Here is a 121896-nt window from a genome sequence, read left to right on the forward strand (position 1 = left end):
ACAAGTACAGCTGCCTTATAGCCTCATACCCCAAATTCACAAATCTTCATGTAACTCATACAGATATAATTTTGAGAGCACACACAACCCCAATCCACATGTGCACATATTTATATTCCAAAGCTGGGAAAGAGATTCTGTAACAGGCAGATAATCTGTAGATACAGCTGAGCGTGACTCTAACAGAACAATTTATTTTAAGAATTCAAGACTCAATTGAAAGCCTTTTGTCCAATGGTACCTTTGCTTATACAAATTGGATTTTTCAGTGCTTGGTGGCTGAGTGAGGAGCTGCATTAGTGCAAAGGTTGAAATGTTACATCATGCTGACAGAAGTAAATGTTGAAGCTGCAGTGGTGGCACCTGTAGTAGAACAACAGGTCACTGCTGAGGAAGTATCATTTATCACTCAGTCCCCACCCAATCAGTCAAAGGTTTTACAAAGCAGATTAGAGTTCCAAGCTTCCTTTCTTCACCCCATTTTAAGAAATATTAAAAATCTCATTTTCCACAGACAGTGAGTGTGTGATCCAAGTGTACAAAATGCAAGCTTAATTTTTCATGGTTCCTGTGTAATGAGCAATGTGTGTGTGCAGACCAGTTCAGATGACACACATTTTCTTCACAATGCAAAGGAAAATGTAGGACTTGTATGAGAGATTAAACACTAACTGGATTTTTTCCCCCAGAGCTTTCCAGACAGCAGTTTAGCTTCGACTTCTCCATAAAAAATGTATTTTTAAAAGAGGATATAAGTATTTGTGCAAAGGATCTTCCATATAAAACTTATTCCTGAATTTGGGGCTTTGTTTTGGGGTTGATGAATGCCTCTTCAACTGATTTATCACTGTTAGATCGCTGCAGAACAGGTAAATATAGTGCCCCATTTTGCTGATGATTAACTAAGGCATAGAAATCAAAGTCAGGTGAAATTACTAAATCCTTCTTTACTTTTTTTCTCTTTTCTAATTAATGTCTGACTAGCTCACAGCTGTGGAGGTTAATATTTCAAAAATATTGTTATTAATACAGACAAGCTTCATTATTTGTCTTCAGTTTCTTTGGGTGGAGATGAATGAAAGGACTGGGCTCTTCCAAGCAGGGCTCTGACTTTCACCATGCAGAAATAGCTTGGGCTGCTATTTAACACCACCAGCTTTCAGCAGCTGTTTCCTCTTCTGTATGCAGTGCTTCCCAAAAAGATAGAAAAAGGACCTTTTGAATTTGGGGATTACAACTTCAAGGTGCTGCGTGCTCAGGAAAATGTCACTTTATGACCATGTGGGACACACCAAACACCTCGGAGGATGATTTAACAGCTAACACTGGGATTTCGGCTAAGGAGTCTGACCGGTGTTTTACTGCATGAGTGATTGGAGGGAATAACACAGAAAATGGGTGTGTCTGTCTCTCCAGGGGGGTTGGCAGCAAAGCAGGAACGAAACAGCAGTGGGAAGGACAACAGAGACGTTAATTTGAAGGAAAACAGTGAGTTAAATTGACTTTGCAAGTGTTCCAGGGAGCAGAGAAAAGAAGCATTCACCTTACAGTGGGAGGCAGAAAGAGTGAAGGGTATTTTGGGAGAGAGATCTGCTCAAAGAGGGGGAGTCTGGAAACTGCAGCTAGTGAAGGGCTGCTTGAGGATGTCTGGAGTGGTGGTGGGAGCTGATAAGGAGACACAGAGATGTAATTAGATACCTGATGGTGTTAAATGCATTAAATTCCACATGACATTTAAAAGAATGGCAAAGTGATACAGTAGGTTTAGGAATTCACCAGATTTGACGGTTATGCCACTAACACAGCATGACCCTGAAAACAGACTTTCTTCATAGTTTGTCCAAATCTACCTTGTTTTCTAATACACTATTATTAAGCATGTAATGTAAAAAATATCTTCTACTTAATGCCTGGGGTTTTTCACAGCTGAAAGAACAAAGCTTATCTTTTCAACAGTGATTGATTAATTAATTGGGTGCATTTGTATTTGGGTACCTATCTTGAAACTGCTCTAAAAATCTGCTTTTCTTTGAAGAAACTTGAATTTTCAGAAATTCTAATACTAAGTAGCAGGTTTCTTTAGGATGTCTCATTCAGGCCAGCATATATGGCATCCTCTCTGGAAGGGAGACAGAAATCACTACTGAGTTGGCAAGATTTTACAGAATATTTTTGTCATCCCTACAGGTAAAACATGAAGAGGTGTCAAAAGGTGTCCATAAACTAAAAGGTGGTTAAGAAGGTTGGACTTGCAGGTATGTTAACTGATGGGTTTCTGAATGAAAAGGAAAAGCAACTCATCAGAACAGAGTTTATGTCTTTATTATTCTTTCTTTTTATTATTTTCCTCCCAAACAACCTAATTCAGCACTCAGTAAATTCAAATAACATGTGGGGTTTTGGGGGTTTTTTGTGGGGTTTTTTTTTTGCATGGATGGCAGAATAGCCATTTTGCTACAATTCTGCTGCTGTGCAAGTAGTATGTACTCTCTGGAAAATACTCCATAAATCTTGCCTTTGCAAACAGAAGAGATCCTGTGCTCCAGCAGCTTTGTAGAAAAAAGCAATGTTCTATCTAATTTCTGTGGAATTGTTTCTATTTCCACCAGAAATAAGTAGTCTCTCTATAACATTTGCAGCTAACATGAGATGTGTTCCCTCACCACTCAGCTCTGTGGTGGTTTCCTCAGCTGTAAGATCAACATGACAAACCATTCTTACAAACAGACTTTCCTGGAGCTTTTTCTTTTTTCCCCTTGAGGTCAAGTGAAATAAATTTTATACCTGGATAGCCCCATCAAGTGTGTAATATTAAGACTGTTTGATCAGCGCCTGTAGAATGTCTCACATCCTGGAGAAGGCACAGTGTACATTATTTTAAAGGTGGTTATGTCCTAGGGTTTGCTGCTAGAAGAACTGCAGGGTGAGTTTGCCATTCATTAAGGACCATGAGAGTGTAATACCAAGGAAGCAGAGGCCCAGAAGGCAGGGTAAGGGCACAGAACTGGTTCTGAAGCACATGATGTGCTGAACAAACTCAGCCCTTTCCATGCAAAGCACCTGGCATGTAAATGTCAGGGAGCATTTTCTGACACAGGAGCAGCGCAGGCCACAGAAACCTTGCAGCATTTTTAGTACATCCCAATGCAATGTGAGGGTACTTCCCTGCCAGGATATGTCTGGAGGGAAAGATGATAACAATCCAAATTCAATATAATTTACCTTTTCTTTAATACATCAAATTATTTCATAAAGAAAAACTCTCCTGTACATTATATTAAATTTAGATTTTTAGTGAGAATAACAAGTCTTGCTGTATGCTCTGAGCAGCACTGGTGCTTGCCATAAAATAGTTACCACAGGATGTCAGTTCTAGTTTTCTGTCTAGCTTTAGCTGCCCTGAAAGCTCTTCCATTAAAAGCAAATCTATCTCATTACCTATACGAGGCAGAAGATCGTGAAGAAGCAGCTTGATCCTTACATGACATCCCAGTGAGCCTTGAGAGGTAGGAAGAGACTGGTTTTTGTAACTCTTGTAACACATCTCAGCTTGTTTTTGACCAGATTTTGTTTTCAGGTCTTTTAAAGATGAAGTTATGTGGTTTGACATTAAAATAAAAATACAGGAATGATGATGGACAGTTTTATGACTGTGTACAAAAAATACATTACAGGTTAGATATTTACAGCAGTGTTTTGGGGTTATTTCTGAATGACTCTTCTGGGCATATGCATTGGATATATTTACTCTGGACGTTGTAATCCTTTTCATACAAAAATTAAATAATAAATTCAGCCCATACACATCCTGCAGCTTGACTCTGAAGATTTTCTTACCTACAGCCTAAAATTGATATAAAATGTAAACACTTTTAATCTCTTTGTAAGATAGGAATGGATCCAGGCTACTGCAAAGGCTGAACATAAAACATGTTCTTCACATTAATTTTTTTCTGCCTTCCTTAGTGTCTTCCCAGTTAACTCTGCAGAAGTATGATCATGTTTAAAACACAGCTTTAAGTTTTAAATTGTTTTTGGTTGTTTGGGTTGGGTTGGTTTTTTGCAGCAGGCAGGAAGGGTGATATTGTCAGGAACACCAGCCTCTGAAACAAATGAAGTATTTTGGAAGTGACATGGAAAGACTAAGACAGCTGGGCATGAGAACTACAAGAGAACGTGGTGAAGATGGACAAAACTGATAAGGAGGCACAGAACCCCTGGGTAGCTTCGACTTTGCCAGCACAGAACAGACGTGTTCAGCTCTCCGTGCCAGCCCTGCCCTGCCAAGGGCTGCCTGGGAGGAGTGAAATCCCTGTTTCTGCTCCGACAAAGCTGCTCACCCCTCTTGTGGAGACACAAAGCCATGGCAGAGGCTCTTTCCCCAGGCACTTGTCTCGCTTACAACGGGGCTGGTTTTTCCATGCTCTGCCTGCCAAGGAAGCTGAATCACAGAGGAACACTTGACTGCTGCATGCTGCTTGTCTTGGCTCTCTCATGAAGTGAGAAAAACAAACAAATATGAGCAGTGTAGTGTAAGAAGGCACTGAGCAGAACTTCCCTTCTCAAAATAGGGCATGGAGGGGCTATAAAAGGGCTGTGTGTGACGTGATTGCAGTTACCTGGATAATCCAGCCAGGGATAATAAGGATTTGGCTATACATCCACATCAGCAGGACATTACTGAGTGTAGAACTGGCTCTGCTGAAGCTGAGGACCATGAGTTTCCTTTTCTACTGGTTTAATGAGGAAATTTCTCACCCCTTTCCTCCATCCCAGTAACACGTATCCTAAACTGGTGGGAGGCAGCTCTTCCTGGTGATGTGCTGCCAAATCCTCAGCCTTTGCAATGGAAGCCACAGCCCAGTCATCACAGACTAGAAAGGTTTGGAACATCAGTCTTCAGGACTGTCAAAGCAGCACTGCAGAATTTAGACAGAACATTTAAAAATGGCAGTCTTTTCACAAGAGTTTTATTTTTATTGTAAGGTGTAATTCTCCTCCTGTATCTCTGCATTCAGAGTGAAATGGTAAAGGCTGCGTGTTGCAGAGCACTTACATCAGTGAGATTTATGTCAGCACATGGAGAGAGAATGATGATAGCACAGGGAAAAGGGATAGTAAAGGCAATCAGAAAGTGTGTCAGAACAGGCACTGATTGCACTGGAAAATCCACAGAGGCCAAACAAAATAAATAGAGAAAAGATGAAGAGGACAAATCTATAGTAAAATGAAAGCATTTGTTGGAGTTTTATTATTTCCTTTCATACCCAAGTTTGTCATCAAGAATTTGATGAACAATGAAGAATCCCTAATTTCAATGCCCAGCAAAGGGAATTGGTGCTCAAGTCCAATAAAGTAAAGCTGTTTCACATTATTCGCTTTAAAGGTGCCTGCCAACCCAAAACATTCTATGATTCATTCAGAATTACACTGAGTGGTGCATTCCCCAAAGAGCCATTTTTTCTGTGGAAGTTATGGAGGCTGTGAAGTGGCAGAAACGCCAGGCAAACTCAGAGTTATTAATCAGACATGCATCTGTTCCCAAAAGCTTCTCTTTTATTGCTGTTCTTTCTGCTAAAGGTTTCTTGCATTGCTTGCTAGACTCCCAGTGTGTGAAGGGTGACCATTATGTACAGAAAAACCGGAAAAATATGGAAGAATTTTGATTTGAAAATTCACCCAGCCACCTTTTTTAAGGTTCTGGCTGCTCTGCAGGTATGTTCTCCAGAACTGCTGCAGCTGTGGAGATGAGAGGAGCCCAGTTCTTGATTCCCTCTGTGATGAGGATGGGGAGAGCAGGCACCTGTGGGTGAAATCCCTGCACTGAAAAGTTAACAGATTAAATAATTTAGGATCTCATTAAATGGATATTCATTTTTTACAGTACACTTTGAACTCTTCAGGGGAAAGGTGTTATGACAACCATTGGCTTATTAATCAGTATAATTTGATTATTATGTCATTGTTGATTTATTTACCACCTCAGTGTAAGTGACATCTGTCATAAACTGTTAGGACACTCGAGGAGAGAACATTAACCTGTGCTCTGAAAAGGGAGGTTGTTCCCAGTCGTTGCATCCATGAGCTATTCAGGCTTTGTAAATTGTCACAGATCCTGGAATTCTGCAGATACCTTTGTTTTGCTTCAGTAACGCTGAAAAAAAACAACAGCTCCTTCTCAAGATCTTAAGTTGGGCGCAACTCTTGTAGTTCTGGAAGCTATTGGCCAGCGAGGAACTAGAAGTTATTGGCCAGCGAGGAAGGACATAAGGAAGGGAGGAAAGCACATTTACAGCGTTTACCTCTGTGCACTGTAACCAGGTACCTCTGTCCAAAATGGCAACGATGCCACCTCGTGTTTTGTGCTCTCATCGCAGCTGTTCCCCTGACTGCGGGACCAAGAGAAATCTCTCAGAGGCAGCAGTTTATTCTGCATTTTACACGTATCAAGTGTTATCCTGCCTTACAAAGGCAAAGTTTTAGCAGCCAACACGACCAGATCAGACTCTCTGTATTGTGGTGATGTTCTACAACACGCCTCTAACAGCACCCACGGTATAGGAAGCATCTACTCAGTACTGATATACTGATTTCCATATCAAAACAGCATTGTCTCTATCTGCTCTTCAGTTTTGCTCTCCTTTAAACAAAAATAGACCAAGCACAGGGTAGTAGTAAGATTTAAGTCTTTTTTTTTTTTTTTCAATAATTATTTTATTTTTGCTATTCAGATTGGGGGGTTGAGGGTGGCATTGAGTTTATTCTGTAGTTATTTCCTGATTATGGATTACTTCTTGCCTTATTAACATCAGTATTGATGCATTTTCCAGGTTTCCAGCTGAAGGTACATTTTACATTTTCCCCTGATTGCCTCAGCATATGTTTGCCATCACTTTGCAGGGAAAGGCAGCAAAATCACACCCCTGAACTCATAGACAGTGATAAATATGTGATATTTGTGAACCTGTCTGGGCTCAAATGTGTATTTCCTGGTGGGTTACATTTGCTGGATGATGGAATTGGTGACCCAGTGACTTTCTTAGCTGATGATTTTAATGAGCTGCTTCCCTGGCTGTCAAAGCTTCCTTAGGGCCCACTGGGGAGAAATGCTGATTATCCTTCAGCCACAATAAGGGGAAACAAGGCCAGGTGAACACAGTGACCACTGATGTGTAATATTTTACTGACTAATGGCCTTACCTTGTCCCCCATCATTATCAAGAGGTAATTGGTTCTCAGGGAAAAGAACCAAGAACACAGATTTCTTTGACTTACAAAGAAATTCTTATTAAAGAAAAGTAAGTTCTTAAAGTTCTATTGTGCTCCTGCTTTTCTCATTCTATATGTGGCAGTGATAAATTAGCATTTGTACAGGTAAAGAAGTCATATTTTCCCCTGTCCATGCTTATCTTTTCCTCCAGCTCAAAATCAAGTGGAAAAACTTCCCTCCAAAAACTCTGTAGGCCTGATCTGGTGTTCAGAGAAATCATTTGCAGTGATTCTGGCAGATAAGGATGATCAGGTCTCCTTCTGATCTCTGAAACCTCAATTCCACCACTTGCTTCTATTTCTTTTAACTTTCCTGCAGCCCTCAGCAGGATTTGAGAGCCCCCAGTTCTGCTGTTCTGGGATTGTTTCACCATGATCTGGGTCAAGTTTCATTGCCAGGGCTGTTGTGTTACCCTGTGGCCAACAAAGAGAAATCTCAATTTAGCAGCTTGGAAGCTCCTGGTTGAACTGTGGTTACAGAGAGTGGAACCTTCGTCTTCGTCCTTCCTCACTGTATTGAACTGCAGGCAGAGTTTGTGAAACTTCATTAATAAATGAAATTTATTTATATATCACATATTTAAAAAATGGAAACAAAGGGGCTTGTCCTCAGCTGGAGGGCATGAGCCACACTGCCAAAATCCAAACTTTATACCAGCTGAAGAGGCCACCTAATGTGTCTGCCTGCATGTAAGATGAGAGGATTGTGCCAAATGTAATTAGCTAATGTCTGAGCAGCTCTGTGAGCTCCCAGAGCAGGATGCCAGTGTGAGTGTTAGGAGTCTCTAATGGTTTTGTGTCTTAAGCTTTTGTTTGATGATGACTCTTGTCTCTCCTATTACCACCAGGTTTCTTCTCTAAAAAGAAATCAGATTGTCTTTTTTGCTTCTGCAGCATCAGCATAATGAAAAATTTTCTGCTTCTTTTACTTTGAGGTGACAAAGAGCTCCTGTGGAGCAAAAAAGCAGCTTTCCTTTTCCTGCTTCCTGAAAAGCTTAGTTTCCTCAAGCAGGATCCTCAGCTCTGCTCAAGTCTTTATCTGCCAATTTAAAGGACTGAAACAGAACACTAAGAGTCCATACCCAGATAAAAGAGAATTTGGGCTTTTTAAACTTCTGAGGGCTTTTTCCTGCAGGTATCTTGGATTCTCCCAAATACTTCCATGAACAATCTCACAGTCTTAGACTCTCAGTTTCAGCAGACCCTTGCAAGGGAGGTTCAAAGTAACCCTTTTAACACCTGGAGACGCACCAAGAGTCCAAGCAGCTCGCTAAAGCTCACCAGAGTGTGTGGTGGAGCTGCTCAGATAAGCATTCTGTCCCATCCTGTTCTGACCCTCTACAATTTCAGCTGATGGAGCAGTCACTAACAAATTCCATTAAGCCAAAATAAGCCATGAAAACTTGGGTTGGTCACTTGCTTGGAGGGGATTCAGGCAATGAACTGCTGTCTTATTCCCAGTGTCACCCAAACCCCTCCTTGCTCAGGTTTTACCTGTGACACTGAAATAAGAATATTTTCCTGGGTGTCACTGAGCAGAAAGCTCTGTTTGCATGAGAATTTCCTGGATTTTGGGCTGGCAAGTGCTACAGGAAAACTCATTAATTAAAAGACTAAGTAATGCCTCTTTCAGCGCTCACCCTTCCCTTCTGCTTCACAAGGGTTCTGAAATTGCCATCTCTATTCTATTTTCCTAGGAAAGATTTCAGCATGATAGAAAAGGAGCCAACCACCCCATTTTGTCAACGATAGTCCCTCTGTATTTTACCCTGGATACAAAAAGCAACATCGTATAAATAGGGATTATAAAATAAACATGTCTGTCATTTTTGGAGACAGGCTGTTTTATTGGAAAGGAATGTCACTGGAGGGGTATTCAGAGACTGGGGTGCATCTTCCTATTTGGAATTTCAGATTTATATATCACCACTTTGTTCTGCTATCTTGTAAATTAATGGTACCATACCAGCACGTTAAAGAAATGGAATTATATTTAACCTGGCACACTAATAACAACAATTCTTTCTGCTAAGTTTCAATAAATATCACTGTTGTGCCATTGCAGAAGATAAAAATGCACAATCTCCAGGATATTTGGGAACAGCTCCAGCTCCTTTTAAGGTCAGTGGAAGGATTCCTGTTGACCCTGATGAATGCTGATGACTGTAAAATCAGAATAGATTAATATTACAAGTGACACGGCTGATCTTGTAGCCAGCAGTTTGATCTGATAACTGGGTCTGTGCAGCCACAATCCTACACACAAAATACACTTCCCAGTAGGAAAACTGACCCACCATAACAAGAAAGTGATCAAAGACAGCCAAAGGTGGGCTTAAATGCAGCTGGGAAGAACTCTCAGGTGCCCCCAGCTTAATTTTTTTGATTTTGAATCACAAACAGGTGATCATGAGAAGCTGGGAGGAGCTACCAGGGCCTGAAACACCCTGAAATTGCCCTGTTTCTTGAACTCTTCTTAAACATCTGTCACTGAACATCAAAAAGAGGCTGTAGATGCATTTTGATCTACCTGATTAAGTCAGAGCCTTGATTATTCTGCAGTCAAAAAGGGAAATAAAGGGTGTATTCCACCAGAAGAGAAAAACTCACTCTTGGCATGAAGTATGGCAACCTTGAAACTCTTTCCCCTCAGAACATGCCTCCCCATGAATCTGGAATGCTCCAGCTACAAAACTACCTGCAAGCTTTGGGCTGGTGGCTGCATCAGCCCCACACAATAGCATTTTTTTTAGTGGTGTCAGTCCTGATTAACAATGTCTGTTTTCAAAATTCTGATTTTCCATTGTTGATCCAGACTTCTGCCGTGCACTTCCCAGGGGCAAGATTAGACCCTGAAGTAGGGGAAGGCTGCAAAGAAATCCTGTTCTCTTTGTTGACATCTTTTGGGGGTTTTGGGTGTTTTTCCCCTGGCAAATGGTTGTTTCTTTCCAATGTGAATGATATGACTTGTTATTAGGGTGGAATGATATGGCTTGTTATTAGGGTGGCTGTATTTCAGTAGATTACATTGTAAATTACACCCAGCCATTATATGATAGATTTGGTCATTGTGCCATAAATCGTAGCAGATTTTTAGAAGAACTTGTTGTGGTTGACCACTACAGCATCTAATTTATTCCTAGAATCAGGTTTCTGTAACAGTCATCAAAATGTTGAACAGAGAGAGTTTATTAGAACATTTCTCAGAATATTCCAGCAAATCCTTGCCTTTCAAAGGCTGTTGTTCCTTACCTGTGGCTCTTCAAACTATGCTGACAGAGGAGGGCAGGTCAAAGCTAAGGGAAATACACACAATCTGTAATGAAAACTTTGCATTAAAAGTGAGGAGGGATGATTACAATGTCCAGCTGTTCCCATTTCTTGGAGGAAAAGAGGAAGAGCTGTGACACACAATTCTGGTTTTGAGAGAAAAATGGCAGATAACCAAGCTTTTGCTCCTGTTAAAAAACAAACTTGATTACTAGAGGCTCCTAAAAAGAATCCAGGGCATGAGCAAGGGCTGAAAGTTGCTCAACTTTTTTGGGAGCCCTCTACAAATTCCACGAGATAGTTACCAGAATTTCTCACACGTGAAGTGTAAAAGGCAAATACTTTAAATTATTAAACAAGACAACCATTTAGCATGGAAGCTCTGTGGGGATGAGCAGTGGGCAGTCAGACTCCTCAGTCATGGGCAAGGAGCTGTTAATCTTTCTCTACAACTGCAGTTTCTATAGCTGAAGGGGAATAAAAGCCCCTCACCTTCACAGAAATCCACAAGTTCCTACAACCTCTGAGTACCCTCCAAGGAGCTTTTGCCCTGTGACAACAGTGCACCTGGATTTTTGACAGCCATGGAGCATAGCATGGCAATTCTATCCCAAATCAGAGTCTTTTGGGATATCATTTATCTGATGTGCTGGTGTTTGTACTGCGGCTTGTCTTGGCATCAGAGGACAAAGGTAAACATTGAATTCATGCATTTGAATTTTATTTTTTTTTAATTGTGATAAATGTAATGTATAAATTAGGAAAAATAACAAGGTCCTGTTATGTTTACAAGCAGGTTATTTCCTGGTGGGTTCCTATCCCACAAAGTGTCTCACTTGCTTTTTCCTCATTAAATGGTCTCTGATACAATAATTACCTGAGCCCTGGGCCATGTTCACCAGTGCATCCGAGGCCGCTGCAATTACACTGAAATAAAGCTGGAGTGGCATTGATCAGTCAGATGCAAATTTGATGACTGTTCTAATTACTGTATTTGGGAATCCTTAATGAAAGAAGAGGATGGGTGTGTATGTGTGAGAGAAGGAAAGATGCCTCCTTTGGGATGCTACACAATGGGAAAGTGCTAGGTATATTAAATATTTATAGAACAATTAGTATTCAGCTCCTCCCACACGTTCAGATGTGAGTCCAGATCCAGATTTTCCCTAATGGGTATATTTAGCCTTTTATTCAAGACTTATCCTGCTTGTAACATAACTGTGCACAGCCCTGCCTGTGTTTTTCTGTTGCTTGTGTTGTGTGAAGCTGGAGCTAACCCAGAGAAGTTCATGAAAAGATTCCAAGCTGCTGTGGAGTGGGAACTAATTAAATTAATTGTCTGTGTCAAATATCTTTATTAATGGAATATGAAATAATATTAAATAACCCCAAAGTGTTTCCATAAACACTTGAATTTGTGAAAAACATGCAAAATATTAACCTTCCAATATTTGCCTCTACAAATCAGTTTCTTTAATAATACAAATACTACTCAAGTTGGCAAAATTGTTTCAATTCTTAAACTAACAAGTTTTTTATAAATGGTTTTCATGAACTCATAGACAATAAATGGTCAGTAATATTTCCAAAAGGCTGAATTCACAGCACTGTATTGCACAGCCACATCTGAAATGAATCCTCATAGCAGGAACTCTGAAAAATTAGGTGTCCAGTTTAAAAGAAGCATATAAATGAGAAGGTATCTGCTATTTAACTCCTTTGTAGTAACTCTCCACATGGATTCTGAAGGAAATTTGACTGAGCTGAGCTTTGATGCTCTATTTTCAGAGCATTAAGGTGAGGTAAGATAAAATCCTGCCCTTTCAGTGCTACAACAGACTGTCTTGCCAGTCACAAGGAGAAAAACTTTCAAGAACATGAACTGGTTTGCAGGGAAGTGGAGCACTGAGATGAAACCAGGGCTCCTCCCAGCACAGCACAGGTCACCCACAGCACTGAGCAGATGCCCAGCGCTGACTGGGCTGCTGGGACAGGTCCTCTAATGTTGATATCTGACTTCATCAGACAGGTCAGGAGACAGAATGGAAAAGGACAGATCATGGAAAACACCCAAAGACATCTTCACATGTGTTCGAGCTCTTGCAGGCTTGCACAGTCAATTTATTTATTGACTTCACATTGTGATAGCGTTCCAGAAGGTTATCACTGAATGAAAAAACCATCTCAGAGTGTGAAGGAAACTTTCATTTTTATCTGAACATTTCACTGGTCACATATTTATTTACCATCAATAATTCACCAAAGTTAACAGCTCTTCACAAATCTTTGGTGTTTCCAAAGCCACAGCCCTCAGCTGCAGCCCTCAATGAAAAATGAGAATTTGCAGCTGCAAGGGTAAAATTGCAAAGTTCAGTTTAGACTAAAAAAGGCATTTCTTTCACAATACCTGTTACAGCATCAGTGTAGAGTAGAGCTCCAGAGCCACTGCTGACTCAGTAACACTCACAGAAATACAACAGCAAAAACAGCCCTGATCCATAATTTTTAACAAAGGGAATGTGCATCCTTCCAGTCATTACAGTTTCCACTGTTTAATATGCCACATATTAAACTCTGTCCACTTCAAAAACAGGAACAATGAGCTGTTTCCTTTGCATAGTATTGACAAGTAATTTGGTTCATATAATCATTTGGATTTACCAAATGAGAAGTAGTTTAAGCAGCCTCCCAAGTCTCTCCCTTTTCATTTCTTCTCATGCTTAAGTTCAGTGCTCTCAACATGTCTGAACAAAATGCTTCTATCTATAAGCTTCACTTTACAAACAATATAATCACTTGAAGAGCGGTTAAAGATACCAGTTAGTTTTCCCCTGCTCCCCTGCAGAATATTTTTTAGAAGGACTTATTAACCAAGCCAAAATACTACTTTTCTGAATATTGGAGGCCTCCATCCAACCTCTTGTGTGACCTCCAGGTGATCCCCCTTTGGGTAAGGGAAAGAGTTGCATTGTGCTGTATATGCTGTGTATGCATAATTCAAACCCCAAAGGCTTTCCTCTAAAACAGGGATGGATTTTACTATCATGAGATATTGTGATGAAGTATATAAGAACTTTAAATGACTGTGCAATGGATGCAGTATGAGAATTTTAGGCACTGAATTACTTCATTTCCAGTTTATATTTTTTTCTTTCCTTAGAAGGTACGGAGGTTCTCTGTTCTCTCAGGAAAGACAAAGCGTGGCTAAATGTTGGAAGATGGTGAGAGCATTTTTTCTTTTCAGATAAGCAGAACTCAGCTTGGAGCCTGATGTGCACTTTGACTGTTACTGTTTCGTGTCTGGGCATACAAGTTAGTCCCAAAGAACCTCTGGGCATTAAACTGCCATTTTTAGTCTTTATGTGGACTTGTGTACAGACACTGGAACTTCTTTCCAGGACCACTGTGAGCTGTGAACATGCCTTTGAGGAGAGTCCTACCATCCAGGAATACAGCAAAATGTGGTGGAGAGACCACATTCCATCTTACAAGGAATCCTGCTGGCAAGCCATAGCACCTGAAGTCAGGAGACCTTTCCAAAAAAAAAAGTATTTTGCAACTGTCATGTCTCTGGCCCATCTGCTTTGCCCATCGTGATAAGCAATTTATCCATGATCTTGCCTTACTGGAAAAATCTTACCCCTGGAAAAATCGCTGCTCTTTGCAGAGTGCTCATCTTCTCTTTCAAGTTTCAGCATGAAGTGCAAGGCTGTAAGCAGCAGTATTGGGTGCTCTGACTCATTCCCTTGGAAGGCTATTTTTATGATTGTTCATGGAACTATATCTTAAAGCTCTCAGTTCACGTTCTTAAATCACTTTCACAGCTTTCTGCTGAGCCGTCTCAGCGCAATGGTTCTTCCCTCTGAGGTTACAACCTCTGCGAGGCTCTCGGGACTGTAACTGCGCTCCCTCACTGCAGCCTGCGAACCCAAACTATTGGCTGAGGACCTCCTTCCTTTTCCTCACCTCGGTAAGTGGCTCCGAGTCAGTGCCATTTAAAATTTAATCACTCTTGTCCTAACGGGACATAGTTCTTGGATTTTAACCCATCTTCTACACAAACCACTAAATTCAGCCACAGTGACTGCCTCCTGACAGAACCTTTATCTCAAGAACCTCTTAATGAGCTCTCATTAGCACAAATTGGCGCTGAATATCTCACCACTTCCTATCTCCTGCTTTCTCTGCAATCCATTAGCATCTGTTAGCAGCCTTGTTTGAACAATTAAACTTTACTGTTTCTAGAAACACACAAGAAACACCAGGTTCTACTATTCTCTCTTCCAGAGACCTGGGAAGGGATTCACACGGTCCAGCTTGACAGAGTCCAAATTCTACCTGCACTTCATTGTCCTCAGAGAAAGGTTTAACACGGGTTGTTGATGTCCCTGGTAACTCTGCCAGACTCCGGATCAGTCTCTTGGAGGTCCCCTGGAAAAGCACTAAAACTCAATGTCTGATGTTAAACAGGAAGAATCTACATCCTTTCCTCACAGCCCAGGGTCATGTTTCTCTGGCTGATCTCTGCACACAACTCTGCCTTCTCCTCAGAGCTGATTTGCCACAGCGTTTTGTTGTCCTTGTTTATGTCCACCTTGGATGTCTCAAACTGCCCTAAGCAGCCGGATTTTCTCATCCACGAGCCTGATAACAGGTCTTTATTTAACTGTGGTTCAACCAAAGCAGGCAGACTCAAAGTCTAAGCCATTACAATGGGTCCCCAAACCGTGCCTGTGGATTAAAGGCTTGAGGGGCCCTGGAAGAGGCTGATCCCTGGCAGAGAGTATGGAGTCCATCCCTACTGAAATCAGCCCCAAGAGTAATTGTGTGGTGTGATGTGAACTGTTTTTCCTGCACTTGTCTGGTGACTGTGTTTAAAGTCCCCTGAGAACAAACAGATCAGAGATTTTACAGCTGCACAGAGCTTGTGGCTGAACATTAGTGGCTACATTGGCAAGCAGATGGAAGCTGGTCTTTCTTCCTCTTTCCTAAAGACGTACAATCTTTTCTTTTGACATTTTGACAGATCAGCAGATTCTCACTCCATGTTACATTCCAGATATGCAACTGAGAGATAATTAATGTCTGTGAAAGTGAAAATATTGCACCTTTATTCCATATAAAAGTCTTTACTGTGCCACATCTTATAGGATAACATCCAGAACAGGGAAACAGTGGCTCCATTCAAGTCTATTACAAAACTCCCAGGGATAAAAGTGTTCATAAAGCTGTAAGCACACCTTACTATTTTTTGTAACTTTAATTAATTAAATGCTCTCATTTCATTCATGGACAAGCCAGTGAGAGCAAAATCTCAACTTCAGCCTTCATCTGACCAAAAGTCTCCATTTTGGTGATACAGATGTGAGGGTTTTTCAAATATCACATGGCAGAAACTCAGCAGAAACTGAGTTCCTTTCTCAGTGTAGGCTCCCATTTTATTTCTCACCAACTTGAAAACCATTATGGAAGCAGATCTTTATTTACTTGTGGTTGTTTGGGGTTTTCTCCCCCCATATATTAGGTTTTGGACATAATACTCATTTCCTTTTTCCCTTTCGTGCATCCCCAAAGTGAGTTTCACCTTACAGATGTCACGTTCAGTAAGGACTGAATCCCTTGCTAACAAATTGACCATAATGCTTTAAGTTCGTTGGTTTCTGCTGCTCTTCAGTGCTTTTGCTAAGTTCAGCAAGAGGCGTTAGGAGATGGCAAATTCAGTCCAGATGCGAGGAAATGGCTTTGCGGGCTTTACCCGCCTTGCCGAAGCAGCTCGCACATTCGGAATCGCGAGTTTAAGAACGCAGCGCGGTTCCCCCGGGGGTTGTGCAAACTCGGCTTAAGTCCTTTAACTGCAGGCGCTGAAGAAGTTGGGAAAAGGCCGGAGCAGCCGCAGGTTTTGCGCCCCGGCCGCGCTGCGGCAGCGCCGGGGGCGCTCCCGGGGCCGGGCAGGAGCAGCGCGGGGACCCCGCGGGGACGCGGCGCCGGGAGCCTCGGCGGGCGGGCGGTGTCGGGCTTGCTGCTCTTCCCAGCGCTCCCCGTGGCGCCAGCCCAGCGCTGAGCCCCCGCGGCAGCCCCCCCGCCCCGCCCGGCCCCGGCCCGGGGCGGGTCCCTTGGCTCGGCGCCGCTCGGTCCCGCCTGCCCGGAGCGCTGGGCTTTCCGCGCCGCCCGCCCGCCGCACCGCAGCCCCATGTCCGCGCTCCCCGCCGGCGCCGACATCAAGCGGGCTCTGGAGAACAGCCCCGAGACCAACATCGAGGATGAGCTGCCCGACGAGCCGCCGCAACAGCGGCCCAAGTGCTACCTGCTCCTCAGCATCCTCTCCTGCTTCTGTCCCGCCTATCCCGTCAACATCGTCGCCTTCGTGTTCGCCGTCATGGTGAGTAGCACCTCCGGCTTGGGCTCCGAGGGGCCACCGCCGGCCCCGGCGGGGAAAGGGGCATCCAGCCGCCTTTGAGCAGCTTGTCCCGGGAGCTTGCGGACTCTGGGTGAGGCAGCGAGCCTGGGAGCATCAGCAGGAGCGGGCAGGGGGTCCGCCGAGCTATCCCAGCAGCGATGGAGAACGTGGAGTGAAACGTAGCTTCCAACAAGTTTTTCTCTGTCAGGCTATCGGGTGGCAGGTTTATTGCAGTTAATGGGGTTTGTTACATCAACTAAGTCGCACGCTGAACAGGATTGTTTGAAAGTATCATTTGTATTTGTTTGAAAGTGTCAGCTGGAGAACAGAAATCAGATTTGGTTTCTGCTTTAGCTAATCAAATGTAATAAGAGTGCATTTTTTCCAGTAAACAAGCTCTTTAATACTATTTATTAGAATAATACAGATAATTATTATGGTTGTAGATTGCTGGTAATTGCCCATGTAAATTGAGTATCAAACACACTGAGAGAACAGCCTTACTCCTACAATCTGTAATTGATACACATTGTCGTTAATAACCCAGCAATCCCCTTAACTTCCAAAGTACTGTTGGAACAGAATCTCCTTCTCTGAGTTAAAAGTTGCAGAGTCAGATCCAGAGTTTTCTAATCATATACATGATCAGTGTTATCAGTAACACTGCAATGCATTTCTGTTGTTTAGGAGCTGAAAAAGGTTTAAAACATGTTGTGTATTTTCATCCTTTTCTCTGACAGCCAAGCTGACAAGGTAAGTAAAATTGTAGTTATTTCTTTTTGCAATTAAGAATAGCTAACTATGTCTCAAGTATCCCAAAACACACTCTTGTAAAGTGTGATGAGTAAAGACTGATAAGAAATCACATTTTTGAAGTTTGAAAACTACTATTCCAAAGCCATTGTTCAAGTCTCCTTTTTTTTTTGCAGTTCAGTATTTGCTGCCTTCTTTTTTTTTCTTTTTTCTTTTTTTTTTCTTTTTTTTTTTCCTTCTGTGTTTATTTTCTTTCTTGTTACCTTAAGTATACAATATGCTCTTTTCCTTATTTTGGGAAGGTTTGGTTCAGCTGGTACTCAGCATCCTTTCTGTCCATGGACACTGAGGGTGCTATATAAAGTAATGAGAGCTGATGATCTGGGGCTGGGAGCGTCTGTTCACTGTGACACTGCTTTCATCAAGGTGCTGGGGCTGTACAGAAGTTAACTGTCAAGGACAGAATTTGGCCTCTAAAGATTTTTGCAGCCCATATGGAGAAATCTCCACCCACAGCCTGGTTGAAGTTCATGCAGGCTTCTGGAGTCAGGCATCAGTAACTGTTACCAGGGGATATGAAGGAACCAGGGTGGGAAGAGCACTTCCTGAATGCTGAGCAGCCTGTGCAGGTCTCAGCTGCCCACTCCCTTGCAGGGGGAAACAGCAGCCAGACCAATAACCTCCCCTGGCAAGGAATAACTTCTGTTTCAACAGCATCCTACCTAAAACTTCTCCTTTTCTATAAAAATAACCCATCCAACTTCTTTTCCACAGCCTGACCCCCTGCCTTTCCAAGCTGCAACCTGTAACTGCTGCATTATCCTCAGCTGCAGGTTTATGCATTTTAGCCTGTGCTGGTTTTATTTCCACTTCTGCTGGGATCTGCAACCTCCCTCCCTTTCTCAGCTGGAGTTGCTAAGGGCTAACACTGAATTATAAGAGTAGTCTAATTTTTTTTCTTACAGAAGATACCTTTACAGTCTGCAGAGCTTGCCTGAGATCTTGGGTCAGATTTAAAGACCCCTACAAGTGGTTTATCTACAAATTTCCACTTTTTAAAATGGGCCCAAAAGGAAAAGTCCTATTGGCTTCTAGAGGGGGCATGGTTCAGCACCCTGTGTACCTGTGTCATGTCCTCCTTAACTGTTCTAAATTCAGACAATGTTTTCACTCTAAAAGTAGAGTCTGGGCTCTAACACACCCCCAAAATAAATGACAGATTTGTCTTCAGTCTCTTCTGTCTCTTCTGCTGCCCCATTTACAACTCCAGCACTGGTTTCCTCACTTCTTTCTCACCTTTGGAGGGTCAAACCTCACCGTTGCAGATCTTACCTCCTTTACTTTATTTTTAGAATAAACCTTTTCCAAGTTCTCCTTATTACAATAACAACCTTTCCCTGTTTCTTACCTGTCTGTTCTTCATGGCAGAGGTCAGAGCTGGTAGAAAGGACATTAATGGCATCAGTGTGTTGCCACATTGGCTTTACAAGAGCCCCCTCCAAGGAGCCATTGGCCACTCTCAGGGGTGAGCATTGCTCGGCATTTTTGGCAAGTGGAGTTCTGTTTTCCCCAGGACTCCTGGCTGTAGGATCACTGTTCTCAGTACCCTTCTGCAGCCCCAGCCAGATGCCATCAGTTCTGCTCCTTGTTGCTTGCAGCAGCTGGATCTCTGTGAGCAGCTGTGTCATGTTGCTGTGCCATCAGTCGGCTCACTCAGCCCCAGGAACGCCTCCCTCAGATTTGCCCTACTCTTTCTCATACAGGTGTAACCACAAGAATCAGGGGCAAGAGTTTGGGGGCAGGCACCAGGTCAGGAGGCTTCTGTGGCACAGGAGGCTTCTGTGCTGTGGGGCTGGGGGTGGGCACAGTGTCACTGAGCTCTTTGGCTCCTTGTCTGCAGTGGTGAACCCAAAGAGCTCTCACAGCTGCCAGCTGTGTCCGAAACCTGGCTGGGGTGGACTGGCTGTGTCTGGCTCGTGGGACCAGAGCTAGAGGGAGGCTATGGAATAACTCTGGGAAATTAATTGGATATTTTCAATGCCAGCACTGAGGTCTGACAATGGAACACGTCTAGTTGGCCTTTCTCAGTACCACCCCCCTTCAGCTGTCTTTATTTCAAAGATCTCTATGTCAGACTAGTCCTGTAATTCCATAGGGCCTTACATTTGTAACAACCTCCAAACAGTCTCTCCAAAGCTATTTCTCACTGATTTTTGCTCCAAACTCCCTCTTTCTGTTGACACATTTTTGTTTAATCATTTCCATGCTTCAAACAACATATGTGGTCAAGCTGTGACAATCTTGGCTCATCTGCCTCTGGTAGTAACAAGTTCTTCGTCTGCATTTGTTGCTGTTGGATTCAGATGCCTTGTCTTTATATGGGTTTCCCTAAGCAGACACAACAAATCAGAGGGTGGTGGAAGCCGTGGGGACAGGAGGGGATGGACCTTGCTTTCCCAGGGAGCCACCTCTTCTAAGTGGGATCCTAACGAGCCATGTGCAGTGTGTTGGCTGTGGCCAGCTCAGTGACCAGTGTTTCTGGAGTTAGAAAGTTTACTGGCAGAGTTTATTATTTATAAATCCTTTGTTAGGTAGCTTGTAGGTACCTGGATATCTTACACCATATGGGACAGCCTGGAACATTAAACATATTTAATATTCATACTTATTCATATATGAACTTACATTCATATTTAATATTAAACAACAGGGCTTAGCAGTTGCTGTTAAGGCATTTTTGCATGGCCCTTGCCTTTTCAGACTGGTAGGTTTTTGTTTTTCCTCTGTAACACTCTGGAGAGCAAACTCCTCTTTCATGTGTCCTGCTCAGCACCTGCCTGTTCTGAATTATTGCTCCCCAAACCCCCCTTTTCTTTGTGTTTCCCTGTGAGCTGTTCCTACAGTGAGGAGTCACCCTGAGTCAGCAGGTCTCGTTCTTCCTTAGGTCTGAACTAGAGAGTGTCTCCTTTCCAGGCACAGCCAAATAAGGCTCACCCAGCCTGGCTTAGAAAATGCTGATGAGAGAACCTCAGTCTGGTCTGCCTGGACCTGTAAGAAATGTAGAGGAAGATTTCTGAAGTTACTCAGTGTTCTTTCTGGTTTTGCCATGATCAGTGCTCTGGGAGTGTGGAAGAGAAAAATAGGGATATAATAGGACATAAAAAGGGATTCATATTTTATAGCTAATTCAGCACATTTCTGTTCACATGAGGTCAAGTCACTTTATTGTTGAACTGAGAATGTTTTATAAATAGATGTGTGTGAACCTGGTGAAGTCACTGAGATTACTCAAGTAAATAAACAGCTGCAGAACTGTGGCTTTAATTTACATTATGACTTCATAGAGAGCGAGGTAGCAGAAACCTGAGAAATCAAATGGTGTTAGGCTGAAAAGGGCTGAAGTTTGTTTTAAAAGCTGGTCAGACCAAATGCCTCATACAGGTGCTGTGTTCTCAATATATTGCCCAGCCCTTGGAAATAAATAGATGTAACAGTTTAAAGCTTTAACAGTTGATGTTATCTCTGTCTAATGTTGAAAACTGGAAGCTTGACCAGGAGCCCTTTGAAGCAGATGGAAGTAATGAATTTCAAAAAGCTTTGCATCAGACCCCAATCACTCACTCAAAGCCTCTTACTTTTTATTGAATGCTTTCTAAGTTATTTCATATGTCATTTAATTTAAACCTCTTCACAGAGAAACTTTGGTCTCCTTCCTGTCTCTTCCAAATCCTGTTCTTTATCATTAATGCTGTTTTCCTCCTCTTCATCGTGGATTTGTATTAAAATGACATTATTTATTAAAGTTTGCACAGTGAATTATTTATGCAGTACCTGCAGAAATCACACTGACATTTTCCAGACTTCCTAAATACATTAGTAAAATGCTCCAGAACTGCAAGCTGGTGCTGTCAGGTCTTGCTTACAGCTCTGTCTGACTTCAGAGACCACAAGCCCGGGGAACGGAGCCGATGGTGTCTGCGGAACCCCTCTGTAGACGCCATGCAAGAGGAGTCCTTTGATAAGAGGGGAGCACAAAGTCCAGGGCCGGGGTGTCTGTGGTGCTTCTCTGTGTTTCTCCTGCAGCCACAGTGGCATTGGTGGTTGTTGCCAGAGACAGGAGGAGGTCAGTCTGCTTGAGGCCAAGCTGAGCTATGTTTCTCCTCACAATCCTTTTAATGACCTTCCCAAATGTACTTTGAGAAAGCTTTTCTGCAGCCAGGACTGCTGGGGACAGTGGAGTGGCTTAGGTGAGAGGACTGTGCCAGCTCCCTTTGTAACAGCAGCAGGGCTGACACTGTCCTGTTTGACCCTGTACTCATGTCCATCCCTCATTTCCATCTCTGCCCTCTTTCCCCATTATTTGCTTTCCAACCTCAATGAAATCTGACAGCAGAGCAGAGGTATAAGTGATACTCTTTGGGGACATAAACCAGAGAAATATTTAGGCATGTGGGCTTCCAGGAAGGGAAGAAATGTATCAGTGCTCTCTTTAAGGACATGAGTGCATCAGGAGCTCAGCCTTTCATAGACTCCAGAGAATAAGTATTTGCACTTATCCTTGAGATGCAATTCTAGGAATGCAGGCTGTGTTGCTTTGGGACTGGCTGGGCTGTGCTGATGCTCCTGCAGTGCTGACACCATGAGTGCACACAGCCCATTAGCTCTGTGTGTTCACTAATCAGCACAGCACACACAACATGCCCTTTATTGCCTTCCTGCTTGGGAGAAATGGCTCTACAGCAATGCTTGGTGTGCTCTGAACTTCATCCTTTTCCTGCTCTCCACAGTCTCAGCTCCTCATGCTTGTTCTGTGTTTGCTGCAAAAAGTGATTTATAACTGAAGCACTTTCATTATAGCACTTGGTGATACCTCATGCAGTCATTTGCTAGAGACAATCTAAATTCTTCATTTCAGAGAACAGTTAATTTGATCAGGTCCCCATATCTCTCCCCTATTCTTCCCATTTCTCTGATACCTCCTGAAATATATACAAGATACTAAAAACCATGTTGTGACTAATCTGATTCCCTGAGGAAGTATGCTGAGTTCAACAGTGTAATCTGATCAAGAAATCTGGACTCAGTGTTATGGTTTATGAACTCAAACTCTCATGGTTTTGCAAAAGAATTCTTAGGAATAATGCCCTTTTTAATGCTTTGATAGCATCTCATCCTTGGGGAAAAAATACTATAAATTGTGTTTAGACTCATGTACTACAGTACTTCTGTCTCTTTCACTGAATCTTTTCCTTTCAAAATGGTTTGGTTAAACCAAAAATTAATTCAGAAAATCATATAGTCTGTCTCACAAAAGCCTAGAAGGTTAGAGTGGTCCTATCACACCTTGCAATCTGAGCATGTAACGAATGTAAAGCATCTGCTAAGTCATGGGTGGGTAGAGAGAAACTCAGTCTCTTGAGATGATATGGGGATATCTGATGCACACCTCAGGATAGGTATGATAATAATTATCAGTGTCTTCCAGAAATGCAAAGGAACACAACTAGCCCATGAGGATGGCACTCAGATGTCTTGTTCAGATGACCTATATTTCTTTGGTTTGTATTTTTCCCACCACTAGCAAATTGCGTATTAATTCTTCAAACTTTGGAAAAGTAAAATATGGGAAAAATAGGAAATTAGTACGCTTTTTTAAGTTTTACTGAGACTTTCTCTAGAAATGCAGCCTATTCATGCTCTTTTCTGTGCTTATAGTCCTATAAAGCATAAGAATTTATCTCACTGCTAGTGAAGTGGCCAACTAACAATTCCCATCTACTACAAAACTATTTCCAAAGATAAAAGCCACTGTTTTATGCAAGTGGGTGGATGTTGGTTTGAGAGCTTTTATGCTGGTGTGTATCATATGAACAAAGCCTCACCACTCTAAAAAAAAATGAGCTGTAGCTTCAATGGAAGGCACTGAAAATGCGTGGAACAGAAAACTGGACTCCCTGCTTGCCTTGGCAGCAGACATTGATTTGTTGGTTCAGAGCTGTCACGCTGCTTTGCCAACAGGTTTGTGTTTTAAAGGAACAGCTGTGATTCCCTGTTTCCCCTCTGCAGGCTCTGAACAGCTACAACCAAGGGGACATAGAAGGCTCCAAGCGGCTGGGTCGCAACGCGCTCTGGGTGGCCGTGGCCTCCATCATCATCGGCCTCGTCGTCATCGGCATCTACTGCGCGGTTCACTTCACAACGGTGAGCAAGGCCTCACAGCCCTCTGTGCAGGCACTCCTGAACAACACACTGAGGACTGCCACAACTGCCTTTCTTTATCTATTTAGGGATGCATGTATGCCTTCCAAAAGAATTTTTTCATATTTTACGGTTTAGAAAATTCTGTTGTCTGTGGTTAAACACAGGCGACTCCGTCTGGGCAGCAGGGGGTTTTCATGAAACTCTTGCAGCTCTATTATGTTTTTCCAGTTTTGGCCAGTCGCTTTTTGGATTTTCTCCTCCTCAGCTCCACCATCTTTCAGACCAAGTGACCTGACATCTTTAAATTTCAGGTAACAGATTCCCCAGGTGCTAATTTTCAGTCCCACAGTCTGGCCAACTGATATTTTAATTCTGCAAGGAGGAGACAATAGTCAGTTGCTCTTCTACTGTTTGACAGTAAAACAGATGACCAGAACTATATCAAAAGTGACCACAAATGTCATTCTGACTTGGGTCTCTGTGGGGTAAGGTCCTTCACTCTCCATGCTGTGTTATTGTCCTGCCTTCCCACACCTGCAATAATAGAAACAAAGCTCAACAAATGAATCTCTGTAACACATTGGTTACCCAGATGGATTACTGGAAAAGAGGACAAAAGCAATTGAGGGTATTGATAACCTTTCTTAAGGCTGTGCAACAATATGTTCTTTTCTCCACAATACTGTGCACTTCCCATTAAAATTACCAATTTAAATGAATTTATTATTGGCTGGTTTGGTTGGAGAGCCTTTCAGTGCACTGTACAAACTTATGCATAAACAGAGAACAGTCCCCATTTACCACTGAAATGAGGACATCCCCGAGGAGTAGAATGGAGTTACTGGTTAAAGGTGTACAGCATTTTCGTACAAAATTTGAAGTATGACATATTGAGCTGGAGGGGAATTACTGGGCATGGGGTCCAGCTCTGTGGGACATTATCAGATGGTGCCACAGACTCTGAAGTGTTCTGTGCATTCATTAATTTTCTATGCATTTGCAAGCATGAGTTGTGGTTCAGCTTGTGTTCAGCTCATTCTGCACTCACAGATTTAAACCCAAGTCCCTTCAGGCTGGGGGTGCCAAGTTTTGTAATTGACAGCAGCAGTAAATTCTTCTGTTCGCCTCCACCACCTTACTCATCATTTCTCAGGCAAGGAGAGCAGCTCAGTTATTTTTTTCAAAGTAGAGGAGAGAAGGGCAGTGTGAGGAGTGGCAGACAGCACTGGCCTGAAGCATTCACAATGACCAGGCAGCAGTAAACCAGCATAATACAGCTTTATTTTTCTTCTGAGGACTTTTTAATTTGGTTTTGGTCCTGGGGTCTTTTTTAAAGACAAAACTCTCTGTTGGGTGGAAGGAGCCAGGTGCCTGGGAACCCTCAGCATACTGCTGGGAGATTAATTTCTGCACATAGTTTCCACAAAGCTTTCTTGGCCAAATGGTGCCATGACTTTTGTGAGGAGCCAGGGTTTACTGGATTCACTCTGCTCTTCTAGCCTATTTACTGCTCCCCTTCTCCCTCTCACTTGTCACCCTCCAAAAAGCCTTTGCTTCTAAGAAAGGATTTGATGGCAACAACAATCTTTCAATGTGAAAATGAGTGAACAGAAGCACCCAACTGGTCTTTCCACTCTCCATGCTTACCTGGGTCCCTTCTGTTGCCTTTCTCTTTGACATTTCACTTTATACTAAATCATCTTAGTCTGACATGCCACTGAATGGCTTTGCTCGCTCCCTTCAGTGATCTCACACCCATTTGTGCCTTTCTCATTATTTACTGACAGCCACTTTGCCTCTGCTGAAGTGAAGTAGTTGTAAATAAATTCTATCCTAACTTTAAAATATGTTTCAATATTAGTAAGGTAGCACAAAATAACTTTGATACAATAATATGGCAGATTTATTTGATTACAATTAAGCACAGATTTAATGTTTCCATGAACTACACATGCATTTTTCCTGAAAGTTAGACTTCAGCAATATGTATGAAAAGCTTGACCCTTCCAAGATTGATTCCTGTGTACTTTATCCACTTGAAATTAATCAGATACCAGAGTACCCAGTTTTTCCTGCTGACATTTCTTGTGGCTTCTTTTGGTCTTCAAAGGATAACAAGTCTCACTGCAAATTACCTCTGGGAGATAGCGCTGCCAGTATCAATGATGTACTGAAGTGTACTGAGAATTTGAGTTCTCTTCCACAACATCCAGCCTCTGGGAAACAACAAAAGTGAGATATCCAAGTCAGGTTGGCAGGGGGGAACCTCTATGAATTCTTACACAATTATACCAACTTCTTGGTACAGGAACTTGAGTCAGGCTCAGCTGGCTCTGAAGCCTCCTTCAAAACTATTCCACGTGCCTCAGCCAGGAGAAAAATATCAAGCCTGGTGTGTTGAGGGTAGAAATGGTAGAAGCTGAAGAGAGAGGAAGAGCAGGAAATTCCTGCTTTGAACAAACAATGGTTTTATAGCACCAAAAATCCTCCCAAATGTACCCCCAATAATAGTGGCAGACTTGGGAAGAGGAAGACCCTTTCACTTTTCAGAAAACCCCTGCTTCCAAGTGTCCTCATGTGCCTTCCTTGGTTTGTTCAGTCACAGAGCAAGAGTAGCACAGGAATAACAGCAGCCAACACCTACGTCTGCAAGGAAGAAACAGCCTTGACTTCTCATTTTGAAGATTTACTCGGAGCTAAGTCAGCTTGGGGCTTCTCCTGCTGCCTTGGAGAACCTCATTTGTCTTAAACACTGGCATGTTATCTTTAGCAAACATATATTAAGACATGTAGTGATACATATTTATATCCTGGAACAGGGCCCACCCTCCACTTGGGAAGTATCTACATTCTGCAGTCATGCCCCTAAATGTAGGCAAGGGGAAGCCATCACTTGCATCACTGCAGTTGACAGCCCAGCAATAAAACTTGTGTGTCCTGATCAGTGTAAATTGGGGTGTCCCTCAGCATGCTGAAGACTCTGAGTGCAGAGCTGTGCTCTGTGTGAAATCAGGGCTGTGCCTCAATCCACACTGGATTCTGTTATTGATCCACTATTCTTACTCTTCCCCATTTGCTTTTACCCTCTCCTGTCAGCTTCCCCTGTGCCCCTGCCTTGCCAGTCCTGAGCGCTGAGTTACATTTCCAGAGCTTGCTCAGATTAACTTCAGCTGGTATTTGTGTCACCACAGTCTGGCCCTGCATGTGTGCCTCAGGCATGTTGTCCATCAAGAACTGCAGTGAGAAATGGGACCTGTTTGCCTTCCCTGAGGGGACACCACGGTGACCTGGAGCAGGGCAGGGCTGTGTGCCACAGCCTGTGTGTGCCATACACAGTGCCACTGTTCTCATGCTCCTCTTAGCAACCTTTCCCCAGACTTGGAGTCAGCCTTCCCACCTCTAAGCATTTTGTTCAGCAAAAGGTGGTAATTTTGTCAGTCAGTGAGGGCTCTCAAGTCATTTACAATCTGTGTTTTCAGAGCAGCCTCAACATTTTTGATTCCAAATTCTGTTTTGTTTTGGGTTTTGCTGACACAAGACATCCTCGGATTGCATTTGAGTTCTGCTGGCAAGGAAACAAAAGCCTGGGCTGGATCCTCCTTACTTAAATGAAGGAGATCCTAGGTGTCCCAAACCCTTTTCTTAACTGGATCTAAACATGTCATATTCTACTTCATTCTGCTATTTGAGTAGTTCAGAACAATATTCAGCTCCTCACAGCACATACTTGTAGACCATTTCTAGTGTCTGACTGACACCTCACAATGCTGTTCAGGGCTGAACTAGAGCTCACATGAGTTTTGCCACCTAGTTGAGCCACAAGGCATTTCATATACAGCCCACGTCTTCTGTGCTCCTCTCTTTTGGATTTCTGCAGTCTGGACAAGTAGGAGTGAGCCAAGCAGAAATGTGGAAGATGAGTGAGAGGTGTTAGAGAGAAGTAAAAACTTCAGTAGACTGAGAGACAGCAACAGTTTTGCTCTGAGGAAGGGTAGCCAAAACGCTGTGACTTTGGAATTTTATGCAAACCATTATATTTTAATGCTTTCGTAGAGGAGCCTGAACTTCTGACCCCTTCTTTAACCTCACTTGATTTAGAACTTCGCCCCAGGGAAGCCACAGAAATGCCACCTGTCAGCATGACTTCCAAGGAACACAAAGCCAGCCAGGCTGTGAGGAAAGCACCAGCTTGCACTGCTCAGAATCAGAAGGGTTTTAAATCAAGCACGTGTGCAGTAATGCAGCATTGGTAATTCCTGGCAGAAGGAAAAGGAGTAAGTGTTTAAACTGTGCACCAGGGACAGATGTACACACACAGTTTCCTCAGACTTAGAAATAATTCTTCAGGAGGAAAAGGAATGCAAGATTATTTTTAACATCTCTGCTGTCCTGTTCCTGAGGCTCTCAGAAGCCTTTGCAGATATTTCACTCAGAGACTGCCAGTCTTTCAGAGACAGAATAAGCTGAAGACCAGCATGAGGACAGGGATAACTCAGCCAGCCTCAGATCTTTACATTGGCCATCCTGTCCTCTGCACCTTACCATAAAAATAAACAAATCAGGGTCTTGTGCTGCAGGGATTGGCCTGCAGTAAGGGACGGAGCTCCAAGCCTGAAGTCAGGGCATTCCTGTTCTTTAATTCTTGGTGTCCACCAGCCAGGGAGCTCATACTGCTGCTTTTCTATTGGTAAGGGCACATACTGATTATTTCCTTGATCCTTACCTTGTTTTCCTGGATTTGTGAAAACACAGGAGCCTAAAGTCCTCTACCTTTCTCTCAAAGTGTTCCCTCAGCTGGGGGGCTGAGCACAGTGTGCAGCTGCACAGACAACATGGTTACATCAGCCTGACTTCCTTAGCAAACCACATGAAAAATCCTGATCCCGAAACAGCTGTTTCATCTGTGCACAGAGGAGATGTTCCCACAATGGATTTTACCCAGTGGAGCCATGAGTAGCATCCAAGAGACAATCAGCAAAGGCATTGATGCTGTCTGCAGGATATATTTACTGTGAAGTGCCTCAGCTCCTAGATCCTGCTTGAGGAGCTGCTAGAATGTAGCTGACTGATGGAGGAGATCCCCCAGATTCCAGCAGAACCCAGAATCCAGGGATAGGTCAGGGCACCCATGGGTGATGTCTGAGAGCTTTCCTCTACACAAGAATTTGAGCTCCTCAGATCCTCTCCTAACGCAGATGCACAGGTTTCCCAGCCCTTTTAAAGCATGTTGTGTATTACTGTTGGATTTCCCAAGTTCCCCCCTGCTGGAATGTTGTTCTTGTCTGACTGCTTCATGTACCACTCCAAGGAAGCAGAGATGCCGCTGACCTCATGAATCTTTGTCAAATAAGAGCCCATTTCCTGGCAATGAACAGCCCTAATTTGCATTGATTCAGGTAACCCAGTTTAAAAATTCAGTTTGGATTGACAGATGACCAATGCCATTAGAAACTCAGCTTTTTGATTCAAAACTGTATTGAGCTGCTAGTCTAGAGGGATGTTTGTTAAGAGACCAAATGCCACTAATGTGGCATAATGTATCCATTAGATCTGTAGAATTAATAATTTAAACTCACAGGGCAAACTCTCTGTCTTCTCCTCCTTTAAACACATGTATTTCTGTGTCCTTGCAGCATGCTATCTGAAGACCAGGACTGCACTTGGATGGTATCAACATGTAAACCTCTGGAGGGGGAAAAAGAAGAGATGGAAACCATTCCAGACTGTTAGTTCTGACCCTACAAGTCTGCAGAGGCATGTTACTGGTGAATGAACTGATAGCCCGGTTAGTTAATCAGCATGGCGTGACCAGGTTTTCAAAATTATTTATTTATGAGACATCTCAGTATAAAGCAGCATTTTCTCTTTCACCCTAATGTATCATGAGATCTTGCCCTTAAAAAAAAATCCCTTCTCTTTCTCATTTCCATGGAATGTATGCTGGATCTGTGATGTTCCCTGGCTGACCCCAGCCAGTCAAAGCCAACATATCCAGACTGTTTGTGGTGCACAGTGTAAGATCTGATGCACAGCCCACTGAAGCTGGTAGGAGAACTCCTGTTACTTCTGGCAGATTTTGGATCAGGCCCTTAAGGATTTTTTTCATTTCTTTAAAATAGTCTCAACGTGAGACACCTGTACCTATGGGTTTGTGATTTTATCCTGCTCTGTGATTTTATAATGCCATGGGCACACTCTGACTCAGCAGCTGCTTTCTTTTGTCATCCTCCACTGTTAGAACTTTACCTTGGATTTTTAACCACCTGGGACCGATTTCAATCACTTGATTATTAAGAGAGACTCTTCTTCCATAGCTCCATGTTTTTCTTAATGATTTATTTTTGTTTTGTTGTCTTTCATTGTTGCACTCCCTTGACTTCGCTCCAGTCCTGCATTAAATTTGCACTGATCATATTTTCCTCTTTAAACTTCATTTATGTAAAAAGTTCCTGTTTTTTTTATCTGACAAAAGATCTTTTTAAACAGATGTCCTTTATCCCTTTGTTGTTGTGCTTCTACCAAGGCACATAGTTTCATTGTGTTCTGCTTTGTTCACGTGGGTTTTGTTTAGCTCATCCTCTCATCTCTGTGACTGGTCTGTGTATCACTGCAGTTAGAGATGGACAGACTTCTGCACCTCTGCCTAGTTACAGACACTCTTCCTGATCCTTAGACACTACTCAGCGAGCAGCCTCAGGCTCCAGACCTGATGGCCTCTAAATTACTGCAGTTTCTTGATACCTTGTGAAAATTTAGCATGGGACAGCTGTTTTTTATTAGCTGGAAACTGTTTCACAGAATACAATTGTTTTGTCATGCAAATATTCCGCGTTAAAAGGAGTAAGCTCTGGAGCATTAAGATGTGGCTGCATCCTCAGCAGTTGCTGCTCTCTTCGCTTTATTACCACACCTTCAAGAGAGCTGTGCCAACTTCCAGTCCCTCTCCCCGCACCAACTTCAACCTGGAGTGACTGCCTAGAAATCCAGGGAGTTCTGCAGGTGCAGGTGAGAGAAAAATCATCTGTCAGGAGTTCAACAACCTATAAAAAACAAAAGAATTCTCCCAGAAACCTTTACCTGTTAAAGCATATGCCTGGAAGTAGCATGTATTTTTTGTGCCTTGATATTATATTTTCAATGTGCTTTTTTGCTTTCCTTCCTGCCAAATTCTGTTTTTCATTGAAGTCAGTGAAGCATCACCTCTCCTCAATTACTGCAGTATTAAACTTCTCAAACACTGGTGAAGTCAGCTGATTTATTAAACATTTACACTGATCAGATTTGTCCACATGGGAATCTTGCCACTGATTTTGATGTTCCCAAGAATTGCCTGTTCTGTGAACTCCTCTTTGGTTTTTGAATACTATTTTAATGGTCTGATATGTCTTGTGGGACTTTTAGTAGCTTGCCTTATTATCAGATATGATAGAAATGTCATTGACAAGTGGAATAAAATTACTTTTAATTCACATCTATTCTGGTATGTGGGAAGTGTCTTTCCAAAGTTTTGTTGCCTCTTCTACTGGAAAGAGTAATAACCCTTTTTCTAACCCCTTGGACAGTTTCAGAATGAAGTGAATCACAGCAAAAGGAGGTTTCCAAAGATATGTGGGCACCAGAGGATAGGGATAGGCAACTTGAAGTATTTTTTTTAAACTGCCTGACAAGGGTTGAGATCAATAGGAGTTATGCACCCGACTTGTTCAGAAGCTTTTGAGAACCATACTGGAAATCTAACTTGCATCATGTTCCTCATAAATATCTTTGAAGTCTCACTCGTAATATAATTGAGAATTGAGCCATTGTACCTTCAGTGTTTCTGAAGATAAATGTTGGTACCTTACAGTGCTATTGATTGGTATAAAAATAAAGGCTTTATATTAAACCACTTAATGTGACAGAGAGGAGAGAATGCAGCAATTCCTCTAATGTCCTTAGTGCTTCTGTGTCATAGGTAATCTTATTTTTGCTTTACTAATGTACTGGTATTGGTTCTCTTCATTTATTTATGTTTACATAAATTTTCAACCATGTTTGGGAAGTGCAGCTTGTGCTGGAAAGAGGTATGGTCCTTGTACAACCACATCCTTCTGTTGTGTGACAGACACATCCCAAAGCAGGCAGCAAACACAGGGAGCCTAAATGACATTTTAGTGCCCAAATCAGCAAGGCCCTAGGGCCAGCAGTGGGTGTGGAAGGCAGAATGCAGGTGTCTGACTGAGGAATTTGTGCCTGCTCCATATTTTGAGGGGTATGTATAAAAATTTCATTATCTCTGACAAGCTCTGGAAATTACCTGTTCTTCATTGTAACACATCTAGATTTGGATTTGGTCCATTATTCTGCATTGGACCTACCTTTTTTTGTAGGAAAGAAACCACCTGTTATATTATATATGTGCTGAATGATGTTATTTGATGACACAAAGGGAGGTGGGAAGCAGTAAAAATGTATTTCAACTCAACATCTGTGCCCTGGGTGCACAAACAGAGTCTTCCTTCTGCAAAGCTGCTTCAGGCTTCCGTTTTTTGGACTCAGTGTCCTCGCACGCTGAAGGCACCAATGAATGCCTCAAGTCCAGCTCCCTTTTCTTTCCTGCACATATTACAGGCAGAGACAGATGGAAACTTGAAATTGCTGGCCTCAGCTCCTGGATCATGTTGGCACCTTTGGCTTCTTACAAGGCAGCTGCATTCTGCTAAACACATATCTTGATATGTAATCCTAGAAGAGGCTTCTAAATATAAGTGGGGGTTCTTAGCTGCTGTATGAAGGGGGTCGGCCAGACACTCAACATGTGGTGTAAATTTCATCAGATTGCACAACAAAAAAAATAATCTTGGGGACAACATGAAATTAAATTCTTGGGGTGCCTCCCTGCAGGCACACCCAGGAGTTTACAGCTTTCACCTGAAGATCAGCGCTGGCCCTTCAATTTATGTGGTTGCAACCAGGATCCATGAGTGGTGAGGCTCCAGAAGTTGTAGCTTTTGTACCTCTATCTTTGGATATGTGCTCACAGTGTGTTCTGCCTCTCAGCCTGGAAATAGGTTGTATCTGGTTGCTGCCACAGTGTCCCTCACTCTCAGCATCTGTTCAGGTGCCTCTGCTGAAAGTGTGCAAACATCTCTCTAGGCTCATTTCCTCCCTTGGGCCCTACCTTGCTCTACCAGTTATTTATGACTGATTGCCTCAGAAGGGGGAAGATCATCTCCCCCATTAGTCTTTACTTTGTGTGTTTTTGTGTGCACACACACAAGAAGAGTTGAAGGTTGAATTCCCAAAGGCAAGTAAGATCTAAATACAAGGAAAGTCACTGGATTGATGGGAGCCAAGCTGGTTAGAAACATTCTGGTTATCTGACAGCTGTTCAGGAGCCTTTGTGGAAGGTGGTGTTTCCTGGAGGGAAGAGTTCATATCACCAAACCTTGAACAGATGTGGAACCTACCCTGGCTTTGTAGGAGATACCTCCAGGCAAGGCTGGAGCCCTCAGGGCTCTGCAGGGCTGCTGCCTGACCCCCAACTTCCTGAGACTGAGCCCTCAGTCCCCACAGGCAGCACCTTCAGGCTCAAAAACTATCTAAATGTTGGTTTCCTCTGACAATCCTCCCACCTCCAACCTCATTTTGAATTAGCAGGGCTCAGGAGGTGTGCAGTGTTGGAGCAGAGAAGGGATGCAGTGGTGTGTGAGGGATTCCTTCTTTGCACTCCCAGCTTTCCATTTCCCAAGCACAACGGCATGTTCTGCACGCACAGCAGGACACGTGTCCCTGAGACAGCACTGAGCCTCTGAGGAGGCTGCCCAACTTCCTCTGCTGCACTCCCTGCCAGCCTGGCAAAGTGGGCTAAATCCAGAAGTGACCTAAAAGGAGGAGGGGGCCTGGAAACAGATCACTCAGCCACTGTAAAGCTGGAGGAACAAATTTGGGAATGGAAAACCACAGTACGACCAGAGGGTTTCTGCAGTTAAATTTACGCTGTCTTCAACTCTGGGGTAAGTTCTATCCTGCTCCTACACAGCTCACTCTCCACAGCACACAAGCTGCAAGAAGCACTTGTTCACATGTCCTTTATAATGTGATTTATGGCATGTGTGAATCTGATCCACCACCTCACATCTGAGGATGGCTCCTCTGGGTTTGTCATCTCTCGCTGTAGGGCTGAGTCAGCTTCCACTTCACTTGCAATGACTTCTCTTTGGCTAAATAAGCTTGCCTCATGTCAAGGGAAAAGAACTTTGCAAGATATCAATGGATTATTCAGGACTTTGAACTGCACAATCTGAGGCTGAAGGCCACAGCATTTCTTTTTGGACACCTACTCTGAGGTAAGAGAAGGGGAAACTCCACTGGAAGTGAAGTCCCCAGACCAAAGCAGGCTGTGTGGTCACAGCGAGCCGTGGCAGCCTCATGTGCACATTTCAACCAGTATCCAGTGGGGGCTTAATTGCCTTTTGATTTTAATCAAATAATTAGAAAGGTAATCCAAACAGTGAAAAAGAGCACAGTGTTTGATGGTGAGTGTCATCCCTGTCTTCTGTGCCTGAAAAGCTTGTAAGGTCACCCTTCACCCCATCTAATCCAAGACATGCATTCCTCTAACACGGGTCTCTCCTGACCTCAGACCTATCCTGTTTGGTCCTCACTCTCTTTGAAAATGAGTCAGCTGATAGAGAGGGATGGTAAATGATATCTCCAAGGGGGTAGAGTGACTCAGTAGCAAAGATGTCACTTCACTTGACCCCTCAGCCTGTACAGCACCCAAAGTGCTCTGCAATGATTCTCAGAACTTTGACCAACTCTGCTGAGTCTCATCATTTTGAGAGCCAAGAACCAAACAGCCTTAAATTTAACTTCTGACTCAGAAGATTTAATAGTCAAGCCAGGTCTAGCTCATGTTTACTAAAGAAGGTAGGTCTGAGGGAGGGAAGAAGGAGCTGAGCTTTGCTTGTGGCTACTGACATGGCAACTAAGAGACCACACAGCTCTTCACATCCTGCAGGTCTTTTACAAGCCTCTGCTTTTACAACCTCACATTATCCTAGGAGGTGGTGTGGCACAGTCATGACACCAGATAAAGCATTTCATTAATTACTTTTATCTTGTCTTATGGGCTGTGAACAGTCTGAAAGTGGAATGTGTCTTTTTTTTGTCTTTTCTTTTTTTTTTTTTTTTTTTTTAAGGGAATTTCTTATTGAGAATTAGTCACTTGTGTTTTCCCCTGGTCCTTTTACCCTAATAGGGGTGGAGGTAGAAAAGGTATTTTGTAGTCTTCCTTTGGAATGTGGAGGCTGCTTCAGATGGGGTGGAAGAGGAGGAGTTTTTATGCCCTTCAGGCTGCAGAGCATAAAAGGAGGCAAAAAGTCACAGATGCTGTTGAAGGGAGGAGGAAAACTCCAGGATTCCAGAGAATCAGTGGGCGGCTGAGCTCTGCCAGGCCCCTGTGGCTTGTCTTTAGCTAATCCCTCACTTCCCACATCTCCTGCATTAACAGCTGGGAGGGAATGGGGCTCCCACTCAGGCTGAGGGGAGAAAACGACGCTCCAGTGAATGCAAGGAGTGTGCAGACAGACGTGTGAGGAGGTGGGGGATGATTTAGCTGTTCATGGTGTAATGTCAGCCCTCAGTATTCTCGGGACCAGCACCTGACAAAGCGAGTTACAGGCTGATTGCTCCAGGACTGTGCTACACCCACCTGTCACGGCGAGGGGAGACAAGAACTAGTCCTGAAAAGGGAGCAGACACAGGGAAAACAGACTTTAAATGTCTGGTGTACGCTTGTACCTACCACAGCCTCGTGATCTCTTAGCAGTCCTTACCCTGCAGTTTGTTACCACTCTGTGGTTCTTAGAAGAACAAAAAACATTGCAAAGGCCAGGCCCCAGATGAAGGTACCATGGCCTGTAGAGGGTCTGTGTGGCTGTTGTGCAGATCATCACAATGGTCCTGGATGGACAAGAGATGGGCAAGACATGGTACCCTGTACTGCAAACAGTGCTGGCCAGGAAAACTGGGGAGAACAAAACAACCGGGGCTGGAGACAAGGAATTTAGGAGCACTAAGCTGTGTGAAATGCCAAAATAACAGCAGCTGCATTTCATAGCAGGGGCTGTTGTGCAGGGCTGGGGAAGAGCTGCTTGCACACATTGCCCCGGCAGCCCCTGCCAGCCTGTCCCCCAAAGGGAGAAGCTGTTCCCCAAAACACAGGGGGAGCCAGCACTGCACTGGCACAGCCACCCCGGCAGAATTCTTCCCACAGTGTTACAGTGTGGGGGATACGTACATTTGGTAGGAATCCTTCTGTCTGTGTGCAGGCAGCTTCTGTTTGTAATGGAAAAACAGCAATTTACCTGTGAAAAGAACGGTGACACACCTGCAGGCCTCAGCTCTGTGGCTGTGAGGAAAGTGGGAGAAAAAACCAGCAACAGCTGGGGGAGAGCCAAGGGTAAAACGGGATAGTGTAAGTGGAAATGCTTGAGAAATGTATCCGTGTAATTTAATTTGGGAAACATTTATCAGTTAAGGACTTAGCTTTCCATCTGTGCTCGCTCAGCCACCAGGGCTGATGGTTCCAGCGCGCTCTGACCGCGGGGCTCGGCGCGCTCCGCGCCATTGCCCGTGGCTCCAACACCGCCCTCAGGCGCTGCCCCGGGCACGGCGGCTCCCGGGGCGAGACCGAGCCGTGCCCCGGCACCAGAGCGGTGCTGAGGGGGCGCGGGGGGAGCGGGACCCGGAGCCAGGCACGGAGCAGGACACGGAGCCCGGGGCAGCCCGGAACGGCCGCGCCAGGCTCGGTTCCCCCCGGCGGGCTCCGGGCCGGGCCGGCGGAAGCGGAAGCGCGGCGGCGGCGGCGGGAGCGCGGCGGGCGGTGGGTGCCGGGCCCGGCGGGGCAGGGCAGCGCAGGGGCGGCTCCAGGCTCTGGGTCCCGGGGCTGCCGGGCCGGGCTGTGCCCCCCGTGCCCCGCGGAGGTCCCGGAGCGCGGGGGGCGCGCCTGCGGGCCCCGTTCTGGCGAGACTTCCGTGCGCATCCAGGCGGGGCTGAGCGGCAGCAGGGCTGGGGCTCTGCAAGCGCTGCTTCTCCCGGGGAAAGCGGGGACGGAGGGAGCGTCCTTGGAGCGGCAGCGGGGCTGAGCTCCCCCCAGGGCGTGGTCACAGCCCCGAGGCTGCCCGAGCTCCGGGACACCGCTCTGAGGCGCTGCCTGCGAGTGTTGGGTGTCTGTGCAGGGCCAGGAGCCGGCCTGGCTGGTCCCTGTGGGTCCCTCCAGCTCAGGACATTCTGTGGTTCTTTGTTTAGAGCCCCCTTCAGCTGCTCTCAGCATCCTCAGCAGGGTGAGATAACGCTGTTCTAGTGCAGTCCCATTGCAGGTAGGCTGCTTTTGGAGCGTTGTGACGGAAAGTTCCCCGGTGCTATGGGCACGGGGAGGCAGAGGACGAGCCCTTAGCTCAGGGAGACACAGCAGCTTTGTGTTGTGTGGCAGGGACCTGCTTGGGCAGCTTCTGGAGTGGCTGAGTCTGGTAGAGGTGCTCACGTACAGAACAGTAGCACTTTAAGGAGTAGCTAAAAACTGTCATTTAGTGCCTTTGTTCAGAGTATGGTATCACTTTACAATGGGTTAATCAAGTTTCTGAGGCTCTTCAACTCAAGAACACAGCCCAAGGCTATTGATGAGTTTTCTTTCCTGCCTGCTGGCGTTCCAGCTGTGGGAGTGCGTGTGCTAATCTGGCTTTCCCTGCTCTTTTAGATCCATAAAAATGGGGAACACGAGCAGCGAGCGAGCGGGACTGGAGCGCCATGGGCACAAAGGCTCCCGAGGGGACAGCTCAGGAGGAGCCCCCAAAGAGGGGGACAGACCAAAAATCCTAATGGACAGTCCTGAAGATGCAGACTTGTTCCATTCAGAGGAAATGAAGGTATTGCTGGTTTGTTCTCCCAGCGTTGCTTGCTTGGAATTCTCTGGGGCTGTTTGCAGCCTGCAGGGATTTTGTCATTGAGTTTGCACAAAGGTGATCATCCCCCTTCCTTCCCATGCCAAGGAGAGAGTGAATTGGTGTTTAAGCAGGTGTAATTGGGGCTGGAGGGTGGGGCATTATTTTGCTTTCCACTCTTACTGCAAATTTGGAAAGCTTTAACACCGTGGCAGAATTTGTGCAAATGAGCTTGTGAACAGCATCTAGAAATGCAGCTTGTATTCTGTATCTGACAAAAACTGCTTGTAGCAGACTTAGAGACTTAGAGAATCCTGCCTGAGGGCAAAAAAATTATTCAGTGCAGCACAGGTTGTCTGAGTCTGCCGGGAAAGAACCCTTTTTGATTGAGGCATTGTGCTTGCAGGCTCCTTTGGAGAAAGAAGAATTTCTAGCTTGGCAGCAAGATCTGGAAGTGAATGACAAAACCCCCACGCAAGCTCGGCCAACAGTCTTCCGCTGGACTGGAGGAGGGAAAGAAGTTTATTTATCAGGCTCCTTCAACAACTGGAGTAAAATTCCTCTGACAAGGAGGTAATGAAGTGCTGCTGCAGTGCTGCTCCCCATGGACTGGGAGTGCTCAGGGCCACGAGGAAGGTGGTCAGCTGAGAGGTGGGATTGTGCTGGATTTACCACTGTCCTGCTTCTCTCCTCAGGCCCTTGATGACAATCTGCCTTTTCCATTCTTGGATGGCACAGGGTGGAAGTTGTTCAGCTGTGTGTCAGTTCACTGGGTACAACACACAGATGACTCCAAACAGTCCCTGCTGTGCAGTCTGGGCCTGGAGTAGGGCTGGGCTGTGGAAAGGGGAGCTGGTCCTAGCACAGGGTCTCTGGTGACACATCCTTGCCATGTCAGTGGCTTTTGCCCAGCTCAGAGGGTTCAGAGACTGTGGCCTGTTGGAGCAGCATCAGCTGTTTTCAGCTCTTTTGAGATGCTGGTAAAGCCTTCTGAAGATTCTGGGAGTTCATAGCCAAGGAGTATGGAAATGGCCAAGCAGCAGCTATTCAGATCCAGAAGTATTGAGCTGCTGCTTTTATCTGCTCTTTGTTCATTTATTTCGTGGGCATTTGGGAAATGTAATTTATGATGGCAAATACTGAAAGGCAAGGAAATATGAGAAAGCTGATCTTGTTCCATCAGCAGATAAATGAGGTCTTGTGTGCTAACAAGTAACATGAAGACATGAGAGACTTTCCAAAAGCTCAGTGCCAGTTATGGGATGTCAGGAGTGGGGGGGGACTTGCTGTCACAGAAAATTATCATGAGCATTAATCATAATTTGATTCTTTACCTTTGGATTGCATCAGGCATTCTCTGCCTTTTTAAGGTTTTGCACGTTGAGGAAGCTCGTGCTCTGTGTCACAGTGTGTGTCACAGTTTAGAGACCAAGGTACTTTTCAAAATGTTGCAGGGCTGATTGTTTGTCTTAAATTCCAGTCACAATAACTTTGTGGCAATCCTGGACCTGCCAGAAGGAGAGCACCAGTACAAGTTCCTCGTGGATGGGCAGTGGACACATGATCCTGCAGAGGTAATGTTTGCTTGGAGTCACTATTTATTGATTGAGATTCTGAAGAGGAGAAAGGGGCTGTTCAAGCTGGTGAGAGAGAGGTTTCTGATGTCTGCTTGCCTGGGTGGCAGCACTGGACTGGGCTCAGAGGGCAGGAGATGCAATGAGGGACAGGATCTCTTGGCCATTGGTTTATAAGTGATGCCAAGCTTTTCTTGTCCAGTGCCAAACTGCCTTTTAGAGCATTGTAGCACTTCTGGCAGCCCAGAGCTCACTGTGCCTTCCTGGCTCTCTGTGCCAGCATGGTGCTATTGCTGCTCTAAATCTTTTCATAGTCCAATAATTGTGCCAATGTCTACCAGGCCTGGTTTCCCTCCTTTGCTATAAAATGAGCTTTAACCCCAGCCTGCCCAGCAGGTCCCCATGTGCTTAAGAACTCAGTGTCCAGAGCTGGTGTCACAGGTAACTCCAGCCCACACCTGACCCTGGTGGCATTTCCCCTCCCAGCCCATAAAATCCTGCTCTTAACCTCTCATAACCCCTCATAAAATCCTTCCTCTTAACCTAACACCTGCTGAGCTCTTTTCATATCTGGTTCCGTCATATTTCAAAAGTAATGTACCTCATTCTTGGTAATTGTGTAGTTCTGAGACTCTATTAGTCCCACAGGCTTTTTTTATTCTGTTTTTTCTATCTTGTCTCTTGCCAGCCAGTAGTAACCAGCCAGCTGGGTACTGTCAACAATGTCATCCAGGTGAAGAAAACTGACTTTGAAGTGTTCGATGCTTTGATGGTGGACTCCCAGAAATGTTCAGACATGTCTGGTATGAGCTTGCTGGTAACTTTATGTCACACTTCTTAGAGCTGGTAAAAATTTCATTTTCCCTTTTTATCTGAGTTAAAGCTCCAGCAGAGATTAATCTGCACTTGTGTCAGGCCCTGTGGATGTGTGCAGGAATCAAAAATGCCCAAAGGAAGAAAGTGGAATGCACAGAGGAGGAAGCCTATGACAAAGCAACACAGATCTGATGATGAGGAAGTCCCAGGTGCTCAGTCACTGTTTGCCCCTGCTGTGTGCAATGGTTGAGTTTAGGGCAGTCATTGATGGATCAGTCTCTGCTTTACCACATCAAACCAATGCTGACAACCTACATTGCTTCTAATTCAGTCTTCCTCTCCTAAGGAGGTGGCTGAGGGGGTCAGAAATTGCACTTTAGGAGGGAGAAATTAGGTTCATCTCAGTGCTAACACAGGCTTGGGAGTATCCTCACAGTGTAGTATAAATTATTTATCTAAAAATAATACAAAAACACAATTTTTGCCTTAAGTTTCATGTTCTAGTGTAACAGAAGAAAGGTTGGATTTAGCTTGAGCTGTGTCTGAGGTCAGCTTTACCCTGTTGGTCACTGAGCTCTGTAGGGATGGAGTCCATACCTTACACCCTCCTTCAGAAGACCTTTGAACCTGAGGCAGGAGATGTGTTTGGATGTGTTTTATTCTGTGCAGCATTGCCTGGACGAAGCTTTTTTGGAGAAAGTGTTTATTTGTGGGGCAGGCCAGGGGGAGATTCTAGGAGATGTCTTCCCCTACAGGCTGTAGCAGGGTTTGCTTTCCCTGATTAGACTTTGAAGGGCTCTTTCCACAGCCCAGTATGCAGGGGGGAGCAGTTGCCTTTGACAGGTGCATCCCATGTTTCTGTACATCCCGTGGAAGGAACCTTGTAGGGCAGCCTGCTCTGTGGAGTGTTTGCAGCAGAAGTGCTGGGCAGAGGTGACAGAGAAGATCTGAAGTGCAGTTGTGCCCTCAGAACTCTGCTGCCCAGAACCTCACAGCTCATTCCAAGTCAGACTTTGGGCACCTTAAATCCTCTCTTGGGCAGTGACTGATCCTCTGGCACTGCACCAGCTGCTGCAGTTGTTGTACTTAAGTGCCATTGATTCCTTTAGGCTGCAAGTCCCTATAAAGAGCAGATGTTCTTACCAAGTATTTAAGATTAAATATTTACCATCTCTCTGGCAGAGCTGTCCAGTTCACCCCCAGGACCGTACCACCAGGAGCCCTATGTCTGTAAGGCAGAGGAGCGCTTTAAATCTCCACCCATTCTCCCCCCACACCTGTTGCAGGTCATCCTGAACAAGGACACAGGCATTTCTGTGAGTACATCACTTTGGTTTGCTAAATAATGCACTTGAGGTTGGGAGCAGATGGGGAAAAATCTGGATACAGGCAGGGGACAGCTTAGGAAAAACCTTAGGATAAGTTACTGTGTAGGTAAGTTCCTTGTGATGTATGTCCTGATGGATTAATCCGAAGTAAATCTGTTTTTCTAGTTGATTGTCTTTAAAATGAAAAACTAGATCGTTTTCCTCCCAAAACCTTAATCTTATCAACTGTTAAGACACCAGAAACACACAAGGGATAATCTCAGTCTGATTCATGGTCCTGGTGAGGATGCAGAGGGTTTTACCCAGAGGGACCTGGGGTTGTTCTGAAATGGTGGCAGTGTTTGTGATGAGCTCAGTGTGAGCAGCAGTGATGTGCTGGGGGTATGGCTGGTCACAGGTGCTGTTTGTCACCCCTCAGCTGTGAGGAGTGAACTGTGGTTTCTGTTTCTGTCACACTGTCCCTGTTCTCTGCAGTGTGACCCCGCTCTGCTCCCCGAGCCCAACCACGTCATGTTGAACCACCTTTATGCACTTTCCATCAAGGTGAGAGGCCAGGGCACAGCCTGCACACGGGCAGCCTGGGTGTCTGACCATGGCACATGCTCACTTGTTTTCCCTCCCCTGTAGGATGGAGTGATGGTGCTCAGTGCTACACACCGTTACAAGAAGAAATACGTCACCACTTTGCTGTACAAGCCAATATGAGCATCACAGTCATGTGTGACCAATTGTTCTGGGCCAGTGCAGTCTCAGAAAAAACGCTTCACTTAACCAAATGTACTTCTGCTCTGTGCTGTAGCAAACAAACTCTGATTTCATATTTTTCCTGAGACTTCCAGGTTCTCCTGTATTTGCCTTATTTTGTTAGCCCCACCTTGGAAGTTCTTGGAAATGGCAGCTTCACAGTGACTAGACAGGTGGCAAAGGTGTCAGTGCCCCTTGTCAGCTCAGTTAAAAACCACCAATTTAATTAGGCTGAATAATGTGAGGGCAGCAAAGATCAAAGAGCTTCAGCAGTGAGGCAGACTGGGAGTCTGCCAGCCCAAAGCCTAGAAAGTTCAGGATTCTTGGGAAATCTGATTTGAGCATAACACTCAGCAAAAGCAAGCTCATTGCTGCTTCTGTTGCTCATCAAACATTATTTCAGTAGCAAGTTCCCAACTTGCCTGGCTGAACTAAGTGTGAATATTGATGGTCATCTTGTAGCAGCCTTTTCTGGGCAAAATCAGCAACATAATCACTACAAGCTCATTATTATTTTACGGTAGAGTGGGGTGCACTGTTTCTACTGTGAATAGCTCTGTAGTTTTTTCTCTTCATGAGAACTGAAATACATTTTTCCCCAGTGGAATTTCTGGTAAAGACAATTATCTTTAATGGCTGGATTTTTCTGTAAATCGTAAATGTGTCTTGCAGTAATCTGCTTTTGGAAACTGGTTTCTCTTGCTGTCACTGATGAGGACTTCCTTAAGCTGGGAGAGGTGGCTGGAAGGAAATGGATGGATTCAGTTTAGGGATGAGTTCCTCAGTAACAGCCTGAAGGTGACTGTAAGTCTCCTGTGTCCAGTGGCCAAACTCACCCCTCGGTGTCAGCAGTTGCAGAGTGCTGGATGCAGCAATGCCACAGCCCTCTGTGCCCAGGCCTGGAGCAGGCAACTTTGTATTCTGTTTCTGTTTTCTAGGTGATTATAGTAATGCCAGGCTGCCTGTCTTTGGTGTTGACAGCCTGTTTTATCCCAAAACAAATGCAACGTTAATGCAAACCTGCTGCCAGTGTGCCCCAGGCCTGCCCGGGAGGAGCCAGTGCAGGAGGGGCCCTTCCCCGGCCTGTTTTGGTGCCTGGGGCACCGTGACTGTGCCAATGAGAACCAGCCCCGTCCCTCTGTGGGGGAGGAAAGCACTTTGCACAAGTCTGTGAGGAGTCTGAGTGGGGACAGAGCTGCAGCAGCCAGTGTGGAGTGAGCCACAGTGGGAGGGTGCTTCGCCATCCTGGGGTCTGTTCACCAGCCTTGTTGCAATATCTTCAGTAGCTGAGTAGATCTGGGTCTAGTGCAATGGTTTTCTCTGAAAACTCTTTCTTCATTCTGTGCTATGGATAGTATTTGGTATTCTGAACTACAGAATTGCTTGTTTTCAACCTCTTAGAAACAAATAAAACATTTTCAAGAGAAGCGCGTGACTTGTCTTGTTGTTACCCTTCCCATCTGTGGTAACCTCGCCTTCAGTGAGTTATTTTGTTGTTACATGTGATTCCCTGATTGCAGTTTTATGCCTTGGTGGGTTGTACAAGCTTCTCATTCAGCGGTGCAGCTTGAAACACTTTCTCCTCTTGCACTCAGTCAGCGAAGAAGACCCAAGTGTTATTGTTTATTTGTGATGTAAAGTTTAGAGGAAGGACAAGAAGTCAATTATTTAAAAATTCCAGCAACAGAGCTTGAAAGCTTGGGATGGGCCTTAAGCCTCCTGTCAGCTTCTCTTTGTTCCAGCAGCCACTTCAAGCAGACCTTTTTCCCCAAGTCTTTGTCCTCAGCAGGGTGACTCTGGGGTCAGGTCCAGCAGTGTGAGGGGACAGTCTGTGCCTCTGCAGCGTACAGTAGCTCCAGGGAATGCCAAGGCTGTGGGATGTGTGCTCAGTGCTGGTACCTGCAGAGCACTCCACATTCTTCAGCAGTGCATCAGGTATGGTGGAACCACAGGACAGGAATAATTATCGTGGAGAAAGCTTGAGGTTTTTTAATTTTGGATTTGTAGCCCCTGGGCCTGTTTAAGCTGGCAAAGGGCTCAGTACAGGGACTGCAGCTGCCACTGCACCATTAGCTTTTGGCAGCAGAGGGCTGCGGGGGGAAGCCCAGGGTCGGGGGCCCAGGCTGTGGGAGGGTCTGCAGGAGTGACCCTCCCTCTGCTCCACCCTGCCCTGCCCAGGGGTGACCAAGCCCAGGTGCCCCAGACCTTTCCAGCCACCAGCAGCAGGTGATGGAGGCTCTGAGCTGTTCCCTGGCACCTGTGGCCTCAACTGACAGTCCCAGGAGCCACAAATTTCCTCAGGTAAGCCACTGCCACCCTCAGCCCCCCAAATCCCTTTCTCTCCAGGAGGGTGGATGAAGAAGAGGTAAGCTAAGAGGTAAAACTTGCTTTGGTTTTTGCTGGGAGGTGGGTTTTGGGGTGTTTTATTGGGTTTTTTTCTAGGTCATTTTCTGCTTGACAGGTGAATGAATTAGATTAATCACTCTGTGTTCCCTTATTGCAATGGGATGAATCAAATCCCTCCAAAGGCAAAAGCTGGATCAAGAGTTGGATTTATTAGCTCACTTACATTCCCCACCCACAGCTCACAGTCTGTGCTGTTATGTTTATTCTTGGCTGTTGCTAGGAGAGCACATTTTTTAAAGGTAGATGCAGACACGTTTGTTACAGTCACTTTTGGGGACCCTGGATTAAACCAGCACAGGAATAATAAGAGCTCCCCGACCCCCTGAATTTCAGCACAGCATGTGGGGGTCAAGCTGACATGGATTTGTGCAGGGTTCTTGGGAATCAAAAAGCTCAATAAATAATTAGTTATTTTGTTTTACTCCACCAGTTTCTGGATTAATTTAGTTCTGTTACAATTCGGATCATGCATCAATAGGACTGCAACAATGAGCTTTAAATAAGTATTGTTTGTGCACAGTAAAAGAAATAAAGGAACATTGAACAAGTCAGCATTTCATCATATACATCATAGTAGGCACAATAGATAAATCAAGCAGCTTGGGGTTGATGGAGAGCATTTTTATGGAGAATGTCATGTAGACCAAAACGTAAGAGGAGCCATTGGTAACCCACCCCCACAGCCTCCAGCAAGCCCGTTCTCGGGGCTGAGGGGGTGGCTATGTGCACAGAACCAAAAACACTGAACAGTAGGAGGACAAATTAAGTTACTGTAGGCAGCAGTGTGAATATTAAAAACCTCTTCCTGTGAAAGAATACTTCAGACCCTGTAAAAACTAGTTCAGTTAAAAATAGATGTATTTACATTGAAGTCTGATCTAGCAAGTTTTCCCAGCAGGTGTAAGTTGAGCTGTACAGTAACTGCAGGTTGTACTCAATCTGACTGGATTTGTGAATGGTCTTTTTTTAAAGTTGCAGCTATTAGGCCTTAAAGCACCAGCATGTTACAGCAGTGGCATGAGGAACTGCCTCCCTCCGCTTTGCTCCTAGTACAGTGCTGGGGTAAGTCCCAAACCTGTCAATTAACTGTTGTTAATTAAGATGCCTTTTTTTCCAGCTCAGGATGTGTGGGGTCATTGACCAGGGTAAGACTGTTCCCAGATACTCACAGGTGCTTCACCTCTGCCCATCTCACGGCTGAGGCAGGGTTGAGCTGGAGGTGCTTGCAGCTGACTGCTGCTCTAGTGCAGGATAAATCCACCTGGGTTAGTGCATGTGAACATGCTTGGGGTTTGTGAAGCCACTTATGCTACTGTTCAGGGAATGACGAGTATTAAATGCTAAATAGTGCCAGGGTTTGCTCTTGGGTCAGCTGTGACACCTAGGATTGCCCAGCTCAGAGCCAGGTGTGGAGCAGGAGAGGCAGGGGCACTCCAGAGAGAAGGAAGCCGTCATTTCACCATGCCAGTCAAGATAGTTATTTGTTTTATTTGGTTATTGTTCAACAACAAAGTTCAGTACTTTCCAGGTGGAGCTTTGAACTGTCCCTCTGGTTCCCTCCCTTGTCAATAATAAAAAGGTAATGAAGAAAAATCCTGTACTTTTAGAGACCTAAAACCTCATTTATGCTAACAAGCTTCAATTGCAAGTTAATGTTACAATATTTCTTCATGGGTGCGAGGAGGACTGAGGCGAGACCCCTCCAGTGTCTGAAGATGGCTGTCCACAACCACCAGTAAAACAAAAAGCCAGTGTTGAAAAACGCACAGTTTACAATAAAAAAGTAGAAACCAATTCAATTCCCTTTTGTTACGAATATAAAGTTTCTTGTAAATATGTACAGTCCTTTGAGCTATTTCTATAGCAGGAAGCATTTCACAAACAAGACACAAGATATACACTTTCAGGACTCAACAAGCCCATTTCTGAGGTCTTGAAGATCTTCCATGAGATGCAAAGATTTAAAGACTGATCTCAGTGACCTTTCAAAATATTCAGACCAGGAGACAAAAACTTTCAGCAAATTTCCTGCCAAATCATCTGACTGAAAATAACCCAACAGACAAGAGAACAGAATACAATATTCATGAAACTCGCCAAAGGACACTGACAAGGCATTGGAATTTTGATGGGTTATTCTAGAACAGGTTAGCACAGGCTTGCAAGGGACTAGCAGAAGTTAAGTGTGGCTCCAAGGGAAGATTGGATGCAGTTTTGCTCTTTCCAGTTGTAAAGAACATGGTTGTTCACTTAGAATGTTGCTATTGCAGAGTGAATGGTCAAAACCCGCTTTGAAAATCATTTGCTCTCTGCTTCATGTTCACAGCAGAAGAGAATAGGAAGCAATAAAAGGCTCGAGGTCAAACACGGGGAAGCGAAGGTGTGTCAGCGACTGCCAAAGCTGCTCCCTGTGGGTGTCCTGTGCCAAGACACCGGATCTGATTGCACGACAAGCTACAGCTCAAGGGAGGAGCCAGCCCGGGCTGCTCCCCCTGGGGAGCTGAGGCTGGCAGGACTCATTGCTGAAGAGACCATGTCCAGTGCTGAGAGGAGAACACAAGTGTGACTGTAATTCTTGTCATAGAATAAGGCTTGTTAACTCTTCGGTGCCTAATTTCCAGAGTAATTAACGGCTATTTTGCAGCGTGATCTAAAGGTTTCAGTTAATTTACAAGTGAGGTACAATACACTACTCAGCAAAGCAACCTAAAAGGAGAGAGCCAGTGATGGTGCAGCAGCATGCAGTGAACTGTCATGCAGAAGACCTGGATAAAGTCTTACAACCCAGTAGCTTATAGGTAATGCACTTTGTCTTAGGGCCGGGCAGGGGCGTTGGTTAAAGCAGGGGTCTTCCCTCCCCATCAGAGCTGCTCTAAAGCGATTTTAGTGAGAACAAAATAACTTTCAGAAGTGGCAGGTGAACAGGCTAATCAGAAGAAATTTTTCTTGTGTTCTGTGGAGAATATCCAACCACAGCTCCTATTGAAAGACTCACTCACCTTGGCCCTTCTGTTTCCAGGCCATCAGGGGATCCCAGCACGTCTCAGAACTATGACCAACTCTCTGTTAAGGGGTGCTAACCACAGTGATGACCTGGGGTAGGACACGAGTCCCATTTCCTGGATGAACTACTAGGGACTAAAGTGGATACAAAAAGTTCATGAACTGCTTGAAAGAGTAACAGTAGTACAAAGTGCAAAAACAGGAGTGCAGGAAAGTGCAGAGAAATTAACTGAGCTGCAAACGGTCTTGGAAAGCGTCACGGCTCCCACTGCGGAGTGAGCTTTGGCCCAGGAATGCTGTTTGGGAACTGGGCTGCAGACAGATGGAGTGCATATACTCAGTATATTTCCTTTTTTTCCTGCAGGTCAAGATGAGTAACTTTGTCTAGCTGAGACTTACACTGAAGACTGGTCCCAGACCTGGCAAGGAAATAAAAGGACAAGTTACAAGTGACAGGTGTTTCTCTTCCAGGCACGAGGTGCTGGCAGCAGTACATCACCTGCTGCTCCCACAGAGCCAGGGCTCCTGTCATCCACAAACACTGACAAAAGCAGGCACTGTCAGCATCACCCTGAGCACAGCAATCTCCCACATTGCCTGCTCCAGACATCGTTCCCCTTCAAATCCCCTATCACTTGTTAGTAAATGCACCTTTGCTTTCAGCCCATTCTAGCATCAAGCATCTTTTGTAGTGCCAGAACCAGCCCAGGGCAGGTGGTCACAGGGCCAGTGCATGACACCACGTGGGCTCTGTTCCAACAGAGTTTGAGGAGCAGGGGGGTGAGATTTGATCTGCTCTTGTGCTTTTCAGTGCCACCAGCCCTTCTGCAATACCTACGAGCCTCTTCCTGAGAACAGACACGTTCTGCAGGCTCCTGACTTACCTTATTGACTTGAGCAAGAGGAGTTCTGGTCCCACTCACAGGCACCCTCCCTCGGCTGCTGTCCTCGAAGAGTCGTCCTGGGGAGCGCTCCCTGCGCGTGCTCAGCAGCCGGCCCGGAGATTTCTCCCTCTCCAGAGGCCTCCCCGGGGACTTGTCCCTGCGCAGCTCCGTGCGGCCCTCGCGGTACCGGTGAGGGGTGCTGGGCTCCCGGGGGTGGCTGGGCCCTTCCAGGGGCCCTGGGCTGGAGGCCACCCTCTTGGTGATGTGCTCGTTGTACGTGGGAGGGCCTCTCTTGTTCGGGCTGCTGTCATTCAAAAATAATTGATGCGAACCGCTGAGTGACAAAAACCTCCCGTTACATTTTCTTTTAGCAAAAATGTAACTTTTCCCCCAGCACCCTTGGGGTGAGAAGCATCAGCCCCTCCCTGAGTCCAGATGGAAAATGCAGAGATAATTTGGCAGCTGGAGTATCCATCACATGAGCCACACTGGCAAAGTGCCTTCATGAATTGCCAGTGTAAGTCACTTGCATGGAACAACACCTTTTCATACACTCCAGCATATGCTTTTCCATATAAAAATACACTCAAATTTGATACATATATTTTCACACAAATTTCTGTACCTCAGGGATATTCAGGCCAGGCTGGGATGAACTACAAGCCCCATTTCTCAGTGTCCTGTGCACACAGTTGCACTATCGGCCCCAGTATTTAATTACCTGTGTACCACATCACAACTTCCCAGCACCATCTCCCTAAAGCAGACTCATTATTCGATAGAAAGGGGCTTTTGCTTTACAGCTTGTTACAGCCAATCCAGTGTTATGTCAGTGAAATGTTTGGTGTTATATCAAGAGTATCTCAGCTCAGAAAGCTTTGAAGCCAGAGCTCTATCACAACATCAAAGCAAACCAGCACAAGGTCACAAAGCATTTGTGGAGATTATCCCCATCTTCCTAGAGCTGATGTGTGTTTCCTTGTGGATGTTAAGCCATTAGAGACTCTATTCCAGCATCACAGTAAGTGACTGTCACAGGAGCTTGTTCCCACAGCAGGGGAAAAGGCAGCAGGAGGGAAGTTTTCTCCTGAGGCGCTCGGGGACTGTAACACCCCGACGTCCCCGTACCTGCGCGTGGCAGAGGAGCCTCTGTGGTGCTGCTGCTGCTGCTGCTGCTGCTGCTCGTTGTTGGTCTCCTTCACCAGATTGCCCTTACAGCAGATCACCCTTAGCTTGTCTTGGTAGGAGGAGGCCAAGTAGATCGCTCCAGAGGAGATTGCAGGCCCGAGGTACCGCGGGTTTGGGATCTCCAAGTGGGCTCGTGCTGGAGTTCTGGGGAAAATTGCAGGAAAAATTCTTTACAGTGGCAGCACAGTACCTCTTCCTGGCAAATCCATGTATTCCTGCAAAACAGGCTGTTCAAAGGAATGAAAAAGAGAACAACTTACCCTAGAGAAGCTCGTGCCTGAATCTCGATCACTTCAAGGGAATTGAAGTGGGTCACGAACAGATAGGGCTCCCTGTAGGCTGGAGGAGCAGCACAAAGGCAGGAAAAAACACAAAATCCATTCTCTATTAAAAACTTCTAAAACACAACAGCAAGCACAAGAGAGGCTGACAGCCCTGTGGGAAAACTAAGGAATACATTTTATGTAATGACACAGACACCATCAGTAAAGGGGGAGATGCAAGCTTAAAGAATTGTTGCTTTGAAACTGTATCTCAAGAACTTTACTAACCAAAGTATCATGAAAAAGGCATTAAAGCCAGACTATTAACTGAACAAAATCCTATAAGGCAGTGCAAAAGGCCTGAGGGAGCCATGCTGCCCTCATATATTCTTCACTATTTCAGAAACTTGGAGCATTGTTAAAAATTCCACTAGCAAGCTCAATCAGTGTCAGACCAGGAACATTAAGGAAATGGAACTTTGGTTTAGTTGTCCTTAAATTGCTTATATTTCAGAGGGTTTGCCATCTGGATTTATAATAAGCTTAAATCGTGGGATAAAGCTCCATAGTTTCTGAAAGAATTGGGAAGGGAAAAGGAGACAGAAGAGCTGAGTGCAGAGTACCCATTCTACAAGGATGCTTCCTGGTTTTAATAATCCCCATAATCCAAGGGATTGTCCCTCAACACCTACCAAAAGCTAAGGGCAAGCGGTTCCATTTCAGGTCGTCTGTCCTACTGCGTCTTCCATAGGAATCCACAAAGACACCAAACTCTGCCAAGAGAAGTCACATCAGGTCATGAGCATCTGCCTGAATTTTATTCATTTATTTCTGAAGGGACAAAGACAGTTGTTTCCAAGCTTTTTAATCAGGGAACATCTTGCAAATCCCATATTGCCATGAATTACACCTAATGCCATGGAATTGGCTAGATGTAGGAATACTGCCAGGCCAAAAGGTGCTGCAATTCCACATCTCTTTGTTCCAGCTAAACTAAGGTCATTATTTAATCTACAGTTGGGAAGGAGATTCCTACCATTACTCACCCAAAATTACTGCTAGAGGGCTTTAGAAGGTTTGTGCATTCCCATGACAGTATACAAGAGGGCAACAAAAGCAGCTGTACAAAAAAATAACACCCTCTTACTTAATCACCAGAAGGTTAAAAAGTCTCATCTGTCTGCATGGAAACCAGACAAAGCCCAAGTCTGAGAGCCCCTGAACGTCTTATCATGGTAATCAAACACCTGTTTGCACTTAACAGACTGCTGCAGTCCTTCCCTGAGGCCCAGAAATCTATGTGCAACAACTGATCCACCAGGCACGGAGAGCTTTCAAGCCTAAGCAGGTTCAACAGTAAGTGCTGCCAAAATTCAACAGCATTTGGGTACCTTCTGCAGCTCGGAGAACAGGAGTAGTGCAACACCTGCACAACCATCCACCACTTACCATGGAAACACAGCAGATACTCCTCCCTCTGCCCTGCTGGGTTCACTTGGATGATGCTGACTGGGAAACTGTTGGTGGAAGCAGCAAACACAGCAGAGGCCAAAGTGTGGTCATTTTTATCCAAAAACTCTGCAAAGGGAATGGAGAAAAACACTTTGATTTGCACCAACTTTTTTTCCTAAACTGCTCTCGAAAAGCCCTACAAAAGAACCTGTGGAGCTGCTTGGAGCATTTCTCAGGAATTATCTCCTACCCTCCAGTGTGTACTGCTTCATCTCAATTTCATAGAACTTGTTGGTTCCAATGATGATGCTGTAAGTGGTCAAATGGATGCAGCTGCAAGGCTCAGAGGTTTCAATCTCCTGGAAAAAAGGACAGTATGGACAGATATTAATCCCCTGTACCAGCTTACAGATAACACTGAGTCTGGAAAGTTGTATATTGCTACATTTATCTTTACTAAAGGGAGAGGTGGCAACCTCAAAGACCCTATCAGTCTCTCAAAAGCATGTGGACAAAAACTCTAGCTAAAAGAAAGTTTTGTGATGCTTGAATGTAGACTTGCATATCAACCCGCCCCGAGGGAGATCCTCTTCCTTTTGGAAGAATATATTGTTCTGGAAGATGTTCTTCTGCCCTGCAGCTCAGTTTTCTGGAGCAGTAGTGAACAGTTCCTTGTTTACAGTAGGTCACAGCCAATTTTCCTTCCTTCCTTGTACATTACAGAAAGATGTCCACCAAGACCTGCCTTGTGACTGAAGAGCTGGGATAGCTCTGCAGGTTAGCCTGACACAACACACAGATCCCCAGATCTTCTAAGGACAAGATTCCTTGCATAAATCCTACTTTATCTGGAAATTTAGTTGGCAGAAAAGAAAAACATATTCTGGGCTTGCTGCCATCTTGTTAGGATCTAACTGCAGTTGTCTGGATTAGTGGACACAAGGAAAACCTGCCCTTTAGAACACACCATTGCATGTTGTGCATGCAAGCCCTTGTAGACATTCCAGGAGTGCTGGCATCCCTGTTGCTTCCCCAGATCTCCATCATTCATGGAGAGGCTCCTCCTCTCCTGAGGAGGCCAGAGCTGCATGACTGCCCACTGCCTCCCTCCAGCAGTGTCCATGGAGCACTCAGGGATAACAGCCTCAATCACACTGGAAAATGGACTGGTGCCTGCAAAGTCACCTGCAGAACCTCCCAGGGAGATGCACTTTGACTGGAGCATCCTTTAATTTGTGAATAGGAAAGGACATGAGTTTCTGGGTGCCAGCCTGTTTTAAGGCAGGTGGTGTTTAAACTTTTTGTCCTGAGGAGAGATCTCTGAGTGTATGATTACAGCTCAGTCCAATATCTCAAAAAATCACAGTTCTGTTCTGCATCTCTCCAAAAATGCCAACTCTTATTAAAGGAAATTGCTGCCTACTCCACTTTGAGTCAGTGCACAGTGCAATTTGTTATCATTTTAGCTGGCAAACAAATTTTCTCATGCACACAGAAAGATTTTAGATGTTTGCTCCAAAGCAAAGGCTTAGAGCACTATGTGAATTAACCTCAGCTACAGCAGAGAGGTACTGAACTCACCTTTCTGATACAGAACTTGCTCAAGCTCTCGTTGTACCGCAAAACCACCACTTTATTGGGCATGGCTGCACAGATACAAAGACTGTTCTCAACCTGTAAGGAAGATAACAAGCATAGTTCAGAATGGCAGTAAAATAAATTCTATTGCTGAGCATGTGAAACGGATCCGAGAACCTCTTGCCACAAAAAGAACTTCGCAGAGATAAGCAAGTACATTTTATTAATAGGGTAATTATTGTGAATTCATGAAATAATGAAAAGCCTCTTCACATTCTCAAAAAAGAACGTGAATTTAAATGGCTTCTATGATTTCTTTTATGCTTGAAAGACGTTAATAAAAAATGAGAAGGTTTTCCATAGAAAAGGAATTGACAAATTGAAATAGGTTAGGTCTACATTTTAACCCCTGAAACTTATCTTAAGCATCACTTTGAAATGAATGGTGTTCAGTTGGTTACCATAGTAGTCCACAGAAGTAACTGTTAACGAGAATTTTTGCTGTGATTAAATGCTCCATACCAAAACCAGTAATCTGTGTAAATGTCTAGAATTAAAGTGACACAAACACATAAGGAAATTTGCTAGCCTGGAAGCATTCAAGAACAAAGACTGGACAGAATTCACTAGTTAAAAATCTCAAAATTGCAGTCAATAGTGAGGAGGCAGTAGTACCATGCTGTGCTGAATTTCTTACTTTCTAGCAGTTTAAGCTATACCACCATGGCATCCTGACTGAATTGATCCACATTAGCAGCAAATCCCCCATTCTGTGTCCAGCTCAGTCTCTCTTCAGCCCATACATTCTTCTTATTTGAAGAAAAATATTCAGAGCAAGAATATAGACCTTGGATATATTGCCAGTGGAATAAAGATGCTGATTTGTTAATATTAAACTCAGAGCAGCCTAAGGGGTGGTCTGGGGGCACGAGGGAGCTGTAACTTACTTTTCCAGCAGCAAAAAGGTGGCATCCTTTGACAGCCTCAAAGACATTTGGTGAGACATCAGGCTGGGCTGGGAGGTGAGACTGGGCTAGAGACTGCTTCACTTTCTTTACATCAACAAGACACAGAGCCCTTTCTTCTCCTGGAAACAAAAAAAGTACATTTCATCAAGGGAGAACTCCCTATTCTCTACAGAAGTCTTACCTAAGCAGCAGCTCATTGTTACAGGCTGTTACTGTGGAAACAGTCACAAGGTACCATGTAGGATTCATTCCATATTATTCCTATTCAAACTGAAAGAGAAAACTTACAAAAACCCAACCCCACAACAGGCAGTAAATCCACCAGGAGAACAACCATTCCCTGCATGGATTATTACTGTTGCTGAAGTCTAGCAGAACACAGTAATTGTGGCCTCATTAAGACACTATTCAAAATTAGCCAGGAAGTTTTATTTTGCCCTTCAGATCTTCTTAAAGTACAAGATGTTTTAATCACTCTGTGCCAACAGAACTGGCAAGGGATTTCCAAGAACTGCCCTAATGAATTGCATTACAGCCCAAGGCCAATTCTTCTCAGAAGTCCAGTGACAGACTAACACAACCTTCTCATTATATGTGAGATTTGATTTGTTCTCTACTCCCCTGACACAAATAAACCATGGACATCTTAAACCCTTACCAGGAAAAAAAAAAAAACAAACACAAAACTAGCAGAACGAGAGAATTTATTTTCCATTCCCTACAAATGTCATATAGATACTTGATAATTTGGGCTTTCAGATGAAGATACACCCTAATGTTCAGCATGCCTACATCCGTGTGGGAAGGATTATCTCTGGAAAACCACAGATGGAGAGATTAAAGCTAGTGTTCCTATCATAAAGAAATCTTAAATCATGACAGGAGTCCCAGCTTTGTTACAGGGCAAAAGAAGATAAGAGTTAGCCCTGTGTCCCAGTGATCACATAGCGGTCCTCAAATAGTTAATTACCTTAAAAAGGTTATGCAATAATTAGGAAAATATGTTCACTGATTAGCTCAACACTTTTTAAATTGAACTTAAAATGACGACTGACTTCTAACCTGGAAATGTTTTGTCCCTGGCTCTGAAATCAGTTTCTCATGAAGGTTTAACTGAGTGCTCATTCACATAATCCCTTACCAGCCAGCCCCAGACAAGACTGTGTTCATCATAGCAAGTCACTCCTGCCAATTTGCTGATAAAAAAGCCTGGAGCAAATCCAAAGGCAGGCAGGACCTGGCAGCACAAAGCCACTGCAGGGCCAGTGGGAACACACAGCCCTGTACCTGCTATCATGAGCAGCTTCTCCAGATCCTTGATGAGGTGAATTTGGAAGACAGCTCCCATTCCTGGGATGTGCGTTAAGGAATTCTTCAGTACATTCAGGGCATAGAGACCTTCTTCTGCACCCACCAGTACTACCTACAACAGGGGAAAAAATAGCTCTACGTGAGGAGAGCAAGGAATGCACCAACAGCAACTTGGGTGATACTCTTTAGCAGCGAAGAGAAAAACCAAACCCACAAACAAGTGCATAATTACAGATATTGCAATCAAGGTACCGTTTCCCTGAATCAATTATCCACTACTGAGAAAGCCCCAAGTGCATGTGACCATTACCTGGTCACTGAAGGGCATTGTGCAATTTATATCCAAACGGTCTTCACCCTCCAGCTTCAGCAGGGAGTTCCCCAGCAGTTTCTGCAAATGACAAAAATAATTTTTGTTGTTTGAGTTAATCTTCGTCTCCTTATCTGTGAGTATTTTAACAATGTAAGGTCATCATTTCAGACAGGCAAAGAGCTTGGCAAAGATTTCTTTTTCTCAGAAAGCTAAAAGTTGCAGGGATGCCTCCTACAAAAAAATTAGTAAACTTTTATCTACCGTAGACACAGTAAGGCAAACTGATCAGAATTATCCTAAATTCAGACAGAACCCGTTGTTGTCTCTATCCTTTCCATTTTCCCCAACCTCATACAAGAGAGCAGTGGAATTTTCCAAGGGGAAGGAGTAAAGAAATGTATAAAAGTTGGTGGGAGCATGTATTTTTCTCAGAGACAAAAGAAATGTGAGCCTGAGGAAAAAAAGAGTATTTCCTGCAGTCAGATATTCCCTACCTCCAGAGCTAATGTTCTCTTATGCAATGCCTCAGAATCCAACCTCCCTTTACCAGAAAAAATAGAGTTATCAGTGGAACAGTGTGAGAAAGGCTCTCCATAACTTAAACAAATCTGTTTAACCTCTTATTAGGAATAAAACTTAAACAAAAAGTACACACCCATACACACCTCCCCCCAGCAAGAAACATAAAATCTCTGACTCTCTAAGAATGGGAGGGGACGGAGGTTTCGCTTCTTTTAAGGTTTGCTCGTTCCATGTGGTACCTCCTTATGAGATTGGATTTAAACCGTGCCCTAACTGCTCTTCCTTTCTCTGCCAGAACTACAGAGATATTTTGGGATTCTCTTACTACACTCCTCAAGTCTAAAGAAGGGTGTTGTAATACACAGCATCAGTCTCACAGTGAACTGGCTCCTGGTGCTCAAATCAAAAGGCAGAAGCAATAACTTACCTTCAGTTAAACCTCAGCATGTCAAATACCGAAAAAATATTTTTCAAAACTCTGCTCCCTCCCAGAATATTTTATTATTAAATGAAACTTTTATACTCACAGCATCAGCCTCAGCTTTTTCTCTGGAAACTCTCCCACCTGCCACTATTGATTCCAGTGCTGTGACCCAGCGCTGTTTGTCAGGGAAGCTGGGTGCTAACAGGTAGAGTGTTCTACCAGGCCAGCAAGTGGTGTGTGGATGAGACTCCAATTTTAGGATATATGGCACATCTGAGATGTTATATAGATAGAATAAGACTTAGATTAGTTTTTGGAATATTGTCAGTGGACTTAAAATCAACACCTTTCAGCCTCATTGGAGAGAAGTTGTATTTATCATGACGTACCATGGCAATTTACACACTGGTTTCTCCTTTACAGGTCCTGCACAGGCTAGCTACTTTCACCTAAATATTAGCTGGATGTATGCAATCCATACATACAAGGCTGTTTTTAACTCAACAAAAATAATTTCTTGCCTTTTATTCAAAAGAGAAAGAAATTCCGTTGTGGAAAAACAAAACAAAACCAAACCAGCCACTTGACTAAAGTTTTCCCTGTACTGATTAAGAAAAATTTGTAAAAATTGGTTATGGAAACCTTTGTTTTTAACAGTCTGTATCCTTTAATGTAACAGTCAAGACATACAGAATCTTATCCATCAGTTCTGTTCAGTACATACAAATCAGCACATCAACATTTTTTCATAATAAGAGACTGTATACACCCCACAGCATTTCTAAGTTAATGGCTTTGTGGTCAGAGCACAATGGTGGTAGGAGTTATGACACATCACAGTTAATAGAGAAGAAATTTCAGTAAACCGAGTGTTAATGCTACAAATCTCTTAAATTTACTTCCATTTGGGTTGATGACTATATTAACCACAGTTCTACCACGACAGAAGCAACAGCCTGGGTGTAACTAGATCTGGAGTGCTGAGCTACTCCCCGAATTCAGATGGAGGTAAATTACAGCGTTACACAATGAAAGCTCGAGGGAGAAAATTCTGTTCAGCCGAACAAGGCTAACTGATGGCAAGCAAGATGAAATCCATTTGACCTCATCTATGTAAGATTCTCACCTGTCTTTGCTGTATTGGTAAGCTCAGTAGCTCCTACAGCTCCATGAACAGTTACATCACCATCAGGAAGGCAGAGCTCAAATTCCTCCAGAGGCCTCTGTCCAGCTGCAGGAGAATGGGGAGACAGATTAGGAATGGACAAACAGGTAACAAGAAAATAACTGTGACAGCAAAAGGAATGTGGATGCACACTGGACGTTTTCACAGGTGGATTATTATGACATGCCAGCCAATAAAATGGCTAAGGGTGTAGAAAAAATAATGTTGCTTTATCACTGAAGATTAAGCAAAATTTAAATTATACAGCCATAGCAAGCAGTAATAATCTTTAAGCCTCTCAACCCACCAACTAGTATCTGAAGATTAAAATATATGTTCTTGCTGGAAATTCTAAGTTACCTTCTCTTGCTTCTGCATCATAAATGAGCACTTTGGTTCCTTCCAGGACAATATACTTCCTGTCCCAGCCCTGTTGCCCACGTTTATTATTCCTGAGGAAAATAAGCACACAGCCAGGTTGGACTTTCTGCTTGGATTCTACATAAAGCAAGCATGTAACTCCTATAAAAGAGAAATTTCAGTGGTAGCAATTGTAATTACAGTGGTGGTAACTGCAATGCCCACGTAATGGGCCTGTACCAATTATCTCATTGTAAGAGCCAGGGTAATATAAGGCCAAGTATTTCAGCACCTGACACGGCACCAGGATTCCTGTTTTTACCTTGGCACTTTCATCCACCCTTCAAGACGCAGACTGGTGCTTGGCTCCTTCAGCTGCAGGCCAGGGGAATTCATCTTATCCCGGCAGAACGCTTCCGAGAAGTGCGTGGCATATTCTGCTGGCAGCCCACAAGTAGCTGGCAAGCAAGTTGAGCATTTTGGGTGACACATCACTTGGCATTCTGACAAGAGGACAGGGAAAAACTTCTGTTAAATGACCAAAAAAATAAAAATAAAAATCATGACACAGCTGTCTCAGCTTCTAACACACAAATCCCAGCTTCGCCAAGGTTCCCCTTCCACTCCAAACCACCAGATGTTTCCTGAATGTTTGCACCAAGCAGAGTCTTCACACTCGGTCTCTTTCCCTGTTCTAGATGGCTGATGCCTTCTCCCACCCCAAGCTGTGCAGTGTTTTGCCCTTACCCAGACACTTGGAGGCCTGCCTGCCGAAGTGCACCGTGTCCAGGCACACGGCACACTTGGTGGCCCTCATGTTGAGCCCCACGTTGAAGCGATGGGGGATGTTGTGGTGCATTCGCTCCTTCAGGCGCCGGCTGTACTCTGCGAGGGACAAAACTCATCAGCAGGGGAAAAACAAAATCAATAAATTGACAGATAGAAAAAGAGGAGCCGAGCAGGAGCCTACCCTCTGGTGTGGAGGATTCCTTCCTGCGGCTGGAGGGGGGAGCCAGCAGACTGATGGGCGTGGGCTGGTGCTCTGGGGAGCGCACTATGGCAGACATGATGATCTGCTGCCTGGCTGTGGCCGGGGTGGAGGGGTGAGGGTGGTCGGATATTTTCCGATGAGCAGCTACAGACAAGACAAATGTCCCTGGTTAACATGACCAACGTGGCACTCTGGTTCCTTGCAGGGCTCTGTGTGACCAGCCTGCAGTTACAGCCCACAAAATCAAGCGTAGCCTGATTGTAACTTCACAGCAGTGGCAATAATTAAACAACAAATGTTATTGCTAGAGTGGCACACAATTAAAGGCACGTTTTCAGACCAAAAATGCGTGCCTCCCTCCAGATTAACCTTTTCTGTTAACCCCTACCTTCTTCACGAGCAGATCTGAGTTCAATGCGTGTTTTCTGTAGAGCCTCCTCCAGCTCAGCAGAACGAGCCTTCTCCTTCTCCAGTGCCACTTTCAGCTCATTGTATTGCAGGGGAACCTGTGTGGGTAAAGAAGGGTCCTCTTTCCGCCGACTAAACAGGCCCTAGCAACAGAAACACACAGACAACTCCTAACTCCTAGCAAGAGATGGCTTAATCTAGGCAAAGTGACACTCGCTAGTGGCAGTCCGGCCAGAGGGCCTAATGGCAATTCTGTTATGTGTAAGGATGGATTTTTAGTTCATATTGGCACTGGAGAGAAAAATGTCAAGATATGGATTAATTTAAAGAGGGACTTACATTACCTGTTAGTACTCACACCTGGAGTTTCCGAAAGCATCTAAACAGAGGATCTCAAAATACGTGGTTAAAATTAAATCACTTCATTCAAAATGACAGCACAGCTTATGACAAAGATGTGACACAAGTCACATCACCTGACTGATCAGTCCTATGCTGTGACTACAGGACAACCACTCTTGATACACAATAGGCTCGTATACATATACATACTTACCATGAAAAAAAAACGCTTAAAATTCTGTATTCCTACAGCCTCACTGAGGTGTAGCTACCAGGTTGTAACCTAAGTATTCTAGGAAGAACAAAATACCAGAAAAGCCACAAAGAACACATTCTGCCTAGTAAAGTTTGTGTTCACCAACTCAGAACAGTCTAAAATGAGGACAACATTTTGTTACACAAAGAAAGATAGAATATTAAGAATACACAGCACGTAACTAATTACAAAACCATTTAATTCCATGCCTCTCAAACCTTCTTCACCCACCTTTTTCTTTTTTGCTGGTTGGTCCATCTTTGCCTGCAGGAAATCAATGAGTTTAGTTTGCTGAGAAATAGTGCCCTCCATTTTCACTTTTTCATGGGAATAGAGAACCTGTGAATCACACACAGATGCAAGAAATTTCATCTTAACAGAAGAAACAAACAAATAACTCAACAGTAAAACAGAGCTAAAAAATACCATAAAGACCATAAAAAATACCATTTCACACAGAAACTGACATCCTAAAGCCTCACTGGGAATGAGGCAGGGCACTGCCCTGCTTCCTCATCCTCACCTGAATGTTTTCCAGCTGATATTCCAGGTCACTTCTTTCAGTCTTCAGAAGATCTGCTCGGTCCAGAGCCTCTTGCAGACCTTGAGTCAGGCGGAAGATGTGATTCTTCTGCAGATCCATTTGCTGCTGCAGCTTTGCCTGCTGTTGAAAGGAAAACAAAGGCCAGTGTTTTGGGTTTGTTGTCTTCTTGTTTGTAAGGAAAAGCTATTAAATGTTGTAACTTCTTGTAAAATGATCATCATTGCAGAACTTATAAATAAACACACAATTCTTCAAAAGCTGGAAAATTACAATACTGTACAAGATTCCTTTCAGAATGCATTGTGATTAAACAAGCATTTCTGTGTATTTATATTAATCTGTAGCAACACCATTTTCTCTGTACAACTACCAGAAGCCACCTCAGTACTTCATAAAAATAAAACTATAAACTTTACTATAAACCCAGACAGTCATAGTCACATGAGAAGGAAAATAATGACCAGCTGTTTACATCTTTGTCTCCAATTAACAGCAGAGGGCACATGACAAAATACTCCTAATTCTTTTAGGATTTACACTTTCTTGACAAGAAAGTCCCTGACTAGGAAAACCACGAACACTCTTATGTCACAAAGCAAGAGCCAGAAATCTTTTGTGGTGATGCATAAAGGAATAGGCAACCTGTCAGTACCCCAAGGATACCAGAAACCTCTAATTGCCCTAACTGTCCATAAACACCCCTGAAATCCTCCTCTAGAACCTCTTTCCCCACCACCCAGAACTGACTGCCTGCATTCGATTACTCCCTGATATGGTGCAGGTGTGTGACCTTGGTTCCAAATCCTGTGACCCAAATTAATGCTGAAAAGAGCTGTGAGAAGCCCCACCTGTGGCCTCCAGGTGTGCACCCTCAGCATGTTGGCTCCAGAGCTGGTTTTAAGCTATGGCCCTTGGCCTTGGCCTGGTCAGAGCTGTGTCTGGGTACCGACCTGGCCTTACAGACCTGACCTAGAACCTTCAGCAAATCTGCCCTGATCCTCTTGTTCAGGTCCTGTGGGCTTGAGCCTGCAGGCTGCAAGGTCCTGAGCCTGGCATGCTGTCCCCCGTGGCTGCCAGCTCCCCTGCTCCTGAGGAGCAGCTCGCTTTTACTGCTCCCTGACATGGCCACACACTCAGACAACTTTTAAGTGAAAACAACTCCCCCAACTTGATTAATCTCCCCAGTTATACAGAAGGATGGATGTGTAGCTCTTATTCACACAACCTCCCCTCCTCAAGATGTGGAACCTTCTGAAGTTCTAACATGAATCTCCAAGGTTACCTCCTCCAGAAGCCTCTGCTTGAGCTCCCTTTCTGTCTCAAGCTTCTGCTGTAAACTGCGGGCGTTCATCTCCAGCATGGCGTGCTTCTTCTCCAGGTCATTGAGCTGGGAAAGAGGGTCAGAACAGCATTGAACACTAATAAATATAGTTCCACAGTCTTAAAATCCAACTTCACCAAGCACATGCTGAAAAAAAAAATGATAAAATTAGACTTCGGTTTCTGGGGAAAAACCAGCCAAAAGACATTTTGGCTTGTTTAAATGCAGATACCAAGTTATTGAAGGACTTCATTCCAGGCATCATAGGCTGCTGTCTGCTTTAGTCTTTTTCAAAGAAAATCTGAGGTCTTCAGCTTGAAGATAGAATTCTATTCTATGCCCTCCAGACTTTTTAATTTGTCTCTATAATATCTTGAAAAAAGCTGCTCAAGGCCACATTTCTAAAAGTACTACCAGTGGAAAAGTATTTAATCTAATTATTAAAGTCCAGGATTGAAAGTTACTTACCTTATCAGAAAGGCTCTCTGCTTTGAGTTTTTGTTCCTTGAGTGCTTGCTGCAGGGCCAGAATCTCTGCCTTGTGTTCCTTGACAGCCAGTTCTACCACCTGGCGAGACTCGGTAATACGCTGATCTGCTCTCACTCTGCATTAAAATGGAAAATAATGTTACCTAACTCCTTGCAGGCTTGACCTCTCCCGAGCAGGCAGTGGCATCAATAACTCTTTCAGGGGTTGCCTCAAATTCAAGATGTTACATTAGAAAGCCAGACTGTTTGCTGCAACACTTTTATATTATATAACCCTGTTCCTCCCCTTGCTAGAGCTACAGCCTTAAAAATTTCAAGACCCCACAGGAACAGTCAGGAGCAAAGACAATTTTTCCATAAAATAAAATAAAAGACAAGAAATCAAGACATTTTATAAATTACAATGATAAATACCACTCCCCTTGAATCGTTCACTTGCAAAGAAACAAAAGGAACAATATCAGTGATGACTATTAACTAATAAACCATTTTTAGAACTACCTCACAAGATTTTATATTTAGCTCCAACTCCCATATCCTATGCTAAATATAATTTTTGCACTAGCTTCTATAGAGCATTTTCATAAAAGTTAATAAAAGGGAAGGACGGGAGAAAGACCTGCTCTGTTTCTCAGTATCCAGCATCCTCTGCAACTCTCTAACTCGACATTCAAACTGGGACTTCTCATCCCCTAGAACATTTCTCCATGCTTCCCACTGGCGCTCTTTCTCCAGGAGTTCATCATTCAGGGCCTCCAAGTCCATTACTTGCTCTTCCAGCATCGTACATGTTGTCTTCAAGGCCTCCATAGTCTAAAAATAAATCCTCCTATCAATTCTCACATCCCACATCAAGCGTGCACTTTCAGCTTCAGCCTTACCATTTCGATTACAGTACATGCAAATCGGCAGCGAACAGGAGCTGGGAAATCACAGCCCATTTATTTCAAGGTTCCTGTACATTCACTTGTGATCCCTGATAATCTCAGGTTGGTCTCATCATGAACATTTCCAGATTTCCAGGGCCACAAAATTAAAATGAGTAATTCTAAATGACAATGGCTTCAGAGTGTAGGATTGATAAATAAAATTGTGTAAAAACACGATGGGAAATACCAAAAGTTTCCATTCTCTCAACTGCCCTGGGAAGGAAGGCTTAAATGCCACTGCCCTCAGAAGCATCACTTCTTATGGGTTTCTAGATGTAAAAGGAATTTTTGCCAGCCCCCACAAAGAGCTCCTGGCCCAGACTGAGAGAGCCTTACTTGTTTCTGGCTGGTCAGCTGCATCTCCCTCTCAGTGATCTCTCGGCGGAGATGATCGACTTCGCTCCGCAGCTGGACAACCTCGTCGTTGGCCCCTGAGGCCTCGTCAAGTTGTTTGGACAGGAAGAAATTCTGGTTGTTCAGCTCTGCATTGTCTTCAGTGAGCTGGTTCAGCTGCTCTTCCAAATCTGAAATCACCTAGAAAGAAAAAAAAATTACATGTGAGCGAGCACAGGTTTTTGAAGAAGCATTCTCACACATTCATTGCCAAGCTTTTACATTTTTCTAATGCAAACAAATGGGCAGTATTATAGTGGTAGATATTTGTGCATAGTAATGTACTTGGGTTAGGAGTAGAGTTTTGTGTCTTAGAGAAAATAGCTTGTTTTTTTTTAAATCTGGTTCAGAGCATAAATATGCTGCAATGCAATTTGTTGTTTGAGAGACCTGTCATAGCTAAAGCAATGGATTGGGAGCCAGGAGCTCTGGCTGGATTCTCAGCTCTGCTGCTGACTTACAGTGACCTTTTGCCAAAGCACTTCACCTTTTTTTTTTGCCTCAATCTCCCCTGAGTGCATTGAGGCTAATTACTCTCAGAAAGGCTTCCAAAGTGTTTAAAAAAAAAAGTGTATCGAAAAAAAGTGTTTTGAAGAAAACAGACCAAGAGGTGCAGTGGAGGCAGGTCAACCTGATGGATATCCCTGGGAATTGCTTACATTGTTATTTATAACACTGGGTATAACCAGGAAAGGCAGGAAAATGTTAAGAAAATACATTCTATCAAAGTAACAGCATTATGGATGGCAGCTGAGTTCACACGAGGGAAGAAACCAGTGTGGCAACACAACACAGAAAATCACTGAAAAGCAAAAACTCAACAAGGCCATTGCCAAAGTGGAAGCAACCATTTGTTCAATCAACATTAACTAAAAGCTTTAAACCACAGTCCCCTCCAATTGAAAGACAAATATAAACAATGGTGGACCATTTTCACAGTTGGTTTCATGAATGAAAGGCTTGAACACTGGGTGGATGAATATGTACCTCCTCCTAACTCAAAACCAACATCACCACAACAGAAGAGAAAGAATCCTCAATATAATCTTGAAATCAGCTTAATAAAAAGAATTTCAGAAAGTGGTAAACTCTATACAATTCACATTCAACTCTTAAAACTATGTTCTAGAGGCTCTTTTGCCTGGATGCCAAAGAAAAGTGAATAAGATACTTCATAAAATGGGAAAAATTAAAATCTCAGAGCACAGTTGGCCACACATTCAAATTTAAATGTTCCAATTTCCTACACAAGCCAAGGACTTAAATATCTAAAGCAGTAGAGGATAGAGCACACAGCTCTTCTCAGCTCTCTGGAAAGATGACAACCATTTCTTTTTGAAGAATCTGTAATGCATATTTTGGCAGCCTTTTACCGTGCCTCTCCTAGATCTAAATTAACAGTATTTGGTTTTTAAACTGTGAGCAGAAAAAGTCCAACAGCCATTACTCCCTGCTGGGTGAAGGGGAGTTCCTGCCACCCATATGTTCAGGGTCAGATCAAGATGATTCACACTTCAAAACACAACATTTCTGAAGAAATCTGATCATGTGCTTGTTTCTAAGCACTCTCACTGCCCCATTCAAAATACACATTTTCCTCTGCATTGTTTGCACCAAGCTTTCAGAGGGGGCAGCCTGTGTCGTAAGGACACGTTAGTGCCTATACTGCTACAGAAATAAGAACTTTGATATGTTTATACAAACAAAAAGGAGCAAAAGAACATTTGTTTTTACAGTGTTTTACCTACTGCTCTTACAACAGCTGAGATCTCTGCTAACTGCCAGATAAGAAACTCACTTTTGCTTCCATTTGTTTTAATTTTATGTTTAACCACACCATGTATCTAGGCAGTTTCAAGATATATTTTATACATTCATGGTTTCTTCCACATCTATTTTAGATACTAGTACAAGTAATTTCTACCAAAAAATATTAAGCTAGTTTTGAAATACAAGAAAACAGGGATGAGAGAAACTCAAAATGGATAAAGTAATATGCAGAGTTGTTATGTCCAACTACTTAATTAATTATTAAAACTGGCTGTATTTCAAGTTGATTTTATTCCTTAAGGGCTGGAAGTTAAGCTTCCATTTTCTTTTATTCTAGGTTTTGAGATTTTGACTTCTTTCCCTGAATACAACTAAAATTAAACCAGATCATATTATATTTCATTGCTACATTTTATCTAGTAGGATATTTTTGGATAACTTCAGACAAATAACAAAGCAGTTAAGAAAGAAGGGTTCCAGAAGATGTGACATGATCCGTTTCCTTCCTCTGACAGTGTATTTACTGACAATTCCAGAACACCTTGGCTTAAATTCCAAATTTATAATAGCCTAGATAATGTAATCTAGATAGATAGATAAAATTCTTCTTTTAAAAAGAGAAAATTTGCTCCTCTTGGTAACAATCTTCCATTTTTCATGGGCAAAGGGGATGTTTGTTAACAATTCCAATTGCTACCTACAGCTATGTATAACCCAACAGGATTAGAGAGTTTATTAACAATATAAAGCCTAAAGTGTAATGGATAATAGTGATATAGGAAAATGGGATGTAGTGTAATATAAATGCCTGTCCTGGGGATCAACAAAAAAGAAAACACAGATAAAAAAAAAAACCCACATTTAATTGGAAATGTTGTCTTAGGCCTACATACATACAAACAACCTATACCAGAATCTTTTATCTGGAAAGAATCAATGGCTTTAGATATTTTTCTTTTCAGTTAAGGAAATCCCCAGGCAAAAAAAGAGCCCCAAAAAACCCCAAACCAACCAACCAACCCTGAGCTATTCTGAGGTAAATGTGAAGTAGATTAAAGGAAAGTCAATGAGAATATGCTATTATATCCTTTAGAAACCCATAATGTAATTAGAAAAATCTTTGCATTATAAGTTTATAAATTAACCAAACACTTGAAAGCTTGGAAAAGCAATTCTAGACAATCTAGACAGCCACTGCTTCTCTGCCACTGCATCACCACTCACAGAGCAACTGGAAGTTTCTCCTCTATTTATGCACATCTTCATCACAACTAATCCATAAAACAGAGGTATCATCTAACTCCAGAGATTGTTCACTGCACACCACATCTAAGCACACAGCTTATCTTTATCCTGATGCAGAGCACTGTATCTCATTTTCAAATATTGCAGAGCAACCCAAGCATAGCAGCTCCTCAGCAGAAGGGGCCGTATCCAGCATAATTCCCTCCTCACTGAACAGTCTGAGGAAAGCAAAGTATCCCCTCTAGTGAGACTGAGCAGATTCACAGCTGTGACCCCTGGTCCTACAAAACTCTCCAGCCATGGATCAAATCAAGTATCAGAGCAACAAACAGTCAGTGCCGTGATGATTTGGTTTGCATATCAGACAAAATGTACTGAATTTAATCCATATGCTCCACATATCAAAACCACTGGCACAATAATGAGGAAAAGGAGAAAATTGAGGAGTTTTATTTATATATTGGTAACTGCAGCTTGCAAACTTCCCCATACCCTATTCCTTCATGAAGGTGTCTCAGTTCTCAGATGCCATCAACAAACACGCAGAAAAATGCTAGGACACAGCAAGGGAAACTGTTTTGGGATGCTATCAGCAGTGTCTCATTTGGAGTTTAATGTAATTCCAGACTAATAGTGTTGCTCTATCCATTTCCACTCCTCCCCATCCCCACTAATCTTTACCAGAAAGCTACCTGTCAGAAGTAAATAGGAAACAAGAAAAAACTGTCTCTTAGCCCCAAATTATTATGAGGAGGAAGTGAGAGCAGACATCAGACTCCTTTTGTCTTTACCTACTCTCTGAGACAAAGCTTTTCAGGCAGAGAAATCCCAACACTGAGAGGCTCAGGCTCTCAAACAGGGCTGCAGATAAGATTCTGTTCCATCAATACCTAACAATGAATCCCTCACTTTCCTCCCCTCTCCATAGTCAGACATCTGTGCTTGAAACACACCTTAAACATGCATCTCAGTCTCCAAAAACTCATCATGGTTCATCTTGAGGGACACTGGGAGCTGCTGTGGTAGGACACTGCCCAGAGTGCATTCCTCTCCTTCACACAGCCAGCCAGGATTAAAACACCCAGCCCCTGTGTTCCTGTCCTAGGTCTCAGAAGATGAGCTGCCTCTCCCAAACAGGAGCCTCTTCTTCAAATGACAATGATGTTGTCCACAGTGAAGGTCTCATTAACATCTCTCATAGCAATGCCTTAGAAGTCTCTGATTTTTTTTTGTCAGGCTACAAAAACTACAAAGCTCCATTTCTGCCTGTAACTGGTATCTGCCATTATATTTTCTATGAAATGGGAATCAAGGATAACCCCTTCCACCCAACAGGAATGTTACTTTTCAAAAAAAAAATTAACAAAGCCATATAAAAGTTTTTGCCTGGGTATTAACCTCGTCACAGTGGGCAAGATTCCTTTACTCTGAAACATAATTTACCATCAAAGTAACATCTTTGGGTATTATTTTGGAAGTTCACAGAAACATAGATTATTCTCTTATGTCAACTTATTGAGCCAATGGGGAATCATGATCTTAGACTGAATTCAGCAGGAATTCACGCATAACTAAAATTATACCTTTCTAATGGGCTTGCAGATTTAATGCCTCAGTATCCAATCTCTTGCACAAGTGCAGATCAAGCCTGTTAATGTTTAAGACTGGAACACAAGATGATGACAAAAGAAACTCAAGAAGGGAAGATAAACCTTGTTTTTATTGGAGAAAACTTGAATAAATGGAAATGCAATATCCAATTGGTAATAAGAAATGCCACTCATTGCTAAAAGCAACAGCCTGTACCTGAAAAATCCAGATGATTCAGATGGTGGTTTTCTGGTATTTTACTAAGCTGAGTGCAAGGCTTTTATAGGACTCTTTCCTGCTAAATATTTAAAGGCTTTACTGCATGTTTACTGGAAGTTTCCTTTTGGAAACAATTCTATTATTATTTAGATAACTGAGTTGTATTTTTAACTTTAAATGTGTTACTGATCTCAGAACAAGCCATAATTCAGAGGTATCTGGAATCAACTGACAAATGTATATTTTCCTATTTAAAAATGCCTTTTATTTCTAGATCTTTCTTTGATTGCCTGGAAAAGACTTTTAACACTCAAATGGACCATTTATTTTGTAGAATAAACATAGGGGACTAGTTCTTCTCCCTCAACAGATTTGCTGGATGAGCTATCATTGTGGGAAGGTTGTGATATGACTCTGTGTGCCCACGAGCACATGTGTGTGTACAGCAGGTACCACAAGTTACAATTTTTGTTGCAATTACATATCCTACTATTTCTTGCTCTACAGAGAAAACAGGAGAAAGGAGAACTCAAAAACACCTCCTTGGTCAGAGACCTCAGTGAAAGGAAGAACAAGTGTGCAATGAGGATACAAGGAAAGCAGACACAGCCTTCTCTACAATCAGAAGCTGTGACCTTTGTGAAGCTAGAGAAACAGGAACAATACCAAAGAAAGTAGATTAAGTATTTTTATTTATCTTTTGAAGACTACAAAAGTACTGAAGTAATTCAATTTTTCAATATTTTTTCCTGTCTAATCTTATTTTCGTAATTCTTACGCTGTTAGGGCTTCTCAATAAGATCAAATAAAAAGTAATTCCCTACCAAAGTTTGCCAGACTAGTTCAAGGAGTTTGTGTCAGCTTAAAAAGGATCTCTCTTGAGAACTTCCTGAAAGAATAAATCCATTCTTTATCATGCTGTATAAGTAGCAGCATATTACAATTATTCCCTTGAAGTGTTGTTGGATTTTAAAAGGAGTATAAATTCTAATCACCTTCAAGTGGAGTCACACGGTCACCAAAAAGCACAGCCTGCATTATACTGGTACCATCAGATAAAAACAAGTTTGAAACATCTGGTGAAAGCAGTGTAATTAGCATTTCTTGACCCTCACTGGCAACAGAAGATTGCCCTGATTTCCTCATTCCTCAGGGCAGGATGGACAGCCAGGAGCAGTCATAACACACAACATGAAATTATCTTTCCATGGTCAATTAAATTATATATGCATTCTCCTGGGCTGGAAAGAGAATGTATGATGAGCATGTATTATTCATTTAGGAACTATTTAATTAATTTCTTATTGATGAGGATGTCTGATCCCACTTATCCCACTGAAGGGCCTTACAATGCACAACACTTTTACAAGTCCTTTGAAGCCCTTGACATTCTGGAAATGTTATGGGTCATTCTTCACTGCTGGAGCTTGTTCCCCACACTCAGAGCTGAACTGTCACTGGATAATGAGTTCCAGCTCTGCAAGGCAGCTGACCCTGCAGTCAACAGAGGCCACAGAGTTCCCACACCTGTTTTTTTCCTGCAAGGAGATAACAAAAGTGTTTTCACAGAAAGCTGTCACTCTGAATGAAAGGCAAGATCCAGAGCAACAGAAGATAGCTCTGGATGTAAGATCTGTGATGACACATAGGGAGCTAGACATTCCGTCTAAGAAAATGAGGAAGGGAACAGAAAGTGAAGTTTCTTGTGTAGGATTTCTTTTAGATAGAGGTTAAAACACTTTGGAAAGCTGTAATTCCTCTTTTCCTCCTATCTAGATATTCTATGTCCATAAGAACCTCCTTGCTTAATGCTAAAGGGCAAGTGAGGAAAACAGAGTGACTCTCATGCTGAAAAGATAACTTAAAAGATGAAAGCTTATAATACATTAGAGACTTACTCATATACAGCGTGAAAAACTACATTTGAGGAAATCAAATTACTTGAGGAAGCAGGGAAACAATCAAGATAAAAAGTCCCAGCAATTAAACTCTGCTTACAGTGTGGGGTAGAGAAAAAAAGCCCAGAATAATTTACAATCACTGCTGACCCAGAGGGTTGTGGTCTTTATCCAACACCTGTGTAATTCCTGTCGTTGGAAGGCAGATACTCTCTATCAGCTACCATGAACAACTCTGAAGATAGTGCTAAACTGCAAGAATCCCTGTGGATAGACAAAGCCCTTGGACATCTGTCCTGGACCGATGAAATTAATCTGAAAACATGTCAAAGATCTCAAGCAACAGAAGGTGAAAATTCAGATCCTGAAGTTCTCTCTACTATATGTCAATGTATTTTTTGGAACCTTAAGATTTCTTGTCTCTTCAAACAGTGTTAAAGTCCTCCTTAAAACCCACTCTGGCCTAGATCTACAATGCAGCTCAGGATTTGGACAGGTAGATCTTTTCTTCTTGTGAGCAGAAAAGATCTTCAACTATAGTCAGTTTTTGCAGCTGCTACACCATTCTTATTAGCTGCACTGCAATGAGATATTTTAATTTATTTTCTTCTCCAAAAAGAAGAACAGTGACAATTTCATGATCAGACTACAACCTCAAAATTGAGGTTTACCTGAAACCTAAAAGAAATCCAATCAAATCCATCCAGCTCCTACTAGCACCTTGAAGCCAGAAGTCCACATTAGGAACTAGTGTCATCAAGGATTAAATGAGGAAATTGTTTGTTTCATTATCCTTAATTTCAAAATAATTCAATGATCTGTATTTAATACTCACTGTGCAGCTATTACGAAGGGCTTCAAATTTACGCTGGATTTCATCTCTATGTGCCTAAAGGAGGTAAGAAGTTAATCATCAATTTTTCATACATTAGAATTCGAGAATGCTGTTGCTAAACAAACTGCAGAACAATCTACCAGCAAGCAAAGTTTGGAAGGCAGATGCTGCAGGCTATGAAAGCACTTTGCAGTGGCAAAGAACTGATTAGCAAAAGTCCCATCCTACTTAATCAAAATACACTTATGCTCCCAGCTCTGAAGTGCTTTAGGAAAATGTACAAGCTCAAGAATGGAATTATGTAACAGGTTCCATCTGAAATGGCACCAGAAGACTTGCTGATCGCATGTTAAGTTTTTACATTCTTGACATTTTAATTTGAGTTGGTTTTACTTCCATATCCGGATTGGTGTTTCATAGAAAATAAATACTGCATACAATTTAATGCTTGCAAAGAAAAAACTATAATGATGTATAATGCAAGCTACCCCAAACAGCTCTGCCAATCTACCTGAATCCTACCATATAGTCCCATATATAAGCCTGAGCCTCTCTAAAAAGCAGTGATAAAACATAATAATCAATTCTTTGGAGGACAGCATCTAAAGTACAGAAAAGTTCAAACACTCATTTTAAAGAATGCAGTATTGCATGCACCATTTTATCCCCTAATTTACAAGCAAAGCATGACAAAGCAAAAAGTTCTTGTTTCAGCCTCATGGCCTCTCTCAAAATTCAGAGTGATTTAGTAAGTGTCTAATGGCATGTGCTATCTGAAAACTTAACAAACGAAAGGTTACTGCTGAAGCACATCCAGCCACCTTTCTTCATTCTGAAGATTTTCCTTAGAGCCAAGAGACTAAACAGGAAAAAAAAAAGTTCAGCAGAAGTCAAATATGAGAGCTTAAAAGCTATCTTACCACAACAGGCAATGTGAAAAATAAAAGTATGCAAAAAACTCCATGACAGGAATAGTCCCAACCCTACTGGGCTGGACTGTCTACCAGCAGCTGGTCCAGCACTACCAGTTTGCCCCATAAATTGGAGCAATAAGTGAGTGAACACAGGTCATGAATATTCATCTGTTTCACTGCTGGGTAAAGATCCCAAGCGCGTTGCCAGCGCCCTGGCAGCAATAGTGGCTGTTATGCAAAGCTTTCAGCTGGGAAGGGACTGCCTCAGTTCTGAGCAAAAAGGAACCTGATGCCATTTCTATTCAGTTATTCTTAGGCCTCGATGCTGCTGCTGTACTTGCCCAGCCTGTGCCCACTTTAGAACTGAGGGAATGGTTCTGCCATTCATCTGCCCAAAGCAGCAGCATAATACCAGCGTCCATATCAGCTGAGCCCACCTCCCCTCCCAAAAACCAGCAGTGGCAGCAATATTTGGAACAGTTCTTTGATTAAATGCCACTGGAGCACAAGAATGCACATTTTCAACACTTCCAAATCACAGGATTTGGAGGTCATTAAAGGCTGCTACTCAAGGGGGCGGTTAGCTGGTAGCAAACTTTCTACCCGCAACCCTGGGAACCTTTTGTGAAGGAAATATTTCTTAGAATCAAACAGCTTGAAAGCATCTTTTTGTGCACAAGAAACAGCAACCAGCAGCATATAATCTAGAACTCCATTTACAGGGGGTTGGGGTGGAAGAGGGTGGCAGGACTTGAACTTTGTTTTCCTTTCTATCACTCACACACCTCACCAGACTGCAAGACACACATGACAATTTTTTAATGAAACAAGCATTGGAATAAAATTATGTATTAGAACACTCTCCCTAGGAATTTGGTGGGGTTTGTTTTTCCCCTGAATAAGTATCCTCAAAGCAGGGTAACTGATAAGAAGAAAAAAAATCATCAAAACATTTATGACCATCAAGTACTTTCAAACTCATGAGCTATTATTTAAATAAATCACAGAGTTAAATTCCTAACAATACCAATTTCAGATGCAACGTTCACCTCAAAACAAAAGTAATAATGCTCCATTATTAACAAGCCATCAGTCAATTAGCAATGAACCATCACTAGGAAGTATTCATATGGTTAAAGGTAAAATTTGGCACTTTAGCCATTCACGCCTTTATCAACACAAGGCACAATTCATATCCATTTCTGAAAATTAAAAATTAGATCATATAAATTCCTTTTAACCTCTTTATGAAACATGCACCTACGTAATTCTAGTGCGTATCTGCAGCTCACAGGACAAGTTTCAGGGCTCACCGTGAGAGCTTGAATCTCCTCCTCTGCCTCAGCTGTGGTCTCCTCCAGCTCAGTCTTGGCCTCGCGGAGCTGGTTCTCCAGGGCTGTCCGTGCAGCCTGCAGCCCAGTGATCTGGGATTCCCGCTCCTGCAGGGTCAGCTGCAGCTCTGTCAGCTGCCTCTTCAGCTCCAGCTTTTGCTCTTCATGCTCTAGACTAACCTGAAGAAAGACAAAGTAGCATCCAAATGTAAGTTACTAACAAGGATGTGACAGGCAATCTAGTCTCATTTCAGAACCCAATTTAAGATGCCATTGCCATGTCTATTCCAAAAATCACATCCTGACAGACTGCTTAATGCACTGAGAAATCAAGGACACAGCTTTGTCTCCTCCCTAAAACCTACTGGTTTTCTTGGAAAAAAACAATCTGGCCTTTTGAAACAACAAGGGCACAAGAATAGTTCCAGCTGTAACTCAAACATATCAAACACTGATAGAAAATGTTGAAGTTTGTAATGAACTTTCTTCACTAAAGCTGAGTCACTAAGGATCTTTATTTGGGAATCTCTGAGTATACATTACATACATTTTGCAATCAACTTCCATGTTTCATCTTCCTTTCATATTCCTCTTAAAGAAACCCACCAGCTCATCTGGCTCTGGGTTTACCTGAATGGCTTCTGATGAAGGTTTTCTTGCACAAACAGGGATAAACATGTCATTCCAGGGATAAGAAAAGAACAACTAAAACAGATCTCAGTGTTCAGAATCAATTCCAAACCTTAGCACCTTCATCAGGCTCCCTGCTATCCCAAGGGAATCTGTCAGTTGTGCTTGAGATGTGTGACAAGGCTGTCAGAAATCTTACACTGGTCTCAGTCAGCTTCTGGCCAAAGAAGGACAGGTTAGTTGTCAACAACCTTAGCTGAAGGCAAGATTTCAGCCTTAGCTGAAAATTAGTGGATTGAGACTGGAGAAGAATTTGTAGATCCAAACTAGTTAATACAAAATTTAAAAATAAGCACAGCTCACAGATATTTAAAAGTGTATATTTTCATATTACTGTTAGGTTTTCTTTCCAGCAAACTCTGAAAACGGTGCATGAAGCAGCAGGTTCCTTTTTTGTTACAGCAATTCTGCTGTGTCCTTTGCTTTCTAAGCTGTAGACTCCAAGGCTATAGGTTATCTGTTTGGTCATTGTACATTGCTGGGCTATTATTCTCTACCAGACAATATTATAAGGGTACTGTACAAACAAACAGAAACAGAATTCTGAAAAAGCGAGATGACCTAAAAGCTCAGATTCAGGATGACAAGTCCTTAATACTTATATTTATCTCTTTCTAATTAAGTTTTTTTTGTTTTTTTTTTTTAAGTTACTAATACACTTTCAAATATGACTACAACAAGTTAATTCTAGTTCGCACTGTATTCACAAAATGGGATACATTTAAAGTTTGTTGAGAGGGATTAGACCCATGTTTTCACCTCTCTCAGCCGTGTCTCCAACTCCAGCAGGCGGTTCTTGTCAGTGTGATCTTGGTGACTCATCTTTTCCAATTGCTCTTCTAATTTTCGATTCTGGGCCTCCAACTTTCCAGCTTGTGTTTCCAAGTAGAACTTCTGTTGCCTGAGCTCTGAAATCATCTCCTCTTGGGCTTTCCTGATAGGAGAAATGCACAAGTGACAAACCTGAAATGCCCTTAACATATGTCCTTCCACTGGGGTGAAGCAAGGAAGAACACAAGTTTCTTGTTAAGAGAACAGTTAAGTTTATTGCTAAAATTCTACATTCCCAGCTAAAAATAAAAAATACTAGTGTACTCAACAGCATGTGCCCAGAGCACTAAAAATCCATATTTGCCAGTTGCACAGACAAATGAATCTTGCAGAGGATAATCTATAATGCTATTTAAGATACAATTCATTCTTCTCATTTCATCAGTTCCTTGTCACATGTTTTTCTATAGGGGAAAAGTAAATTCCAGGAGTTGCTTTCTCACAGTATATTTACATGAGATAAGAGGAATCCCATGCTTTAGGACTGGGGGTAGTGTGTTCAGGGTAGTTTTGCTGGGGGCTTTTTTTCACAAGTTGTAATGGACATAGAACTTGAACTACACTGAAGTGAAGATTTGCTGCCCCTGATCAAAGCCTTAATCCACAAACTGAACAAAAACAATTACTTGTTCTCATAAGAACTTTGAGAGCTGGCAATTATTAATTATTACCATTTGAAATGGACACCCTCAAAAAAAAAAAAAAAAAAGGGGTCTTTCTGCATTATTTGCAGTTCCTGGAATTGTGTTATCATGCACTGGAAAATTCAGCCTCCTAGAGTGCTTTCTACTTAGAAGCCTCACAAACCTCTACATATATTAATGAATTAATATTTTAAGGAGTTCACTGTGAGATAAGCTGTTATTAATCCTATCCCAGAGAAATTATGTGGGTTGCCCAAGATCAAATAGGACGACTTAACAAAACTAAAAATAGAATTTAAGTCTTCTGACTCACATTTCTGTGCATTGCAAACAAAACCACCCTTTCACCTTCTCTGTTTTTTTAATTTACCTCTACAGATTATTGTCAGCCAGAACTGCCAAATGGTGTTATTTCATTTCCTGCTGTTTACTGGGCTATCTTCTCAGGAACCTGATAATCATTGGTTTCCTCACATACTGCTGGAACAAAAGCTTGCAGAGCTCCCCTCTTCTCTGAAGAGTTTAATCACTAGCTCTCCTCTTGATGCATGCTCAGATTAGCTGCAGCTTTTGTGGGTTCAAAATGCAGTCCAACAACAATTTATACATTTTCAACAGCCCAATTCACAAAATAAGCACAAATTCATTAACTATCTGCATGCATAATTAAGCAATTTTCTCTCAAAATGTTGCTAATTCTGTACTATCTCCTACCAATCCTGCAAAGTTCATCATTTGACAATATGTCTGTCAATAATCTATTTTAAATTGTGTGTTAAAGTATTGCTATATGTTTTTCTTGTTTTCTGTGGCTCTCCAGTCAAGGATATGGCTCCCAGAGGATGCTCTAAGTTCTTACACTCAGCTCAGCACCCATGACTGAGGCACTCAGTCTTTCATACACTTCCCAGTTCCACCTTAAGACATTTCTGTTTTATTTCAGACTGAAGGTAAGTTATGGCTTTTGCTGCCTCAACAAACTCCCTGGGTGATTAACTGGAGGTCATCTGGAGCATTAAACAACACAATTAAATTCTTCAGTTATTTCTGTGAACATTTTTAGCTGCTCAGGCTAAAATAACTTGCAAGGTATTTGAAATGCAATGAAAATTGGAGCCATTACATATCTGGAGACATAATGACCATAGAAAAGGGGTGAAACCAAAAGCAAGTCTTTGCCAAAACTTGTCCTTGTCTGATTCTATTCAATATTAGAGGTGAATCTATCCAAGTGCTTCACACAAAGGCACTGCCTGATGTTGGATCAGGCAGCTGATGGACATTGAAAGCTTTGTGCAAACGAAGCTGGTGAATCTCTGAACTCACTAAGGGCAAATTCTGTTTTAGCCCTGCCCTGCAGGATGTATCAAACAATCCATGCCTATTCCTACACTTGAAGTAGAACACCTCTAAGTCATTGATGAAGGAAAAACATCATTGTAAGGATAAGGAATCTCAGCTAAAGTCCACAGAAAAATAAATTTCGGGCAGACAAAAGGATCTGAAACAGAACAACTCAAAAACATGCAGAGAAATTCTTGGCTTAAAAATCTAGTGTTCCTCCTTGTCTTCTCATCCATCAATGTTTGTGAGTGAAGGGTGTTTAATGTTTTCAATTTCAAAACCATGTGTCAGGGGAACTGAGTAAACTATAAATCTATTAGCACTGTTTATGTTTAAAGAAAGAATATGTGCTTCTCCAGGGGTATTTTAGACATAAAATTATTAGTATTCATTTAACATATTTGGCAAACCTACACAAATCACCTGCCTTAGGAAATGCTCCAAAGTAAACACTGTAATACAAACCAATTTTCCCAGTCATGTTTGAGAAAACACAAAATACACAGCGAGCCCCAACTATTTGAAGAACAAAGCATATTTTTGAAAGGCTATCACTGAAAAACAAGCAGGGAGCACAGCAGGCCTGCAAAAAAGAGCCACTTTTACACGGTGAATCAGAGAATCAATTCAATTGGAAAAGCCTTTAAGGTCATCTTTCTGAGACCTGTTCTGCAGTGACAGCAGCTGCCACACTTACATGTTCCTCTGGGTAAAGAGGCTGCTATTTGCTGCCAGCTTGTTGGCCTCAGACAATTCCACAATTCTCTGCTCCAGTGACCTGATCTTCGAATCCATTGCATTGATCATCTGAAACACGGCAATGAGCATTTGAGACTGAGCAACGCGAGCAGTTACTAAAATAAAGTTTATTAAAAAGTCTGAACTTTTTCCAAAAACAAAAAGAGCCAAAAGAAAACTGATCAAATGGCCAAAATGAACAACAGATGCAATTACTGGAGCTATTTGCAGCAGCTATTTTGTACTGCTTTAATGTTAGGAAAAAGCAACCATTATCAAGGCACAAAACGAGGGGTACCCAGCAAGCTGCATGGCTTTTTTAAGGAAATATTCTTGGAGATACTCTGAATTTAAGAAAAACATGTCTTTTAAAATTTGTATTAATCAATTAATTTCCTTCAAAGCAGCTCAGCAGCACTAGAGGACCTCAAACAAGATTATCTTGCTTGAAATCAGCCTTAGAAAGCTACTCCTCAAACAGCTTTGATTTCCAGATCAACACCACATACCGCCTTTTGTTCAGCCAGGACTTTGCATTTCTCACGTGCTTCTTCTTCATGTCTTCTGAGCATATTCTCAAGTGCTTCCTTATCTGCAAGATCCTTCTTCATCTGATTTTCCAACACCTAAATGAAGACATTTCTTTTGTCTAAATTATATCTGTTTCACTGGGTAAAGGGCAAGCAGAAAGAAAATCATCAATATAGATTTATTTTTTTGTAAGCAATTGGTTATATCTCAAGCAAAATTAAATCCATGATGTAATTGCATGAAATCCATGGAAGAGCAAACTCCAAAAAGAGCACTCTCAGTTATCTCTGAAGACTGAATTTAACAATAAGATTTTATAGAGATATGGAGATACTGTAGATTTTTTAATTATTATTTTAAGTCATATAAACCGTGTTCAATAACTGTTCCAACCTAATACAACAGAAAACAGAAAAGACTCTCTACCCCAAAATGTACAGCAGAAGAAATAGGAAAGTGCCCATCCTTTGGCTGCCCTACCAACATGGCTCACAAGTAATTTTTGAGTTCCACAGGTATGGATGAGAAGGCAACTGAAATCACATGAATTCTTCCAGTCAGTGACAAAAATCTAACAGCAAAGTAAAAAACTTCTTTTTGTGGCATAAATAGCTGCCATTGGGAACAGGACTAAAGTAATGAATTGCTACATTTTTCTAGAAATGCATGTCATGCATGTATGACCAGAGTTCAGTTTTTAAACTGAAGGTCTCTTCCTTCAAAGACAAGTTTTTCAAAGGCACAAATTCTGGACAGCACAGGATACTTTTTACTTTTCCAGTTACAAAAACCCCACGTCCTGTTTTATCCCTTTGAACCTCTTTCACCCAGCTTCCTGATTTCTCCTATTAAACCCTACATCATAGGGGCCCATAATACACCAGTTTTCTTCTTATTTTTTTTCCAGTGCCTATCCTCTTTCCCAGTTTTAATAACACCAGTTCTTTCTCAACATCTGCATCTGCTTTCTATCACTCTCCTCTCATTACTGATAACCACATGCTCTGATCTGACAGCAAATCTTCTTACTTCTCTTTTTTCCTTCATATTTCTCCCACAGAAATTTATTCTCTCCTCTTAAGTACTACATCTCTCACATTTAAGCAAAAATGTAGAATTAAAGTACTAGATAAATGTACAAGATAAAGACTGTTTCTACTGAGAATAATTTGTTCTTAGCAAAGATTCTTACAAAATGCATTTACTGGCTGTCATACTGCAAGTTCTTTAGAAAAATCCTTAGCCAGTGCACATACTCCTATTTGCCAGCTTGTTTTTCCTAATTTTAGATGGTGTCTATTTCTAACTGTTTGTTAATGCTACCCTGGAAAAGACAAAAACAAAGTGGGTGGATTCTGTGGCTTTTTGGCAGATGTTCCAGCTCCAAGATGGAAGTTCAGAAATGGTTTACTATTTGCTGCATTTAAAACTTGCAGGTAGGCTGAGTGAACACCCATAGAAAATCAGTGGGAACTGAAAGCTTCTTCAGGGTGTGAGATTCAACAGCATTAACTAAGTATTATTTAGTCAACAAAAGTCAAATTACAACCAATAAATGCCTTCCTGTAGTTCTGGCATCAAATACTACCTCTCCTAATCCAGTGCCACAGATAAGGTACAATGGCAGAAAAAACAGGAGAAAGCTGATTTCGATTCCACTAAGCTCCCTCAACATTGCACCAATGGTAACAAGAAGGCAACTCACAAGACAAAGCAATCAGAACCTAAAGGCAACTGTTTCTCCCTGAACTCATTCTACCCACAAAAGCTTGTAGGAAGATGATAAGATATTTTTACTTTGAGTTTCTCCTCATAGAATTGCTCCTTCTGTTTCAGCTGCAACTCCAGATGTTGTGCTGCGATCTGAGCCTCACGGTGCTTTTCCTCCAGCTCCTAAAAGCAGCAAAAATTCACATTCAGACACAAGGAAATGGTAGGTGCTGTGAGTACATGTTAGACAGGTACCAAACATTCATTCTCTTTTTTAAGGCTTCACTCTATAAAAATCCCAAGTCCAGGGCTGTCATGGTTTAAAAAAAAAAAAAAGCATTATGAGACCTGAACATTATCAACCTTAAGTTTGCATATTGCTGCTGACCCATCTACTGCAGAGTGGGAACACTGCTAAGGACAAAGATTTCTACTTCCATGGTAAGAATCTCCATCTTCCAGTAAAATATACCCAAAGATAGGCCAAGGACATTTGGTGAAAACACAGTTATAAACATTTTATAGCTGCAGTGGCATCACAGGAAGTTCAGATCTATTTTTATCAAGGTCTCTCACTTGTTTTCTTACAGCAGACCTCAATAACGGGGTACTGCTGTCTGTGCTTTTCATTTTGCATTCAGAGGGGGAATAGCATTTACTTTGCTGTATTCCTTGGACAAATGTTGTCAGAAATGCTATTTATAAATGGCTTCAAAAATGAAAAGTACAGGATGCAATATATGTGGTGGAACATATCAGAATCTTTCTAGCCTCTTTATTTCATATCAGATAGTTTCAGCCATGCACAGTAAGGACTTAAATAATTTGTATTTCAGAAATTAGCTGTTTCTGCAGTCTGACTATATTATTTGGGGCCTATCCTGTAATCACCTTTCAACAGGACACCTCTCAAGAGCCAAGCATACAATGTTATGTTCATTTATTGTAATATTTGCCATTCCCAGAATTTCCTTAGAACAGGAGCAGGTCCAGGCTTGTCATTCACTACCATTGGGCTGACTCTTGCATAGACAAGTTCAGGTACTGAGGTGCATCTGGATCTCCTGTTTGCCCTCATTACTGCACAGCACAGGAAAATTTCCTGATATTTGTGTGTGTTTTAGTCCTTTTCATAGTATTTGATATGCTTTTTCCTGATCCTCCTCATCTTGAAGACATTTCCCCATCTTCCTCATCTTGAAGGCTTTTTTTGCTCCAGTAATTGCATAGGCCTCCTTTTCCAGAAGTGAGAAGCAAAGAGGAGGTTCACCAAAAGTAGGTCATCGACAGTGCCTAGTCCCTGACACTCCTGCATGGAATGGAGATTGCTGCTTTTTGCAATTGAAATATGTCTCCCAGCAACAAGAGGGACAACTCACCTCCCCCAGAAACCCACACGTTTCAGGTCCTGGCAGAGAATCAGACAACCAGATCAGCAGCAGCTTCAAAGCTCCCAGCATCAGACTGCTCATATTGTAGCAGAAGCTTCACCAGTTCCTGCAGTGGCACTTAACAGCCAGTGTGGGCTTAAAAAGGTAATCTCTTACCATTCCTGCTCTCACTCAGTATTCTCTATGTAGCACTGACTTTGTTATTGGCATCACAGCAATTTCAGGCAGGAAGAAGTATCTTCTCTAACTTGTTCCTTACTTCTTCATCAGTTCCTTACAGATGGATGAGCAGGTACTTCTCAGGCACTGCCACATGAGTGAACATTCAAACCATATGCCTTTATACAACAATTTCCACCTTATTCTAAGCAAATCTGTATCTTCAACTCCCTTCTTACTTCTCTATACCAGGAAAAGTCAAAAATGTTTGATGAGACAACTTGAGGGAAGGTACAGGGTAGGAGTGGGGAAAAAAGAATACCAGTACCCTGTGCTACCAGATCAGTTGCAAGGGACTAGGAAAGACTCTGTAGGATTATGTCTTCAATGCCTGTTTGACTTATAAAATATAAAATACTTTTGTACCTCTTCAACATTCTGTCAGGACTCCATGGAAACTATCTATAAGAAGAGCTAAACATATCCCATGGTGTAAAACAATTAGTCGATATTTCTGCCTTCCCTTCCACTTTCTCCTCCACAGAGAACATAATCAAAACCAATGAACAATCCCCAAATATACACAAGAGGCTTATGAAACAATTCAAAGTTTTACACTATTTCTAAACATAAAGTTGGCTCTGTGCCCAGCACAACCATAGTCTCCCACTTACCATGCACTCCTGCTATCAAAACAATTTGAAAGAAGCAGCACTACTAAAGAACCGATTCTACCTTTTCTTGACAGTGCTCAGCATTCTGATGCTAAAGTCTGTACACCCAGAACAAGCCTGGGTCATCTGTTGATTCCAAATATCTTTATTTTCACATCTCCATTTGGCCTTCCTTAGGTGTGTCTCAGCTTGGGATTACTACCAGTAAAATGTAAACCTTTTCTTCCTCATATTGGCAACACACAGAGAATATTCATGAGGAAGGCAAAGTAAATTTAATTACTCCAGTATTAAATTATGTTTTCTGTCCCAGGAAAGCAAAGTTATTAGAAACACCCTCTGCTTGATCCACCAGAGACTGACATACTAACTTGGCTTAATAGTTTTAACCAGGAGAAAAACAAGAAATTGCCAACAGAGAAGTTACGTGGGTGCAAATGGTTTCCTAACAAATATCTTTGGAGATGAACAGTTTGGATGACTAATTTCTCTCTGCTTCAAAATGTAAGCATTTCTAATAGATCTGACCTCTAAATTCCTCTGCTATTTACTTTAAAAGAGATGTTTTTGTTACTGCAGTAACTTGCTATCAGAATGTTTTACCTCTGACACAATCACTAGGTAAATAATTTAAATATTACTATGTTGACTGAAAGGTTTTCCCACTGAGATGACTCCAGTTTTGAAGCACTATCAAGACTAAAAGCACAGGAATGAGTTTGTACCTAGAGGTGCAAATAGTATTTGAATGCTTAAGCTTTCTCCAGTATGACTGGTACAGGAAAAAAAAACCTTTATTCAGTAATTTCCACCTTATTCCATGCAATTCTGCATCTTCTGATTCTTCCCTACCTTTTCTTACAAACTCTTACCCTCTAAGTTTCATTTTCACCTCTGCTCACCAGAATTTTTTCTGCCATCTGTTGAATCTGTTGAGATTTAGTTTGAATATCTTCTTTTAGGCGGTTTTCTCTACGTTCCACAGTCTCTAATCTCTTCACTTGATTCTCCAGGGAATGGCGCCGTTCCTGCAGAGCAATTATGAGCTGCTGTTTAGGCCACCCAACTCTGCATTAGCACAAAGCAAGGAGTAGTTTCTAGAGAAAACAGGCTGAAGCAGTCAATATACGGCTGGCTTTCATATTTTGAATCCTTATCACACCCCAAAATCCCCCAGGCTAACCACACATCCTTATCGACTCATCACTGAAAATAAAACCCCTCCGTTTTCCTCAAAGAAATATGTTTTTTAATTAAAAATGGATTAATGTCTAACAAGTCTTTCCCCGGAAGAATTACTACAGGAATACACGCTGTTCAGAGCCACCCAGGTGAGGGTTCCTAAACTAAGACATATCCCAATAACTAAATTGCTCCAGACAGACACTTTGCACTCACCTCTGCTTCAAGCAATTTTTTCTTCATGCTTTCATTAGAATCTTCCCTGTTCTGAAGTTTCTCCAACTCCTTCTCAGCTCTCTCCTTTGCCTGACGGATATTCTGCAGGAGCTCAGTTGCCTCTGAACTGGCTTTCACAGCCTGAAGGTCAAGAGAGAAGAAAAAAAGGTATTATATGAAAAGCACACACAAAAATTTGGTGTGTGAAAGGTTCAGAACTTGAAGATGGTCAACATTCTCAATAAAACCACTACAGAACTTTGGTTTAACAGTTTAAATTAACATGTGCAGGAGTCCAAATTTTAACTTCTGCTACATAATTTTGACTACTATTTCACAAAAAAAATTAAAATCTAGGATATACAAATCTGTCTTGCTACACTGCAAGTTACTTCACTCTACATCCTGAAAGTTAAGTCTATCCCCAAATTCAGCCCAAGGTCTTTAAAAGAACTCACAAAATACTCTTACTAAAGGAAAAGGAGAATAACCTGTTGGCCTACAGAAAATTCCTTGGCATTAATGCAGGTAGAAAAGGAGACAGGATTAAAACATGATTGTTTTGAAATATTTAAGTTCTATTTCTATGTAGGTTTTGCCTCCATATTCCTGATCATTAACCCTTAAAATAGCCCTCTCTCAGCAGGTGCCAAGTTTGAAAAGCTCAATCAGGGGATTATTATGACAACCCCTTTCTTTCCTGCTGAAGGATTCCAATAAGAGAAGTTCCCTGACTGTTCTTACAGTGACACTTCAAGTGCCAGACTGACCATGACAGCAAATCTTAGATATTCTACCCTACTTTCAGCAGACATTGATAAGGTGTTTTAATTCTCTTGTGAATCTTTATTATTCAACATTTTTACTGTGAAGAACCTGTGAAGAACTGAACTGTGAAATGATTAAAGCAGATAATACTGGGAGACTAAAGCAAGTTCATGTGTTTTACTAGTGAGCTAAAACCAGCTGAACCCTTCTTTGGAAGCAAGGGAGCAGTGCAGTGTCCAGAGCATACCCAAACAGGCCTTTAAATGAGAATTTCTTTACACTACTCCAGTTCTGACTCAGCTTCATTTGCAAAAATAAACACTGTTGACATGTCTCAAGAGCCAAAAGCATATTGAGAGCACCAGTGATTTCAGATACCAGTTCCCACCCCCTTTTCCTTATCATCCCCCATGCTATGACTAATTCTATTTTTGAGGGTAAAACAAAGTGCATCCCTCCTCTTCATTAAGGTTTCACTGGGAAATCTTGTGAAAAACTCACTTTCACCACCCAGTCGTTACCTTTGTCAGCTTTTCCTGAAGCTCCTGGATTTTGGCCTGCTGCTCCGTATTGATCTATAGTTAGATAAAAGATGGAGGGAAAGAGTCAAAATCAAAGAGGAGAAAATGCTCTTTGCTTATTATATCATATTTGTTTTAATTTGTTTCCCGAAAATCTTGGTTTTCCCCTGTAATTCCAACACACCAAAACACTCCTTGGCAAATCCATTCCCATTTTGCTAACTTCCAGGTGATTTAGTATTTTGGTTACCAAGAAGATTGTTCAGTGTGAGAACACTCAGAATTCTTTTTGCTTTTTATTTGCTGTTCTTTCTGAGTAAAGAAAACCCTGCTGTATCCCCAAGCTGACTCCAAGCTCGGATGACACATCCAAGGCTGTCTTTGCCTGGCTTCTCAACACAATCCGTTAAGAACAGGTTATCCAGAGACAGCTTTATATCAAATCATAGAGAACAGTGAATCACACCAAGATGTCTTAAAACATAAAATGAAAGGGGGTGGGGGCTGTGAAGCCATGCATGTCACTGACTAGCCAGACATTCTTGGTTTCCGTGCGTAAAATGAAAGAGCCAGGAAGCAAAATCTAGGACACTGAAGTAACATACCTTTTCCAGTTTGGTATACAACTCTCCTGCCTCATTTTTCCCTTGATCTTTAACCTGTAACTTAAATATAAAGTACATGAAAATCTCAGGAAAAGCTAGACTTCTATCCAGTCATCACCTCATGCAATTTAAACATCAGCAGTTACACAAAGTATAAATCACATCATGAAAAACATGTTGTGTTAGTTGTACCGACCACGCTTATCTTTGAAGGGCACACCCACAACTTGTGTGTGCATGTGTCAAACAGCACTAGATATTCCAGCAAGCCTCAGCCCCCTCTCCCATGAAGCCTAAACTACCTTTTGCAGCTTGTTGTGGCATTCGGCAGCTTTACGTTTGAATTCCTCAGCTGCCAGGCGGGACTCCCTCAACTCTGACTCGTAGAGATCGCTGCGCCTGCGAGCCGAGATCAGATCCTCTTCCAGCTGATTCATCATCAGCCTCATTTCTTCTACTTGAGCTTGGTATTCCTGTAGTTGGGGTGGAAGGGAAGGAGAAGGGATCACAGTTTAGATGCAACAGGGGAAATGCTTGGAGCAGCAGATTCCAGAATACTGACTGCAGGCAAGAGATGCATTTAAGAGCATGTAGAAGAAAAGTAAAGTACAAAGTAAAACAGTAAAAACTAACTAAAATAAAATCCATGGTGTTCTGGTTTGAGTCTTGCCACTTTCCACTCAATACCTCAAAGTCAAAACATCGACTTTTTGAGAGTGCAGGAACACATACATACATCTACATACAAATGATAAAAATTACTTACATTTCTAATCTCTGAAACAGAAATGTGCCTTTGAGTTGATGTCTCTACTAAATGCCCAGATGCTCCCTCAAGATCTATTTTCTCAGGCTGATAACATGACAGTTATCACAGATCTGCACAGCTTGGGTAAAAGGAAAGAAGGAGAAGCAGAGGGGTAGCACACTGTGGCTTGCAGCCATCAGCTACTTTCTCCTGACAGAGTTAAAAAGGATCATACTGCTCAGTATGGGAGTCAACCTAAAATCAAATATTATCTTAGAAAAACTATCTAAAACTCACATTGCTCATAGAAGGTATTTGCCTAAACAGGCAGAAATAAAGATTCCCCATGTAGGAGACTATAAGGGCATTTGGATGGGGAAGGTGGGAGAAGATAAGAACATTTGAACTGACTATCTCAATGAGACTGAGAACTCAAACTGAAACTAGCTTGAGAGATTGCTTCACATATCTTCACTGGAAGAAAATAATTTAATTATGTTTAGCATTTACTAAGTCCTGCAAATATGCATTTTATAAAAAAAAAAAAATACACCAAAAAGCCCTCTCCAAAATCAAAGTATTTTTTACAAAGCTGAGAACAAGTAGAAAACATGCACATCAAGAGTTTGGAACAAAGATTGTGAAGGACTGACAGTGGGGGAGTCTATCTTTCTTTCCATTTTATTATCTTACACTATGCCTGACTACCCCCATATTCAGAAGAGTAACTGTCTCGTGACAGAATCAGGTTTGTCATCGCTCCCTCCAGACAGGCAGCTGCCTTCAGCTCAATGAGGGACTGCATGAGCACTGACCCTCATGCCAGCCCCTCATTCTCCAGCCTGGAGAGCTTATGCAGCTATTGAAAGAAGCCAGGCCTTTAGCAGATTGCTTTACTGTCCCTTACAGGGAGCAAAGAATAGCTCTTTGGCTTGTAATCCCAAAATTGGTTCTCCACTTTGTATGCCAGGCAGGGACCTACTCTTTCCAGTTCATCTCCTATGGAAGGGTGATCTTTATTTTCTTGCTGGAAAGAATCAGAATTTGTTTCTAATAACTATGCATGTATTAACTCAAATATTCTTTACATACAAATACACTTCTGAACAAAAAAGGCAGAACAGTTTGAAGGAATAAATGTTCTGCAGGGAAATCATGATTTGTTTAGACTTCCTAAAATACTGGGATTTTATATCAGCAAACACTTGACCAAAGAATTACATGTATGACAATAGTTGCCACTGTGACAATGAGCGTTTGGGAAGGGAGGAGAATGGGGAGGGAAAGAAGAAGAAAAAGAGGAGATAATTAGTAATATTTCAGGTTTTCTTGTTTCATCACATTTGCAAGACTGTCTTTGAGTAAGACCCAAGATCAGGTCAGAGGAACAGGCCACACCATTCAAGGCAACACAGAACAAACCTCTGGGATATGCATTAGTCAGTGTTTTAAAATACCATAAGGTATTTAAGTGCAGATTACTAGACAAGTTCAGGGCATGTACCTGAAGCAAATCACATCAGGGAGCTACAAAGAAATGAGTGGGACTTTCAGAAAAGTACAGATTCTGATTTGTTGCAAGTTTCCCTGTTAGTACAGTTCTTCATCAAATAACAACCAGAGCACAGGCTTAGTTAAAACAAAAAAACAAAACAAAACAAAACAAAAACCAAACACACATCCCAAGCAAACAAAAAACCCCACAAACCCACCATGCTCTTCTATCCAAGTACCTGAAGTTAAGTTGAACCTACAGCCTCACCCTGAAAATATCAAATGCCTAATTATTGGGTTTTGAAGGTTCTGATTTGCTGTTGATTTGACTCATTCTCTCTCAAGCCTCAGGTTTCCAACAGCAAAGCTTGAAGGGGCTTTTCCAGCTCCCAGTTCCCTCTAACTTAAAAATCATGGTCCAAGTCTTTAATGGCCAAGATCCACTGCTCATATGAGTCAGCACAAATCTCTCAGCATTTCTTTCAGCAAGGTTCTTGCACACGTGTTTCAGGGAGCTCAAAAGGCCACCACAGACATGAAAGTCTGCAGGATTCATTTGTTGAACTAAGCAGCCTCTTTATGTCATTGTGAATCTTCACAAGCCAAATTAAGAGATTCTGGGACAAAGCGTTTGATTAAAAATTACTTGCATTATGTTTCCTCTGTTACATGTGTCTGTACTGCCTAAGAATCTATGGATATTTAAAATCATCAAAAATGTTCCCCATTTCAGTATTTAAAGCAACTTTGCTAGTAAAGCACCAGAAGAGAGAGCAGGGAGCTTTAGATCCCTTGTATTACATAAAACAACCACCCAGAAGAATGCTGGGGAAGTCTATGGAGGCCAGCTACATCCAGAGGGTTGGGTTTGCATTTCATTACTTTTTACATAAGAGCTACTCATGTCTGGAGAATTATTACCAAGGTTTCTGGGCTTCCTTGTCTCAGAGACTTTGAAATGAGTCAGTTAGTGTTTGTAAAGTGCTTTGAAGATGAAAACCAACAGATAATTACAAAGAATTGTTTGAGTGCTATAGCAAATCTGAATTTCTTTTTCTCAATGCAGCATGTTGCTGTTAATTCATAAAACTGAATGGGTTCTTCCTTGCAATGGCCAAATTTGTCACAATGTTTTCATTTAATTTTGACATTTTTTTCTTATGAGCAACTATGTGAATTAATAAATTTTCAACATTCTTTGGGTGGAAAATAAAATTATTAATTTCTACTTCACAAATAGATCAAATCATGAAAAGAGCAGTTAGGCAACATACGTTCTATTTTGAAATACTATTAAGCATTTTAAATGGTAAGATAAAGAAGAAAAATTAAAAAAATAATAAAACAACAGAAAATTCAGATAGCTCAGTTCTCTCCCAGGTGAAGATTCATTAACTTGTGAAATTTCCATACCTTAACCATTTAAAATGGATAGGTCATTTCTAGTGCAGTATGTTACTAAAGCATTGTGACTTTCTCTTGAACTGATTGTATAGACAAAGTACTTTCAGGACTAGGAACAGAAAATGTGAAGTTTGGAGATTGTGATTACTTGCAAAATACACAAGTGGAATTTTGTTGCTTCCTGTATTGTTTGGGAACCCCTGTGAAATCACACAGCTTGGGAGTTATCACAGCCTATCAACACCGAGCGTAATCCTGGCAGCAGAGCTAGAATATGCCAAGAATGCCTATTTGTGGGCAGCCACTCTGCTCCCCAAAGAAGCAGGAATACCTGTTCTTTGATCTCTTGCAGTTTTCGGCTTTGCTCTCTGATATCATGAAGTAGCTGTAGTGCCTTATCATCTTCCTGAGACACCTCCATCCGTGCCTGCTCCAGGCTTCGCTTTAAGCTCTGCAGAAAGCAAAATGTTCAATACATAGGCTTTGGTTTCTCAAATGGTTGTATAATGAAGATCTTTAGTTACACAAATGCCTCCTTGACTGCAGTGAGGCATCAAAAAATGGAGGCACCAATGATGGAACTCTAACGAAATTCATGGCCAGTGCTGCCCCTATCTGAACAGAAGCAGCCCATTTTACAAACACTGTTTACTCAGCTTAAATCTTAGTTCAAATCTCCACTCCCTTACATCAGGTTTAGAGACAGAAACCAAACACAGACCACAAAAGGCATCCATTATTGACAGCATTTATCTATATTTTATCCAGCACTATTAATTCACAACCTAGATACAATCCTTCAACTCCATGTTACTTACATTTTTCTTGCTGCTGGTAAGTGAGTCAAACGCTTTAATCATTGTTAAATTTCTATTAGAAACAGAAGAGCTGAGTCTGTAGCTCACTATGTACCTTACCTCCAAATTTGGAGTCACCAGTGGAGTGGTACTCCTATTAACTGTTATTCATCAACAGAAAGATACAAACTGAATTTTATTTCTTTACCCAGTAGCATTAAGTAGAGGAAAATCACTTGGCCCCATTTTAAGATGTCCTTCCCAACAAACCAAGACATCAGAAATGGTTTTCAATTCTCTGGAACAGAGTATTAGCTGCATTTTTGTTCTTGGTACAAGAGAGGAAACATAATTGTGCATCTAACTGAAAATACAGAGACTATCAAATAGAATGAAAATATCCTCACTGGAATACTGCCAGTGACAACTGGGCAGACATTCCAGCTCTCATGAAAAATGAACTTTGAAGAGATGGTTTTACAGCCTCATTTTTATATTCTACCTGAAAAATAGCACCTGTCCTCCCTGACACTGTGCTGGGGAACGGGATCGGTCTGAACTCAGGACACCACAGATGGAGACAACACCACTGCTTCCTAATCCTATTTGTTCTTGAAGATTTCTGTCTAGGCACTGATTAGGCCCCATCCTCTTCCAGCTAAGAAACCTTCAAGAAGCACAACCCAGGCATGTTCTAGCACAGCCAGTAAGACAAACATCACAAAGAGTTTCAGCAAGACCAGGACAGTAGTCACTCCTGCATGATCTAAGCACATGACCATGAAACAACATCTGAATAAAACTACCAATCAAGCTTTTGCAAACACTTCAGGGCTCCGTGTTCAACAGATATCCTCTGACATAGCATTTTCTCTCCATCAAATACCCCACTGAAAGCATGATGGAAGAGAAAGACAAAGACCACCAGATTTCAGGCCTTCAGAGCTGAAAGGACTGGTGTAAGGGCTCACACTGCATTCTGTGATATAGGTGGCCAGGTCCTGCTCCAGGAGGGATCGCTGGGTCTCAGAGGCTTTCAGTTCCACCTCCTTTTGGCTAAGTACAGCCTCCACCTCTGACACTCTCCGGTGCAACCGCGTCATTTCCTGCTCCATCTGCAATAAATATCAAGAGGTTATAAAGGGGGGGCTTCAAAAGCTTTGTTAACTGCTACTTTCAGAGCTCTCTTTGTAAGGAATTTGTCTCCAAGAGACTTCTAGCTATGTTTCTCCAAATGGTGTTTAAATTCCGATACCATTGTCTCTGCTCCAGGAATGCACAGTTCTTCTTAAGGACAAAGTAGTAAGTCTAAGTCACCCCATTCATTCAAGCTGCTTGTTCATATTCAGTCATTCTTCGAACCCCAGTTAGCAAAGAAGACACAATCATTTTTCACCTGACTTGCAGAGATGGGTCACTTTAACCTTATCCCAAATCCATGCTGGACCAGAAGATGGTTTCCCCCCATCTCCTTGTCAGGAGCAAATGGTCAAATCCAGAACCGAGCAAGGAAAAAATAATGGAACTCTCATAAAAGTCTCAAAACAAGCAGTAAGTGTTAAAAGACTCCACCAGGTTCCCTTTATTGGAGCACAGCAACTGTTAAAAGACGTTCACCATAAGCAGTGACGTGACAACAGTTATATAAGCAGGAGCTGATGAGTGAGGAAGAGCCCTCAGAACAGTACTGCTGTAATGTGTGTCTGATGAAGAGGCAGGGCCTGCAGGAAGAAGCAGTCGTCTGTGGCACGCTGAGAAAAGCACTGTTTAAAATCCAGAGCCGCTTCTTGTTAAGTTAAAAGTATCTACAGCAACAGCATGGCCTAAATTCATCTCCCTTTGTACTGGACAGGAAGCCACCTCTCTGAAGGAAAAGCACTTTGCCCACCACGAGTCTGGATGATCAGCAGCATCTGACAGATCCCTGGACATACAGTGGTTGCAGATTCCTGGAGCAATGGGTGTGGCCAATCGCATAAATAAATACCTTGTGACACTTGTCCTGGGCGTCTTGGAGTTCTTTGCTCTTGAGAAGAAGTGTCTTTTCCATGGAGCTGACCTTGGCTGGGGAATCCACACTTGAAAAAACAGATCTAAAAGAGCAAAGCCAAACAGCACGTGAATATGGGCAAAAGGTACAGAAATCTGATTTATGCAGCCTCTGTAAAGTCATTGGGTACTTACTTATTCCAGGATAAAAGAAATGTGATTGTGCAGCAATCACAGCCTAACAGCCATCATTGCAGATCAAACGTACCATAAAAGCTAATGACAGTACATCATTATTAAATAAACCACGTGTACTTCTAGTTACAATATTAATATTTTCCATCAGTGGCTATGTCAGAGTGCAAAACAGTAAATCACAGCAGCAGTTTTGCATGATTTGTAGGGAATTGTAGGTGCAACAAAAACAGAGCATAAAGTCAATGCAACCATTTGGAAAGAGAACAAATTTTCAGAGAAATGCTTTTTATTTGGTACTTTATTTTTAAACAGGTTTTTAAATTACCATTGAAGTATAAAAGCCCTACAAACTTCAACATGTCATAATCTGCACCACAGGAAGAAGAATTTAATATCCTTAGTTACATTCTGTGAATCAAAATTGAAACTTCCCTAACCCAATTCATATGATCCCTACAAACCCAATCAATATCAATATGATTAGTCACACTGCAGAACTTCAGAGTTCCACTTAGAAGTAATTTTTTTTTTTTTCCCTGAGATACAACTGTACTGTTCAAAACAATTTGACTCCAGAAACCTGGGGAAAATATTTACTTGTTCTTAAGCTTTCTGTCTAATTGGGACTCAGCATTTAAGAAGTTTACCGTTCACATTAGTTTAAATTTATTTTAGAAAAGGATAGGAAGCCACCTGATGTTTAGGAGCATATTTTTAGTGCTTTGCACAGTCTTAAATATGCAACCTGCAACCAAAAAATTAAGTACACACATCAAAACACAATTTTAAAAATCACCTTCTCCCTCGCATAAAATGATTCAGACTAGAGGCTCGAGCAGTTAATGATGGAAGCAGTGTTAACTGATAGATGAAAACGCAGCAGTACAATGAAGGTGCTAATAAAAGATCACACAGGCTGCCCACACGTTGCTTTCTGCTTCTCCTGGCCACAGTTTGGTGTGCAGCCAGTTATCCCCACGGAGAGAAAGGAGCTTTGAGCAGCTCTCTGCATAGAGCCAGACACCCACACACAGCAGCACAGGCTCCTCTCAACACCAAGAAAAGTTTCATTCCATCACCACCATTTTCTGAGAAAAATCTACTCCTTAATCCAACTGGATATGCAGCAGAGGCACAGAAAGATATACATGGATTTTTACAAAAATGCAGCAACATTTCTGTATCAAACAGATCTTCAGCACCACCACCTTGAGCAGTGATTAGGAAACACAGTTTTAATATCAGCAAACAAGCACAGCAAAATCCACCAATGCTGCCTTGAAAGGTCAGATATTAATATATTTCTTCAGAAAACTGATATGGAAAAACTTAGAAGAAAGAAGCCTGCATGTCAATGATAGAGATATGATCAGGACTTACAAAAAAAAAATACTTAAAATTAATGCTTTTATACAGCATTCCTTTAGCCCTGGTCCAATCAATCTGATCCATCAAATTACCATATTTAAAAATCAATTTATAAAGCGTGTCTATACTCCTACAGAGAAAAAGCAACCATCTGAGAAAGATGCATATTAAATCCCATAACAGCTGGGTGTACAAACAAGGCTAAAAATGAATAGTTGAGAAAAGCAGTCTAAAAATACAAATTAAAGCTCACATTAACTAAAAAAGACACTAAGGAATCTGCTTTCAAATGTTAATCAAATATATGTAAATAGCTGCAAATATGTACTGAGACAAATCTGAAAATCTTCTTATAATAAAAATTTAGTTTTACAGGTCTGAACTGTATTGGCTAAAGCAGTCTTTTTCTTTAAATTATAGTTTCAATCTTAACCATCACTTTTTTATTTCCGTTCTTTTCAGATCTGAGGTATTACCTAAGAAAACTCTAGCCAGTTCTCACAGAGCTGGTTTTATTTGTGTCTTCTATTCCACCTCCCCAAAGGAGCTAATTTTATTCATCATTTTTGCTTGTTTATTTTATTTGCTATTAAAAGAATCAGAGCCTAATATTAACAGGCACTATTTTACATTTCAAAAATTTCTCATGGTGAGCCAGCTGAAAGCATCCCCAAGCACTGCAAGGCAAGCAGGAACAGAAGGGATTCAGGGAAGGAAATGAAGAGCTCTGCAAAAGGTAGGTGGTTCAGCCAGGTGGGATGGGACAGGGTACAGGAGACTGCCCAAGTTTGGATTTCATGAGGTGACTGCAGAGGGAGCTGCTCCTCAGGGTTGCTGTTGGCTTTGTAAGGGGAGAGAAGGCTGCAGACAGATAAAAGTACAATCTTTCTTCCCCAACCCTGTCCAAAGAGAGGAAAAAAATCCTTAAAAATATATGTGCTGGTGACACGATGATTCTCCTGCCATGGAAACTGTACATCTGATCCCCAAGGGAAGCTGATCTCAGCACTGGACACACAGTTTTTAGGAGACATGCTCTCCCAGTAATTCTTTCCTGTGTATAAATTGTATTAGAACAACTTCCTGAACATCCATACAACCTTCAAAGTATCAGAAAGGGGCAGACAGAGGAAGTCAAGAGAAATGGAATACTGGCTAATCTAATAAGCCTTGTCATGGTGATAGAAGCTCTCAACAGAGCATGACAAGGTGGAAAATACCCATATTTCTGGAGCACTTATATTCTTCCTCAGTCAGCATCATTGCAGAAATTAAACACACACAATCCAACATCAAAAGCCATGATGCAAAGCTATCATTCAGGCTGGGACCATCTTTGAGTATTTCATTTAATTAACTGCTACATCTGGATCAATTCTCTTAGTACAACAGAGCAGTTTCTGCTGTTTCCTCTCAAGTGTGAAAAAAAAGATTAACAAAAGGTAACCAGCTCCATCAACAAGAAAACTGCAACAAAAGATTAAAAAAATCCCAAAGCCAAGTCTAGAGTACCAAGCTGTCATAGCACTGGCTGTTCCAATTTACTCTCCAGAGAAGCAGTGCCTGCATGACTAAAAGCCAAGTTAACTTAGAGCTGACTAGTGATTTCACAGCTAGATCAGCAGCAGCCTCAACCAGCAGAACGAGCAGAAACGGTGCTGGTTGTGTAAAAGCTCCTCCAGTCCTAACGTGGCTGAGATGAAGAAGAAAAAAGCATTGGCATGGAAAAAGCTCCGAGCTGATTCTTGGTCTCCAACTTGTACCTTGTGCATCCCATCACACCTTGGAACTTCCTGTGTCCTTTTCTGCCACTGTCCTAAACCCCCAACTCACCTGTGCTTCTTCCTTCTCACAACAATTGGCACCATCTGTCCTAATCCTGGCCCCCACACAACATGCTGATAATCTCATCCCCCATCCCTCATGCTTTATTCTTTTTAGCATTATACTCATCTGTACCTTCCACCCCCTCGTAAATGCTTGCACAGGCCTAAAAAAAAAACCAACCAAAAACAAACAGTGATACCATCAATCTGTGAATAGAGCTTGCTGAAGCAAAGCATATTTTTGGTATGCTCATCCTGTGCTTCCTCTTTCATCTATCTTTGGTGAAAGAGCTTACCAGAACCCAACAAACTGTTGGAAGAAATCAGTAGAAATCCTTCTTTGTGGAGGAATGGCCCATTTTAACTGTCAGTATTTTATAATGACAGTCATGAATCCATATCAAATTTTTAAATTGAAAAAACCTCAACCGCAGTAACCCAAAACAAAGCAGAAAACAAAATCCTAGAAATCTTGAGAAACACCATTTCTTAAGACCTTACAGAGAGAAATCAGGCAGGCAAAAATGTGCATAATAAACTATTTTTTAATTAGGCATTTATTTTTTATTAGGTATTTTGATATATTTTATTTTGTATTTATTTTTATTAGGCACTAATTTTATTAGGTATTTATTTTTATTAGGCAGTTTGGTATATTTGGTTAGCCGTGGATTTATAACATATTTATCTTATGCTTCTGCTTGTCACCTGCAAAGGACAAGAACAATTTTCTTTCACCACTTGATGCATATTTTTGGCAGCTAAGGGTTTCTGTCACTTGTTCTAAGCACTGGAGATCAGCCATGGTTAGGGACAGGAAGTAAGGTGGGGCTAGCTTTTAATGGAATTAAACTCTTGGTTGCCTCTTATCTTGTCACAGTCACACGCTTGCAGCCAAACCAGCAGCCAGATTTGCAGTCAGGCTTTTCTCCCCCACATCCAGAATTCAGAGGCCATGATGAGAGAAAGAGTTAGCTGGTCCTTCTCTGCAGCCTCAGCCCAGCTCTCCTAAGCACAGATTTACTTAAACACTTGGCTGGTACAGGAACCCATGACTTAAGCAATGCCCTTGATTTCTCCTGATTGCTTCCTATGACACATTATTGCTGTGCCTTTTGCATTTTTGTTAAGTCTCACATTTGTCAGAGGGACACAAATTCTTCTCAAATCTAATGGTATGGGGCAGCAGACAGAGCACTGTAATTCAATGGACCCTTTTAACTACACATCAACCATGTAATTTCTGGCAACAGGTCTAAGTGACTTAGGCAAACCCTTCTAGCCCAAAGTCATTGGGAGAGTGGAAAAGACAACTTCTGTTGTTCCCCTTCTGTCCTTCTTTTTCAGCTGCCTTTTCTCTGAAGTATTTGAAATTCCCAGTTCAGCCATAGATTCTTACTGTCCAGTGGATAAGGGCAAAAGCATAACCCTCCTCTTCACAGTTTGACAGCTCCAGATTAAAAGTGCTGAAAGTTTCAAGGACCTTGTCACTGGCACTCTGCAGTTGCCCGGCCTTACTGTGAGCAGCACTAGAGGGTTTGTGCTGCAGACAGGAAAACAGATCTGCATCACTTAGCAACCAAAAGGTTAGACTTTCACATGAAAGATTTTTAAAATAAATTCTGGACTGGTAAACTTAATGACTTAGGACCTTGCAGAGAAGGCATCCCAAGATTCACAAGAGATAAGCCCCCTCCACGCTTTACTGTTCTTCATCTAAGAATCTGATATTCAAAGCAGTGAGGACAGAAACAGTACTGTATTTCTTCAAGTAAAACATACACCAGACAATGTTTTATATGAAGTTATCTTTGTGACCCATTTGCAGTGGTATTGAGAATAAACTAATCACTGCATTATTTAAATACATATATTTTAAAGTCTCCATAAGGGCTTTGCCATACTTAAATCACCTTCTTAGAACAAAAGGCAATTATTTACTGCCGAAAATAAGTACGTTTATGGAGATCTCACTCAAGAAAAAAAAATGTTAATATCCACTCATATTAAAATTATTTGGGAGAAAATTAAATATGACTTTCTGTTCCAGTTTAAGAAAAAACAAGCCATACCAAACAGAAATTTTACTTCAGTCGAAATTTCTGCAGAGGACATTAATCTCTATATTCGTTTGCTATACCTCTTCTCACCTATTCCCAAAATTCAAATGTAACTTCCATATGCATTTTCGGTACCAGCTCCACAGAGAAAGCACCTCAGTCCATCTGCTTCAGCTCTCTCAGCCTCCAGCACAGTTACACCACTGCTCTGAGACTTTACCCCACACTCCAGTTCTAGTCCTGGGCCCAATTACATACATGTTTTTACCACACATATATGGTCACTATCGAGGCTTTTCTGACTGCTACCTGAACGGCCACACAGACCTGGTGCACGGATTGCAGTTCCCCAGGCAGACAAGATAACAGCCTAAGTTATCTCACTCCTAAATTAACACAGATTTTAACCCCAGGTATCTACAGATCTAACATTCCATCCTGCTGACAATATTAGATCATTTCACCAAAAGAACACGTTCTGGGGTTTTATATTCTCTCCCTTCCTTCCTCTTTTGCCATAAAAGCAACTCTACTGAGAAGGGGCAGCCAAAGATCCCCTTTTTATTTCTGGCATAACCATCATATAACCTTGATTCACAGTGTGAGCAAGATCAGAGATGTCAACAGTATCACCAAATTCAGTGACAAGCTTACTGCAGAGCAACTAGCACAACCAATATGAAACAAAATGAAACTCAATTAAGACAGATTGACAACGAAGTCCCTGAAGGGAGCAAACCAGCAGCAAGGAATGAGGGTTGACATGAAAACACAGTGCATTGAGTCACTAACCCAGCCAAAGCCACTGCGTTCCTGAGAGGCCTCCTGGTCCTGAGCTAAGGACTTCCCAACTTAACACCCTGCACTAATACTTTTTCAATAGCTCTGTCATCAGAAACCAACCACCCACCACATCAAATGGTTTATATCACACTACTTATATTCTTCCTTTTCTCTGACTCAGTTCTCCCAGAAATCATGTTTTCTTTCCATGGAAAGCCATTTCTCTGAGGTCTTTACATCCCTCCACAGACACAGCCACTGCATATTTTATCTGAATCTCCAGTCTCTGAACACACAACACAGCAATGTCCAGTTCTCCTATTTAACTTGACCCAGCAGCACAGAGCCAGCTGCCATACAGCTCCTTCCCTTGCTCACTGACCCATCACTGCTCATTCCCAGGTTAGTGGAGATCCTTTTCTATGGATCACTGATTCAGCCTTACACATTCCCAGCACTTGGTGCCCACTCTCTGACCCAATGAAATAACACCATCCCCTTTTTCCATCTCTGAACTCCTCAGTATTCTCCTCCTTGCAGGGATCTGCAGTACCAGAAATGCAATCACCTACTGCTCTCTGCTTAACAGCAACAACTAATTCAAACTATTTGAACTACAATTTTAATAATAACTGGTTTAGAATGAATCTTTCCATCCCATTTCCTCCCCCTCATCCCAGAAATAATCAGAGAACAGTAGGACATGCACAAGACACACCAGCAACAGATAAAGCCCGAATCTGGCAGCTTCCCTACAGCAGAGTACAGTTAAAACAGCTTTTCCTCACACACACACACCATCCTCTCTGTAACAAACCTTCCCATTTTTCCAGCAGTCCTGTCCACCTGAGCAATAATTTCTACTTACTCTGATCTGAGTATCCCCAAAGCCTTGATGAATGAAAACCCCACAAACGGCAAATCTTCCCCAGAGAATCCTGCTGGGTTCAACTGGCGCGTAGAGGATAAAACCCGCGAATTCTTCTCTGGTTCATCAAAATTTGAGGTGTCATCATCAGACTTGAGAGTAGGAACGAAGGGGGGAGGAGCTGGTGGAAAAAAAAGCAAGAAGAAAAGACAAAATTCAGCTACAGTTCACTCTGCAACAGTCCCACTCATTCAGTGCTTGCAATGGCACTGCAGCTCCTGCTTTTAATCTTGCTAACACAAGCAGACTGAGCTGCTGCTCTCAAAGCGTATTACAGCAACAAGAGATTAACCCCTGAGCTGCCAACATGGCTACCACTCTGCAGGCACAGCATCTCCCACACTGATCAAACTGGGATTTAGCTTGGGCATTTGGAGATTCTGGGGTTTGGGAGTTTTTTTCAGGTTAAGATGTTGGGTTTTTTAACACATAAATAATTAAATCAAAGCACCAGGCTAAGAAAATCATTATTGTAATATAGCCAGAAGCCTTGTCAGTTCTGATTCATCTGGAAAAGGAAAATGTCTCCAACCTGTCCAATTAGTGACACTACCTGAGAAAGAAGCCTGATCCTCTGCTAGTCAGCTAAGGGATATTTCTTACCCTCTAACACTAACAAGAATCTTCCCAGCATGGGTTTCTAATCAACAGCAAACTGGTCTTTCTCCTGGAAGGTTCTAATAAACTATAGCCACTAAAATCTCACTGGTCTTTGGGAAAAGATTGATTTTATTTCTCTAAATGAGCATCCTTAAGATCTGGAACTCTTGCCGGGACACCACTGCAGTCTGGCTCTGATACAATCAGCTCTGAAGAGAGGTATAAATAGCAGGAATTACAATGTATTTCTTACTATAATTTCTAAATTGGTACCACTTAACTTGCTAAGCAGTTGTTTAATTTCAGATGATTTTCTCGTGCTTGCTTTGGTTTAATTAACCTAAGGAACAAAAGGACAAGTTCTTCTCGGTGATGTGCAGCACCCAAGCTACCTGCTGGCTCGGCTATGTGGGGGAAAGGAATGAAATGTTGGGATTGCAGAAGCCCTGCTGTGCAATCCCAACCTCATTAAATCACGTTTCTTAACCTTTATTTATTTATTTCATCATTCGGGTCCCCATTCATTGCAACTCTGAGATTAGCAAAGGAGAGACAGCTCCTCAGCCAGCAGCTAGAACAGCCCATTGTCACCAGCTGATGGAAGTGGAGTGTGCTAAAACCGTTACCATGGATCCAGTACGGATCTCCTGTCGCTGAAGGGCTGATGAGGACTGAAGGACCGGGAAAAAACATTCCAACCCCTGCAGTGCAGGCTCCCTGCTCCCGAGTCCCCGCATGCCAGCTTTAACCCTACCTGCCTGCGGCGTGCCAGCCGCTGCTGCCCGTGAGTGGCAGGGGCACAGCGAGTCACGGCTGGAGGCGCTGGCTCCCTCTAGGCTGCCAAAGCCTTCCACTGCCCGCCTTCAACTCTCCATCCCCTCGCTGGAACTACCCACCAGCCCAGCGGTAACAGCCAGGAAAAAAAAAAAAAAATAAAGAATCTGTCTGCATCAACTGCCAATTCCCAACTGCATGCACAGGCTTTGGGAGCAGCTCCCTGAAGAGCCATCCTGACACTGCTCCCAAGCACGGAAGTGAGAAGAAATTCCACGAAGCAGATGCTGCCCATGTACAGTAGTTCTGAGTACATTAGAATGAGATAAATGGGGAAAATATATAAATTAAATAGGTTCTGAAGTAAGCAGTATCAGCCTACTGGAGCTTACCAGCTCCAGAACATTTAAAATGTATATGTCAGTATCACAAATGTATTAATGTCTTCCATTTTATTGGATATAATAAAAATATATAATGCTGATATTTATGCACCATAAATACCACAGTCTTGAAATATAGATTCTTGACTGGAATATGTATTTCCTTTCAAAATTCACTTAATGTCAGGATAACGTCCAACTGCTCTTACATATACTCTTAATGATTTAAAACAGAGAAGTAACAGAAAAGACTTTGTAAGCATATCATCTTCAATGCAAAGGTAAGCCCAAAGTTGTAGTTAATTCACAGCAGAGGAGGATCAGTTCAGGATTAATATTTTTTAGTTTCAGGACCTTTGCTGAAAGAACTCTGTGCTTTTTCTCACAGAAAGGGGTGCTGTGGGAATTTTAACACTGTTTTTGAAGGCAGATACTGTCTGTGAGTTAAAGTAATAGAGAAAACAGCAAACTCTTCATCTGCTAAAGTCTAGAAGGTTTTTAAAGAGGTAGCAAAAACCAACTTAGGTGCCTTTTTATAATGGTACAATCACCCTGTTCTGTACTCTCCAGAGCCTGACAGATGACTTCATCTCTGAGAGATCTTAAGCCTTACTTTCCACCAGAAATTAGCAAAGAAGATATTAAGAGTCATCTTTAACCACCTGCAGTTTAAAAAGAAAGTTGTTCCTCTTACCAACAATAAGAATTGCTTCTCAAACCACAGGCATAAAAGAAAATATCATTTAACTATGCATGCACATAAAAAGATGAAAAAGGACTCAGTGGGGGAACAATGGATGCACAAAGATAAAACTGAATGTGAGACAGAGCAAACCTTCAGGGCTGGTGGGAAACTAGTTTAAAGAGCAAAATGTTTTACACTACAGCTTCCTCTAATGTTTAATAAAATATGAGAACAAAGAAGAGAAATTGTGAATACTAGATTAAAATATAATGAAAAGACCCTTTGCCCTCTATTTTGCATTCACTAAAATAATTGTCCAAAATCTCTGCCACCCTGCAGTATAACTTTGTTACAATATTTGTATCAAGAAATAGTAGCAACTAAAGTGAAAATTTGGAACAGTCATTTGACAAAAACACCTCTAGATGATAAAGTAGTTCTGAACTTGTCAATAGTGGCTGAAAAATGAGAAGCAGAACTTCTGAAGAAGTTTCAGCATGCTGGATAAAAAAAAATCACTTAGGGGTAAGAGGGAATAACTTTAAAAAAAAAAGGCACTAGATCTACTCTGTCTGATGTTGCTAATTATTTGGTAGCTTCTCTCTAGATTTTTGTTCCTCAGACTAAGGAGTCCTTTATCTGATGTCCAAAATATCCACAGAATAAACAGAGTAGTCTTGTAAAACCAATCTAAAACAGACAAGCACTTTTGTTGTCAAATGTGGGTCACACGATGGCATAATCTCTAGTTAAGTTATTATTTCTTGCATAAAATCAGAAAGCTGTCACACAACTATAGCATTTTCAGAACAAGATGAAGACTGGTGAATGCAAATACATTGATGTGCTTATCAATTGCTTCTTTAAAGGGAAGGATCCTTCAGCAGAGGTCCAGATAAGCCTCTGAGAAATAAATGTGAGCATCATGCCATCACATCTGACAAGGTGAAAAATTTGCACTTTTCTCAGGCTCACCCAAAAGGGAGGCAAAGGTATTACTCAAAAAGACAGTAAACCCAGTGCTTCTACTCACACGAAGTGGTTGGGTACAAAGAGCTTCTCTTGTCTCCAACACGTTACAATGAACGTACATGTTCTGTTTACCATTTAAAGTATCTTGTGGAGAACTGCTTGTTTTAAAAAAGCCAATTCCTTGCCTAGATACATCCCCACTTGTGGAAGGATGTAACCCTCTTCCATCTGTTCCAAAGAATGACTTTCAGAGGAAAAGGGGGTGTTGTAGGTTGCTAAGTTTAAGGGAAAAAAAAAAAAATGAAAAAGGAAAAATCCAAAACCATCACACATATTCCAGTACTTTAATCAACTTATCATTAAGATTAGATAAAGTGTCTCTCATGGAAACAAAAGCCTTTTTTTTTTTTTAAACTCTTCCCTCAGTGTGTGTATTTATGACTGGTACAAAGAACATTGCCATAACCAGGTCTTTCCATTCTTTCAAAATATTTTCATGCAAATTCAGAAAAGAGAGACTGCATTTCCCCTGGGACAGGGAAAGACTCAACTGAAATAGAAAACTTTAAGGCAATACAGAATGTTTCTTAAGGATAAAAATGTGACTCTTCTTGATCTACAAGGTGATCTATAAATTCTTTCTGAGGAAAAGCATCCACATAGCCTTTTTAAATAGGTTAGGCATTCCTCTTCCTCAGGCTCCAACAGACCTATTTGAGAAAGTGTTATGAAAGAAAAATAGACAATCCCACTGATGAAATTAAAGGAAATTTTCACTAAGACCACTCATAAAAAAGGCATTGTGCTAGTTCCAACCTATCTATACAATATTATCTTAACACCTTTACTGTTTTGTCAGGACAATGATCCAACACATACATTTCTATTAATAAAAGTGATTTCCAACCTGTAATTGAAGTGATCTCCACTTCAAGAAACAAGTCAACACATTTTTCTGAAGACAAGAATTTAAATGAAACACCACAATGTGTAACTGTTAACATCCTGAATGACAATGTGGTGTTCATAAGGATAAGTGTCTTGGACTTACGAATAATGAGATTTGGGTCCTACCTGTTTAATAGCAGAAAACAGATTAAAAATCAGTCTTTAATGTTTTCTCACGTTCTTCTGTTTGCACAAGACATTAACTCCTGTCTTTCCATATATGTATAGTTTCCATGTGCAAGTCCAAATATGCCATTCCATTTTCAAGACCTCTTGGACTGTAGTTACAAAGCAATTCTTAAGATGAAAGGTTTTTCATGATGTACACATATTGCTCAGGTAAGAATTAAAGTGTTCTGACCATCTCCCAGCTAGACTTCAGCAAGTAGATTTTTGATTCCAAATTTAAAAGCTGATGCAGTTTAAGGATGTCAAATAACAAAAGACAACCAACAAAACCCCCAAATTACACAGAATATAGCCTTGTTGCTGATAACTCAAGTATGTAATTCCCCATTCTCTACCTCTGATTTTAGATTCTTTTTAGGTACTCAAATGATTCTGTTATCAACTTTCCCATGAAATACCTGATCATTTAGCAGAAACACAGATAAAAAATATGTTTATTTCAGGTAAATAAATTGCAAAATATTCTGAAAAATTCTTCAATAAATGAACACAAACTTTTGAAAGTTTTGCTTCATTTTATTTTTGGGGAGGAAGTGTGGTGGTATCTGTTTCAGGGTGGGTTTTTTTTTTAATAAGCTTTAGAAGTCATTAAATAGCCGAAAACCAACAGAGAGCAGAATCTATAAGGGTGTTTCAGTACAATACTCCAATGAAGGGGAAAAATCACCTGTTGAGACAAATTCAGATAAACCTGACCTTAGGTTTAATGGTTTGATTCTGTTTTTGTAACTTAAGAGCTGCTTATACAGACACACATTACTTTGACCCAGGGGAAGTTGGGAGCTTTTTTTAGAGGCAATGATCTTTTGGAAAGGGGTTTACTAAAAAGTCAAGTGTTTCATGGGTTACCATAACAACAAAATGTAAAACTGAAAAGCCCCGTAATGACACATTCTTAACCAAAATCGGTGCATAAAGAATGGCTATCCTGGAGCTCTCAGCATGATAATTAAATACCTGCCAGGCAAAGGTACCAGTTTTTTTCCCTACCTTGCTCAGACTGAAATAGAAATTACATCACTGCCCTTAGAGACTATAGGAAACTCTGACTATACTGACACAGAGTTTGTTTAACAGTTGTGGAATCAGAGAGTCATTTTAGTTGGCAAAGGCTTTAGGATCACCCAGTCCCAACACTCCATAACCTTAAAGTCTCTGACCAGATTAACTTGGGGGAGTGAGATTCTTTAATGTAAATCTAAATCCTATGACCTCTTCCATCACCCATCTTCTCAAGCTGCCATTGCTCCAGATAGACACCACTATCAGCAGAGGTCAAGATTACAAAGAAACGTTTAGCTTTTAGATAGCCCAAGTCAAACTTGACCCAGGTTTTGACCAGAATGACAGCAACAGTGCTCAGAAAAACCAGCACAGGGAGAACCACTATAGAGAGCAAAGCAATAGGTGATACATTGGATCTGCTGCTTAAAGCACAGAGACTGCTGTGTTTTGTGCTAGTTACAGCAGGGCTTTATCAAGTATGAGGAATAACAACAAAGTGAGGGGTCAAAACTGCATGAATCCTCACAGTAGGTAGGTGTGGATATTACAGAGAACGATGCAATCTGCTGGCCAGCTGCAGACAGAAACAGGATTTTTAAAATCCCAAATGATTATTCCAACATTATAACCACACTGGGGCTGCCTACTGGCTTGTCCATCACCTCTGTCACACGAATTGGCAAAATGCTCCATTAACTCATGCAGCTGTGTGAATACTAGACAGGCAATTGCCAAGGAGACACCAGAACATATGCTCAGATGTCATTCTTCTTTCTATATCTGAGATAATATGACAAATGCAACACAAAATTCAGGACCAGAAACTGGTGGCTTAGTCAGGGCTCTGGGGAGAGAAGGCAGAGAGCACTGGGAAATGTATGCTAAAGTGATGAAAAGGGCTTGAGGCTCAATGGCTCTCAAAGGGCAGAAACAATGGAATTTAACAGAACAGCAGCTCCACAAGTTCAAAATTAATGAATCAACAGAAAAGTGAGCAAACAGTCTGTGGAGCTGACAGCTGAAGTGCTGAGATAGTCATCAAAAGTAGAAGCACTGGCTTAGCAATTTATCATGGAAAATGGAGCACAATCATTCCCTTACAGCATAATTGATAAAAAACATAAGGCAGACATGTTGCTCACCCAGATAATCTTACAGTCCAAATAATTTAAAATACTTTCCAACACAATCAAATCCCCATACAGAGATCACTGATGAACTGTGAAATATTTGCTTTGGCCACGGAGCTGGTGCCTCAGTACTTCCAAATACCAAATTCCATTGCTTACATAATATTATAAACAGTTTTCTGCATAGAGAATTATCTGGTTCACTGGTTTTATTCTATTCCTGGTTGAATGAACAGATTTTTGACCAAAATAAAAGTAGTAGTACATTATCCCCATTGACTTTGACAAAAAGCTCCAATGGCCCTATGGCCACAGGCATTTAATCACCTAATGGAACTATAAAAAATAAACCAACCTTAAATTAAGTTGGTTCACAAGTAACAAAAGATTAATCTGAAGATACAACAACAAGAAAAGACGAAGCCAAAGTTAAGCAAACTGAGGTGGGAAAGGCCTGAAAAAAACATACTGATGCCTTTTAATCTGAGGAAGGACATGGAAAGGACCATTTTGATTTTCTAGTCTAGTTCCTGCAGTAATATGGCAATTGCATCAGAAATTCATATGGAGTTCAATAAAACTTCCTCTTACCTTACAGTTTTCACCTGAGATGTTAACATAGCCTTTGCAAAAACAAAAATGAGCTGTTTCATTAAAAATACCTGCTCCAGGAATCAGTCCTGTTTTATTACAAATAATTCAGATCAAACACACTTAAATACTCTTTGTACAGATTTTCCCATTACCAAAAAAAAAACCCAGAAATTGTTTATAAATACGTCTTTATTCTACTTACAATTACGGATATTGTTCCAGTCAATTTTAGAAAAAAATGGATGGCAGCAGAGATCTTCATAACCCAGCCTTTCCTTCTGCCCACAGAGCAGGCTCTGGATCAGGTCAAGAAAGTCACTGCTAACTTTCACATCCTCTGGGAACTTCAGAAATCTCTGCATTAGAAAGAAATGGATTTCTGCTCAGTAGGAAAACAGGCTCAGAACAGGAAGATTAAGTTTCATTATTCTGAGATATGTCAGGTACAAAGGATGAATATTTATAGCACACAAATAAAAGCATGGTGCATTTTATCCAAGTAGGCTTTTATATGCATTTACTGCAGCAAAGATAAGAACACAGGAACAACCATTCCCACCCAGGCAAATGGTATCCCAGGTCACCATCTTCTGCTGAACAATGGCACACATAAATGGAAGAGTAAAACGATACGCTTCCCCAGAAAATTCTCACAAACTTCCAAAGGTTTGTGGCTTAGGATTTTTTGCATCAGGGATGATGACACCTGCCATAAAAAATAACTTGATACCTATAATACAGAGACATATAAATACAACACAGTGCATATATTCCAAACATGTTATGAACGCGACAAAGTAAGAGACATCCATAAGCTTTTATGTAAAGCTGAGAAAAACAGCCTTTAGTTACAGCCTTTTTACTTGAGAACAGGAAAGCTCTACCTGGAAGTTCATGATGTTATTGAAAGTTTTTGCTGAAGTGCCTTCAGTGAAGGGAGTCCTTCCATAAATCATTTCATAGGCGATGACTCCGAGGGACCACCAGTCACACTCGGGGCCGTAGGAGGCTTTGCCATCCCCACCCAACCCTGTCAGCATCTCTGGTGCCATGTAGTCAGGAGTGCCCACAGGGAGCCTGGCATTGACCTAGGAGCAAAGATAAACCAAGTGAAACTACAGCACTTCCTGTTCAATGGATCTTCATAATAAAACAAAGGTTTTATTCCCCCACCTCCCCCTCTTTTTTTTTTTTAAATGGGACATAATTTTCAGCCCTCTAATTGAATTTTAAGAAAGTAATTTTAAGCAAAGCTGTTTAGCAAATAAGCGCCAGGTTAAGGAAACTGCTGATAAAACAAACAAAGCGAGCTATTTGGTATAAAGAGTCAAATTATCAGAGCTAATTGTTACTGTAAAGTACAAACTGCTAAAGTAGAAAAGCAGCATCCCAAAAAGCACAGAAATACTAAACTGATGTTTAAAACAGCAAACATACTCTGCTTTAACTAGTGTTAACAGTATAAGCATCATAGCTGAAATTTCAAAAATGGTCAAGTTCAGACATAAATATTTCCTGCCTCATTACATTCTCTGTCACCCTTACCTTTTTGCCTAGTGTTCATGATCAGCAAAGCACTAACATTTGAATTTCTGGACCACTTAGAAAAGGTAATTCTAGGAGCCAATGCTGCAATCATTTTTGTACTGAGTGGCATAAAGAATTAAACAAAACAGCAGGCAGGCTAACACAAAAACCTGTGAGTGACTGAAGAGATAATGTGAAGAAGAAAATTAAAAGGAAAATACAATGCAGAGAAGCACTGAAAATGTAAGAGCAGGGAAAACAGGATATTAAGAATCACATTACAAAGAAAATGTTATGGAAAAATAAAAATTGTAAAACAAGACAGAAATATGGTACAGAACTTCATGTTCTCACTTAGATACATTTAAATTTTAAAATTTTTCACTGGAAGTTGTCTGCAGTTAACAAAACTTACAAGCAACTTATATAAAACTCCACTGATTTAGACTTGATGCAGTACCTTCTGGTGAGTGAAGCCCAGAATATTTAAATGTGACTCATTTTGATCAAGAGCTCCCCAATATTCAAATTTATGTCACCTTATTTACAACAGGCACAATTTTCATTCCAACTATAAATCCACATCCTCTTTGAACACAGCATTGAGCAGCTGTAAGAACCTGTAGAAATACGATTTTGTATCACAGTGCAACACCATGAGAAAGCAGACTTACCTTTACCTTTCTTGTGTGCTAATATTTTAATAAGCAAATATGTATCTGCTGAGGGCTGCAAAAGATTCTTGAGCTCATGCTTGAAAAGCCATTCACAAATGGAAAAATACAATTGTGAATAGATTCCATAGTGAACAAGAACAGCAGAAGAAAGAGCAAGGTGTAATCAAAGAACAGATATCAAGTTAGTTCTCCCTTTTCAACTGGACTATCCAAACAAGCCACAGACAAAGTTTAAATCTACATTATTACCGTTTTGTTTACTGTCATTTTGGCAGCTGACCCAAAGTCCACCAGTTTAACGTGTCCTGTTCGGTCAATAAGAACATTCTCTGGTTTGATATCCCTGTAAACCAGAAGAAAGCAATCAGAACCTTTCCAGACCATTTTCTACTGTCACATCCAGGTAACAGGACATCTCTATTCAGCTATACTCAACCTCATACATTAAGTCTTTCAAGTGGGAGTCTTTTCCCAACAGTTGCACTTTTTCCAAGCAAATATGGAAGTATTACAGTTCCCCTTATTTCATAGAAGGTTAATAATTGTTGACAGCAGATAAAAAGGGAAGATGATTTTGCACCTCGACCACATTGTAACTGAGTTCAGTAAAGTATTTTGTAGTTTTCTTCCTAAACTCTCTCACAACTTGCTCTGCACATCTTCCAAATTCAGCCAAGTGACCTTGCACTAAGAAAGCCACAGCCCATGCTCTGAGTGCAGTCACTACAAACTCTTGGAACATAAAATACTTCCTAACATTTCCACACCCTCAGAATGGAATCATTTTTTTAAATATCAATATGATTTGAAAATGCACACAGTAACAGTCTCCAAGCCTTGAGAGAAAACTGTGATATTTAACTACTCCAACATCCTATACTGCACTGTTCACCAATCAGCACACAACATTTTTAACAATTACATTAATTTCCCATAGTATTTGGTGCCAAAAGCAGCAATCCATGGAAAAAATTTAAATTTTTTATAGCGCAACATTAAGGCTTCTTTTTACTAAGCCTCCAGAAAAATATATGTAACAATCCTTTCTTGATATTGGTCTGAACTTTACATCAAAGTTAATGCCTTGAGCTACAATTATAGTTGGGAGTCTGATTAATTTTCTAATTTTGTCTTCTGGCACAGCATGTGAAATACTGAAAGAGGACAGAATATGGAAGTACCAAAGCAACCTTTACGTACCGGTGGACATAACCCATCTGATGGACACTGTGAATGGCCAAAACCAACTCTGCAAGGTAAAACTGCACCATATTCTCGTCCAGTTGGTCCTCATATCTGTTTAAGAGTGACAGCAAATCCCCTCCAGGCTGGTATTCCATCACCTACATACCATTTTAAAGGAATAGATATACAAGATAGTTCATTCAACTCCCCAGTAAGACACTGGGCATATATCAAACAGTGCTATGCAACAGAGGAAAATTTACAGAAAACAAGCACATTTCAACTATCACATTGTTCTTTAGTAAACCAACAAAAATGGTGTTCAATAGAGGAGAAAATCGGAAACTAGGCATTACCAAGTAGAGATTTTTCTTGTCTTGAAATGCATATTGTAATTGTGGAATCCATGGACTGGTGCTCTGAGCTAATATGCTGCGTTCTTCCTCAAAAAATGACACCTACCAAAAAAGTGTTCAGTTACATCATGATGAGAGGAAGTGAGAATACATTAGAATTCCCTAGATTTAGAAAAACTTGGCACACATCACCAAAAAATTACACAGATATTATTAAGTACTGTTTCCTGAGCAAGTGCCATGTGAGGGTAGAACCATACTTTGCTTTCTTGTCAATCTGTGCCCCAGAAAGGGTAATTTTAGTTGAGCTCCATTTCTGCTAGCCACAGACAGTGCTGAGGGAGATCAGAAGCAACCTTACTGCACCATGCATTGGAAACAACTGATGCAGATATTGTATAAATTCAAGAGGTTTCTCATGGAGTATCTCTGTCCTACTTGTCATCTCATGTCAGCAAAGATTAACTTCTGTTTCTCACCAAACTATGAGAACAACCTCCATTATCCCTTTTTTAAGTTTCCAAGTAACACATTTCTCAAGCAAGCGAGAGGCTCTCCATAAAAATCCAGTCACCACAGTTTGCCTTCCCACCCACTCTTGACATTCTACTTCGCTCTTTAAAATTAAAAAAAAAAAAAACCTTAATGAATAGATTGTCTGAAAATTCAAACCATCATCAACAAGATCAATACTGATTCAATGTTTCCGTCATCTGTTTTTCTTTTCTTATAATTAGATGGGAAGCTCTTCACAACAAGGGCCATGTTTTAGTACCTGAGGATGGCACCTCACCCAACAGACCTATAGACTGTGACAACAGCTTTTAAACACAGCAAAACTACACACAAATTTATTGCTTCACTGAAATGTAGGATGAACTTTCTCAAGATATATTTTTAACTCAGTTCTAATAATAGTGACAGAAAGGAAGTGTTCAACAAATTGCAATTTATCCTCCTACTCCCAGAACAGAAAAATATACATACGTGCTCCTGCGCCAGCAAGGACTCCTTGCTCATCACCTTCATAGCATAGACATCACCAGTGACTTTCTCTCTCACTACTTTGACATCTGCAAAGTGACCACAGCCAACCACACTCTTTACTTCAAAGTCCTTCACACTGGGTTGCAGTTCCTTTAGTTCAGCGATAGCCTCTGCATCTATAAAAATAAAATACTTATTTTTACATTTGGCAACTGGCATTTTATAAAAAAGAGACAACATCGAAACTAGGGAATAAAATTTTAAAAAGCCCCAGCAAACCAAAACCAAAAAAATCCCAACATTTAGTTCCAGATTCTCAAGGAATGTTAAATCTTTCCAGAATATGCTTCTTAAAAATAACAGCATGCATCAGAACTAGAAAAAGACTGTATCAATGCAGAGTTAAGTCTGAAATATGGTACATACAAAAGGATCAGGAAATGCTAAGACAGTTCCCATAGCAACCAAAATTCTGTCCCATTCATAACATCAGAGGATGAGAACCTCTTTGGTTTCTAATTTCTTTCCAGCCATCCTTTATCAATACAAAGTATATTCTCTAAACCTGAGGTCTTTACCCAGCGAATTCTAGTCCAGGGGCAGGGTTTGCTCCTCTGCCTGAGGGAGGCACCAGTCTATTGTCTAACAACCAACCACAGGCATTTATTGCAGATATTCAGCTCAAGTTTTCCACTGACTAGTTCCAGCCAGCATGCACTATGATAATCAGTCACTCACAGCAGATTGCTCTAAAAATTTTTCAAACTAGCAGAAAATTACTGTCTGCTAATAATACCGACAAACCACTGAGTGGAACTATAACAGGGGGCACAACGTTACTTGAAATCAAATGTCTTTCTGCCATACCTTAATGGAAAAATTGACAGAAATTTTCTTTGCTCTTCCCCATAAGGAATCTGAGCACATTATCAATAAAATATTTACTTTACATTATCAATAAAATATTTACTCCTTTAGGATCCGTCTGAATTTCTGAAGCACAGAAATACTCTTTAGAAGTTACACATGCAAAACTCGGGTAACACATGGAATCCAAAAGGTGAAAGAGACAGGGATTACCAAGTTTCTCTCTCAAATCCTTTTTTCTCATAGTCCCTATCCTGCTCTCAACTCCTGACATCCTTCTGTGGTGCACACTCAGAGCTTTGCTGGAGCCAGTACTCACTGTCCAAGAAAGTACCTCCTCAAATATAAATACAGTACAAACTAAGAAGGAGGCACATTTCAGTCACAGCACTTCAAAAGCCACTTGCATTTGATCTTCTTGGACCTGAACAAATCCTTACTGAGACTGCCAAGCTCCCCTTTGCAGAGTTGAGTCTGCCAACAAAAAATCAGAAGCTCAAAGTCCTGGGTTACAATCAAAGCAACTAAAGCATTACTCTAACATCCAGATTCTTAAGAACTGTTTTATAAAGTGACACCTGAATATTAGTCTAAACAAACTTACACTTCTTGACAAAGTTGCCAACATGTTTAATTTTCATTAAAGCAGGGTTTTTGCATTCTTCAAAAAGAACAAATAATGAATCAAGGATGCCTTCCCGGGAGAGAGTAGACATCTGCTGTTGAGTCACAAAGAGTGGCTTCCCCTGGAAAAAAAAAGCAGCAACAGCAGATGGAGTCTCAGACAACAATGAAAAGCCTCAAATCAATAACAGATGTATAGAGCAGATTATATATTATCCATTTTAAAATCACTGCTTCAGAAATTAGGCAAATGATACAGAAGTGTGAGGTAAATATATCAACTCACTATCTGAAATAGCTGTTACAGGTATTTTTCTTTCAGAGAAAGCAATCCTTTAAAGTTTCAAGCAACTAAACTAACAATTTCAAGAAAGCAGTGATTCAGATTTTAACAATCTATATTCTCCTGATGACTCTGAGCTGACTGGCCTTTTCTTTGACATTGCATCATGCAGGTTTCTTCATGGTATGAACAATTTAAGAAATCAACATCAACACTAACTCTAGAAGGAAAAGCTGTTGGACCTCAGATGATGAAAAAGCAGCCCCTTAGGTAAATGCATCTTGGGACAAACCCACAGCTCCTTCACTCATGAAAAAACTGAAGATTACAGGGGACAGAAAGCAATATTCCATCTTTATGTGGAAAAATCCATCAGGCTAAAACACACAGATGCACAAAATGTAAGACCAGTTACTATCCACTGAATTTGGTGCAAACCAAATACACTTTGAACTTCACCTAGTCATCCCTTTCTTTTACCCCAAAGAATGACACAGGCATGGTTTCAGCATCCAAACAAGCAAAGGTGTATTTTGAGATATTGGGAATGGACAAGGACAATCAGCTGCTCCCAGGCTAGATGTTCTTTACCTGAAAGAGCAGATTTAGCCGAGAGGCTCGGCTGGTGATGGGCTCCATTGGTCCTGCCTCAACCGGATTTCGGGCTCCACATTTAAACTTCAACATCTTTACAGCTTATCTCATATAAACGATCACCTGAAAAAGGGAACAGGGACATTCAGGAAGCACTTGACTGGCTGACTCTAAGTAAAAAAATATGGATGAGGGGGGATGTAATGTAAGCAACATTTACGTTTCTTCGGGGGCAAAACTTATAAGTTTAAACGCCCCTGGAGCGCCCCAGCAATTAAAGTGGGGAGGAGCAATTACGTTGAAGACCTCCGAGACCATTGAGTGAGACCTGTGAGCGAACCCCACCGTGACAATGTCCCCGCGGCACTCAGCGCCTCGGCCAGTCTATCCTTAAACACCTCCAGGGACGGTGACCCCACCAGCTCGCTGGAGGGCGCGGAACCCCCCGAACTCCGCAGTTTGCAGCGGGCGGACCCGAGTCTCCCTCAGAGCCGCCCCATGCCAAGCCCCGTTCCCGAGGTCCCGAGTCTGCCTCAGCCCCCCGCGGGTCCCTCAGAGACGCCTCGTTTCCAAGCCCCGTTCCCGGGTCCCTCACAGCCGCCTCGTCCCAAGCCCCGTTCCCGGGTCCCTCACAGCCGCCTCGTCCCAAGCCCCGTTCCCGGGTCCCTCACAGCCGCCTCGTCCCAAGCCCCGTTCCCGGGTCCCTCACAGCCGCCTCGTCCCAAGCCCCGTTCCCCAGGGCCCCCCAAGTCCCCGCGCGCGCCCCGCTTTTACCGCCGCTAGCGTTTGAACGGCGCGGTGGGCGTGCGGCTCCTGACGTCACTTCCTGTTACCGAGGCGCGGGCCAATCGCGGGCCGGCAGGGCCGGAAGCCCTGTTCGGGTGTGGCGGCGGCCCCGTGAGGGCGGGAGCGGCCGCGGGTGCTGAGGGGCTGCTGAGGGAACCGCGGTGCCGCGGGGCTTCCCCAGCTCCGGAGGGAGCACAGAAAGGCCTTCGGACACTGCTGGTGCTGCTCTGCCCTCACGGGTTTGGTCGCGCTTGTCGTGTACTTCACGTATTTTTGTTTTGTTTGTTTGTTTTCCTTTGCCAAATCTTAAAAGGGAAAAATGACTCATTCCCAGTAGTTCTGAGTGGAGCTGGCTCAACCCTACCCTGAACGTCAGAGTTGGCAGCAGCTGCTGCCAGGTAGGGCAGCCAGAGGGGAAATGGAAAGGTTTTCAGAAGCTTTAAATTTCCATCTGTAAAATGCTCGCCTGACCTTTATGACCTTTTTTGTATGGCCGTTTTATTCAGATATAGGGTGATTAACTTTCAAGTGAAGCACTGGTGAAAGGCTTCTAGCTCAGCACCCTCTCTGTCAGTGACGCATCCATCAGAACATTCAGTGGGATGCAGGGTGACCTTGTGTGAGGATGGATCCGATGGATCCTTGCTGAGATGTCCATGGAGGACATGGGCAGGGAGCGCTGATGTGACCTGCAGGCATCACAGGGGTGCAAAACACAGCCCCTTGTTACAGTGTCTGGGCAAGATTTAATCTGGTGATAGAAACCTCGGTGGCGTGGTCCTTAAAAATAATCATGTGGCTGTGAGTGACGTCAGATAGTTTGCTCTCTAACATTCATTTTAATGATGCTAATACTGCTTTGGCATCTAGGTGATCAAGTAAGGTACTGATGGATTTATTACATTTGACTTTATACAAATCATTTTACAGATCTGTGCTTCCTTTCACCTCCCCCAGTCTACCCCTGGAACACTGACATATTTGTGGTGTATTTCTTGTCTCAAACTTACATATCTGGGTTCATTCCAAGTTACAAAGCCTGAAAGAGTTTTTAAAATCTAATTTATTGTCCACTACCTGCACCACCAATTTGGTTTTGGACTCCACTCAGGACACTGTCATTGGCTGTGTCTCATCCACATCCGCATTGCCCAGGAGAGATCAGCTTTTAAACAGAAATGCAGTAAAGAGCTTCCTGTGCATGAACTGGGTAATTGCCATGGTGTAGTGCATTTTAGTAAAATATCACATCCTGCCCTGATACTGGAACCCTACCATGTCTAAAGGTGCTCTACCCTACATTTTGAATAAGTCTCACTGTCTGCCATCCAAATTATGAGAACTTCAGGCTCCTGTGTCTTTCCCTTTCTCCAGACTGTCTCCTCAGCAAATATCATTAACCCCCTCTGTTTTAACTACCAGAATTACTGTTAAATATCCACACTGTTCCTAATTCCACTGGGGATATCACCATATCTGCACATCAGTTTGGATTTAGAAAATGGGGGAAGCTGAAGACCTGGGTTCTCCTTCTGAACAGCTCACTTCTGTATTGTGTTCAAATCACAAGGTGTGGCTGATTCTCCTTCCCTCTTCTCTGCAGGGTGGTGTGGAACAGCTGATCCACAGACTGGGAGAGGAGATGGGTCATTAAGGGTCTCACCTCATGCACATTAATGCTCCCCTTTCCCTTCAGAACATGAACACTGGCTCTGGGTGTTTAAAACAGAAATTTAACCAGCCAGGTGAGCTGCTTGGCTGGGCCTCTCTCAGCTGCCCAACAGGTTCAGCAATAGCATCAGTTTACTGATTTACAGGTTTATAATTTAATTTTTCAAAATAAAGATGTTTTTTTGAGTGTTTGCAAGCAAAGAAGCTGGCTCTTAAAAGCCTTTGGTACAGATCCAGTTTTCCTCATAATTTAGGTGAAGACTAGTCACCTAATCTAATCAAGTTAGATTAGTTCCCTTTAAGAAAGCCTTTAAATACATATTTTGCTAGAAGCAGCCATGTGATACAAGATCACGTACTGGTTTTTTTTCTTCTTTGTTGCTCTGTAACAGACTTATGTAAACAGGAATGTCTAGCAGCAAAATGAAATAGTAGCATAAAAATGCAGTTGCACCAGAACTGTTATCAAATGGTAAGAAAACAACCGAAGTGGCAGATGAGGGGAGAAGAGAGGAGAGGGAGAAAAACGGTGCAGTTTATACCTCAGTACATATTTCTGATGGCTCAGGTGAAAAAAGAAATACATACCTGTTCAGAAGAACACATATTTTCATTTTCTTTAAATTGATGATCTGAAGTCTTCAGAGTGAAATTGATGATTCCTTCTCACCTTTGATATTTTTATCAAGAGAAATCATAGTGCACCAGTCCTTTGTAACAGCCAAATTATGTATCACTCCTTGAATTTGACAGCTGCTCCTGGGTGCAACCTCACTTAACTGGAAGGAGCAGCAGCAGACCTGAAACCATACAAAGCAAGGGCTTATTCCTACTATTTAAATAATAGGTTGTTCAAAAGTGTAACAGAATAAATAGCTCTGTGATTTTCCCTAAGCAGGTCCCAATATGGTGCTCAACATGTTTTGACATCTCACCATGCATGGAATTGGTTACCATCTGTTTGACATTATTTTATTATAAGAGGAGGGGTTTCCCTTTATTTCCTTGGCCCAAATTCTCCTCCGTCATGCTGTTGTGCTCCAAGGTGACAGTGTTCCCAGGATTGCTTGTCCCAGTAACACCCTTCAGGCTTGCCTGAGGTCTAAGATGCTACGTAAATGTAGAAGTAAACAACCAGGCAGGCAGGTACACCAGCTTTTTGCCAAGAGCCTGGTGCTCAGATCCTCATCCTAACTAACCTCACCATATTTTAACGGGCAGAGAGCTGCCAAGTCCCCCCCCCACCAACACCATCTGGCTGTGAACTTCTGTATTTACAGCAGCATTACTCAGAAATTTCTTCATCTGTGGAGCACTGAGACACTCATGGCAGTGCACAAGGAGTTAATGAATTTATATATGCTTAGAAAGCAATAAACAGGGCATGTGCTATCACAAGGCTACGAGCTACGAGCTAAGTATGACCAAAAACATAGTTTTTTACAAGGTAGATTTTGTCCTACCTACCAAATCTTTCCAGCTCTGTTCTTTCCAAATTTTAATGCTACTCATGCAGATGGGTCTGCAGCCAAGGCTTCCAGGGGATGTGGGCCCTAGAAATAAATCATGCTCTTCAGCAAGGCCTTTACCATAGCTAATCTATATGTCTATCTATAATCTATAATTCTGCTTGAAAACAAAAAATGAATTCTCCTTTAGCAGTTCTATCCCTTCCTCTAACTCACCAATATTTAAAAGAGCTTGTAATAAATCAAGCTCTTTCTTCAGCCCTAACCCTGATCACACCTGGGTTACCATTTCCTGTTTCAAAATAAAGGGTCTGACTTGGCTGACTCCAATACTGTCATAAACCCTTGCTAAGTGGAGCATTAAGCACCACTGCTTAATGGGACCTAAATTATCCTTAGATTCCTGACACATTTTGTTCCACTTTCTTTTCCCAAACTATCACAAAATATCCAACCTGACATAATAGTCATGCACACTACAGGGGTAGGGATATTTGCATAATACACATTTGGGAAGAAGAGTTATGGAAGAGGGAAGTAAATTCCTTATCAAAGCTATGAAGGCAAAGAGAAATAATAACCAGGAAAACAATTACATTGTCTTTCCTTCTGCAGTATTTTTAATTTCCTCCTGAGAATTTTTGGAAAAAGACCACTCTGCTGTCATCATCCTGGGATAAGCAAAAAGGAAATGAAACTTTAAAAGACCTGAAAGGCTGTTTGGTTTTTCTTCCATAGACTCTCACTAGAAGGTAGGCACAGAGATAATATTCTTCAAGGTTATTTTGACTAAAATATTAAAGACCTTTTTTTGATTATGCATTCACTTCATACATTCACAAACATTATGAGTATTAGCAATATGCTAATAATTGTATTATACAAGTGCTAATGTTCTGGGGTTTTTTATATATTGTTTCTATATTTCTTTATATTTACAGAAGTAAAATCCATTACAACAGTTTTTAAAACACAGGGCTTTCCTATTAGATACATAGTTGTCATCTATCTTTTGATTTATTCATAAAAATGCAAACAGACATATGTGATGATGCTCTTCAGACCAAATCCCAGTTCTGAGGGTTTCTCATTCCAGCACACACTGCTCAGTTCTGACCACACTCTCCTAACACACAGCCATATGTTGAATCTCCCTGTAAGCCAAAACATAATCATGATAAATTTCTGGTGTGACCAAAATGAAATAGTAACAGAATTGGGTCACTAAGAATCTTTCTTTATGTGCAAACTGAGCATTTAACCACATGAAAGTGAAGTGCTTTTTTTTAATTCTAATTGTCTTCTACATTTTTTTTTTATATATTTAGCTTAAAACAAATCCCTCATTACTTTCCAGAGAAATAATTTATAAACTTGTAGATGCAGTGAGAAGCAAATGATATTTTATATATCTCAGCTTTGGGCTTCCTTTGTGCTATCACAGGAACACCCCTGATTCCACAAAAATTATTTCATAGAAAGCAATTTATTAAACCTCATGATCTGTCAAGACACATGAATATTGATGTGTTCACATTAACATCTCCTAGAGCTGCTGAAAACTACATTTGTCATGACTTAATGGGAATTACATGTTCCACAGCAACAGGTGACAGGAGCTTAATTAAAGCAAAACTGATAAAGTATCTGAGCCATTATAAAAAATGTTTTGTTTTAAATATCCTAAAGAACCATTTGCATATTTTCATTGATGGGGAAGGGAAGGCAACTCTGATTTACAAGATAAAACCTAGAACAGGACAGGTACTGCTTATTAGATGGCGAGTGCATCTGACATAACACTGTGGAATTTAGATAGAATAATCATGTAAAAAATGGCCATATCCAGTTATATTTTACTTAGATTCCAAAAGAAAAAAAGAGAACAGCGATGCCCTTATGTGAAGAGACAGAATTATTTTGAGAGCACAATTAAAACTTATTATTAAAATTTAATCATATGTTGGTCCTAGGGGGAATGAATTCTAGATGTTCACAGCAGGACTCTTTTCTTTGCCTTAAATCAACAAATCCACAGAAAATATGTCCTTTCCTCAACTACAGCAATAATTTACTTGTTTGTGGGACTGGACCTCCATGCCCAGATATTTTGTTACAAAAACAAATACCATCAGACCGAAGTATCAAAATTAAATATGAAAATATATTAAACAAAATATGTCTATTAAAATAATGCCAGCCTTTTAAAAGAAAAAAAAAAACAAAACACAGTATTTACTAACTCTGATGATTGAAGATGCAAAGGTAGATTTGGATTCTTTGTGTAATTGAACTTGAAAGAAACTCTGTCTTTTTCTTTTGAAAATTTATTCCAAAAATTCCAGTAACCAATAATTTGTGCTCTGCAGCTCTATAGCATGGTGGGCACTGTGAATAGGGTAAAAAAGAACAATAGTAGCACTTTGTGCAGAGTATAAATAAAAGCAGCAGATGAGGCAATGACAGTTTTAATGTCAAAGGACTCTTCCAGGTAAGACTAAAAGAAATTTAGATTTGATTGCCTGCCTATTTTTTTAATCTGGAATCACGATTTTGGTGCCTTATGGATTTTAGATGTTCTTGCTCTGAGTGGGTGTGTTCATTCCTGTCCCAAAGAACTCGGCAATGGCAGCCTACATGTTACTTTATTTAATTCTTCTAGAATTAGTTCTATAATGTTTGCTTGGAGGCCAAGAGATATTTTACAGTGACTATTGTGGGATTCTCATTTTTAAACAGCTTTTCCATGTTAAGAATTGTGATGAATAAGTGATTAAGAAATAACACTGACAAACAGTGAAGTAATTTAAGGTTCATAAAGTAAGTGAATGACAATTTCTGGCTGCTTTAGAGGTCACTGCATGGTCAAATTGCTTTTTTTGGAGTGCTCTTCACCATTTCTCATGGTGATTGGCCTGGCTCACATTGTTTTCTCACACTTCTAAATTTCCTTTACTACCTGGAAAGAAAAGACTCCAAACCCAGTATATTCTTCCTCCATAAAAAATTGGGAAGGTGGGAAGTTGTTGCAATGGTGCAATGCTCATGGTCTGCCAAGGAATTGCATTTTGCCATTTTTAGCCAAAGGCTGGATACAAAAATACAAATACTGAACGAGGAATGGAAATTCCATGTGAAAGAGTTTCTGTGGAATAAACATTTCCTGAATAAAAGATGGCTGTAAGCTACTTCTTTTTTTCCCCTGTTTTTTGAAGTACTGCAGGTCAACTTTTGTTTTGAAAATAACTTTTTAATAAAAGGTGGGTTTATGCTACTATTTCAAATTCCTCTAGAATTGAATTAATTACCTAAGTACCAAGATAGAATATTTTCTTCTTTCTGCTTCTCTCACCACTTAGCTCTCCAGTTTTCCTCAGATCTTGTGCATTGCTTCTCTGGAATTTGAAATGGATCAGATGCAGCATTAATGAATTGTGCCAGTGGATTAAAAATTAAAAACAATTAGTCCCTTGGAAACGAGGGGAGAGGTGCAGACTTGGCACACCCCACATCTTAAACCTTTTAAGCATGAAGCAGAAAGTAGACAGCTTTTCATAACAAAGAGCTATCAAAAAAAGCCTAATAGCCAACCTCAAAATGACAACCTCAAAATGACAACCTCAATAACTAAAAAAAAAAAATCTATCTATCTTAAGTAATTGTTATTTGTTAACAAACAGCTACCACTTAAAATCCTCCAGAAGACAGCATTTAAATCAGTGGAGGAGTCTGGGTTCTGCATCAACCTATGCCTCCATGAACAGATACTACAAAGCAAAGATTATTTAGAATACAAGATGCTAGAATAAAAGAGATTTGCATGTAAGCTGCATAGTTTGTTGCACCTCTGTCCTCTCCATGTTCCCCTGGCTTTCATTCTGCTGCCTTTCAGTATCCCAGCCTCAAAAGATGATGTATCATCTAGTTCTTGTAAGAACTGCTACTTCTCTCTTAAAAAGGGTTCTTTAAATCCTGCTTGTTTTCTGGAATTCAGCTCCAAACTGAGGCAGAGGCACAGCCAGGCAATGCTGTCAGTGTTGTTCAACAGCTGTGTAGAGTCTGCAAGTCTTCCCCCTTACATGTAGCCTCTTGGGGCAAAAAATGCTATTCCACCTTCAGAAATAGCCAATAAACAGGCTGATCCAAGGTATTTACAAACAAGGAAGATGCAGGAAGAACAAGTCTGTCTCCTCCTGTCATTGCCTGCCCCGCTGTGGTGTGAGAGAAGGACACACAGCCCCCATTGCATCATTCAGCAGTACCATCAGAAAATGGCACCTCCTAAATAGGATTTTTCTTTTCGTGCCTACCAAGTAATTTGTAAAAGGCCATTTCTGCCCAAGCTGCATATAAATAGGAGGTTGTTAGTGGATTGCTGCTCTCTGGCTTCATTTGCACAGAGC

At 41.8% G+C, this 121896-nt stretch overlaps 3 protein-coding genes across 20 annotated transcripts; 2 read left to right on the forward strand and 1 right to left on the reverse strand.

Moving 5' to 3' along the window:
- Positions 1-16711: 16711 nt before the first annotated feature.
- TMEM233 (transmembrane protein 233) lies at positions 16712-31166 on the forward strand. Its single transcript, XM_005524415.3, has 3 exons — positions 16712-16918; positions 23756-23890; positions 29524-31166. The coding sequence occupies exons 1-3, from the start codon at positions 16730-16732 to the stop codon at positions 29533-29535; spliced, it is 336 nt and encodes a 111-aa protein (XP_005524472.1). The 5' UTR covers positions 16712-16729; the 3' UTR covers positions 29536-31166.
- Positions 31167-33865: 2699 nt separating this feature from the next.
- On the forward strand, positions 33866-43704 carry PRKAB1 (protein kinase AMP-activated non-catalytic subunit beta 1). Of its 4 annotated transcripts, none has more exons than XM_014253692.2 (8): positions 33866-33885; positions 37632-37800; positions 38222-38388; positions 39296-39389; positions 40078-40192; positions 41388-41521; positions 42008-42076; positions 42161-43704. In XM_014253692.2, exons 2-8 carry the CDS (start codon positions 37642-37644, stop codon positions 42236-42238), a joined length of 816 nt encoding a protein of 271 aa, XP_014109167.2. In that variant the 5' UTR covers positions 33866-33885; positions 37632-37641; the 3' UTR covers positions 42239-43704. The 4 variants fall into 4 exon arrangements, with proteins under 4 accessions (XP_014109167.2, XP_005524473.1, XP_087921328.1 ...); XM_005524416.3 differs by lacking the exon at positions 33866-33885 and adding an exon at positions 36634-36758; XM_088065202.1 differs by lacking the exon at positions 33866-33885 and adding an exon at positions 36806-37254.
- Positions 43705-46145: 2441 nt separating this feature from the next.
- CIT (citron rho-interacting serine/threonine kinase) lies at positions 46146-114364 on the reverse strand. 15 transcript variants are annotated; one of them, XM_088064849.1, is made up of 48 exons: positions 114342-114364; positions 113565-113690; positions 112671-112812; positions 111200-111375; positions 110213-110314; positions 109872-110014; positions 108921-109014; positions 107352-107555; positions 106670-106823; positions 99128-99308; positions 92023-92128; positions 91007-91150; positions 89570-89689; positions 85895-86065; positions 85593-85652; positions 84988-85041; positions 83699-83839; positions 83203-83328; positions 80164-80259; positions 78345-78461; positions 77795-77904; positions 75038-75212; positions 73571-73768; positions 71344-71397; positions 63730-63927; positions 63084-63277; positions 62445-62580; positions 61938-62042; positions 60635-60775; positions 60343-60450; positions 59494-59656; positions 59085-59249; positions 58862-58999; positions 58437-58617; positions 58115-58206; positions 57716-57820; positions 56693-56862; positions 55641-55721; positions 55307-55442; positions 53999-54138; positions 53055-53147; positions 51724-51832; positions 51471-51599; positions 50714-50794; positions 50019-50097; positions 49699-49902; positions 48571-48904; positions 46146-48105 (listed from the first exon to the last, which is right to left on the reverse strand). In XM_088064849.1, exons 2-48 carry the CDS (start codon positions 113658-113660, stop codon positions 48082-48084), a joined length of 6270 nt encoding a protein of 2089 aa, XP_087920975.1. In that variant the 5' UTR covers positions 113661-113690; positions 114342-114364; the 3' UTR covers positions 46146-48081. The 15 variants fall into 15 exon arrangements, with proteins under 15 accessions (XP_087920975.1, XP_087920974.1, XP_087920985.1 ...); XM_088064848.1 differs by lacking the exon at positions 114342-114364 and adding an exon at positions 113913-114174; XM_088064859.1 differs by lacking the exon at positions 114342-114364 and adding an exon at positions 113788-114174 and having other exon boundaries at positions 48571-48871; positions 59494-59611; positions 85593-85646.
- Positions 114365-121896: the final 7532 nt, after the last annotated feature.

This window comes from Pseudopodoces humilis, chromosome 20 (assembly GCF_049639895.1).
Source record: "Pseudopodoces humilis isolate 2021_Gansu_Grassland_sample_001 chromosome 20, ASM4963989v1, whole genome shotgun sequence".
NCBI classification, from domain to species: Eukaryota; Metazoa; Chordata; class Aves; order Passeriformes; family Paridae; genus Pseudopodoces; species Pseudopodoces humilis.

What these genes read in the sequence shown, in the direction of transcription:
- TMEM233 (XM_005524415.3), top strand. Translation starts at nt 16,730, where the DNA reads ATGTCCGCGCTCCCCGCCGGCGCCGACATCAAGCGGGCTCTGGAGAAC. An exon ending in CCTTCGTGTTCGCCGTCATG is followed by an intron (nt 16,919 to 23,755) that starts GTGAGTAGCACC and finishes TCCCCTCTGCAG; the next exon opens with GCTCTGAACAGCTACAACCA.
- PRKAB1 (XM_014253692.2), top strand. Translation starts at nt 37,642, where the DNA reads ATGGGGAACACGAGCAGCGAGCGAGCGGGACTGGAGCGCCATGGGCAC. An exon ending in GGACACATGATCCTGCAGAG is followed by an intron (nt 39,390 to 40,077) that starts GTAATGTTTGCT and finishes GTCTCTTGCCAG; the next exon opens with CCAGTAGTAACCAGCCAGCT. An exon ending in ACAAGGACACAGGCATTTCT is followed by an intron (nt 41,522 to 42,007) that starts GTGAGTACATCA and finishes TGTTCTCTGCAG; the next exon opens with TGTGACCCCGCTCTGCTCCC.
- CIT (XM_088064849.1), bottom strand. Translation starts at nt 113,660, where the DNA reads ATGTTGAAGTTTAAATGTGGAGCCCGAAATCCGGTTGAGGCAGGACCA. An exon ending in CCCAGGACAAGTGTCACAAG is followed by an intron (nt 91,151 to 92,022) that starts GTATTTATTTAT and finishes TATTTATTGCAG; the next exon opens with ATGGAGCAGGAAATGACGCG. An exon ending in TGATGCAGAAGCAAGAGAAG is followed by an intron (nt 57,821 to 58,114) that starts GTAACTTAGAAT and finishes ATTCTCCTGCAG; the next exon opens with CTGGACAGAGGCCTCTGGAG.